This window comes from Actinia tenebrosa, unplaced genomic scaffold (genome assembly GCF_029948245.1).
Source record: "Actinia tenebrosa isolate PJP-AT-01 unplaced genomic scaffold, QUT_ActTen_1.0 PGA_scaffold4__44_contigs__length_22323623, whole genome shotgun sequence".
Lineage (NCBI taxonomy): Eukaryota > Metazoa > Cnidaria > Anthozoa > Actiniaria > Actiniidae > Actinia > Actinia tenebrosa.
In genome coordinates, this window is record NW_028292581.1 from 17,173,422 (window position 1) to 17,304,336 (window position 130,915).

General features: G+C 37.9%; 11 protein-coding genes, 1 long non-coding RNA gene and 11 other non-coding genes across 23 annotated transcripts; 11 read left to right on the forward strand and 12 right to left on the reverse strand.

Annotated features, from left to right (window-relative positions):
- The first annotated feature begins 1,369 nt into the window (after positions 1-1,369).
- Positions 1,370-22,253, forward strand: LOC116303000 (uncharacterized). Its single transcript, XM_089037226.1, has 8 exons — positions 1,370-1,520; positions 8,513-8,833; positions 9,333-9,617; positions 9,979-10,308; positions 10,968-11,300; positions 18,436-18,552; positions 19,284-19,480; positions 20,281-22,253. Exons 1-8 carry the CDS (start codon positions 1,493-1,495, stop codon positions 20,545-20,547), a joined length of 1,878 nt encoding a protein of 625 aa, XP_088893352.1. The 5' UTR covers positions 1,370-1,492; the 3' UTR covers positions 20,548-22,253.
- LOC148907308 (uncharacterized) lies at positions 14,036-17,129 on the reverse strand. Its single transcript, XM_089036596.1, has 2 exons — positions 16,933-17,129; positions 14,036-16,855 (listed from the first exon to the last, which is right to left on the reverse strand). Exon 2 carries the CDS (start codon positions 16,532-16,534, stop codon positions 14,177-14,179), a length of 2,358 nt encoding a protein of 785 aa, XP_088892722.1. The 5' UTR covers positions 16,535-16,855; positions 16,933-17,129; the 3' UTR covers positions 14,036-14,176.
- Positions 22,254-25,325: 3,072 nt separating the features above from the next.
- On the forward strand, positions 25,326-26,905 carry LOC116302996 (uncharacterized). The gene is made up of 2 exons (XM_031712437.2): positions 25,326-25,557; positions 25,727-26,905. Exon 2 carries the CDS (start codon positions 25,820-25,822, stop codon positions 26,603-26,605), a length of 786 nt encoding a protein of 261 aa, XP_031568297.2. The 5' UTR covers positions 25,326-25,557; positions 25,727-25,819; the 3' UTR covers positions 26,606-26,905.
- Positions 26,906-34,147: 7,242 nt separating this feature from the next.
- On the reverse strand, positions 34,148-66,336 carry LOC116302990 (tetratricopeptide repeat protein 21B). The gene is made up of 42 exons (XM_089036960.1): positions 66,202-66,336; positions 65,939-66,068; positions 65,164-65,441; positions 63,778-63,869; positions 62,965-63,004; positions 62,767-62,823; positions 62,179-62,279; positions 61,293-61,377; positions 61,007-61,105; positions 60,228-60,320; positions 59,772-59,871; positions 59,045-59,142; positions 58,051-58,158; positions 57,540-57,632; positions 56,849-56,978; positions 56,048-56,133; positions 55,174-55,245; positions 54,163-54,283; positions 53,640-53,746; positions 53,234-53,298; positions 52,270-52,359; positions 51,511-51,594; positions 49,054-49,126; positions 48,561-48,671; positions 48,003-48,055; positions 46,884-46,969; positions 46,235-46,361; positions 45,434-45,499; positions 44,888-44,990; positions 43,165-43,275; positions 42,377-42,458; positions 41,853-41,935; positions 41,404-41,471; positions 40,573-40,734; positions 39,862-39,925; positions 39,259-39,384; positions 38,039-38,152; positions 37,667-37,720; positions 37,297-37,353; positions 36,902-37,022; positions 36,190-36,257; positions 34,148-35,528 (listed from the first exon to the last, which is right to left on the reverse strand). The coding sequence occupies exons 1-42, from the start codon at positions 66,226-66,228 to the stop codon at positions 35,451-35,453; spliced, it is 3,963 nt and encodes a 1,320-aa protein (XP_088893086.1). The 5' UTR covers positions 66,229-66,336; the 3' UTR covers positions 34,148-35,450.
- Positions 66,337-66,794: 458 nt separating this feature from the next.
- LOC116302999 (coiled-coil domain-containing protein 12) lies at positions 66,795-70,667 on the forward strand. Its single transcript, XM_031712442.2, has 7 exons — positions 66,795-66,921; positions 67,159-67,196; positions 67,577-67,668; positions 67,962-68,023; positions 68,520-68,554; positions 69,435-69,511; positions 69,855-70,667. The coding sequence occupies exons 1-7, from the start codon at positions 66,814-66,816 to the stop codon at positions 69,938-69,940; spliced, it is 498 nt and encodes a 165-aa protein (XP_031568302.2). The 5' UTR covers positions 66,795-66,813; the 3' UTR covers positions 69,941-70,667.
- A 796-nt stretch (positions 70,668-71,463) lies between these two features.
- On the forward strand, positions 71,464-75,972 carry LOC116302991 (uncharacterized). The gene is made up of 3 exons (XM_031712430.2): positions 71,464-71,651; positions 72,619-73,520; positions 74,432-75,972. The coding sequence occupies exons 2-3, from the start codon at positions 72,629-72,631 to the stop codon at positions 75,199-75,201; spliced, it is 1,662 nt and encodes a 553-aa protein (XP_031568290.2). The 5' UTR covers positions 71,464-71,651; positions 72,619-72,628; the 3' UTR covers positions 75,202-75,972.
- LOC116302992 (phosphatidate cytidylyltransferase, mitochondrial-like) lies at positions 75,143-77,581 on the reverse strand. The gene has a single exon (XM_031712433.2). It carries the CDS (start codon positions 77,579-77,581, stop codon positions 76,586-76,588), a length of 996 nt encoding a protein of 331 aa, XP_031568293.2. The 3' UTR covers positions 75,143-76,585.
- Positions 77,582-77,843: 262 nt separating this feature from the next.
- Positions 77,844-79,735, forward strand: LOC116302993 (sperm microtubule inner protein 11). The gene is made up of 3 exons (XM_031712434.1): positions 77,844-78,120; positions 78,796-78,925; positions 79,459-79,735. Exons 1-3 carry the CDS (start codon positions 77,895-77,897, stop codon positions 79,505-79,507), a joined length of 405 nt encoding a protein of 134 aa, XP_031568294.1. The 5' UTR covers positions 77,844-77,894; the 3' UTR covers positions 79,508-79,735.
- Positions 79,736-80,227: 492 nt separating this feature from the next.
- Positions 80,228-91,618, reverse strand: LOC116302994 (transmembrane protein 245). Its single transcript, XM_031712435.2, has 13 exons — positions 91,015-91,618; positions 89,534-89,750; positions 88,288-88,832; positions 87,366-87,470; positions 86,817-86,899; positions 86,001-86,091; positions 84,711-84,809; positions 83,687-83,857; positions 83,211-83,333; positions 82,531-82,661; positions 82,296-82,396; positions 81,473-81,647; positions 80,228-80,662 (listed from the first exon to the last, which is right to left on the reverse strand). Exons 1-13 carry the CDS (start codon positions 91,546-91,548, stop codon positions 80,395-80,397), a joined length of 2,643 nt encoding a protein of 880 aa, XP_031568295.2. The 5' UTR covers positions 91,549-91,618; the 3' UTR covers positions 80,228-80,394.
- Positions 91,619-92,036: 418 nt separating this feature from the next.
- LOC116302995 (protein farnesyltransferase subunit beta) lies at positions 92,037-93,706 on the forward strand. Its single transcript, XM_031712436.2, has one exon. The coding sequence runs from the start codon at positions 92,041-92,043 to the stop codon at positions 93,244-93,246; it is 1,206 nt and encodes a 401-aa protein (XP_031568296.2). The 5' UTR covers positions 92,037-92,040; the 3' UTR covers positions 93,247-93,706.
- A 1,909-nt stretch (positions 93,707-95,615) lies between these two features.
- Positions 95,616-120,719, forward strand: LOC116302997 (cyclic nucleotide-binding domain-containing protein 2). The gene is made up of 11 exons (XM_089037185.1): positions 95,616-96,041; positions 96,802-96,837; positions 97,328-97,360; positions 107,152-107,316; positions 108,078-108,241; positions 109,244-109,415; positions 109,869-110,020; positions 110,552-110,690; positions 111,226-111,702; positions 112,777-113,218; positions 120,306-120,719. The coding sequence occupies exons 1-11, from the start codon at positions 95,793-95,795 to the stop codon at positions 120,638-120,640; spliced, it is 2,364 nt and encodes a 787-aa protein (XP_088893311.1). The 5' UTR covers positions 95,616-95,792; the 3' UTR covers positions 120,641-120,719.
- Positions 97,838-97,910, reverse strand: Trnam-cau (transfer RNA methionine (anticodon CAU)). The gene has a single exon. It is a non-coding gene; the product is annotated as a tRNA-Met (tRNA).
- Trnam-cau (transfer RNA methionine (anticodon CAU)) lies at positions 98,198-98,270 on the forward strand. Its single transcript has one exon. It is a non-coding gene; the product is annotated as a tRNA-Met (tRNA).
- Trnam-cau (transfer RNA methionine (anticodon CAU)) lies at positions 98,750-98,822 on the forward strand. The gene has a single exon. It is a non-coding gene; the product is annotated as a tRNA-Met (tRNA).
- On the forward strand, positions 99,549-99,621 carry Trnam-cau (transfer RNA methionine (anticodon CAU)). Its single transcript has one exon. It is a non-coding gene; the product is annotated as a tRNA-Met (tRNA).
- Trnav-cac (transfer RNA valine (anticodon CAC)) lies at positions 100,801-100,873 on the reverse strand. The gene has a single exon. It is a non-coding gene; the product is annotated as a tRNA-Met (tRNA).
- On the reverse strand, positions 101,122-101,194 carry Trnam-cau (transfer RNA methionine (anticodon CAU)). Its single transcript has one exon. It is a non-coding gene; the product is annotated as a tRNA-Met (tRNA).
- Positions 103,476-103,548, reverse strand: Trnam-cau (transfer RNA methionine (anticodon CAU)). Its single transcript has one exon. It is a non-coding gene; the product is annotated as a tRNA-Met (tRNA).
- On the reverse strand, positions 104,621-104,693 carry Trnam-cau (transfer RNA methionine (anticodon CAU)). Its single transcript has one exon. It is a non-coding gene; the product is annotated as a tRNA-Met (tRNA).
- Positions 105,300-105,372, reverse strand: Trnam-cau (transfer RNA methionine (anticodon CAU)). Its single transcript has one exon. It is a non-coding gene; the product is annotated as a tRNA-Met (tRNA).
- Positions 105,834-105,906, reverse strand: Trnam-cau (transfer RNA methionine (anticodon CAU)). Its single transcript has one exon. It is a non-coding gene; the product is annotated as a tRNA-Met (tRNA).
- Positions 106,561-106,633, reverse strand: Trnam-cau (transfer RNA methionine (anticodon CAU)). Its single transcript has one exon. It is a non-coding gene; the product is annotated as a tRNA-Met (tRNA).
- Positions 115,976-119,043, forward strand: LOC116302998 (uncharacterized). Its single transcript, XR_016121188.1, has 3 exons — positions 115,976-116,260; positions 117,932-118,082; positions 118,565-119,043. It is a non-coding gene; the product is annotated as an uncharacterized LOC116302998 (long non-coding RNA).
- Positions 120,720-130,915: the final 10,196 nt, after the last annotated feature.

Here is a 130,915-nt window from a genome sequence, read left to right on the forward strand (position 1 = left end):
AAGCTATAAAAACGTAAAATCTAAATTATCGAGAAGAGAAAGCTCAATAACCAATAACCGAACAATTTTCCTTCCAGTCGTTTTGTCAAAACGCGTTTAAGAAATGATTTCAACAACGATAAGAAAACTAGGAAAACGGAGAACCCGGAGGAAGACCCTCGAAGCACAGGAGAGAACAAACAACTCTACTCACATACGACATCGAGATCGGCAGGACTCGAACTCGGGGCGCATTGGTGAGGAGCGGCGCATTAGCAGCGCACGCCACCGGCGTTACCCCTTAAAAGAATTATAATTAAGAAATAAAATGACTCTGTCTGGCGGAAAGTTGGGGGCGAATTATTGACTAGATCAATAAAGATCGGAATTCTCGGTAGGGTCTCATGATTATAGCCGCGGGGATCATTTGCCCACATTGACCGATCATACGTGCATGTTTGAACGTGTTGTGGACATCAATCATTATTAACCAACCAACCAGCCAACCAACCAACCAACCATCCATCCAAGGGCGGCAAAAATCTTTAAATATTTTAAATATTTTGAGGGGCTAATTGAGTTTCTTCCGTCAACACAATGGAAAACAAATTAAAAAGCATCGTTTTTTTCTGCTGAGGGGGGTGGGGGGGGGGTGGACTTCAGCCCCCCTGGATTCGCTGTTGCCATCTTTAATCACCCATCCACCCATCCACCCATCCACCCATCCACCCATCCACCCATCCACCCATCCACCCATCCACCCATCCACCCATCCACCCATCCACCCATCCACCCATCCACCCATCCACCCATCCACCCATCCACCCATCCACCCATCCACCCATCCACCCATCCACCCATCCACCCATCCACCCATCCACCCATCCACCCATCCACCCATCCACCCATCCACCCATCCACCCATCCACCCATCCACCCATCCACCCATCCACCCATCCACCCATCCACCCATCCACCCATCCACCCATCCACCCATCCACCCATCCACCCATCCACCCATCCACCCATCCACCCAATTCACTGGCCATAGACCCACCCACTCACCCTCCCCTGCAGTCCATTATTCGTCCATTTTTTTCCATTTGTCCATCCATTTATCTCTTTCTTCATCAACTCAAAAAAAAAAAAAAAAAAACGATAAAAAAGGACAGATATTTCATTCACAAAATTCTGCTTTTAGTGAACAAGTAAGCCAGATGCGTGTTAATCTCTTTCAGCAGGTGTTAATACCTGTCGCCTTTAGCCTGGTTCAGATGAATAGATTAATGATTTTGAACACTCAAAACTAGTTCTTATTTACATTATACGTTTATTCGTATTAATTAGAGTCTGATATTAATACAAATTAAAGTGCGAATCTATTCTTGGTCGTATTTCAAACACACCCGCTTGTTGGCTTAAGGTTATGTTTCGATCGTGGAGTGCAATAAAACAGGGATTAGAGTCGTGAGTCTCGGCTTCGGTACTTGATGAATAAAAAGTTGCTCCTGGGATGTTACTCTTTGAAGCCTTCCTATCTGGTGAGTCATATTTAGAGAGAGAGAGAGAGAGAGAGAGAGAGAGAGAGAGAGAGAGAGAGAGAGAGAGAGAGAGAGAGAGAGAGAATAGACAGAAAGACAAAGAGACAGAGAGAGCTAGAGACTTGCTACAGAAGGAAAGGAAATATACATTTAATATTAACTTATGCTACAATATAAAATAATCAAAATAAGTTCAATAGCAGCTCCATAAATGCGTTTTAAAAGAGAATGCCATTTAAAATGTAATACCATCCAATTCAAGGCGCGTTTTAAGAACCTTCAAGATGAATTAGCAAGAAAATGACAAGAGGTTTTGGATGGATTAACATCTACATTGAAACACATTAGCAGTTATTTTTAACCACAAGAGAATACAATGATATTGAAACCATAGTAAAAGGCTCAAGGTGTTCGACCACAAAAGAAAAAGAAAATTAATGTTCAGCAATGCCGATACTGCAGGCCCTCGATGCGACTTTGAATATAATCAAAAAATAGTATTCGCTTTGAACGCTTGAATTTTTAACGATTCGGTTATTCTCGTGAGCCGCTATCAAAATAATTTTTTTTTGAAGTTAAATTTCGTATGCTATATGCTCGAATCGATATATTTTATACCCCATATATCGTAGAGTGACCACAGTAAACCCGTGAAACTTTAGTAATACTAAATAGCACAATTTCATGCAAATTCCATTGTTTTCTATTGTTTAATTAGCACTATTTTGTACTATTTAGTAATTAGTGTTTCACGGATTTACTGTGGTCACTCTAACGCTTTTATATGTTATTTATGAGTATCTATGTTATACACCTATTTCAAGAAACGTTGTCATCGCCAAAGGAGATATGCAATAAGCGATAGACGAAAAGCGATAGGAGATTTGTCATTCCAAGACCCAAGAATAGCTTGAATGACTTGTGTTTCTGCTTCTTATTCTTATCAAGAACATGGACCTTAGTGTTGAGACTGATTCAATGTTCTTTGTATTCAACGAAACCATTTCCATGTCGGAATGACCTATCTCCTATTTCCTATTGAAATAAACTGTTTAAAACAACGCGATTAACACCGTTCTTCACCTATTCGATAACGAGTAATTATGATATTCTGTAATCAATGTATATTATGATGCTAAATGACCTTCGATAATCGTATACATCTTAATATAAGGGTAATGAAATAAGAGACCAAGCTGTCACAACGACGTGAATATATTCCCATTAGTTTGTGTATTCATTCACTGGAAGCAATAACGAACATATGGACAGACTAGCATGTCGTCTTTGCGTCACACTGTTTGCGATAGATAGATCTCAAATTAAACGGCTGTCATGTTCTTATGAAATCATACATCAATATTCATCATCGAGGCATTTGGCTCATTTTGATGATTTAAATGTGCCTCGGAGAAGAAAGAAAGAAAGAAAGATTCTTTTCGATTCTAACTTCGGCAACGAAGCCGAAAAGGGGCATCAAAATTTTGCTCAGCTTTGTTCGATATAATAATAATAATGATAAGGACGAGGACGAGGACGAGGACGAGGATAACGAGGAGAATGACAAGGAGAATGACAATGACAATGACAATGACAATGACAATGACAATGACAATGACAATGACAATGACAATGACAATGACAATGACAATGACAATGACAATGACAATGACAATGACAATGACAATGACAATGACAATGACAATGACAATGACAATGACAATGACAATGACAATGACAATGACAATGACAATGACAATGACAATGACAATGACAATGACAATGACAATGACAATGACAATGACAATGACAATGACAATGACAATGACAATGACAATGACAATGACAATGACAATGACAATGACAATGACAATGACAATGACAATGACAATGACAATGACAATGACAATGACAATGACAATGACAATGACAATGACAATGACAATGACAATGACAATGACAATGACAATGACAATGACAATGACAATGATAATGATAATGTTATTGATAATGATAATAATAATATTTAAAAAATAATAATAATGATAATGATAATAATATTTTTTAAAATTATTTTATTTTATTTTATTTTATTTTATTTTTTAATTTAGAAAAAATGTATTTGGTATCTATGTAGATATATATAACGTATAGATTATCTCTTCACATATCCTACAATAAAAAATATATCTATTTATAATAATAATAACAATAATAATAATAACAAAAAAGAGAGAAAAAGAAAATAATAATAATAATAAATAATTTTTAAAAATTAATAATAATAATAATAACAATAATAATAATAATAATTAATTAATTAATTAATTAATTCACAAAGGACTAGAACAATATGTCAACCATTTAAAAGGGGACATCTCTATCACAGAAGTACAGAAGATTGCTCTCCTTGGAACTGCACACATCATTATAAAAACTCTCATGATTACTTGATTCTTGATTTCTATTTTCCCTTTAAATTGATTTATTTTATTTTTTATTTTAATTACACTTCGTATCGTAAATTTATTCTTGTTTTCCCAAGGCCCATGGATTGGACTCGGTAAACTAAGGATTTTGTAAGCAAAATTAAAGCAAATTGTAAATAAAGATAATTATAATAAAAATAAAAATAATGATAATGACAATAATAATAATAATAATAATAATAATAATAATAATGATAATGAAACGTCTGTACAATTGTTAAATTTGTATACATCTTTGTAAAACTAGTCATGCAGATATTTGCTTAGACTATTCATGCCTGCAATACTCTGTGTAGCAAAAATGTCTGAAGTTGATCGAAATAAGTATATTAATAATAATAATAATAATAATAATAATAGATGTAATAATAATTATTATTATATATATATGTATAATAAATATATATATAATTTATTATTATTATAATTTATTATTATTATTAGTATATGTAATAGGACTCCATGCTGTCCAATTAAGAAAATAATTGGAGACTTACCTATATGGGATTAATGGGAAGCTGTATAATAATAATAATTATTATTATTATTATTATTATTATAACAATAATAACAATAATAATTTATTACTTTTATAACCCTACTTAATAATAATAATAATAATAATGATAATAATGATAATAATGATAATAATGATAATAATAATGATAGATAAGGATAATAATAGATAATAATAATGATAATAATAATAATAGATAATAATAATAATAATAGATAATAATATTATTATTATTACTATTTTTTTTAAATTAAAAAGCGCGAATACTTAAGGAGAGTTATAGACATCGAGCATGGCTCATTTACACCATTAGTTATTACGACTACAGGGGGATGGTTAACGAGTGCCACGCATATCATAGTCATTTGGCCGACAAGATATCACACAAGAAAGGAGAACAATACGCAAAAACAATCTCTTGGATTCGTGCCAGAACATCATTTGCTCTTCTGCGGTCTGCCCTTGTATGTTTGAGAGGTTCAAGAACAAAAAGGCGAACTCCTTATGATGTACATAACTGTGATTTTGACAATGACACTGTCCAAGGAGCCATTAAGTCTTCTACTTAGATTAACTTTTAAATATATATATATTTTTAAAAACTTTATTTTTTATATTTTACAAATATTTTTTAATCGATAAATAAGCAATTTGTACATATATTTGTTATTTTATATTCATAATCTCTTTATTAACGTTATCATAAATTTTTTTATTATTATTATCAATAGTTAATTGAATTCTATCATAATATGTGTGTGTATTATTATTATGGCATTGAGACTTATGAACTTTAAATACTATAGTTTTTCATTTTATTTTTGTTTATCATTATCTTAAAATATTAAGCATTGGAACTTTAGTAGCTTTGGAGCGAGTGTAAGACATGCATAGACTATTAAGGTTTATTTAAATGAAATTATTATTATTATTATTATTATTAATATTATTATTATTCATTATTATTATTTATTATTATTATTATTATTATTATCACCATCATCATCATTGTTATTATTATTATTTATTATTATTCTTAATAATATTATTATCATTATTATTATTATCGTGAACTTCGTGATATTCTATAAATAAAGTTCACGATAATAATAATAATAATAATAATGATAATAATATTAATGATAAATGATAATAATAATAATAATAACTTAGTAATAAAAAGAAATATATAACAATTTCATTTAGAATAATATTTGTATAGGAAATCGCACAATCTTGAGTACAATTTGGAAATAAATAGACACGAGTAATGTTTTGAAAGTTCTTGTAATTGCACGAGACTTTAGGCGAGTGCAGTTAAAGAACTTTCAAAACATTACGAGTGTCTATTAATTCCAAATTGTACGAGAAGATCGTGCGATTTTTTGTTTATAGTTCACTAAACAAAATTTCAGTAAAAAATGCGAAGCGACGCCGTTCATCTTTGTCTATTTGGCAGCCGATTTTCAGTCCATCGCGCAACTGAAATGCATAAAAAAGATTAGTTCTTACGGCTTTTTTTTTTTTTTTTTTTTTTTTTTTGCCGCTGTTGACATTGTTTTGGCCGTGTTTCCATAGCGACTTAATTCGGTACTCCTACGGAGTACCATTAACACTATAATTGTACTCCTCTCGACACCAATCAGATCGAGTAATTTTGTTGAGTGTACTATAAAAACCTTAATAATACTAAATGTATATATAAAAATAAAGAAAAATATACGATAGTTTTGATTGACAGCTACTTTTCAAATATCCTCACAGCGGAAGACTAAACTTGGCTTGGCCAAAAAATGCTATAAATATATACCCTTTTATCAGCGACAACTTGAATGTCTGACATTTTCCTCAAACACTTGTAACCACGACATCCAAATATTGATAAACATTTTATAACCGCTTGAGTATAAAAGACGCTAAGAGACGAAGCCTCAAGAGATATGAGAAATGTTTTTCTACAGGATTCATTTTCTGGGTAAGTTTTTGTTTATAATTCAGATCATGTAAAGATTGCAACCTTAAAAAACCTTTATATTGATATAAAATGGAAATAAATCAATTCTTTCGTCCGACCTGGTTGTCAGTTAATTGTCAGTGAAGAGAAAATCATATTTGTGGAAGGAAAGCATATTTTCATTAAGGTGTATGCTCAAAAATAGTTCAATAACGCCAATGGCGAGACATTCATTACACTGCAACAGTCTGACTTTGCAAGTAACATTCTTTTAACGCCTTTAGGCGGGCGTTAACAATCAAAAGAACAATCTCATATTTTTCAATTCATATTTTCGACTTCAGTAGTCCATTTTGTACAGTTTCATGTATGGCCGCCACTAGTTTTGCAAACATCCCCTTAATGGCATTTAAGGTGGCTGCCTACTTTTGGAAATTGATTTAAACTTTTTTTAAAACTTCGATTTTCCGAATTGAAATTTAATGCTGATTCCAAATCTGGAAAGAAAAATAGGGTGTCCCTAGCTCGTTTTCGAGATATTCAGCATTTAATGGAAGCCTACGCACGAGCTTTTGGAGTAAAAAATGAGCCACCGGAAGTGATTAGAAAAAAAGTAAGACTCATAAGATAATAGTTATTTGCAGACTATATGATTGCACGAATGAAGGCTAGTCAATCATTCTACAATAATACATGGATATTTTCGACAAAAAGACAAAGAGATTTGAGGGTTTTGCCCCGTTGAAGCTCAAGACGCGTATGGCTCTTCAATGAAATCTTGTAGATTTTTCAGCGGTTTTTGAGCGCGTGCACATCGTGGGCTCAAATCGAACGTTCAAAAGTAGGAAGCCACCTTAAGACTTTTTTCGGCGATGGCACTTTGAAAATTATCACCAAATTTGGTGCTTTTAACAGAAAGTGAACGATTCAAGCACACACCTGCTATACTACTTGGCTTCTTGAGCTCTTCTGCATTGTAAGATCAGGTCACGAATTGACAATGACAGATGTTTTTTTGTTTTTTGTTTTTTTTGAGCTTTTGAATCGAATATGAGCTTTTACAAGATATAATTAGAAACGTCTTTTCAGGGTAAAGTCTGATTGTAATAGCTATTGGAGCTAATCTAGACAGTTCCGAGGACAATTTGAGGAAATGCAAGACTGCAGTACTGAGTTAGAGCTGAGTTAGCGGTTCAGAGGACCGGTCGTTTTTTTTTATGGAGAGGGGGGAGGGGGGGGGTAGGGATCAATACTATCTTAGTATAAACTTTACTGGCAGAAAGTACAAATATCCTCACTTAAATTAATGTACAAACGGCTGAGTCGAGGAGGATGGCGAAAGTTTACGTTATGTTCTAACTAGAATATTTAACAAAATGGGCATATCGCGTATACCAATGTCCCTTTTTATGTCCACTTCTGAAGGTCTGGATGATCTTTAGCTGGCTCAATAATGAAGTCATCGTCCTCTTGGCCATCACTACTTCCGCTATCATTATCGCAGTCATACAACCGCATCCCTTTAAAAAATAAGGCCCCCACTGACCACTCTGGAATATCCCTCCCCCCAACCTCCTTTCCTGCTCCATAAAGATAATGATCTGTCCCTAAGTACTATAACTCGTGCCTTATTGATTCTGTATGTTGGCTTGGGCAGATGTGGCTATCTGACCCTCCAGCGCGCGGAGAAGTGGCGCTTGATTATTATGAGAGACGTTTCATACCGCAGCATGTACCGAATAATGATGACGCCGAGAACAATAGAGTCATGCCCTATGAAAAGAGTGATTGATATTTTTCAAATTCATAGTAATACCGCTGTGTTCCTTGATTACAGACTCATTTATTAAAATTTAGCCTCATTTCAGCTTCAGAATATGCACAAATAACAATGGCAATGTAAAGAATGCACGACTTCAGTTATAGAAACACATTGAAATTCTACGGACTTCCGTTACATGAATATTCTGCAACTTTCTGCAAAAATTACTATACTTAGTTTTAAATTTAAATGTTTTACATTCTTTTGTAGGTTTGCTGGCTTGTTTTGTTGGCGCTATACATATTGACGTGACTATCAACGGTGCTCAAGTAAAAAGCATTCCCGCAGGAAGTGACGTCGTCTTGAATTGTTCAGTACCACGTGACGATGCTGTGGACAGATTTGATTGGTTGAAAGGTAACCAATCAGTGTCAGATCACGTGGTCACTACGTCATTCCAGGGCGGTGTTTGGTGGTCCAGCTTGGTACTTCAGAATGTGTCTCCTGTCAATACAACTGCAATGTATACTTGTCGTACATGGAAAAACAACTCAACCAAATCGACTCTTCAACGTCACGTCTGTGTTGATGGTAATTTGTTAATTTATAGACCAAATTCAACACTCGCACCGATGTGAGGCTTAAGTTGTGAACAAAGGGATCTGACGTGACTCAAAGTAATCTGGCGTTATTCAAAAGTCACGAATCACGCCAGATTCCTTTGTTCACAACTTAAGCCTCACATCGGTGCAAGTTTTGAATTTGGTCTATAACAGAAGTAACCATTGGCAACAAGCCGTTTGTGAGATGTTAGAAGCAAAAGAAAAGGAAAGGAAAGGAAAGGAAAGGAAATCGAAAAAAAGAATTAAAAGGAAAAATGAACATTACAGTGCCGACACAATAACCGGGAGCACTTGAACAAAATTTAAGTTAAAAAAACTTTAGCCAATCAGGAGAGAGCAAAATCAGTATCATATTGACCTCAGCCAATCACAATCTCTCAATAGTAAAGAGCCTACTCAGCTCACTGTCGATTCAGTCCTCTATCAACTAATACTTAATCATGATATTTTCCCTTTTTTCCCGGCAGAATTAGTACTGCAAGTAGAGCCGAGAGGATTGAAGTTGGATGCTGGAGACAGTTCTGTGATAACATGCACAGTTCAAGCAAGTTGTGGGGTACCATCACTCCTGTGGCTCAAGTGGCCTGGGAACATCATCACCGACAAGCATAGGATTGTGAACACGTCCAAGACGGAGTTGAAGCTTAAACTGTCTGAAGTGAATTTAAAAGATCGTGGACTGTACTACTGCAGGGCGATCAATTCAGCTGGACGTGAAGTTAAAACACAAATGTTCTTACTCATAGTGAAAGGTTAGGATCAAGTACCTTGTTTAATTTAGCTTATTTTTATATCCTCTTAGAGATTCAAATGCATACAAAGACATGGCAGACATGTGTTAACAATGGAGGCCAATAAGGTATCTTTGTTCAATATACCACCAACATGGCCGCGATGACGTGTCTTGCAAACGGAGAATGTACCCCCTCCCCCACGAGAAAAGCCAAAGCTGTGGGCCAAAACAAAAGAAATTTTCTCGTTTGGCAAATGCAATACCTTGTCAAGTAAGAACATTGCATTGTTACTGCCCTCCAACATGGCGGCTGTGGAACCCACTCGTAAGAATTATTTGAATCTTAAATCTTTTTTTATTGTTGTTGTTGTTGCTTACAGAAGTAAAGACTCTACGCTCACCTTTGGTGACGTCACCACATCAACACGTGGATGGTTACCATGGTAGCGACGTGACACTTTCCTTCTCCACTCAGTACACCCCGAGGCCCTTGTCTAATGGTGAATGGTACTATGACGGGAAAGTCTTACACGATAGCCCTAAGTACACTATACATAATCGTGGGTTCTTCCCAGGAACAGACCGGGGGCTTTTCTCGATGACAATACACGACCTGAATGAAGATGATTCAGGGAACTATACTTTAAAAGTAACAACATCAATAAAACCTTTCGCTGTTGGTCACGTTCAACTGACAGTCCATGGACGAGGTAAATAGACCTTTTTAGCTTTGACGTAATAATTCTTTTCCATTTCAGACCACGTGTCATTCTCTTGACAGTAAAATTCTTCGTTTGAATTGCACCTATATTTATGTGTCTTCTCATGCACAACTGTTAAGCAAAGAAATTATACTCTAGGGAATGACACGTGGTCTGGAATGAGAAAACATTACGTATATGTCCAGCCAAGCTAAAAGGGTCAATTAGGCCATAGCTGACGTGAATGGGCTATGGGCCAATAAATCACGCGAGGCGCAGCCCATATTGAATCCTTAGCTCATGAGATCGAGTAATGCTGCATTAGGAAATGACAGAGAAATAAAACATACATTCACTGATCTTTTATCTTTACTATTTTAAAACCTGGCGTAGTTCTCTAGCACGTCAAATAGACCAGTAATCGCTTAGCCAATCAGGATGCACCATCTTTAAAAGTCAACTTGTTTGTTTATTAGCCATTCTGAGGTTGAGTGGCAAAGTAGGTCTAGTTGGTATCGCAGTGCATTGTGAGCTTGTTTTCGGGACTTTCCGAAATGGCGGCCATTTCGTTCCTTAAACGGCCCCAAAATTCACTGCAATGCCAACTCGACCCAGTCTTACCCTCAACCTCGGGATGGCTGAAACTTGTGTTCTCAAATCTTGATAAGATCCAAATGATACGCACGGGATGGTACCAAATGTCCCTACAGTCAAAGCTAAGGAAATTGAAATTTCGTGCGAAATGGAATACCCTAACAGCGAGAAACAACCACCGAGACTTTACTGGGCGTTAAATGGCGAGAAGTTGACTCCACAGTCAAAGTACGAAACACGTTCCTTACAAGAGCACAAAGGTCACTACACGTTGATTACGATGGTTGTCACCATATTCAACTACAGTCAAAGTGATTGTCGTTGGTATACCTGTGGTATGAATACGTCACAAGGCGTCAAGGAGAAGCTTGTAGCTCCATGTCCAATGAACCAAACTGAGTCACAAGGTTGGTTATTTGTAATCAAGTAGAGTTGGTTTGATGTGAATGTGAAACGTCACGGGGCAAGGCACGGTTATGATATACCATAGAGCGCGAAATTACTGTTCATCCAATCAGAATGCTAGGACACAAAACACGACACGGGGTACGGCACGTTCACGGCACGGCACGGTCATGGGACGGGACTTGAAGCTATTACAAACCACAGAGAGCAAAAATACTGTTCATTATTCAGTTTGAAGTGGTGGTTACAGTCAAACCACCTCAAACGTGAACACGTAGAGGTTAGCCGTACCGTGCCTATTCTTGCATCGCGGACGTTGACTCGTTTATACTACTTTACAGTCAAACAGTCATTATTCGATTCGAACATTCATTATTGAAAACGAATGGCACGGTCATAGAAAATCACAGCGCTCGAATTTTTTGAACCAATCAGAATGCTAGAATACAGAAACCTCATGCTCAAGACAAGGCACGGTCATGACAAAGCACAGCGCGCAAAATTACTCTTCATCCAATCACAATGCATGAATATTGAAACTTTATACTCAAGGCACGGCACGGCACGGCACGGCACGGCACGGCACGGCACGGCACGGCACGGCACGGCACGGTAATAACAAATCACAGCGCGCGAAATTACTGTTTATCCAATCAGAATGCAAGAATACTGAATCCTCACGCTCAAGACACGGCACGGAACTTCAGTAACGTGTCATGAAATTTTTCAACGGTCATACGAAATGTAATCTAATTGGGTTCATTTTGGCACACATCAGAAAAAATCTGTTAACATTTGGTCAGCTACGATTTCAAGCTCACGCCCCCTCATGTGAGCCCATACAAACTATGTCTCAAAAACACGGTTTTTGGATCTTTTCTCAAAGTAATGACTATCTAGGCAAAAAGCAAAAGTGGATTCAGTCAATTCAACTATTCACGGACTGTATTATATGGATTAGATTGAATTCTATTGAAAAAAAAAAAAACCGTACTTTTTGAGTTGAATGTACGTGTAGTCTACAACCACTGATAGAAGATAGCCTTTAGTAGATAACCATAGAGTACACCATTCGAACGCAGTTGCAGTGACTAGAGTAGATTTATTGACGGTAGATATTGTTACGATCTTAAGAAACTAAGAAACTGGTTCGAACTGAAATACAGGTTAAAACACAACATTAATTTAAGATCAATTATGCTAGCTATTACAAGATCAATAAATTCACTTACTTTGATGTACGTGGATAGGATAAAGATTGAGAAAGAAGGTAGAATTTTGATAGATTGAAGACTGATAATACGGTGTAGTTAGCGTCGAGAAAGCTATATGATACTACTGAAAAAGCACGTGTCATAGATTGATTGACTGAGGTATCGAGTCACTTAATCATATAATAAAAAACTTTGTAAAAGATTAACTAGTTAACATTCCGGCCCCTTAAAGGCGCTAAGTACTGCCTTTACAATAAACTATAAGGATAAAGGCCGGAGGACAAGAAAACTGAACGGTAACAATAATAATCGTAAATGGTATGTAATAAACTAAGAGTTCAAAGTTAGTGTCCCTCGTGCATTGCACAATAGTATATCGTAGAGTCCTTTTTTTAGGCTGCAACATCTGCTTCCTCCAGAAGTACAATCTTACTGACTGGACGTACAAGCGTCGATGTCTTCGTCCTTATTTTAGCGGACCGTACTAAGCCATCCACACTATTCTGGTAAACTTCTAGTACTCTGCCTAGTGGCCATGAAAATCGCTGTGTGGTATCATCAACGATCATCACGACGTCGTTGGGTTGCAGATTCCGCTCTGCTTTTTGATCCACTTTTGGCGGGCTTGTAGACTGGGCAGGTACTCTTTCACCCACCTCCTCCAAAAAACGTCGGCTAGGTACTGCACCTGTCGCCACCTTCGCCGACTGTAGACGTCTTCCTTTGCAAAAATACCTGGGGGAATGGTCGAACCTGGACGTAGCAGTAGCAGATGGTTGGGAGTCAGAGCTTCAAGGTCTCGCGGGTCTTCAGAAACCTTTGTAAGTGGGCGGCTGTTCATGATCATTTCTACTTCGCACATCAGGGTGGATAACGTTTCGTCGCAGATGGTTTGTTGTTTTAAAAGTCCTTGGAGAATCTTCCTGGTCGATCTGATACATCGCTCCCACACACCGCCATGGTGCGAGCCTGAAGGTGGATTGAATGTCCACTTTACATTCTTTGCTAGAAGCGCGTCGTGGATGGCTTGCTGATTCATTGATTGGATCGATTCGCGAAGTTCCCTTTCGCCCCCGACGAAGTTCGTCCCATTATCCGTCCTAATTTCTTTAGGTGGGCCTCTTCTTGCGATAAATCGCCTTAGCGTGTTTATAAAGGAATCTGTATCTAGGCTGTGTGAAATTTCTATATGAACAGCTCGTACGGTAAGACAAGTGAAGATCACGCCGTATCTCTTTACTGTTGTTCTTCCACGACGTACCAAGAACGGTCCAAAGAAGTCAATCCCGACGGATGTGAACGGTGGATTATCCGGAGTCACGCGGTCTCTTGGCAGGTCCGCCATTTTTTGCTGCTGTGGTTTGCCGTGATTCTTTCTGCAAAAGAAGCATGTACCGATGGCACGGCGCACCGCTGCTCGGGCCTTGACAATCCAGTATCTTTGTCTTAGATGAGATAAAACATGCTCTGCGCCACAGTGACCATTAGTAACGTGGTGGTGTCTAATCAACAGCTCGGTGACATGCTGCTTGCTAGGGAGAATAATTTGGTGCTTGTGATCTTCGTCTATCGGTGCGTTCGCCAGACGACCTCCTACACATATCAGGCCATCAATCAGCTGAGGACTGAGGTTGTAGATAGAACTTGACTGCAACACTGTGGAATTACGTGAAGATAGAGCGACAACCTCTTCGGGAAAGGCCGACTTCTGCACTAACTTGAGGATTTCCCTTTCTGCCGCATTCATCTCGTCCACTGTTATCGGATCCAGCTTGTTCGAAGTGTTGACAACTGTTTACATCTACTTGACTAGCCATACTTTCTGTCGAGACAGGAAGATTCGCAATGGAGAATACGGTAGGAATTTCTAGATGGCCAGTACCATCCAGGGCTGATACCTCTAGGCCAAGAACTGTTGTCTCAGTTTTGCTGTTGACCTTCTCTATCGTCGTGATAGATAAAGTGGTTTCCTTTCCTTGGGCATTGAGCATGTGTTTGAGTCTTTCTGTGCAAAAGGTGGTATTTGATCCCCCATCCAGGAACGCGTACGTTTGTACTACCTTGTTGGAGTCTCTTGCCTTGACCTTCACAGGAACTATAGGCAAGGCTATTATCTTCCGGGTCGGGACTGTTGGGTGACTCTTGACATAGCCGTTTCGAACCTGGGAGGAACTTTGGTTGGTGGTTTGTTTCGAATCACTGCTTGTTGCCTCGCCATCTTGTTTGGATTCTTTAGCTGTACTCGACTTTGGGTGAAGAAAGGTCGAATGTTTTTGTGTGCATCCATCCACCTTGCAAAAGCTTGCCTTTGAACAAGAATTAGCTACGTGACCATTGGTAAGACAGTTGTCACACAATCTCTTGTTGCGAACAAGTTTGTGTCTTTCTTCTAAGCTCATTCCTCTGAAGACGGAGCACTGAGAAAGCCAGTGATTATTGCTGCATGACGGGCATTCTGGAAGTCTCCGAGACGTCGTAGTATTGAGACATTCGCTGTTCTTGTTATTGCTGTTTGGAGATGTTCTCGCGTCGACTTGAGTTGCGAACGACATTGTTCTCCTAGTGTTTCGTTCGTTGTAACTTCTTGGCTTGTTTGTATTCAGGTTGCTGTTGTTTGACATGTCACCGAATATTGGATGGGCTGCAATTCTCGCGCGATCCTCCACGAATGCGGCTACATCGTCAATGGTAATTTCTCTTCCGTCCCTTTCGGTGATCCTATCTGCGATGTCGCGCCACTTCAGGCGTAACCCGTATGGCAGCTTGTCCACAATGCGCTTCAGCGTGTCCGGGTTTTCTATTTTACTCGAAAATCCAATCTCTCTTAGGGTGTTCCTGCAGCTCGTGAGAAGGGTTGAGAACTTACGCAGTGCTTCGCCAGATTCGGTCTTTATCGGGTTGCCTTCGGTTAGTCTACCAACATACGATGCTGCTATTTTGTAGCTTTGGCCGTATCTTTGCTTAAGAAGTTTTCGGGCTTCGCGATAGCCTTCTGCGGGGGGCATTGAAAGGCAACTCCGCATCAGCTCCTGTACGTCTCCAGCTGTATATTGTACAAGATAGTACAATCTTGCATTGTCGCTCTCCGTTTTGGACTCGATGATATTCTCAAAGGCTCGGACGAAGCTGCAATATTCTATCGGATTTCCGTCAAAGGTTGGTACCTCAGGCTGAGGTAGCATCAAGGCAAGGGTGTGTCGCTGTTGCTGAACCAGTAGGCTCTCTATTTGTTGAGCTTGCATTCTCTGGGCCGCCATCGCGCTAAGAATAGCTTCTTCGTTTTCCGATTTTATCTTGATGTCCTTCTTCAAGTCCTCTGTCTTCTTCTCGTTGATTGATATTTTAAGGTCGGCTGGTAAGTTGAGCATCGGTGGTGGTGTTAATGGTGTCTTAGGCCTTTTAAAATCTCCGTTTTCTTCCGTACTGTCCTCGTCTGTTTCTTCGCCGCTCGATTCATTGGAAACTGTCTCGTAACTGCTCTCACCTTCGTAGGCATTTTCTTCGGCGGTGGCCTTTGCTATTTCTGTTTCCAGTTCCAATTGTTCCATTTTCTGTTTCAAACGCAGTTCTTCTTCTTGAAGTGCTTGTCGTTTTTTAAGAAGCGTCACTTGAACTTTCAACGCTGCCTTTCGTGCGGCGATATTTGACCTTGACGAACGTGAGCTGCGATGAGACGTGACACTGGCGTTGTCGTCATCGACCTTTGGATCGCATGACTTCTTCTCCAACTCTGATGCTGTGGCTATAGAGTCTATTCTTCGTTTTAAATCGCAAACTCTTGTCATCTCTGCTTCGAAGTATTCATGGGATTCTTCTATATCGCATTCGTCAGACAGATTGGCGTGGTAAGTTTCGTGAGCAGTTCGAAAATTGTCCATCGCGTCATCCAGTTCGGGAATTTTCAATTTTATGGATTCTAAATTGTCGACGCTGAGTAGCATTTCTTTGATTTCATTTTGTGTTTTTGTAATAAGCCCTTTGGCGGCGCTCCTAGCTCGTTTCAGTTGTCGCAGTTCTTCCATTATTGGATTGGCAGATTATTGAATTCCGATCATTCCTTTGACCATGCGGTTATCAATGTTCCTTTGAACCATACAGCATTCCGATCATTCCAACGAAATCAAGTACGGCGAAGTAGAAGTTATACAGCAATGTACAGTCGTAAATAACACAGCTACACGTACATCAAATTCGAACTAAATGTAGTCTACAACCACTGATAGAAGATAGCCTTTAGTAGATAACCATAGAGTACACCATTCGAACGCAGTTGCAGTGACTAGAGTAGATTTATTGACGGTAGATATTGTTACGATCTTAAGAAACTAAGAAACTGGTTCGAACTGAAATACAGGTTAAAACACAACATTAATTTAAGATCAATTATGCTAGCTATTACAAGATCAATAAATTCACTTACTTTGATGTACGTGGATAGGATAAAGATTGAGAAAGAAGGTAGAATTTTGATAGATTGAAGACTGATAATACGGTGTAGTTAGCGTCGAGAAAGCTATATGATACTACTGAAAAAGCACGTGTCATAGATTGATTGACTGAGGTATCGAGTCACTTAATCATATAATAAAAAACTTTGTAAAAGATTAACTAGTTAACATTACGCCTATTGGATGTATTTTACAAGAGAAAATGCATGACATAACCGGGGTCAAGCAAGAAAATCGTCTCTCCTTGAAATACAACAGAACCTGTCAAAAAAACAGAAGTGGATTTGAAAACCCCGGGCTTTCCTGAACATTTTGGTATATAATTCATAGGAATTTGTTAAAATTTAGAACCGTATTTTTGCTGATTTTATAAGCTCATACTATCTGTTGGCCTATACATTCGCCTCTTACGATTTCTTAGGTTTCGTAGCCTCGAAAACACGCTAATTACGGTAGTTAGCGAAAGAACAGAAGATTTACGGGTCATTTAGAATGTTTTGTCACGCAGTTTACTTGTGCTATATAACTTTACTTTTAAGAACAACCTTTTGCTTTGGAAAGAGAGGAAAAAGACCGAAAAGAGCAAATATTCCAAATGTATGGGCAATTTTTAAATGTAAATGTGTAAATGTGTAAATGTGTAAATGTGTAAATGTGTAAATGTGTAAATGTGTAAATGTGTAAATGTGTAAATGCGTAAATGTGTAAATGCGTAAATGTGTAAATGTGTAAATGTGTAAATGTGTAAATGCGTAAATGCGTAAATGCGTAAATGCGTAAATGTGTAAATGCGTAAATGCGTAAATGCGTAAATGCGTAAATGCGTAAATGCGTAAATGTGTAAATGTGGAAATGTGGAAATGTGGAAATGTGGAAATGTGGAAATGTGGAAATGTGGAAATGTGGAAATGTGGAAATGGATGTGAAATGTGGCAATGTGAAATGTGGAAATGTGGAAATGTGGAAATGTGGAAATGTGGAAATGTGGAAATGTGCATTGGAAATGTGTAAATGTGGAAATGTGGAAATGTGGAAATGTGGAAATGTGGAAATGTGGAAATGTGGAAATGTGGAAATGTGGAAATGTGGAAATGTGGAAATGTGGAAATGTGGAAATGTGGAAATGTGGAAATGTGGAAATGTGGAAATGTGGAAATGTGGAAATGTGGAAATGTGGAAATGTGGAAATGTGGAAATGTGGAAATGTGGAAATGTGGAAATGTGGAATGTGGAAATGTGGAAATGTGGAAATGTGGAAATGTGGAAATGTGGAAATGTGAATGTGGAAATGTGAAATGTGGAAATGTGGAAATGTCGGAAATGTGGAAATGTGGAAATGTGGAAATGTGGAAATGTGGAAATGTGGAAATGTGGAAATGTGGAAATGTGGAAATGTGGAAATGTGGAAATGTCTTTTTTCGGTGGACAACGTTAATGACATTGACTGTATATATTACTGGATTATATCTACTCAGACCATGCATGGTTGTCCCTTTTATTATCAATCTCCTTCATTTGCACGGCTGGGGTCGCCATTGGTTGTTTGGTATTGAAAAAATACAGGAAGAAGACCATCTATAGAATGCCTATAGGTAGGATATTATTTCACAGCGTTATGTGATATTCGTTATTTATATTGTTCTTTGTTACTTAGATATCACTAAGTATTTGTTATATATGTTGTTGTTAGTGTCTCATAAAGTAGAACAAACATCCCTACAAAAGTGATCTATTTTTTCTTTCTCTACGAAATATTTTTTTAAATGATTGATATGGCGTAGATTTTTAGCTTAAATAATATGTCCCATGCAAAATTTAAGGGTTTTGCCCTCTTGAACAACAAAGCGTTAAAACCAGAATTATCAACTTTCAAAAGGTGTCAAAAATTTGCAAAGAATGTATGCGGGGGCCTTGTACTTTGTAAACAGTCTTTGTAAAATTTTCACACTTTTGAATTGAGGGCTTGTAACTCTGGTTATTTTTTAATGAAACGCGTTCAAATTTCAGACTTACTAATATCGAGATGCTCTATCAAATGGCAAAACTCGCTTGCTAATTAGACTAAAATTAAAAATTCGCCCCAATCTCTTGCTCGTTTCTAAGGACCATCACGTGGTCTGTTGCAGCCATGAAGGCAGGAACAATGAAATCTGGCCTAATCTGATTTACGTGAAAAAGAACCAAGTTTCAAAGGGAAACAAAATTCGATCTATTGTTGTGCCTCCTGTCATGGCTGCCATCACGTGATGGTGCAAAGCATCTATAGTCCTGTCTCCAATATTCTTTCGTTTTCAATATTTGAATTGAACCTTTCTTTTTTTAGGAAACGAAATCAACGAAGAGATACTCCAGTGGGACTTGTTTATCTCGTACAACGGCAAGGATTTCGAATGGGTCAAAGAGCAGTTACTGCCATTGTTAGAGGAGAACAAGATTTCTTACTCGATCCACAGTAAAGACTTCGAGGTCGGTAAAACAATAGTGGATAATATGGCGAATAGTGTATACAACTGCAAGCAAGTAAGTGTGTTGTGTTATATGTGAGGGAGGGGAGAGGATGGATACACCTAATTCAAAAAACGTTGTCATCGCCATAGGCGAAAAGCGATAGGAGATAGGTCATTCTAAGATCCGAGAATAGCTGGAGTTACTTGTGTTTCTGCTTCTTATTCTCGTCAAGAACATGGACCTTAGTGTTGAGACTGATTCAATGTTCTTTGTATCCAACGAAAGCATTTCCATGTCGGAATGAGCGGTCGCCTATCGCCTTTGGCGATGACAACATTTTTTGAAAAATGTGTATTATGGCTCAAAGTATCTACAAGTGCGAAAAACTGTCTAGAGGGAAGAAAGGGAGAGGAAGTATGTTATGGCTCAAAGGATCTACAAATGCAAAAAGAAAAACACTCTTGAGGGAGGGGAGGGTAAGGAAATCGGGCCACAATGTATTCAACACAATACAGTTAATGCCAAGAATTCACTTCCAAACAATATATATCTTTTCTTTTAATATTTCTTTTAAATCAAAAGCATATACTGAAAAATTTACACTACAGCTTTAATTCTACAGCATTAATCTTCTCTGCTTTCAAACAAAATGGCGCTCGTTTCATGAAATAAGGCTTCACTCAGTACAACAACCTTTTTTTATCTTGTTTTATTTCATCTTATCGACGCAAATTCCAAATACTTTTCAAATAAACGCCTTTCAAAGTTCAAAAACTATAATGCTCGATTTGTGCCTGGGACCCTAATAAAGTTGGCTCGGAACAAACAGGTAATCCCCATTATGACGTCATGATAATATATTAATATTACAGGTCGTTGCTGTTTTATCCGAGAATTACATGAAGAGCAGGTTCTGCCGTGCAGAGCTAGATATGGCTGTATGCAGACACTTCGCAATGGATAAGTCGTGTTTGACCGTCATCACAGTTGATGAGCTTCCCATAAAAAATTTGCCTATAAAACCCGGGAAAAAGGTTCATGCAGAATGTGTTAAAGAAGACGACAACGAATGGGGGAAAAGACTAATTAAACACTTGCTTCCTTTGGTTAGAAAAACGAACAGTTCAGTCAAAACTTAACCAGTCCTTACATCCCAGACAAAACTCGAAAAAAAACAAACAAACACAAGAGAATTAATCGGCTACACCTCGTGTTCCTAAGCCGCTTGCTTCTCTCTACATACAAACTTGGCATGCATACATACATACATACATACACATTTTATTTAATGTACTGAGGTTAAGGGTTCAGGCGATAGTATGCACCAGCACTAAGACTAAATACATAATTACATTATATTAATAAGATCTAATATGGATAAAATATATACTAAATATATGAGCTACCGTAATACAGTACAGAATTCATTAACATATGTTTTACAAATATAAAGTTATTTCACCGAAAACCGAGCTAGAAAGCTGAGGATCATGTTTCATATCAAACGAGTATATATATTTTTTGAAACAAACTGCAGCTTGAGGAGGCTCAGAAGAGGTGAGACTGTAATTTGAGTAAGAGATGTGCAAGTCCATCAACAGTTATCAAGCGATTGAAACAAGTATAATTTATCTATCCATAATCCTTGTCGGTCTCAGCTTTGTAGTTTTTCAGGTGACTAACTTTATTGAAATAAGTATATTTATATTTAGTAAAAATACACAGGTGATTATTGAAAATCTCGCGCGCTGATTGGTCGAGAAACTCACACTATCACACGATAATCACTTCCAGCGATAATCCAAAATGGCGCCGGCCAGCCGCTTTGTTGCTGTTACCGGGAAAAAAATGCCTTTTATCGTCTTTTTTTTCTATTCTTGAATGAATCACCTGTGTATTTATACTAAGACAATTATTTGCCTCAGCCTCAGTGAATATCGGAGAATATTATATACCAAGTGTCAAAGTTCCATTTTCCTCAATTTCTATTGGTCGAGAGTGTGTCACGTGAACGTGAAGAAATTCGACTGTTTCCTGGCGACCATTCCGGGAGGGGAATATTATGTTATGGACCGGGAATAACAAAAGCGGAAGTCACGTGATTGAAAAAATTTAAAAACCGGAAACCAGAAAGCAACACATTTGAGCGCGCGTTTGTAAAATTCATTTACACGTTTTCTTTCACGAAAACATCAGATTAAACATGGAGTCTTCGGAGTTGTGTATTAAAAACATTGAAAATCTTATTCATTTCTCCATTTTTGTTTTGTTCTCTTTGACACTTGGTATGATAATAAAGCACTTATTTACTGGGGCCTCGGGAAAGCAGTAGGTTTTTTAGTCTCTCGACCGCTGATGTTTCACGAGGCGGAGTCTCGGGACCACAAAACATATTGTTTCCCTCGGTCCCAGTAAATAAGTGTTAATTGTTTCTCACAGGAGACAAACATGTCCAATACTCACGACCCGAGTCAACTCATCAAGTGCTTAGTCAAGTTGAGTCAAGTTGATCAACTCGTCAAGTGCTTAGTCAACTCGTCCGTTTGAAAAATAGATTACTGTCTAAAAAAGTAGGACTGTAAGTATACAGTCCAACGCCGTACCTCACGAGTTGAGTCAAGCACAATCTTGCAAAGGTCCCACATATAGGTATGCATTAGGAAAACACCTATATAAATTGAGCTATTTATCTACTTATATATGTACATATATTAGACGTCCTCGAGCCCGAATGGACTATTGACTTACAGGCCATGAGGGCGAGAGGACTATTAGTCAAATGCAACTACCACTACCACTACCACTACCACTACCACTACCACTACCACTACCACTACCACTACCACTACCACTACCACTACCACTACCACTACCACTACCACTACCACTACCACTACCACTACCACTACCACTACCACTACCACTACCACTACCACTACCACTACCACTACCACTACCACTACCACTACCACTACCACTACCACTACCACTACCACTACCACTACCACTACCACTACCACTACCACTACCACTCCCACTTCCACTACCACTACCACTACCACTACCACTACCACTACCACTACCACTATCTCTACCACTACCACCACCACCACCACCACCACCGCCACCACCACCGCCACCACCACCGCCACCACCACCGCCACCACCACCGCCACCACCACCGCCACCACCACTGCCACTGCCACTGCCACTATTAATATTTCATACTTCCTTTACCACTACTATCACTACCACAACCACTAACACCATGTGCCATGCGGCGAGACCGCGATACTCTGAGCTAACTGATCCTTCACTAGCTCGAAGCAAATATCGCTGTTTTGGATTGCATTCATTCGGCAAGTGTGGAGTGAAATTACTTTTGTTCAAGTCGCAAAGTTGTTTTGAAGCTTGGTATACATATACTAGATCATATTCGAGTTAAAAATATGAAATAAAAAATGGAGGTGACTGACTTCGTTTCGAGATAAACGCTGCGTAATATCAACATTTTCATAGTAAAAGACGCGCGCAGAAAGGATACGCAGAAACAATGGTCGCGAAAGTCCTTTAAGTCTACAGGTCCACAAAGACCCAAAGCATCGAAATGGGTTTTATTTTGCTCGGGTCTCAATGGCCTTAATTAAGTAAAACATTATTGCCACTGACGAGCATTTTCAAACGTACCCTATTAGACTTCCAGCTGTTTAAAACGACGCACTAACCAAAGCTATAGGTAGAAAACGAGAATGTCTTCTTAACAATAGAGTATTCAAATAGTGGTTGCTCTAAAAACTTCAGCTCGAAAAGTATTATAATAACGAGTCGATTTTGAACTATCTTTACTCTAAGTTATAGTCCGTACAAAAATTAGTTTCCCTAACGGTAGATCTTGGATTTTAGTTCCTGGAATGGATGATAAAAAGTGAAAAAATAAAACGATTTCACGACTTACAGTTATAGAAAAATCTAAATTAAGTCTGGCTTGCTTGTTTGCTGTCAAGTTAAACATAATTACTGGAAATTAAGATAATAAATTTTTAAATGGTGTCTTAAAAGTCCTTGTAATTTTTTAAATGATAACTGGAGTAAAATCTTCAAAATTGTAACAACTGTAATAGCTCTAACATAATGATTATAATTATGATTATGATTATTATTATCATCATTACCTTCAAGCTAAGCTTTTAACCGAAAGAGCGGGCAGCCGGGTTAATGACAAAGACTTGAATCTTTGGATTGTCCATTGTTCTCTTGAACAATAACTAAAACATCGATAAAAACGGTTATGAAAACAAGAAAGAAAAACAGCATAGTGCAAAGTATTTACAGCGTCTTGGAGAAACTTGAACTCAGAAATGTGTAGTTTTGATTTGTTCCTTCTCTTGGAATTTTTGTTCGATCAAGCGACCTTCACAGACAGATTTTTTGACTTCAATAAAGTTTCATTAACGATTCTCTTTACCGTAAAATAAACAAAGGCTTGACTTTTTTAATCTTCGTGAAAGAAGAGCAAAAAGTAACTATACTCATTAGTAATTCCTTAAAAACCAGCCGCGTTTTGCTATATATATTTCAATTTTTTGGAGTAAACTTTTGACGCAGGGATTTATTTTAAAACGCCTTTCAGAAATTTTTGTGTACATCTGAAATATTCAATTCTGAGCGTCAGAGATAAAGGGCTTCTTCCAGTCTATTTTTCATCAATTAAAAATGTTATGTAAATCGGGATCTGAGCAACTTCATTCATGACCATTAAATACTACAATTGATGAAGTCATTTAGCAGCTTGGCACCACTTTGAATCAGCGAGTAAAAAGGACAAACAAAAACACTACGTGATACAAAAAGAAATTACTCAAAACAAACCGAGAAAAACAGTAAAATATCCAAATATATCTGGGCCAGAATATTCTAGGTCAAAAATCAATTCAAACCACATCTATGAAAGTTTAATTAAGCGGTGAAAAAAAATTTGTGTAAAATGCTCTTTTAAGAAAAAGCTTATTTTGGAATGAGGACGTCTTGAACGGTGTCAAAACAATTACTCATTAACCAAACTAGAACAAAACAAAAAGCCATGCATAACCTTGGTCAAGTTATTGCGGCCAGATGGCAGTTTTATTTACAAGCACAGAAGTCCTTCAAAGTCAAACACTTCAAGTGTTAAATGCTCGAAAAATAAACTTCCACAAATATGTATACTCCAGCCACTCGTAAACGGCCTTGATTTTTTCGTCAGGACTCAATAAATCGAAATATTTACGCAGGGACGCCGATTTTTGCGATTCAGTCGTTAATTATTTACTAAGATTTATTATTTTGAACGATAACTAGAGACAAGGAGAATGTGTGAACTATATTGAAGACAGGTGTATAGATGATATTCAGGGGGGGGGTGTTATGACTCCAACAGAGTAAGTAAACACTATGGATTTGTTAACAGGAATGAAAATTAATGAATATCTTTTAAATTTTCTAAGTATCCACGTAAATTTTAGTATTTTGTTACTGGCTTGCAAGTCACTTCCAGCTCGAATCGTACGAAAATTTTGGCCAGAATCGCGTTTTGCATAAGACAAAATTGCACTACAAGCTTATATTTTAGTATTGAATTCTGAATTTTTTTCTGAAAATAAATGGACGTACTTTGAAAGTATGTTAAGGATGTAAAAAGTCTTCTTCAGTAAGGAAAGTAATACCGGAAGCTGGTTTTGCAGAAAGAAAGTTCTGAGGTAAATCCCCCCTGAAAGATTACAAAACCGCTAACCAGCCAATCAGACTGCTCGATAATCAAGACTTACACCCACTAAAGGGCTCCGTTAACCACGCTTCCATTGGTCGCACCACAATACTTCTATAATTATATTCAAAAAAGGCCAGCAGGGTTTCGATGAGTCCCGCTAAAGATCAACTGAGGTGTGTTGATGTGTTAGCTATCTTATTGAACACAGAGTATGGACAGTCGGGTTGAACACTAGCCGAAAATAATCGACGCTGGAACCAAATTCAAACTCCTTTTACCTCTCGTTACCAAACTGTGCAATTATTTGTTTATCGAAAAATGCCAAGGTCCTTCCTGCTTAAACGTCATTTTACAAAGAATGAAAGTATTTCTAATCGCAATGGGATCGACTTTTCTTTCCAAGGTAAGTGAGAATATATTCAGTTGATTGAAAAAAAAATATAAAAAAAATGGCAGAGCTAGGTCGTGATAAATGTCGTAATTACTTTTATAATTTTCTGGATTATTCGTCCAAAAGGGTGGAAAATAAATACTATGGAAAATTGAGGATTCCATTCAATTAATTTCATCAGGGAAAGGTTATCAAAATGAAGCGCTCGTCGAAGTGAACTCTAACTTCCGAGATTCCAAAATTGGCGCTGTAGTTTATACGAGTTACAACTGGAATGGGACAGAAGACCAGACACCAGACCAGTTCTATACAGACACCAAACCGAACAATCAGGCGAAAAGAGAATCCAGGTTTTGACAATAAAAGGACAGACCCTGGCCATTTGGTTGATCCATACGACGCGTCGCGAAAACGTATAGTAAGCGTCAAACTAGAAGATGAGAAACCCCTGAAAACAGCCAACCCACAGAAACTACATCAGCCGAAGAAACAAGCTTTCCAGTGTGGGCAATGTGGAAAGGTTTTCAAGACTAAGTACACATTGACAATTCATCTCAAAATGCCTTCGCACACTGGCGCCAGGCCATTTGTATGCGCGATCTGTGGCAAGGGTTTTCGTCTGTCGAGCACGCTTTGTCGACACAAGATCATCCACACATCCAACAAACCTCATCAATGTCAGGTCTGTGGGAAAGCCTTCAATCGGTCTTCGACGCTCAAGACGCATCAGCGAACTCACAGCGATGTCAAGGAGTTTACTTGCGAGGTGTGTGGAAAAGGGTTTCATCAAAAAGGCAACTTACGAAATCACTTGCTCATTCATTCCGGAGAGAAGCCCTATAAGTGTACTCTCTGCAAGAAGGCGTTCAACAAGCTTTCCAACTTGAAATTCCACATGCATATCCATACAGACAATAGACCTTACAGATGCCGGTTCTGTAAAGAGAGCTTTTCACGGCGCTGCGACCTCAAGGACCATCACAACAAATCTCTGTGCAAAGTAAACAACTCGTCATCGACTGAGGATTCTCTCACATCACTTCAAGACAATAAAAAATAAGATTCTTAAGAACTTTCATGAATTGACTTTATTGACACTAAAAGAAAACAGATTTTTTTCACTCAAATTGTAAAACGTTAGCTTCCGTTTCTCTAAAATTTAAAGAATGTATTTAAAAATTAACCTTAACGTAAATTATGCCATTGAGTAACACGTACTCGTATTCAATTATCAGCAACTATATCATTGCACGGACAGAAGTATTTATTATAACTAAACCAAGATAAAATCAAAAATACGTACTTTCGTTTATCAGAAGTTCTGGAATTTCTTAATTGAGTAAAATACCGGCTGCACACATTTCAGTCTATCCAATTGATTGACTCTCTGATTTTTCAGTGTTACAAGGATTTTTTTACAAGAGCGAAAAAATGCGTAAAGTTTTACTTTGTTTTTCGTGGGAATTCTCTAGTAGGGTTTGAAATACATACCTTATGTATCAAAATAAAAAAGGGTAATCTCTAGAAAAAGTAAGTCACGCAGAAAATCACATTGACAATCATTTATTCAAAGGTTTTCGTGTCAAATTACTGAAAAGAAAAGTTTGAGAAATTAAAACAAAAATTCATTAAGAAGTTTGGAAAATACAAAATAAGCCCTCTAAGTAGTGTTATAAGGCGTATTTTAAGTAGACTTGGTATAAGGCTTATTGAAAAAGGAAAACGGAAACTATTGATTTCTATACTAAATATTGAGAACCGAATTCAGTTAGATTTGAGAAAATGGCGGGAAAACGTATTGCTTTACGTACATTCGGATCACATAAACTATACTTAGTTGGAAAATAATTACGAAATGTTGTTTTAGGAGCGCTTCCTTTTAGTGAACTGAAACAGCAGCCTAAGTTATTCAAGCTAATTATTACAGAAAAACAAGCGACTGTTTTCTTTATTGAAAGTAATTTTCAAATCCAAGCCGTGTGTTTTCGAACAATATCAAGCGAATACCCTGCTGAGCGCCATGATTAGAGACTAGTTGGAGATTCTGACCAAACAAGACAGGCTTTAAAAGGAAGTTAACAAATGATTGGTAAACTACTAAGAAAGAAAAAACATCTGTGAGTAATCACATTGAATGTCTACCGGCCCATGCCAATCTTTAATACGAAGTCTGCTGAGATATTTATGTCCATAGTTTTAAGTAGTTTAAAGAGAGTTCTTCAGAGCTATAATTATCACTCTCGTTCACTACGCACTAGGTGGCAAACAAGAAGCTCCCACGACAGCTGAAATATCTGTAAACTTGCTCTATAGACTCTCTAAAAACAACTATTTCAAAGCAAACTGATTTTTCTTTACTTTGTTCCTTCGTATTTATAAAATGTCAGTTCTGGTCGATTCTTGTACGACAAGTACGAAAGCCTATGACATTGAACTTTTTAAAAATAGTGTCTTGTTATTTGTAGTCAAGCCATTCACCATATGTAGCAAAACTTATAAACTTATTATAGGCTAAATGAAAAACATTACAAGCAAATAAGAAAGACAAATATATGTAAGAAATTTGCGTAAAACAAATATCATTAATCTACCATCAAAGTATTTTGTCCTTTTTCCATGAAAATCGAGGACCAAGTACCCCGGAAGTAATAGACTACTCAATTTCTTTTATAATAATAAATCATAATAAAGATGAAAAGCGAAAATAAATTGTTTCAGTTACAAAACAGTTTTCAAGTTTCGAAATTATTATAATTTATTGTTCCCGCGTCTAATCGCAAGGTATTTCGGGGGAAAAACGACTAGTGAGCTATTCTTTTTCGCGCGGTTGTGGAATTTAAACAAAAATTCTTTGAACCAGGATTGATGTGTAACCCTTAATTTTAATGAGAGCTTAACTTGAGTTTTAATACTTTATAAAATTGGGAAACAAATACGCCTGATTGCAGGAACGTTATCATATAAAGATAAATAAGAAATAAAGAAATACAAAATAAATATTTTTGAGCAAAACAGGAGTAATAGACCTTATTCGTGGTGTGACAATGTTTTCCCAATTCAGCGTGACAAACCTGTGGGGGAATTAAGAGATATTGTTTTGAAACTCGTCGGGATATCATCGTTATTCCTTTCGTATCCTTTGGGATACTCATGAATTTTTCGAAGAGTAAAAACAAAAGAAAATGAATCCCCTGGAGGTTCGTCACGCTGAATTGGGAAAACATTGTCACACCACGAATGAGGTCTATTATTTCACTGTTTTGAAGGTATTAGCCTGGCATTTTTGATATTACCTCGTTAGTAGTACATACTAAAACAGTCTGATTCTCGAGAATCTAGGGGGCGTTTAGAATATTCTAATTAAAAAATATTTGTTATTAATTCCTATTTGGTATTTTTCATTTTTATATGACAACATTCTTGCTGATCATCTGTATGTGTTAGAATAAAACAAAGAAAAACATTTACGCGGCACTTAGACATGTTTCTCGTTACCTAGTACTCATGCATGGCTAACGACAGAAATTACTTGAGAATTTGAAAATAAATTAATCTCCCGTGGGGGGGGGGGGGGGGGGGTTGGACTCTCTTGAAAAGTGGGTAGGGGGGCTCGACGGACGGTTTCGAAAATGACCCTAAAAGGTACGCATAAATTAACTGAGATGCTGATTTCAGACCCTAAAAGGTACAACCACATTTAAAAATGACAACGTTTCCAACCATTATATTCTTGTATGACTTTTGATATTTTTTAAATCTGACCTTAAAAGGTACGGAGTCAGCCGGGAGTCAGTCGGAGACCCTAAAAGGTACGCAAGGTCTCATTTTCGACCCTAAAAGGCCCGTCGAACCCCCTACCCACTTTTCAAGAGAGTCCACCCCCAATTCATCATATTCAAATGCGTTGGAATATTTGAATATTTATTTTATTTGTTATAATGTTTTCACATTTTTCCCGAAAATCAGACAGCAAAATCCCACATCCCGGACATTGAATTCGGCAATTCATGAGTCACGGCCGAATCACTTGCTATATTTCATCCGTTTCCCGGAGTCCGCAAATACCCTTCCACTTCCTGTTTAGTCATATAGGAAGCCAGTTGAGTGAATCCTACGATAACTGGCTTTGAAGTGGCTTTCAAATATTTAAACTTGTTGCTAATGTTATTGGTTTGAAGTAGTCCTTCCTTAAGTTCATGGAATCAAAACAATGCAATCTGTTTCATAACTAATTCGGAGAGAAAGAAAACATAAACTTCCGCGACCTGATACGATACGGTTAGTTTTTTCCGACATTCAAAAACTTCGAAAGCTTCAGTTCATTAAATCACACATATTGAAAATCCTTAATCAAAAATCCACCCTTTTTGATTCATTGATTCGCATTGTTTATAAACTTAGATTAGAGGCTTTGAAAGCATTTGTAGTGAACAAAGTTCAACTGTAAGCACCTGCGAATACCAATCTTATCTGTTAATTTAGGCAATTGGAGAGGGCTAATTTTAAAATACAAAGTTGACTAAAAATATTCATGTTACAATGAAAAACGGAAGTTTACTTAAATGATATCACAATACTTAAATCATTTATAATAATAATCATCTTCCATCGAGAGGACGTGAATACTTTACTGTTCGTCCGTTGTCAAAAAGCAATTGTGAATTTTCCCCTTCAGAACAAGAACTTCTTCACTGGCTAATTATGCTCATGAATTTTATTTCATAGTTTTTCTCGTGGAAAGAAGCAAAGACACGGATTCAGTATAAAATAATAATTTCAAAACTAGAATCAAGAGAAACTAACTTGTAAAGACAAAGAGAAAGAAAGAGAGAGAGAGAGAGAGAGAGAGAGATTTTACATACGAAGATGGAGAGGCTAATTGCAAATATATTAATTTATATAAATGAGGCAAAGCGCCTTTTTGTGTGGATTTTACTGTGTTTTGGACTCAAGCAAGTGCCTAAGAACTCCAGCGGTTTTAAGAAATCTTTATTGTCATTTATAAATATTGAAAATATACCTAAAAATTTCACCCTATTTGCATAGTGCTCTAACATGCATCTAGCTTCTTGTACCGCGAGCGATTAAAATGAACCCAGCGGAATTTGTGCGAGAGGAAATGAGTAGAAAAACGCGGGAAAGAGGTTGTCTCATCACTAGAGAGTTTTAGATTGACTTTATTTCTCCCCGCAAACGGCAAACGTGACCACGTTTTCATCGTTTTCCTGTATTTTACTTTACCTTTTTATAAAACTTTCTCACTACACACAAATATTCTTTTGTTTTTCTACTACTTGGATTCTTTTGCAAGTCCATTTCAGTAATGTAAAATACTTTTTCACTGGTCAACTGACGTTTGACGTTTGCCGTGAACGTAAATCAAACACTCTCTGCCAATTACCTGCCACCGTACTACGAAATGGCTAGCTATTGTCGGGCTTAATGCTTCAGGGAAGGGTTTACTAGCTTCTATGACTACACATCTGTTCACATTAGCTATTGTTATTATCCTACCAGAAACGAGACTCTCAGCAGGTTGTCGTAGTTCACTGCGGTCTCGTTGACTCGGGCCACAGCAAGAGATCATTAGGTGAGAGTTGGTTTTAGAAATCCTGTTAGCCTCAGGAGTATCTTGGTTTGTACAAACGGCTCTCCTAGTTATTTCTTTTGAAAAGTGACTCGATTATTTCAGATCATAAGAGAAATCTGGGGTGCTTACTATTTCAAACCAATTCATCCGGTTGGAAATTCATTCATTGACGGGTAAGAACCCTTAAATGACAAGCAATAAAGTGTAATTAATTAATAGCACTGATAATAAAAAAGCTTTCGATGGATAAAAAATATATAGTAGCAAGCAAATCTATTTCTAAATACGTAATAAAAGAGCGGGAAATTTTTGACTTTCGAAAAATGGTCAAGCGTCTACCGAAAGAACCGAAAAGAGCGGGAAAAGTGATTACCTGAATCGGATCGAAGGTTTTCCGGAACTTTCCGATCGGATTAATGATACATGGATACCTTTTGTTTTTCCAACCGGAATTTTCCCACGTAACTAAGTGTAACTAAGGTTGAAGAGCACTTAGCAATATTTGTCCGTTATGAGGCATTCATCACACTGGACAGTTATCTTAATGACTGCGTTCAGATATGGTATAAAAGACAACAATTGTATTACTGGATTAATTTGTTAAAAGCAAGAGGCTAATACGATAACCTCAAGACTGAATAAAAACGAAGGATTTCCCATCGAAGGCAAAACCTTCGTGAAGTTCTTCCAAGTTCGTGAAAAGTCCGTACTCGCAAGAGATATGGTTCTCCAAGATTTAGTTTCAGACATAATTTGGTAGATCAAAAATACTCCAACAGTGTCGAGCTGTCGTCGAGCTGTGTAAAAAAAAAGGATTTTTCCAGGCTCTCTTAGCTTTAGACATTGTAGATAATTATTCAGCATTTGCGACTTTAAAAAATTATACATGAAGCTTGCGGAAAATGTTGTCACGAAGGGCTACAAGGTAGCAAGTACCTGGCTCGGCATAGTGACGAGGGGCGAGTGCAGCTCTTTTTTCTTCATCACGCTTGTCATTTCGTAAAAACTATTTCTGCGAGAAGTACTTCGCTGTAAGTTCTTCAGTTCAGTTGAGTTTTCTAAAAATTCTTTTAGAGAGTTCAAAGCGTTTACGTACGGAACTCGGAGGTCACGAAGACGGCTGAGATTAAATCAAAACTTTATCAAAACACCTCAAGTAAGAAACTGATTTTTGAGTGCATGAATTACGACTTGCGAGGGTAATATTTCAAAATGTATTAACCTAATAATTTGGTACTAGAACGTTTGACAATACAACAAAGGTTCCTAAGTGTGCCGCGTAAATTTTCGCTTCATATCCAAATCAATGAAAACAGAGGTTTTGTTATTAACACATGAATGAAAACAAAATAAAATTGCCACGTTCCTTAACACCTGCCTTGAATTCTTTTATGACTAGTAATAATAAAGGAACAGGTCTAGAAGATAGAAAGACATTTTTGAATAACCTTATACAAATCACAGGACTCAGTAGTCTTGCCTTTAGTTAATTTAGCGAGGTGTTAGCAAATGATTTTAAAGTTTTGCGTAAGATAAATATCAATAATTTGTTCAAATGAAAATACACTTGATTTAAAGCGACTATTCAAGGAGTATAAAAAATGAAATTTCAAGGAGTATGTTCAGCTAAATATGCTAAGGTTTTACATGGTGGTTGCACATGGCCGACTTTCAGATTCTCCAGTCTTTCTGACTAGATCTATTTCAGAACCATGCAAGTAATGATCAAAGCAAAAATTCAAGGAGTTTTCAAGGAGTTTCGTTAAAATCATAAAATTCAAGTGCTTTTCAAGTGCCCTCGAAAACGTTAATTAAATTCAAGGAGTTTAAGGAGTAGCACGAACCCTGCTAACATGAATACCATGATTTGCACAAAAAAAGAAATTACAAACTTGATTTTAAAGCAATGTTATTCACACACAAAAAGAAACTACAAGATTATTACACAAATTGATCTTTGAAAACGTAACCTTTTTTTAAAAAAAGCGCGGTGTTAGCTAAATATATTTTTTGTTCAAGACATGATACAGAATTCGTACAAAATAAATAAAAACTTGATATAGAACAAATTTCACGAGAAAAAAAAAGACAGAGAGGCCTGGGAAATGATAAAAATGTATAACAAAAATCTCAAGTTTTTCTTTGCTTTGTTTCTGACAGCTAGTGTTAGAATAACAGCTGTATTTTTGTTTCGTCTAGAGCTATATTAAGAAATACTAGCTCAATAGCACAAGTCAAAGTAACTATACGAGAAACACAGACAGGAAAATCATAAAAAACTAAAGCTGGCATTATTTTAGGAGAAATATTGACTAATAATAATTGGAGTATTTTATGCATAAACTTTAAATTTTTTTACAAATAAATACAATAAAAGCTAATCTGAAGATCAATTCAAGCACTAACTAAACCTCACAATATCGAAAATGAAAGAAATGTCTTACATAAGAAAACCGTTAATGCAAAGGATTTTCTTCCGTGTTTTTCAAAGTCAGAGTATGGCTAACGACCTGAAACGACCTCTGGGCTGATCAAAGTCAGGGCATGACTAACTCACAGATCAAATTCTGAAATGACCTCTGGGCTGATCAAAGTCAGGGCATGGCTAGCTCATAGATTGAACCCTGGAAGAACCTCTGTGCTGATCTAAGTCATGGGCACAGCTAACTCACAGTCGGAACCCCGAAACAACCTCTGTGCTGATCAAAGTCAGGGCACGGCTAAATCACAGAAACAACCTCTGCGCTGATCTAAGTCAGGGCACGGCTAACTCACAGAAACAACCTCTGGGCTGATCTAAGTCAGGGCACGGCCAACTCACAGAAACGACCTCTGGCGTGATCTAAGTCAGGGCACGGCAAACTCATAAATCGAATTGGAATTTCACATGTTAGATTTTACGGAGGAACAGAAAACCCCTCGAATCAAGGCAGTGACCAACCCCATGTTTTTTTATCTTTTTGTTTTTTGTTTTGACGAAATATTGAAGATAAAAATGACCAAGAAACGTAATGTGCGCGCCTGGAATCGTGTGTGCCACAGAACATAACAAAAGCTAAAAAACAGTACGTATCTATTGTTATGGTTGTAAAAGGGCTTTTAAATAGACAAGCGTTGTGGAGATCCTTGACTACAATAGCTCAAAGCAACCGTGAATGGAACTTATGTTAGGAGATAAGAGGTGGATAATTAGGTAACATAAAACCATGGCGTGTTGGAATGATTGCATTGCCTTATATTCTGGAATATACACCTATTTTTAAAAACGCTGTCGGCCGGAGATCTGAAATGGGCTATTTGAGACTAAACGGAAATTTTGTTGTTTTTAATACGAAAAATTACATTTCAAAGGTAATGGTAAATATTCCAATCTAAAAGAAAAGTATGTTGTTGGGCTGTGAATATACTGTTTTACCATTTGCAGCGTGCTAATAGGCCAAGGATTTCAGATCACCGACCGACCTAAAAACACGTGTTCTGAATTTTAAAAATAGATGTACCTCAAGTAGTTTGTACATAAACCAAGTAATAATACTTAAGCCAGACTGATTAAACCAAGTGCAAAATGATTTTAAAATGTGTTGGACACAAAACGTCAAGCAACAAGCAATAAAATTACGAAAACTCAACATTTCCTCATTTCCCTATTGCGGGTACTTGGTTTTCCATTGTGATTATCAAGTTATATTCGTACGTACTCTTCTATAAACTAATTAAGCTGACACGAAGGTTATGGTTTGAATGAATGAATGAATGAATGTTAAACAATATGTGCGTAGGAATATTCAAGTTTCAAGTTCTCTGTTGCTCAGGGTTAGCCTCGATTTTGTGCCGAATATTCATGTGTTCCAGTGAAGGTCTGTGGAATTTCAAAGTGTTTGTATCGTTGAAGTTGTGCATTCTTTACTTTATCGTTGGTATTTGTGAATATTTAGACACTGAAACGAGACTAACCCTGAGTAACACAACGGTATTGTAGGAACAGCTTAATTTTTAAATATTTTTCTTCGTCAAGGGATGTCAGGGAGTGTGATCATGCGCATTCTTTCCTCTTCTTTTCGCTTTGAGCCTGGTTTTAGGCTGACGCAATCGCAAGCCAAAGTTGGAAAAAACAAAGTCTCCGCTTCTCTTGCCGCGGCTGTAGTCGCTTCTTTTGAATAGTGAGAAAATAGAATAGCGTCTGCTTGCGTCGCTATTGGGAACCAGGTTTTAATAATCTATCTATAAGTTGTGAATGAATTTTCCCGATAGCTTTCGTTGGTATTAACATATAGCTCTTACTTCGATCGTGATTCATGTTACAATATAAAACACCTTAGACTCGAATCAAACTTCTTGCTTTATCTAAGATCTCTTTCTTGATCTTAGGATAATTCGGGTGTTGTTCAAGCACCTACGGGCGAGAAAAACAAAAAACAAAATATATTAAAAATAAGAAGGAAAAAACGAACGAAAGTTATACGAGGGTGAGCTAGTTATAATATATTTCTCGAGGAAAAAAGAAAAAGAAAATAACAACGCTGCCAAGAAAAATTGGAATACAATAGGATTTCTCTTACATGACAACCAACAAATCAACAAACAAACAAATAAATAAACAAACAAAAAACAAACAATCAATAATACATATTTAAAAATAAATACATAAGCATTTTTTATGTCTTCATTCATTCATTCATTCGTTCGTTCGTTCGTTTGTTCGTTCGTTCGTTCGTTTGTCTGTTTGTCTGTTTGTCTGTTGGTTGGCTGGTTGGCTGGTTGGCTGGTTGGCTGGTTGGCTGGTTGGCTGGTTGGCTGGTTGGCTGGTTGGCTGGTTGGCTGGTTGGCTGGTTGGCTGGTTGGCTGGTTGGCTGGTTGGCTGGTTGGCTGGTTGGCTGGTTGGCTGGTTGGCTGGTTGGCTGGTTGGCTGGCTGGCTGGTTGGCTGGTTGGTTGGTTGGTTGGTTGGTTGGTTGGTTGGTTGGTTGGTTGGTTGGTTGGTTGGTTGGTTGGTTGGTTGGTTCGTAATAATCAATAAATGATTTCTGTCTGTAAATATTGCGTGTTTATTACTCACCATGTGGCAAACATCTATTGCGTCCACATATCGTTTAGCTTTGAGGTAATTGAAGGCCAATCGAAACCCTTGAGAAAGAGTTCATGAACAGCAGATTTATCTTATTAATAACGTAGATAAAGAACGCGCAATGATGGGGTATAGTTATAATGGGCGCTGGAGCCGAAATGATGGTATTAGAGACCTTTAGCACGACGTTCTTGCCAGGTACCACAAACCTCAAACTGCAGTTCAACGTCAGGCGTTTTCCGTCAAACTTTCAACATTTAGCAAGATGTCGTAAAGGAGTTGTTGATGGAAGAGCCGCCATATTGAATTTCATCGATGCTGAGTGTTTCTCCGTGTTTGCGGGCATGTTTCTGAGCCTCATCACTAGCGCTTAGCCCCCCCGGGGGGGGGGGTACTCTACTATATTATACGGGTATGTGCCGCCCTATAGGGTATGGATTTTCGGCTTTTGGGTCTGGGGTAGGGTATCATTTTTTGACATTTTGTCTGGGATAGGGTATCATTTTTGTCTTGGATAGGGTTACGATTGGGTCCACTTATCCAGTGGACAAATTTATTGGATGAAAGCATCGAATTATCCAATGGATAATGATTGATCCGTTGGATGGCGCTATTCAGGCTTCGTGCAACCGGGCCATGATGATTATCTTTGAGTGGTGAAAATATTTCACGAGTGAGCGTAGAGAACGATACTTATTCTTACCTATGGTGGGATTATTCTTGTTGCCGTTTTTCCAAGCGTTCTCATAATTCTTAGCAGCATCCTTGTAGGCTTGTTCTTTCTCCATTATGAAACCCATGTACTCCCATGCTTTACAACACGACTACAAAGAAGATACATTTGAACTTTGATTGGTGTGAATGATGATGAGCAACAACAATACCAATGCTATCAAGCTTACACTGGGGACACGAATGAAAACGCACCACGTTGCTCGGATGTTTGGCTGGAAATTCGCAATCTCGTACCCAGAGCCTGCGTTTCTTCTGGCCTGCGGCGAAGAACGAGAGCTCTGGGTACGAGATTTGTAGACACATCGTGTTTAGAAATAATCTCGCCGTTAACGCCGTAAAGAAATACCATGATATTTTATCTACCTTGTTATACTGTAGACATTTCTTCAACAAATCACTTGCCATGTCGTACTTCCCAGACTAAAAGAAAAACAGAAGGTCAGCTGGGTTACCTGTGGCAGCCTTCTCATTATTCATAGTTCCGACTCAGACAATAGGGAACCAATCACCATCATAATTTATTAAGTTTGTGGGACATAGCAACAGTAACTAAGAGAAAAAACAGTGACTAAGGTGAGTCGTACGAATTCTTCTCAAGGGCTGTAATAGTTTCTTAAGCTTGTGGGACATAGCAACAGTAACTAAGGGAAAAAACAGTGACTAAGGAGAGTCGTATGAATTCTTCTCAAGGGCTGTAGTCTTTCGTTTAGATCTTTTCAAGACTGAATTTTACCTGGATGTATATGTCAGCAAGTAGAAGCCAGCTCTTCTCAAACTCTTCAGCCTCCTATACACACACATAAAAAATTGAAACTTTGGGTTAATTTTTAACTGTAAAAAATGATAACAGGGGTGTTTACCAGTTAAACCAATCCAACCGGTTGGATATTTGTTTGCTCTTGGTAAGAAAAGAGCGGGAAAATTTGACTTCCGACCAATGGTACACGCGTCTACCGGATGAACCGAAAGAGCGGGAAAAGTGATTACCTCAATCGGAAGACCGAGTTTTCCCCTGAACTTTCCAACCGGAATTTCCGGTTTTTCCAGGTAAATGGAAAGCGCCCCTTTCATATGGGTATCAGTAAAAGTAAAACCATTAGGATACCTCGGAGGTCCAGTTCATTTTAGCGATTCTTTTAAGCTGGTTTCTTGCTCTTGGGGTTTGTTTTAAGTACATGTAGGCTGTGGCCATTCCAAGCAACGAAGGCACGTAGTCCCTCTGAAGAAGAAAAAATGAAGAATTTCAATACAGAATTTCATCGATGGATAACAACAAGCTTGAAATTTCTCAAATTTGATTTTCGAGAAGGACAGGTAAATGTCAAATGAATGATGGCGGAATCAGCTTCGTTGCCAAAATAAAAAATAGTAAAACAAACGTTAAAGTGCCCCTAATGCCTAATCACAGACCTTATGCAAGTTGAAGACATATTCATAAAAATGCGAAAATCCAAAAATTTCGAAATTGGATGCATTCCTGATTTTTAAATGAGTTTTGAAAACGCGCCTTTTCATATAAGGACCGCGCGTAAGGGGGACTGGTGCGATTACGTCATCGGGGTGATACGTTCCAAAAGCGAAAGGCTTGCGCATTCTTCCAAGTTGGATTCACTCGTACAATAAGTAAAAGCTCAATATTTCGGCTTTTTTTTTTTCTTTTAAAAACTTTTAAAAACAGCACTCTTGACCCACAAAAAATTGGTGTGTCACCCCGATGACGTAAGTCTATACAATTTTCCAGGCTCCTCGAACGCGGTACTGAAACTTCGAGAGTGAGTGGACACGAGAATTTTGCCAACTTTTTCGTGCGGTAAAAATCAGGTGGCTATGACGTCACATCCACCCCCAAGAATATCGAAGTCGCTGATGAGTGCATGCTCACCATTCGTCTCGCTACAATGCAAAGGCACGGCTACCTTTCAAGACGGCGCAGGGAACTGTGAAGAGGACTATTGAACGTTACTTCATCGCGGCCACGTTGGTGCCATTTAACAAAAGATTTCTCATTAGCATCCATTGTTAACGGCACCACAATGGCCGTCATGCTTTTGTCTTTTGACTCTCTTGGGAAAGCATGCTTGCAACCCATCAATAAGTAGCTTTAACACAGAGGAGCATCAATGGTGTTTTGTTCCCATCCCTTACCCATCAATAAGTAGCTTTAATACAGAGGAGCATCAATGGTGTTTTGATCCCATCCCTTACCCATCAATAAGTAGCTTTAACACAGAGGAGCATCAATGGTGTTTTGATCCCATCCCTTACCCATCAATAAGTAGCTTTAACACAGAGGAGCATCAATGGTGTGTTGATCCCATCCCTTACCTCTGTTGTAGCTATTTCCATAAACTGAGACAGCACTTTCTCTACGATGGGTTTAGCTTTAGTTGCCATCTGAACAGAGTTCTCTAGAATACGATACTTCAGCGGGTTGGCCTTTGGTTTGAGTTCCTTAAAACATAAAGAGTAAAAGATTAATACAGGGTCGGGTCGAGGTAACCACTAAAAGTACAAGAACTATTCAAGGAGTCTTCAAGGACCCAAAAATGATTTTTTGAGGAAATGCTCAGCTAACAAGCCATGGTTTTACACAGTGTTTGCACATGGCCAACTTTCCAAGTCATTTCCAGTTCCCCTCATAAAAGGGAAGTAACGCCTGGTTGATATTGTGTTTTCCGTACAGTTGTATCAAAACATTTCGGATCTCTAGATTCATTCAAAACCATGCAAGTAACGATCAAAGCAGATATTCAAGGAGTTTAGCTAAAATCGTCAAGGAGTTTGCAAGGAGTTTATGGAGTAGAACGAACCCTGTTAATAATTTCGATTGTGAATGCGGGCCATATACAAGACAAGCAGAATGGATTTGCGCAAAAGCGCACAACATAAAGAGGAGGAAACAGTTTGTTTAGGAAGATAGTCAAGTACCTTAAGGAGTCGTTCTGCTGTTCGCACAGCCATGATCTCAGAATCCTGCTTCTCTGTTGGATTACTAGGAAGAGAAAATTAAACTCTATGAAATGTCTAAAACAACTAAAATCAAAATAATAACTACTATAGACCTCTTGCATGTGACGTCAAAGGAGCTCGATCTGGGGGACAAAACAAAAGAATTCCAATCTCCTGAGAATTGGAACCTATTGTTTTGCACCCCAGATTGAGCTGCATTCCAAAGTGCTGCAAGGGGTCTATATGGCAAGGACATATCGCACGCTATATAATACAGCACTTTTCGATGAAAAGCTCGTGGCACGAACGCGGTCGTGATACCGCAAGGCAAACGCCAGACCAATCATATTGCGCGAGAATTTACTCTTAATCCAATCAAATACCCGGAACACGATATGAACACGGCGTGGACACGGTCACGCCAATGTCATGGCACTGTCAGACCAATCACATTGCACGAGAATTTACTCACCATTCAATCAAATACCTGAAACACGGTCACGCCATTGTCATGGCACTGTCAGACCAATCACATTGCGCGAAAAAATTAATCAGCCAATTAAAATTATAGAAAACCTCAGGGGCACGGCGAGGCACGCGTAATCATACGAAATTTACTCTATGATTGGTCAACTTGCGGTCCATAACTAACGCTAAGAACTCCATTTATTTCACTAAAACACATCTAACCTGTTATCAATCTCCATAGCTTCAAACGTTTCTCCGCCCAAGGTTTCATTGTCAGGATTCAAGCAGATCTCGACCATATTGTATACGGCTTTTTCACCCCAGTCGCTGTCTTTTCGAGATAGATTAAAGTGCTTCAATGCTCCGGTAGGATTCAATGTATACCTACAATACAAGAATAAAAAAATTATTACAATTATTCCGTATAAAACGGTACTAAAATTTATTTTGCAGTACGTGTATCGTGTAAAAAATGCTCACAATTATCATGTAAAACGGTACTAAAATTTATCCAACAGTACGTGTATCAAATAGAGTAATGTCCCTCAGGATTGAGTGACCTTTCCCGAATTGAGGGGCTATAAAATAATGACTACAAGTTGAGGTTGGATTGAAAAAATACAGTTAATGTATGAACATACCAAGTCCAACCTCCACTTGGAGTAATTGTTTGTATTCCCTCAAGGGTATTTGGAAAAGGTCTATTGCTATTGAAGAATGATCATTAATATGAATATAGAATGACATTGTTATGTTGCGTGTTTTCTTGTAAAATTGTCACAACCGTTTGCCCTGATGAAGAGCAAGATGCTCGAAAGCTTGGCTTGAATTATAATTAAAAAGCTGATGAATCATAACTATCATGAATCTTAACTCGGCTTACAAACACTTATTGGATTTAGAATGACCTTCTTTATTTGATGTCACCATTTAAAATTTCAATTGGGAAAAAATGGTGCCCCCCCCCCCCCCCCCCCCCCATCAAAATCCACCCTTCCCCTTTCCTCTTCATGCACTATTGCACTATTATATAAAATATGAACGGTGTCTTACCACTCGTATAATCCTTTGCAATAGTTCAGCCCAGGATCCATAGCGGCACGAGGAAGGGCGTTCTCTGCCTGAAGACAGATAACATTGGTTTGTTATGGAGACGTTATATGGTCAGGAAAAGTTAGAAGCCTATTGCGAGGAGGGAAGGAAAGGACGACGACAGAAGTGAAAGAGAGGAGAGGAGAGGAGAGGAGAGGAGAGGGCAAAGCAGGGCAAAGCAGGGCAAAGCAGGGCAAAGCAGGGCAGGGCAAAGCAGGGCAGGGCAGGGCAGGGCAGGGCAAGTTTAGAATCTTACTTGGCTTTTCTTTCTTTCTTTCTTTCTTTCTTTCTTTCGTTTTGTGTGTGTGTGTGTGTGTGTGTTTGTTACCATTTATTAAGATATTGGGCTCACTTAATCTCCGAGTACCCAAAAGGGCCTTGAGTAGAGATACCGGAACTTGACTTCGTACCTGAGTTAAATACTTTGGACATTCATCCAATTTTCCAGCCCTTCGTAACAGATCGATAAGCCTAGCTAGTGCTGTGTAGTGACCTGAAATCAAAAACACCTCATTCATTCATTCATTCTATTCACTTTACCATCCCACAACTTTGAGTTCCTATCTTTCTTATTAGTCGCAGGAACTTTTCATTTGTTCAAGTCGCCTTAAAAAAACATATTAGGGACTTCAAGATTTGCAAAATCTACGACGGCGACATCAACCGGAAGTGTAAATAATTTCTCTTTGGGGTTCTGTTCATTGGAGATTTCATTCAAAACATTGTCAGTGAAGTTAACTCGTCCACAGGGAAGACAGACTTTGAAGGCGCGAAACCCCAAAGCGAAGTTATTTCCACTTCCGGTTGACGTCACCGTCGCAGATTTTTCAAATCTCAAAGTCTCTTTTAACGCTAAACACCACCGCAAGCAGGGTTGCAGGCACCTCTGGCAGCCAATATACATTCCACGTATGTATGACAAAAACAACCTTACCTGGTTTTCTCTCCAACAGCTGCTGAAAATGAAACGTAGCTGAAGCGTATTCATTCTTCCTGAACATGAGGTCCGCCATCATCTGAGTGAAATCACAACACACAAAGCCGCGATTAAAAGAGTAGATTGTTTAACTGACTCACGGATGTTTAAACTCAAACACCTCCGGTATTGTCAAGTAATTGGCAAAAAGTCAATCGGTTGGCTCATGCCCCGTCTACACTATGCCGGATAAATTTGAATCCGCAACTTTATTTATCTGGTTATGCCTTCCGAACTTTTTGAATCCGGTCTCCAGAGGGAACAATTTGAAAACGCCGGCTAGCCGTATTAGTGCGGACGGAGAACATTTCGTATCCGGAACTTTTCGAATACGTAACGTCATGAATGTCATGGGAACTTGGGAGGAAGCCTTTGATCGGACTAGTGTGGACGCGAAACATTTTCTCCGTTTTCATGTGTAGACGGAAAACGTTTTTTTCGGTTTCGGTGTGAAAGTTGCGGATTCAAATTTATCCGGCATAGTGTGGACGGGGCCTCGGTTGAGCGTCGTTCTGTTATGTGGGATGTCGTGGGTTCAGGCCTTGGCGGCCGGACCAACACTCAGGGTCTTAAAATAACTGAGGAGAAGGTGCTGCCTTAAATAATATCTACTATTGGATAGACTTTTAAGAAGGTCAGATGTCTACTTTAATTGGCGGTCCTTTCTCTCTACACTTCATCATCACTAACCAATGTAATAGAACCATGCGCTGAGGACTTATAAGAAACCCTACGAGTGTACTCACCACGGTAGCAGAGTCATTCCCTGGGTCCATCTTTAGTAACGTTACACACTGTTGTTGACAGGCGTCAAGGTTGTCGACTGTCAGGTAAAGTTTGGCAAGCGCTAATATGGACTAAAACAAGACAGACAGACAGACAACTTGTTACAACATAAAATAGACCTGATGAGTATTTTCCCACTACAGTAACTTTATTTTACGAGGAAAAAGCAAAAACCATTGCCAGTTTTCTAACTTACCATCCCCAAATCACTTTATTATAGCCATTCCGAAGTTATGCAAAAAGCTGGATACTAAAGCAGTCCCACAATGCACTGCAATGACAACTTGACCCAGTTTTTTTCTCGGTCTCGGAATAACTAAAATAAAGAACAGGCCATTCCCTTATCAACCATTCCTTTTATCCGTCATTCGGTTACAGTGCGTCTCAATAGCACGCGCTGGATCGTTGTTACGACGAGGTAGGTTTTGGTGAAAGTTAATCAAGGCGTTTCCATGACACTCCATAGGTACGTGTCCTTGAAAACTTTGTGTCTCCCGTCAATGTCATGGAAACACTTTGATTGACGTCCACCAAAATTTATTCTTTCGCGACTGCCAATAGACCAAATTTGAGTTCCAAATTACCACTGTTTCTTGATTACAGACTCATTTACTCAGGCTTAGTCTCGTATCAGTGCTTAAAATTCACAAATACCAACGGTAAAGTAAAGAATGCACAACTTCAACAACACAAACACTTTGAAATTCCACGGACTTTGATTGGAATGCATGAATATTCAAAGTAATTCCATACGAATCGAGTGTAAATGAGTCTGTAATCAAGAAACACCGCAGTAATTTGGAACTCGAAAAGGGTCTATTACCGCTGTGTTTCTTGATTACAGACTCATTTGCACAGGGTTAGCCTCGATTTTGTGAAGAATATTCACGTGTTCCCGTCAAGGTCCGTCAAGTTTCAAAGTGTTTATATTGTTGAAGTTGTGCATTCTTTACTTTACCGTTGGTACTTGTGAATATTTAAACACTGATGCGAGGCTAAGCCTGTGTAAATGAGTCTGTGATCAAGGAACACAGCGGTAATTTGGAATTCGAAAAGGGTCTTTTGTACAATTTCGCGTAGTACTCTAACGTGACTTCTAAAAGATTGCTGAAAAATAACATGAATCATTCATGTTTCAGAAAGGGAAAGGGGTGGAAAGTCTTATTCCTTCGCAGCCGTCATTAGTTTCGGTCTCAAATCCTCCCGGGCCTTCTTCACTAATGCTACTCTTAGTCCCAACGGGATTAATGAACGCTTTGCTTTCAACTAACCCACTCTTTTGTCTTTCGATTGTTTGCTTTTGTTTCCTACCTTGTTCTCATTGGTTTCTTTTGCCTTATTCTATCATATAAACACTCCTTTCTACCACCTCTCTCTCTTTTACTCCGACGAAGGACTAGCGTCCGAAACGTCAGTAAGTTTTTTCATCTTTTCAAGGTGTAAAATTTACCCTTTTATTGCTAATGTAAGTATAGTAGAGAGAGTCCATGAGGATCTGGGACCTAATGACGGCTGCAAAGGAGGGTAAGGGACGGAGAAATCTATGGGAGGTTCATCATTTTAAAATCCAATCCAAAGTTCTTCCACTGAAGAAGAGTGAAGGAAAAATGACACGATTTCAACAACAATTAAAATTGAAGCAGAGATTAAAGTAATTGTAATTAGGACATCAGTCAAGCATACCGATTTATGGGTGTCATCATATGCTAAGGCTTCTTTGTAAGAGTTGATCGCTTTCTCGTAATCACGTGCTGAAGCTGCGATCTCTGCCATGTCCGAACAAATCCTAACAACATAACGAGATATGTTAAAGCGGTAGCAGTTGTTCCATCCCCTCTCATCCCTCTGGGGTCTCGGGTTACTGGATGTTGGATATCAGATGTCTACTCGGCCCAAAGAGTGTAAGGGCGGTGACCGAGAAGCACTGGAACGAGTAAGCATCTGCAACTCAGGATACGAAAAGCGTCCCTTTAAGGCGCGACTACACGGAGCAATTTTCTTTACAACTTGTCTAGCAGCGGCGTTGCGACACAAGTTGCATTGAGCATTGCAGCGTGTAGCCAACAGCGCAATTTGAAAAAAAAATTGCGAGACAAGTTTCAGCAATCTTTGCGAAAAGTACAATTCGTTTCTACTCTTGTAACTTGTATCGCAACGCTGTTACGAGACAAGTAGCAGACAAAATCGTTCCGCGAAATCAGTAGCGCCGTAAATGATTGTTGTACTTACTTTGCGGCGAGGAGCTTTTGTGCTTGTACTGTGTCAGGCTGTTCTACTGCCACTCGTTTGAGAACTCTAAAACAACAAAACGAGTTAACTAGTTTTGGTTTTATAAGGACAAGGCATCATTACTCGTATCGCACTGATGAACCTAATCCCCTTGGGCGTAATGTTTTGCTCATTTCACACCATGTACCACTCTCTCGAGTATAAGATTCTTTGTTTGAGTTGTATCCATATTCATGTGTCTTCTCATGCGCAACCATTAAACAAATGCAAAGAAATAATTTTGTATGTTCTCAATGCAAAGTATACACTTGTTCTGTCTTTCTTTCTTTCTTACATTCAGGAACATAACACTTTTACGGCATCAAATTATGGGAAAATACCGTAAATTTGTCAATTTAGCCCTGGATGCCTCGTTTTCACCCGGCTGTGCGCCATTTTGGACTTAGGATTTGGATTTGGTGCGTCTCTTTTAAGCGGAAGCAAGATATTCGCTATTAGACACAGGAAGGTTGCGTGGTGTTAGTCTAGGCGCCTGAATGTAAATTAGCGCATATCACTGTGCAATGGCGTCCATGGGTTTGTTACAAAAAGTAAATAAATATCGAACAATATAAATTCCTGCAATCCCCTCCCCGACCCCCCCCCCCCCCTCCAATTATCTAATGGTCCATTCCCAGGAATGACAGGACTTTGGTGTCGATAGCGTTGTCCAACATAACATGGTAGAATTTGATAACACACTCGTTTAACACTCGTCAACACGATGATGATGATGATGTTGTGTTGGTCAGGCCGGCTCACCTTATTTGCACGTCCTTGGCTATTGTCAAGGTGTTTACTGTTTGTTCCATGTTATTGGATTTCTGGTAAACTTGTGCTAACAGTGTTAACAACTTCGCTTCACCCATCAAAGATGGCAGGTCACTTGCTGTCGATGAAGAAACACAAAGACATTAGTCACTCACTCGCTCTCGCACACTAAGTCAATCAGTCCATTAGTTGGGTTGGTCGGTCAGTCAGTCAGTTAGTAAGTCAGCTGGGTTGGTCAGTCATTCAGTCGAAAAGTCAGTCAATCGGGTTTTTTGGTTGCTTGTTCAGTTGCTCGGTCGGTCGGTAGACGGTCGGTCGGTCAGACAGTCAGTCAGAGAGTCTGTTAATCAGTCAGTCAGTCAGAGAGTCTGTTAGTCAGTCAGTCAGTCAGAGAGTCTGTTAATCAGTCAGTCAGTCAGAGAGTCTGTTAATCAGTCGTCGGTCAATCATGATCGGACAGTCAATCAGTGAGTCAGTAAGTAAGCTGGTCAGCCAGCCAGCCATTAATTAATTCTATATATTTTCATTTATTGATCCATTCACCCATCTATCCACTCATCGGTCAGTCATTTACCGCAATAAGACATTACTGGTCAAGGTACAAATAGAATCATTTTATGACATTAATAGTGGTTTTTACCTTTTTCAAACTCCAGTGCAGCCTTGATAACTTTTTCTGCTTTATCAAGATTGCGCAACTTAAGGTACAACTCTGCAAGATCATATCTTAAAATACAAACACATATATCAGTATAAGCACAAGGTGCAGCTGTAGTGCGCAACGTTGTGCGAAGCAAGATTTTAAAGGTATGTTACAGGAAACTATTCCTGCAACAATGCTCCAAATGGAACCTTCTCAAAAAGAACTCGGATGCATGATAACTTGAAAAAATAAAACTACAGAAATCCCACTTTTTCTCGATGTGACGAATTTGTGACATTTGTTTTGTATTTCCATGTTAGACCAAGGCCAAACGTTGAACTTCACATGAGCCTAACCTAATGACATCAAAGACGACTGCTTTTGTATCCATTGTTTCAATTAGGTTCGGCTCATGTGAAATTCAACGTTTTACATAAGCCTTAGCCTCGTATTCAAGACAATTTTAAGAAGGATCCATTGATCTTATTCTTTTTGGTGTCAATCCCAAGAGAATAAGTCTTAGAGTCTTTGTTTGAGTTGTATTCAAATTCATGTGCTTGGCGTGTCCAATGACACGTGATCTGAAATGGGTAGACATTGAACCAAGACAAATAAGAGCGAAGTTATAGGTCGTTCTCACACAATAAAAGTAAACTAGTTGAGTGCAACGCTTCAGTAATACAATTCGTTTCTATTTCAACGACGTAGCACACAACCATTGCAGAGGTAGGTTAACAATAACGGACTCAAAGGACTCTTCAAGATTTAATGTACGGACAAACCAATCGCGTCGGTGGCGGATTTAGGGGGGGGGGGGTTCATTGGGTATCGGCTGGTACCTTGGATTTTTTATATTTTTTTAAATAAATAAATAAAAGTATGGTACTAATTCATGAGATTTAATATGAAGTGGGACTGGTGGATAGGTTATCCTTATCAGGAGCGTCCCTAGGCCAGTGATTAGCCTCATGGGAAAAATGATGATGCAAGAGAACGTTATTGTTGTGCCGAGATTTGCAAAAATGAACCCCCCCTCTTAAAGTCCTGGATCCGCCACTGCGCGTTCATTCTTAGCAAGAAAGACAATCAAAATAAAGAAACTATGAGTTCATTCACCTGAGAAAGTTCTGCTGTCCACTTTTAAGAGCCGCCTCATAATAGTTGATAGCCTAAATAAAAAATATAGTCACGGATGAATAGTTTTGACCGTATATGTGACTGAGTTCGTACCGCGAGCTTTTCACAGTCATACGAAAACTGCTCTAGTGTACGTTTCTCATTCATACCAGAACCGCACTTTAATATATCTTAAATACTTACATCAACAAAATTTCATTTTCAATACTCAAATACTGAGACCTAAAAAACTTAGATCAGCATTTTTTTTACACAGGTATGTGTGACTTTACTATTTTTTTATTAAAACATACCATGCATATTTATAAATGCACGAGGATTTTTCGCAATGAAACCTCCGGAAATGAATATGAGCCGTTTCGAAGGACAAATTTGGACCGAGTTCGCATTACAGTGCATTGTAAAACTCTTTTAAGGGAAATATGGAAATCTTGGAATCTTGGAATCTTGGAGTCCCACAATGCAATGTAATGCCAACTCGGCCCAGTTTTCTCTCAACATCGGAACGGCTCATAGATGTCAGTTTATTAGGTTTACCTTTCCATAGTGATGTGTCTTGACATAGGCTTGTCCTATCTTACTGGCTAGGGCACCGTCACGTGGATTCCTTTTCAAAGCAGATTCGTACACTTCAATGGCTTTTTCTGGCTATTTAGTAGAAAATATTAAAAATATGTTACACACTTCAATGGCTTTGTCTGTTTATTGGTAGAAAATATCAAAAGCATGCCATACACTTCAATGGTTTTCTCTCGCTATTGGTAGAAAGTATCGAAAATATAGAATACACTTCAATGGTTTTCTCTGGCTAATGGTAGAAAATATCTTTAAAAAATCAAATACATTTCTAAAGCCTTTGTGATGTCTTCGTAAGGCGTATCTAGTGTCTAGAACTTTTCTAATATTCGTACTCAAATGTTTCCCCCTCAAAATCTAAACCGATTTTCGTGGTAGATTTTAAAGTTTTCAAGCAGCCAATTCATTTTTTGAACAATTTGGCGCATGCACATGCGAATAGGATTAAAGTTACCTCTTGGATACTCATGTAGGCGTCTCCTAGCAAAAGACACGTGTGAGGACTTGGGTTCTTATCAACAAGCTCCCTGTAAAAACAAAGAATGGCCAGAAAATTAAAGGGCCACTTGGACGAAAATCGTTCCAAATTTAAAACTCTTTCATTCGAGCTGGAACTTTGCTGAAATAATCTTGAATACATTAAGAACCACCCACTGGAATATCTTTCTAATATTCGAAAGGAAAGGGCCAAAATTTTACGATTTATTTTCGTCCGCCATTAATTTCTTTGACTCACAGAATTCGGCTCAAGAAGACTGGCACGAGTACTTATGACGTCATTTACTCAACCCAAACCAAAACATTGGTGGGTAATGTATGTGCCATGTTCGTAAAACTCGGTTTATTTGGTTTATTCAGAAAATATATAATGTTTCATTCGGTTTCCTAACTACTATATGACCAAACAATGTCTAGGCGCTGAAATTTTTTACTTTCAATAATACTGTCGATCATAATTCGAAAATTTCAATACATCTCGGCACGCCAAGAATCACAACAAAGTAGGACGCATGGACGAGATTCTAGCGGTTCCATCGCGCGAAGTGACTGAGATATTCGGGATTTATTCGAATCATTTTAAGGATAACAACTTTTCAAGGTATATTTACATACAAGGGCAAAGAGCAACCCCACAATTTGGGTCCGCGAGACATCCGACACAATGAAAGAAAAATCTACGAGCTGAGTGACAGACGCCGCTGTCGCGCGAGTAATAAATAAGAAACCTTTGACATGTTCTTTTACAAAGATAATATTAGATAATCGTATGTTTGTACCTATTCAATGCATAATAAACATTTTGAAGCAAATAATAACCGTCCTGTAGTAAACCAGCTAGGAGAATTACGAGCTCACATTTTAAATTATTCGGCACATAGATCTAAGTATATTGTCACAAATCTTTATATCACAACGCAGAATTCATAACATCAATCACTATTAGATTACATTGAAACTTCAAATTTAAGATCTTTATATCATGGACAGTATGTAGCAAATACAAATAATGAAATGAACGTAAGGAATTTTTATGAAAACCTCTTCCCAAGCAATTCTTCTTCTTCTAGTTCGGCTTCATCTTCATACATTATAACTTATGGTTCTAACTCTTCAGGATTGACAAAGCGAGCGTCCAAAGGAGTTTCCATTATATTTGAAGAGGTATCAAAGGTTTAAAAAAAGTCTGTTTAGAGATTCTTTTCACGATAACGCGTTTAAAACATCAAATAAACTTCAGGTGATTTAACAAGAAATGTATGGTCAAAACGACGCTAACATGACGGTGTTGAGTAAATGACGTCACAGCGTAAAACTGCTGTACATAATGACTCGTTGGCCGTGACACAAAGAAATTAATGGCGGACGAAAATAAATCGTAAAATTTTGGCCCTTCCCTTTCGAATATTAGAAAGATATTTCAGTGAGTGGTTCCAAATGTGTTCAAGATTATTTCAGCAAAGTTCCAGCTCGAATGAAAGAGTTTTAATTTTGGAACGATTTTCGTCCAAGTGGCCCTTTAAGAATACACGAAACAAGTTTAGAAAAGGGAAGGATGTAGAGACTACTAAAAAATCAACTTCTAAATTCTAATTCGATCTACGGGCTGCCTTATCAATTGGGTCGCAAGGCCTGTTAGGCATTAAGCCGTCTACCCAGGAGTGGTAAACGCATTAGAAGAAGCACAGTGGTGTAGAGGTTAGAGCACTCGCCTCTTAACAATTCCACCCCGACTCGGTGTCATGTGAGCAGAGTTCCTAGTTGGTTCTATCCTGTACTTTGAGGGTTTTTATCCAGGTTCTCCAGTTTTCTTTCCTCCGCAATCCAAATTCCAATAGTCCCCTTCACAATTCCCTGCGCCATCTTTAAAGGTAGCCGTGCTTTGCATCGAAGCGAGACGAACGGTGAGCTTGCAATGATAGAGACATGTGAATAATCGTTCAAAGTGTTTAAAAAAGGTTTCTCTCTCTCTATCATTGCAAGCTCACCGTTCGTCTCGCTTCGATGCAAAGTCACGACTACCTTTCAAGATGGCGCAGGGAACTGTGAAAGGGACTATTCGATCTGTAAGTTATCTGTACCCTGACTTTATATTTTGCAAGCTTTTTGTTGCTGTATTGTTTTGCTGTACTATTCCCTGCCACTCCGCCATGATCCAACACAGCACTAGAGCTGTTTTCGTACTGTGAAAAGCTCGGTGCCGTATGCGTGCCTTGCCGCAACCGAATGTTGATTGGCAGGTTTGATTTTTTTCTCGCGCAATGTGATTGGTCTGGCGTATGTCTCGCCGAGTGACGAACGCGTTCATGACACGAGCTTATCACAGTCATACGAAAACCGCAGTATCGCATCCTTTATAAGTCAAGGCCAAAACAGATTCCTACTGATTGATACAGTACTCTTGGTTTCTTACCTGTAGACGCTAGCATACAGACGTTTGTCTTTACGGTGATGGAGGTAGATCTCTGCCATTTTTTCTTTCGCTTTGATGTAGTACCTGGAATAAGAATGATTTTATTAACTTTTTTTAACTTTAATAAGTCCAAAATAATACCTGATTAGAATTAAGGCCAACATCTTCCCTTCCTCCCTCACCTACCAACCTTCAATTATCTTTGTCTGCCATTCCTTCCTTCCCTCCCTCCCTCCCACCACCCACCCATCTAACCACCCATCCAACCAATTAACCATCCACCCATCCATCCACCCATCCATCCATCCACCCATCCATCCACCCATCCATCCACCCATCCATCCACCCATCCATCCACTCATCCATCCACCCATCCATCCACCCATCCATCCACCCATCCATCCACCCATCCATCCACCCACCCATCCACCCACCCATCCATCCACCCATCCATCCACCCATCCACCCATCCATCCATCCACCCATCCATCCATCCATCCACCCATCCATCCGTCCATCCACCCATCCATCCATCCATCCACCCATCCATCCACCCATCCATCCATCCACCCATCCATCCATCCATTCATCCATCCATCCATCCACCCACCCATCCACCCATCCATCCATCCATCCATCCATCCATCCATCCATCCATCCACCCACCCACAACCCCACCCATCGACCCCACCCATTCATTCATTCATTCATTCTTCCATCCATCCAACATTTCCTTTCCTTTCCATCTTTAATACCTACGGTTGTTCAGGAGTGATCTGTCTCAAAGTAGCCAGTGCATTTTCAGTGTCCCCTCGCTCCAGCGCCAGGTCAACGTTAGTTATCTGGATCCTGCAAGGGAAAAAATTGTCGCTGATTCTAGGTAGAGACGTTACTGGTTTGTCAGTGTCACGGATCGCGAATACTTAACCCTTCCCACTCATATATCTGATTTCCCCCCTCCCCTCCTACACACACATATACACTTTCAAGGGTTTTTTCACGATCCTTGACTACTTAGTTGTTATACCCTCATCAAATATACTTATTTCAATAAACGTTGTCATGGCCAAAGGCGATAGGTAATAGGCGATAGGCGAAAAGCGATGGGAGATCGGTCATTCCAAGATCCAAGAATAGCTGGAATGACTTGTGTTAATGTTTCTCATTCTCGTCAAGAACATTGACCTTAGTGTTGAGACTGATTCGATGTTCTTTGTATTCAACGAAACCATTTCCATGTCGGAATGACCTAGCGCCTATCGCCTTTGGCGATGGCAACGTTTATTGAAATAGGTGTATACACAATCGCAAAATCCTGAATGAAAATTGGAATGACATAATTATCCTCTGATGTATTTATTTAAGATACACAGTTGATATGAAAAGAGTTAAAAACCTCCATGCTTACTGCCAATGCAATAATTTATGAACATACACTTAACATATATTTCACGAGTTGTATCACTAGATACATCTTACCAACGTACTTCCAATGTATCGTTCCATTCTCAGCTACTATGTTCTTGAACCCAAACTTGATTTTGCAATTGAGTGTAGGTATGGTTTCATTAGTCTTGCTCCAATTCTCGCTCTCTAATCTTGTTCCGTTGCAAATTGTAAAGCCCTTGTAACCGGAAGTGCACTATTTGAATTCGATTTGCAACAGGAGCTAAATTAGCGAGCTAGACTTGCAGCATGTCTGGGTTTTCACTCTTTATATTACCTGACTTCTTCAGGCGTTCCTTGGAACTCATTTAAAGCATCCTGCATGAACTTTGCTGCCTCGTGCTGTTGATATAACATGAAATTAAATCACATTTGGTTTTCGATTCGAAAAGTGCAGGCTCGTCGCTAGGGGTGGTTTGATGGTTCGAACAACCCCCCCTCTCCTCTCCCCTCCACCTTTGTAGGAGTGCGAAATAATGTTTAGCACTATAGACCAAATTCTAAACTCGCACCGATGTGAGGCTTAAGTTGTGAACAAAGGGATCTGGCGTGACTCAAAGTAATCTGGCGTGATTCAAAAGTCACAAATCACGCCAGATTCCTTTGTTCACAACTTAAGCCTCACATCGGTGCGAGTTTTGAATTTGCTCTATTATGTGGTATAAAAGGCATGGGGAGCGTACCGAGTGTCCAGCTAAGCGGTGAGCTTCTACCAGTCCAAGGTACACAGAAACACGATCACTCAGACCAATCTGAACCTTCTTGTTTCTCTTGCTTTCACTCTTGGAAACTAAAACGAATCACCAGTAAACAATGAAAACAATCTTAATCAACAAGAAATACAACATGCGTAAAAAAAAAATCTTGAATATTTTTTATTCATTACAAGTGAATATTCGTTATTATCATATGACCCGTATCTGCCCGGGCGCGCGCTCTCAAAAAAACCTTCGGGAAAATGGCGTGAGTAGGGCCGTACGGCTTTGAGCGAGTAGGGCCGTACGAATCCGTACGGCCCTACTCGAAACCTGCGACCGTATTATTTTTCTTTTCGTGAGGGTCATATGATAAAATGCTTATTGACTGAGTTACGTCGGGCCGTAGGGAAAATATTTGCTGGCTCTCTGTCACGGCATCACCTCGAGCCAAATATTTTCCTGTACGGCCCTCCCACTCAGTAAATAAGTACATAGTATTTCTGCGTACTTGGTTTTTCGACCCCAGGAAGGTTCATGGCAGCCATCAGTGTCTTGATGCTCTCCTCTGAATTACCGCTCTTCTGCTGTACACGGGCTTTAATCAGGTGGTATAATGGATGTTCACGTACCTGGGGGAATAACACATCAATAGCTGAAATACTTACAGTACAGTATCGTACAGTATCAATAGTCACTCTTCATGTTTCTGGTCCACTTAGACATGAAGTCTTGGCTGGGAATCGAGAGTGGTGTAGCGGTAGTACACTCGCTTCTCACCTCTGGGGTGACTCTCTCACCCTTGATTCTCCGGTTTTCCTCTATGCAAAACCTAACCATCTAAATTCCAATTTGATGTATGAACTGTTAAAAACCTGATGCCCTGACTTAGATCAGCCCAGAGGTTGTTCCAGGGTTCGATCTGTGAGTTAGTCATACCCTGACTTAGATCAGCCCAGAGGTTGTTTCAGGGTGCTATCTGTGAGTTAGCCATGCCCTGACTTAGATCAGCCCAGAGGTTGTTTCAGGGTGCTATCTGTGAGTTAGCCATGCCCTGACTTAGATCAGCCCAGAGGTTGTTTCAGGGTGCTATCTGTGAGTTAGCCATGCCCTGACTTAGATCAGCCCAGAGGTTGTTTCAGGGTTCAATCTGTGAGTTAGCCATGCGCTGACTTAGATCAACCCTGAGCTTGCTTCAGGGTTCAATCTGTGAGTTAGCCATGTCCTGACTTAGATCAGCCCAGAGGTTGTTTCAGGGTTCAATCTGTGAGTTAGCCATGCGCTGACTTAGATCAACCCTGAGCTTGCTTCAGGGTTCAATCTGTGAGTTAGCCATGTCCTGACTTAGATCAGCCCAGAGGTTGTTTCAGGGTTCAATCTGTGAGTTAGCCATGCGCTGACTTAGATCAACCCTGAGCTTGCTTCAGGGTTCAATCTGTGAGTTAGCCATGCCCTGACTTAGATCAGCCCAGAGGTTGTTTCATGTTGGTATAGATAAAATATGAAAGATTTTCTTTCTCACCTCAAAATTATAACTCAATCCAACTTCCAAAGACTGTTCAGCCTGTTGATAATTACCCTTTTGAAGATGAATCTAGTAGGAAAATTGGACAAAGAGATATGAATTCGCTTAGGAAATTCCACTGACAGCATAGATTATGTGTGCTCCTAATTTCTCACCTCAGTCTCTACTGTGGTCATGTATTCAGTATGGACCTCAAGGTGCCGGACGGCAAAGCAGGCGGGAACGTCAACGAATTTGAGGCGCTTCAACCTTCTATTGTATTATTACTTTATGTTTACCTAGTATTTTACTCAATAAGCACCGCCTCCGTTTTAAGGTGAAATGACGTCTTTTGGGAGTGCTTTACTTAAAACGAAAATCAGCAAAGATGAGCTTTTGGCGTAACCGTTCCCTTTAGTACGTAAAACAAGGGCATTTCACGTCTTACTTTCAGCATAAGACGGCAATGATGCACAGTGTTACGTAAATTCCAAAGAGTGTCTATTGAATAGCGCAATTAGTGCAATTGTATGCTTGCCGTCGTCGTTGCCGTCCTGCACTTTATGGTCCCTACTGATGCTAGCATAAGAGAGGACTATCATGCTATGTTGTCATCCAAGCCACGGCGAGGGTTTAGTCATTAGCAGATATTTTTTAGAGCAAAGGCAGCACCTTCTACTCAGTCATTATAAAACATTATAAAACCCTGAGTGTTGGTCCAGTAGAAGATTAAACCCGTGGCCTCCCACAGAACAAGATGGAACCAACTGAGCCAGCTGGGAGGCGGACATGTAAGGTTACAAACATGTGGCCTTCATCATTTCCAGGCAAAGTGGTGATATATCCGTCATGTCATGTAAATATGATTGCAAGAGATATAATGTATACATACCTGTGCCATCAGCAGGTGGGCATCAGAGAAGGTAGAATCTTGTTCAAGACAATATGCAAGCATCGACTTAGCAGCATCTGTCTCACCTGAATAACACAGTTAGCGGGACAATATCACTACAAAAATATATTGCTTACTGTACATAGTTTATCAACGGCTATGTGTTACGACCAGCACCTGCGGTCTTCATTAGGCAACTGATGGTTGGGTGGTTGTTTTGTGTTGTGACAAACGCCGCAGAATGCCTGCTAGGGTCCAGTCTCAAAAAGGAGAGAGTTGAAACCGGAGCCCCCTTTTCTTTTTAGTAAGAGATTCTCCACACATTCCCAGATGGCCTCCTTGATCGTCCTTATGGGGACAACATTCTTAAAATTTTGTTTCATTTTTTCCCCTTTCCCTTTCCTCTTTAGTAGTGAGAGGGTATGTCTTTTCATCACAATTTGCATACGAGAAACGAGGAATGTGATGACGTAATCAAGGGTGAAGACCGGCGACCGGCGGATCAGGTGGGGAATGGGAGAAATGTAAAATGACGTAATGTCGGAAGAATGTGAAGAATGTGGTTACGAAAAATGTCACAACTTTGAAAACGAGCATCCATACTACAAAAACCTCTAAGCAATAAAAATATTAAATTTAAACTGACTGGTTTTGTGTTTTACATTCCTCACATTCCCCTTCTGATGCGCCATATTTCATATTCTTCACCCTTGATTACGTCATCACATTCCTCGCACGTAAATTGTGATGAAAAGACATACCCTCTCACTACTCTCTTTCATTCCTCTTTTTCTCTTTTACCTGCCAGGTATTTCACTTTAGCCATTAGGTACTGAGCCTCCATTAAACCAGGTACTGTTTTAGTCAGAGGGTCAAGAACTGCGGCACATCTTTTCAGCAGGGGTGGTACTGGCTGACCTGATGTCTGAGGCTTTAAAATCACAAGTCAGAGAAAGCATCAAATCATAAACTGCTAAATAGAAAAACATATCTTGTTTGGGTGGGTGAATTGAAGTTCAACCTACATAGAGAAAAAGACCCCTGCGACATGTCAATGTTGTTGTGCTTCAACAATAGATCCCTTGCAGTACTTTGGAATGCAGCTCAATCTGGGGAACAAAACAATAGGTTCCAATTGTAAAAAGATTGGAATTCTTTTGTTTTTCTGCTGCGACGTCACATGCAAGGGGTCTATTCTTTTAGAAAGGCCATTTAGAAAAAAATTCCTTGAGAAAAAGAGTATCTGGCACATGACCCATCATATTAAACTGGCTTTTAACTGGTCAATGTTGCTGACAAAAATTTTCGCTGTGATTAAAAAAATGCATTCCATTCTTCATGCATACTAGTCATGAAATTTTATTCAGTGTGGGATAATACATCTTACTTCATATTCTCTTGTACATAGTTATAGACTGAACTTGTGATACATTGGCCCTGATAAATGTCATAAATCTACAGTGTATGTAACAGGTTTTAAAAATTCATTTACCTCTGTTGGAGCATATTTCAAGTAGTCATCGATAATTTGCAGGAGAAAGTCAGGATCCATCTGATAGAAGTACAGTGCACTAAGTGCTATACCCTGTAGAGAGAAGCAAGGAAAGATGCATGAGAAAAGGATTTACTGCCTCATAGGCTACAATATATGGGAATAGGCATCTACTTCGGACACTGTTATTTTTTCCATTTCAGACCATGTGTCATTCTCTTGCTGGGAATAAGATTCTTTGTTTAAGTTGTATCCATATTCATGTGCAAGGCTGTAGCCACCACTTGGAGAGTGGTCTGGTTTTTAAAAAAACACTCTTGTACTCTTTTGGTCCTTTATAAAGATTTCAAAATCTTTATATAAAGATATTCATGTTGAACTATTATCAGGTATAAAGATCCATGCACGTGATGGATTTGAAGGACCTGATAGGTCTAAATGCTCATTAATTATTCATGACGTTTTGAAAGTGGTGTAAAGTGTAATAAGGAAAATTGTAACTATTATGTACCTGCAGCCCAGTGAAGTGTGTGTCAATGGCATCATTCAAAGCATCAACTACATCCTGCTGTGGTTTGCCTTCCTTCCTATACAGCACAGACGTCAAGTATGACAACTCCTATGAACAGAATAAACACATAATCACTTGACAAACCAGAGAACACGGAGTAAAACAACTATTTTTTTCAATGAATTTAATTTCATGTATTGAGGTGCATACCAAATTATTGAACCGTGAAACAACCTCTGGGCTGTCAGGGTCTGGTTGTTTTGCCCACAAAATGTGTTTGCACACATGTTAAGTGGATGAGCCCACACTAAATAAAGTCAATTCCCAAACAATATAGAATTCTATACCTCAAGAGGAAGAGGTTTACAGCCCCTGTTTAGATGAAGACGATTGATTAAGAAGTGAATTTGTTGCGTATGAAATAACTTGAGAGAGAAACGACCACAATTCGATCTAAGTTAGGGCATGGCTAACTCACAGATCAAACCCTTAAACAACCTCTGGGCAGATCTAAGTCAGGACATGGCTAAATCAGATTGAACCATGAAGCAACCTCTTGGCTCAAAGTCAGGTCAGGGCTAGCCAACAGATCAAATTGAAATTTAGGGTGGTGTTTTGGAGAAAACATTGAGGTACTGTAGATAACCTAACAGTCTTTGAGCCGCCAAACGATTATACTTATTTTCCTATTGTCAATTTTTCCTGGAACTCGTATATATGATGGAATATATGGGACAACACTTTTGCCACAGGAAGCCCAATATACTGGGGCAGGTACTGTATATCATGTGAAATGTGTAAGTCTCCTGAAAGAGGGTCTGCAAGTGGATGCATGGTAAGGCATGTTATCATATGACCCGTATCTGCCCGGGCACGCGCTCTTAGAAAAACCTTCGGGAAAATGGCGTGAGCAGGCATCACCTTGAGCCAAATATTTTCCCGTATCGCCCTCCCACTCAGTCATTAAGTACACATTATCTATCTATCAACTCACAGCTGATTTTCCAATGGATTGTTGTATCTCGTTAAGGAACTCAAGCTGCTGTTCAGCATCTTCAATCTGACCGTCTATCAGTTGACACTTGATGATACCTTGAAAGATAAAAATATATTAAATACAAACAATTATTATCTGAAAACGTTTTTAGATTTGGGTGCCTATAATGTTTTCCAAATCAAACTTGATACCCCAGAGGTGAGTGAAATGCCACTAACTGTACTTCTGTACTACTAACTGTACTTCACCCTTAATTAATAATCGTCTGTTCTCCTAGTGTAAGGTAATTAGTTGTCACATGACCCCCCCCCCCCCCCTTCTTGGAAGGACCAAATGTGTCAAAATGAACACCAGAAATGAAAAGACCACCTCCATATTAGTAAGAGGGTGAAGTTTTAGCTCAAAAAGTTGACTATGGTAGAAATGACATTAAATATAAAATCAAATATTTTATGAGGATTTGTATGGGGAAAGTGTTGACTGATGGTAAGATCTTGCAATTTTAGCCCATTTTCCCATCACATTCAATTTTATGTTTAATCAAATTTTTCCTGTTTTTCTTGTTATGAGCTGAAACTCCATCTCCATAATAATGTTCAACAGTTCTTTTAATTTCTGTTGTATATTTTGACAAAGCTGCTCATTTTAAGGGAGGTAGGGTCACATGACCTGTCAGTGTACGTTGTCTCGATTTTAAAAGGTGGAGTCCTGCTTGATTCCTTACCAGTTAGAGCAGGCACACTTGTCTCGTCTAGTTTCATTGCATTTCTAAAAGCCTTTGTAGCTTCCTTGATGCGACCAGATATAATCAACTGATTTCCAACCTGAAAATGATGAAAAAAATAGAATACAGAATACAAAAACAAAATATATCTGAGCATGTTCTTTTGAATCTAAAGTTCAAGATTCTTGTTTTCAAATTTTTTTTCAATTTTTTTTTCAATTTTTTTTTGTGAGACAAAGGGGATCAGTAATTAATTGATCAAAGTAGTAATGGTGGTGAGTATAATGATAAGGAGATGAAAAAGGTGACAATGATGATGATTATCAAGACCAGTTCATGATGAATGATAATATTAGTAAGTGATGATGAGGTGGAGGAAGAGGAGGACAATGATTAAGATGAGGAGAAGAAGGTCCTTCTTGTCTTCCTCCTCCTACTACATCAAAGTATACAAACCTCAATCTGGAAGTCAGCATTGCTAGGTGAAAGAGACTGGGCTCTTTCAACCATGGTGAGGGTTTGCTGCAGTATTAAGGGGCTACGGCCACACTATGAACAATATAAACAGTTAGAGTCAATCAAATAGCTACATGTAAACTAAATTTCAGATATCACAGAATAAGTCTCAGACTTTATTATTCAACCATACTCTGGCCGTAGAGTATAAATATTGCAGGAGAAACCCTACAGCTTGTAGGAACATCCTGCAATATTTGTACTATACAAATCACAAGTCACATAATTATTATTAGCAAAATTCAGGATCTGGAAAGAGGACTTAAGATACCAAATCACAAACTATTCTTTCCTGAAATATCCCACATCACGCAACATTAAATTGTAAGTGACTGCAACCACATTCAACAAATTCAAAGGCATTTGAATTTTCTATTTATTCATTTATGTCTTCACATTTTCCCAGAAAATCAGAAAGCAAAATCCCATGTTCCAAACATTGAATTCCACAATTCCCAAATCATTGCTTTATGCCAATATCCCGAACCACAGGATATTTTTCTAGTTTCCTGGATTCTGTGCTATTTTTTATCCATTTCCCAGGTGCCGCAAATACCCTTCCGGAGGTACCCTTCCAGACCCTGAATATTTGGTAACAATAGTTGGTTAATGAATAACTTATGACACATTTTATAGGGTGAAAAATGGGTAGTCATTTTTTTCTTGTCTTCTTGCCCTAAAGAATAAGTTGAATTAAGATATTATTGATGTATACTCACCAGCCTACTAAAGCCCTTTGAGATGTCACAGTATACCAGGGGGTTGCGTGGCTCACATCTGTCAACAGCTTGGATTAAGTCAACTAGCTTGTCAGAAGCCTGAAAATTAGATTTTTTTGTTATTCACTGACAGTTTTAGTCTGAATATTGAACAGAAATGACAAAATAGAAAGTGTACATATTATGTGCTGAATGCTCTCATAATGCACATGCCATCAACCAATCAGGTAAAACAAGATGTAATTTACAGTTATTTCATAAAATGATGATGGTTTTTCTTAGATACCTCGTTATAGTTTCCTTCTCTGCATAACATGTAGAGTAATATCATTCTCTTGGCTTCTATACAGTTTCTGTTAAGGGCTAGAGCTCTGAAAGCAAAACAATAACAGCCTCATTATCTTAATAGTTTTATCATTAGCTGTAGTGTTATAAATTGTCAATTTTAAAATAAAGATCATTGGTGAAAGATTGCAGGAACATGGTTCAATATGTATAAAGATAACTATTCTTAATTATCATTTTTCCATAGCTAAAAGGAATTTAAAAAAATAAGAGTCCCTGATAGGAATCTTGAAAATCATTTAACCGATGTTAAAACTTCAACTCTTTCTTGGTGTTGCTAGGCAACTGAAGCATGAAAACAATTATAATACAATTAAGCCAAGGATAATGAATTTGGAGCTAAACAATACCCTGCAAAACAAAAACCATACCCCAGAATACAATAAAGCTTGCTACACCAAGAATGACCCAAAATTTCTGGACACTGATTGGATGCTCTAACCAATGTCAGCTACAGGAAAGACTTATGATAAGCCATCATTTAATGGGTTCAATACGACATAAATACGACTGCACATTGGTAGGCTCAATATGTCCAGATTCAATATGGTTTTGTCTGTTTTTGTGTTCAATAATATAGTTTGTCTCTTTAGGCAAGTTGAAGTTATCACCAACTGCATGTACCAGCATTAATTACATTACATTGCACCATCTTTCAAGAGTATCCTTCTGATAACCTATCAGAGACCTACTGATACCCTACCAGCACAGATTTGGGTTGCATATTAATTACTAATACCAGTAGCATGACCCTAACATTGTACATGTATCTTAGTATTCTTACTAAAAGATTAGAAATGTCAGATTAATGTTTACTTTGTCCATACCTTTGCCCAGTCTCACAGGTTTGGTCCCAGTCCTGTAAAGCAAGCTGCAGTTTCATTTTTTCCACCAGTGCTGGTACACACTCTGGGTAAGCTACGACAGCCTGAAATGAAACAAGAACAAAAAGACTTTAAATCAAAGGGTAATTTCACTCTTTATCAAATGACTAGCCGACAGGTGTCAATCAACTAACTGTTCACATTTTTGAACTTTTGAGCCACTGATGGCCAATTGTTGTTCAATCATTGGGCCAATGCTAAGGAGTATTAATTTTTTACTGGGGGAGTGGAAGGGGAAATTCACACCAAGCAAGATTAGGAACATGAGGCTTCGTCAAGTGTTTCTCTACTTGCCTTTTGAGTATACATAGTATATTCCTTAATTAATTTAATTGATTAGCTTTTCCCCATGAGGGCAGGGACACCACAACAGCTTTTATGCCAATTACAGTGGGCCCTGTAGAGTTTTAGCACGGACACTGAAGATGGTCGTCACCAGCGTCTTCAGCGGATCTTTTACGTCCGCCTTATACAGGGTTATATAGTGAAGACAGACGGGGCCAATGGTTTTAAGTCCTTGCGGTTAACTACCTGATTGATTGCATCCAAGGCACCACTAAAGTTATTTTTGGACTGAAGGTAAGTTGCCTGTCAAAAAGTCAAAAAGCAAAATTAAAGTAAATACTTCAGACATGTACATGACTATGTACAACTGCACATCACACTAAATCATCTGTTAAAAAACTAATAAATCATTAATAATAGTAAAAGGAACAAGTAGTTTTATACCTTTCCAAGCAATCCATCCAGGTTTTTAGCAGTTTCTGGTCTATAATTAACAATTATAGACAAAAAATTTAGCAAGTTTTGTGAAAAGCAAGTGTGGATTTAAAGGAAACACATTAAATGATATATTGGGATACAAAATATATATAGAGGATATTACATGGGCGCGCGGAGATACGAATTTTTTCTTCAAGTGTTAAATTGATATCTCACGAGTGAGCGCAGGGAACAAGTGAGATATCTAAATTGAACACGAGAAGATAAAATTTGTATCTCCAAGCGGCCATGTAATGTTCTGTTTATTATGTAGATATCGATGAAACTTAAATAAAACAAAAGCTCAAAAATTCTTTATTAAAATAGCAAGCTGATTCAAAAGCAATATCTTCACGTGTGAAAGATATGGTATCTTCCCTTGGTGAAAGATATTTCGACACTAGAGAAAACCTGGTATTTCATCAATATCTATATAATAAACAAAAAATGATTAATAGAGTGTAAACTTTATTATATCCATGAAATAGCACAAAACCTAATTAGCACTAAGCACATCTAAGCACATCTGATGCTATTTTGTACTAATTAGTTAGTACTATTTCACAGATATATGGTTTGTACTCTGATACAAATAAATGTACAGAACATACATGGTATATATGGTATATAGTTTGTACTCTGATACAAATAAATGTACAGAACATACATGGTATAATAAGGTATATAGTTTGTACTCTGATACAAATAAATGTACAGAACATACATGGTATACATGGTATATGGTTTGTACTCTGATACAAATAAATGTACAGAACATACCCACTCAAAGCCTCATCGAAGAACTTAATACTTTTCTTGACAAAAGCATCCCTACCACAGGAGAGGTCTATCCAACCACGTAAAATAAAGCCCTAAGTTGATGATAGAAAACAATAATCAAATGAACTGTACAAATTTAGAATTCGTATAACATTAGAACATACATAGATTATATTAAAAAACTAAGTATACTGTACGTCGATAACATAAAGGAGAGGTCTATCCAACCACGTAAAATTAAGCCCTAAGTTTATGATAGGTAGCAATAATCAAATGAATACTGACTGCACCAATCTAGAATTTGTATAACATTAGAAAACTCATTAATAATTCATGAAGAAAACACAATAGAAATCATGACCATGAAGGTGATTTTATATCTGATAAAGATTCATCTTCATTTGCATAAACTTTAACTTGGATTTTCTCTATCAAACTTGGTTCATTTCGTAAAAAAATCGGTACACAATGAGAACAAACATCATAAGTTTTCTAAGCCGTTCAATAATCTCGCAGATCGTGGTTTATCGGGTCTAAAACCACTTGGCTGCGCCTCGTGTTTTATACCCGATAAAACACTCCTGCTCGTTTATTAAACATTACTTAAAACATACATAATTATTTTGAAAATCTAAGTATATGTGGATAAGACCTTTTTCATGTATGGTGAGTAGTAAAAGACGGGTGCTTGTCAGACCCTCTGGGGTTCCAGGATTGATTTGAAGACTTGATATCATAATCATAAATTACGAGTAGAGTTTGTTTTAATTGTTCCTCTCCTATAACAATTTGTTCAAGGGGTTTTTTTTGTTCTGCAGTTTTCTGTATTAGATTGCTGTGTAAAAGTCTCATTCCCTGTTTCCTGAACTATGTGGAAGGTATCTAGCCATGCATTTGCACTGAAGCGAGATGAACGGTGACTGTGGCGGATTTAGGGGGGTTCATTGGGTGCAAATGAAACCCCCCACCCGCTGGTACCTTGGATTTTTTATATTTTTTAAATAAATAAATAAAAGTATGGTACTAACTCATGAGATTTAATATGAAATGGGACTGGTGGATAGGTTATCCTTATCAGGAGCGTCCCTAGGCCAGTGATGTGCCTCATGGGAAAAATGATGATGCAAGAGAACGTTATTGTTGTGCCGAGATTTGCAAAAATGAACCCCCCCTCTTAAAGTCCTGGATCGGCCGCCACTGGGTGAGATTGCAATATGATAGAGAATAGCACCTAGGACAATATTATTATTCACATGTCTCTATCATTACAAGCTCACTGTTTGTCTCACTTCAATGCAAAGGCACGGCTACCTTTCAAGATGGCACAGGGAGCTGTGAAGGGAACTATTTAATGAAAAGTCGGTAAAGTAACTAGATTCCACTTACTGCTTTGTTTTCTGGTGCCATTTTGATCATTCTATCCACATATTCCCTTGATTTATCAACTTTTCCAGTATGCCATAGAAACATACTACCAAAATACAGAGCCATTTCGCCACAGCTTTGCCGATCCTGTCGAATCTTGGATTCATATTCCTGCACTGCTTCTCTGTCCACTAGCTTGGCTTTTTTATGTGCATACACTAATGCCATGCTCGAGCATAGAACAACTTCTGGCTTGTCTTTGACAAGTTCAAGTTCTCTCATTGCCTCAGATGCCCTGTCTATTAAGAAGAACAAAAATCTTATTCAGTGGTATTACTCATCCAGTGAGATTTGGGGGTCTTTTTAAAAAAAGGCAGGCTTAAAGGTGGGGGACAAAAGCATTTGACTTGCACATAAATCTTACAATAAACAGAATCGAAAACAATGAATGCAACATTTCTTTTATGCAACAAGGGAGAGTTGGGGTCAGCGATTTTTTTGTATGGGTCACCACGCGAATTCCACACCCCTGCCCCTTCACCCCGATAAAAAATGGTCCCAGTCGAGTAGATAGAAAGCTACGACTGTATCAAGTGATGAGAAAACAAAAAGAGAAAAACAGGGAAAATGCCAAAACTTGAAAAACTTGAAAAGCTTTAAAATAACATATACAAAATACATTACAGATTTTAAGTCGAACGCTTGTCTAGGCTGGGTCTAAAATTGGTTTTGATTTATATTTTTCAGTTTGGTTTTGACTTATATTTTTCATCCTAAAATTTTACTTTTTGCATACCTTCCATCAAAATCCCGAAAGCTTTCCAGAAAATCAACACCGGATCGTTGCCATATTTCTGTAGACTTTCAAGACACGTGTTCTGCAGATGCCTGTAGAACTTTTCACGGCAATAATAGTTGATAAGAGCCTGTAGAAGAAGTAAAAATGCGAAATAAAATATGGATAGCAACCAAAACACAACTGAACTAGCAACAAGACGCTAGAGACAAGACGCTAAGAAACACTTGACTGGTTACAAAAATCAATATTGCCTTACTTACCAAAGTATAGGAATCATTCGAAGCCATATTTAATTTTCTTTAAAATGGCGTAAATAAATAATGGTTGTGCTATTGGAGAAAGAAGTAAGGATTTTTTAAAGAAATCGTCGCCAAACAAATCAACCTTCCGCCATTTTTAACTTGGCAGGATTACCCAGCATGCACAGGGGTCTTTGAATTTCAGTATTTTTCAGTATTTATGAATAGTAGATGAAGATAATAACGCGTTTTCTTTTTTTGAGATTACCCATCTCGCTTTGAGCATCAAATTGTCACCCAAAAATAGCATCGTACAAAGATATGGGGAAAAATAGAGGAAAAAAGGAAAGAAAAAAGAATAAAATTCAACATAAGAGAAAAAGATTGGAAAGGAGAAGGGAAAGATTTCAGCATTCAAAGTGGGCAAAAATCAAAGAATAAACAATAAGCAACTTCAAAGTTAGTAGCAAGTTGTCTAATTAAAATCAAAACAAAACAAATCATTTTGGGATTTACTACAGTAAAATATCATTTTTGTTTTGACTGTGATTGGGTTCCCTGTGTGATAACTCTTACCCAGCATGCATTGGGTGCATTGTTGTCCCAGCATCCATTGCGGGTTGTATTTTCAAGATGGCGGCAGAAATGACGAGTAACCTTGAAGAAGAAGCTTTGAAAAGAAAAGAAAAATTACGAGCTATGAGACAAAAAAGTGGTGTCGCAGGGGACCAGCAACCAGAGGTAGGCTCCCGTAGACAGTGGAAATCGAGACATATAACGAAATATTTATACAGTTCACAGTAAAAAAAAGCCTCAATATTTTTAGCACTGCTTTTGAAGCTTATATTAAGTCTAATATTATAAGCTTATGTCAAGTTCATTTTGTATTTTGTAAGAGTATTTGGTCGTTGACGAATTTATAGATTTATAAGGCAAAAATTTTAGTCATTACTTGACAAAGCGTGTCTTTTAATTTAGCAAACAAGAGGAGAGAAACGGCAAGCAGAGGAAACAAGGTCAGTTCTGCCAAAGCTGTCATTCAATTTACTGTAGTAGCAAAATAAGGACTTTCATTACATACTTTATACAACTTTTCTTTATCATCCATATGTTAATTTTATGTTTTTAGTACAATACTTGTTTTTACGGTTCCATTCAGTGACCACAAATAAAAGTTGCAAGGCAAGGTCAGACCGGTTGCTTTGATACCATATCATGCCCAGAAACTCCAACCTTGACTTCGAACTATTATTCATGGTCACTGAATGCCCGAGTCATAAAAAGAAGTATTATAGAGTACAAGCCTAAGAAAGGTTCTGGGTCGTTTGTCATGAGAGTGGCCTGTATGTCCACCACCTACAATAACATTCACATATGTTGTTTCTTATTTTGTCAGTGAACCGATTAAGGTGATAAAATTTAGAAACTACGTTCCTAAAGATGAAACACTAAAAGATAAAAAGTTACCAGATGCTAAACCTCTTTCAGGTAAGGACTTCAAGTATTTTTATTTTATCTTCAGGAACCTTCATTTTTTAAAATTTCCTACTAGAATTTGAATGCATGCACAGTCAACTCTTGTTATTGTGAACACTTTCAGGGCCATCATTTGGTGCCCCAATAGCAAGGGTCTGCAAAGCAGGGAGGTTATATTAAAGAATAAAAGACAAATTACTAGGCACATGCCATAAATTTGAATCTTCAAAAAATGTGTCCTTCTATTAGAAAAGGAACAGTTCGAGAGTTGACTGTACTAATTGTTTTTGGTGTTTTCTTTACAGTGGAAGATGAAGTTAAAGAACATTTAGAGAAAGCCAAGTCAACAAATATCATCGAGGAGGTGGTAAGTTTAAAAGTTGAGGAAGTAGAAAAAGTAGAAGAAGATTACAGCATACATGTTCTATAAGTAATGTGTACAATATGAGTGGCTATGTTTGTGTCGTACTGTATATCGCATACAACATGGACAAGAATATTGTATATTACTTAACAAATGTGTAGGAGAGATAAGGCGGTAAGTCATGTGGGATGGGCTCAGAAATCGTATAAGAACATGTGTAATAGGTAAATTACGAGCCTTATATAAAATGATTGAAGAAGAGGGCCAATAGGCCTTTCACAACTTCAAGTAGCGTAAATTGAGCCAGCTCAACTAGAAACCGTGGACAGTTGTTTCGGCCTGTATCGGGTCTTGTCAGCCCGGTGTATCTAGTGAGCTGGTAGAATCCCAGTAAGTAGTACTAGATAGATGAGGCAGTAAGCTGTGTGGGATGGGCTCATTTTGCGCGTATTCAAAGCATTTGAATAACAGTAATTTGAATAACCCTTTTATTTATCAGGATCTTACTAACCTTGCACCAAGAAAGCCAGACTGGTAAGCCTTGATTTACGCACACTTAAATTCTGAGCATGGTGGTCGAGATAACAATGGTTTACTTTGACGAAATGGTGGCCATTGTGGATTGCAAGACATCATGGGGCATCCAGGGGGCAAATAAAGCTTTGTTACAGTAATGACTTCAATTGATATTAACAGCTCACCACAAGAGAATACAACTAAAGATGAATTTAAAAAGGGCACATCGATCACCGTTACCCATAAAAGAAAGACAAACACACGAAACTCTATATATTTTCCGTCATCTTTGTTTTGTTTTGCCCCCTGGCAAGATGGCCACCACATCGTCCAAGTAGACCATTCTTGCTGGGCATTTATGTGAACTTAACTAAATTCGAAGTACAGTGGTTTACCACAAGGAAATAAACAATTTCAGAGATGTGAGACCTTTCAAACAAAATAACATAGGTGCTGACATAAAAATGAGGCATTTTTTGGGAGTATTTTCAGTGTTCATATGAAACCTTTTGAAACCATAGAACGATTTCTGAAACCTTTGAAGAAAAGATTTTGTCTGTAGTGAGTGTCTATCTTTTCAACAAGATATAATCCTGCTTGCTGAACTAAAAGAAACTCCAAAGTATTCCTTCATTAACATAATTTCAAAGTTTTGTATTTGTTTTCTATAGCAGGCATAAGATCTTGCTCATCTAAATGCCTCGTTTTCAAATATGAGCATGCAATACATTTGGCAGCATTTGCGCTTATTTCGGAAAAGATCTATTCAGGGAAGGGTACTGCTCCTGGATATGAGGTGGTATACTCAGGCACAAAATGTTCAAGCATAATAAGTGTGAACGCTCTAAGTCAGTGTTTTTTTTAAATTATTAACACTAAACTTGTGTTGTGTTTTCAGGGATTTAAAACGAGATGTAGCAAAAAAGCTTGAAAAACTAGAAAGAAGAACACAAAGAGCAATAGTTGAACTAATAAGTGAGTATTTACGAGAATTTCTTTCACTAAGTCCTCGTTAGTAAATCAAAATTCAAAATCCAATATTATCCAATATATATGTTATGCTAACATACAGCACTTCTCAATCGCACCCTTAAGTTTTTGTTGTCTTGGTGGACGTCAATAAGGCATTTCCATGGCATTCCATAGGCATGTTCCCTTGAAAACTTTGTGTTTTTTCCAACAATGTTATGGAAACACTTTGATAGACATCCACAAAAACTCAATTTTGTTGCAACATAAAAATGCATGATTTCGCGCATGTGATTTAGTGCTGTAATAGTTGATTAAGACAATCCTTAATTTCCATATTATTCTGTAGGAGAAAGACTCCAAGATAGTGAAAAGGAAGACTTAGCAGCTGCTGTGAATGCAGCGAGCACCGACCAAGGCTTTGAATCAGATTAACTATCCATGCTTGTGAAATAATCTTAGTACAGTTTCATATTGTAGTTTTTATACCATTCTTGTACATGCATGAGGAAGGTACTTTTTCCGAGAGTCCCTCTGTCCTCCATGGTCTCTCCATCATAAAAAGCCTTCGGATTGTTATCAATATCCTGAAACAGCCTCTGGGCTGATGTTAATCAAGGCGTGGATATAACTAATGGATCGAAATGAAACTTGGTTATTGTGGAGGGAGGGGAGGAAAACCGGAGAAAATCTTGGAATCAAAAAATAAATCTAGAAAACCCTTTTCACATTTGATGCCAAGTTCAGAAATCTAACCCGGCTGCGTAGGAGACTGAAGGCGCGATTACACATAGCAATCGGCGTTGCGACACGATTTGCATGGAGCATTGCAGAGTGTAGCCTACAGCGCAATTTGAAAAATGTTGCGAGACAAGTTGCAGCAATCGTTTCCAAAAGTAGAATCCGTTCTACTTTTGGCAACGATTGCGTCTCCGTTGCACCGTTGTTCCACATAATCGTGCCTTATAATACCAATAATCTTTCTCTTATCAGCTTGAGTCGTGGTTCGTTTATAAATTACTGATATATCTTTTTTTTTAAAACAGATTGATAGTTTTGTAATATGGAAATATGGTCAGAAAATCTCCTTTTTCTTTGGTTATTCCAGCCCAAAGAGTGTAAAATATGCAGTTATGAAAATTAATAAACTTTATTTGTAGAAGTTTGTGTCGGTTGGAATTACTGTCGCTGCACATTTTAAGGTTTTCACTTCGTTATAAATAGAAATGAAAAACGAAATTGGACTCGAGGGGTGAAATATCGAGTAGTTTTTCTGAAATGATTGTAGAAAGAGGCGAGCGTTCTTGTACTTCCACGATCCATTGTGTGTGTGTTTGTTTGTTTGTTTGTTTACTTTCCTTTCTTCCTTTCTTTCTTTCTATAACCTCTTCTTCGTATTACAATTCTTTATTTCTGTATGTAATCAGTTACGGAATGAGCAACATTAATTCCTTTTAAAAATTCCTTCAAATTAAAAGAATCAAATATAAACAGGTATAAAAACAAAAGCACAAATGAAAACCCCAGAATTGTTAGTCGCGCTTATTCAACAATTTTAACAATTTCCAAAATGTGCATAAGATATCAAAACCTGTAAGGGTTACCATAGAAAAGCCATTCAAACACAAGAAATCATGAAGAAAAACATGAATTTTCACTTTTATTTGACTCAGTATCGATAAGAACGAAAATAATCAGTGACCTAAATGACCGAACAACTTCAGTTTTACTAAACTAAAAAATTACCAAAATTTCGCTGCGTAAATTGACCGAAGTTATTTGACTAAAAAGAATCACTGCATGTTATGTTTATAGGGGTCAGTCGTGTTTTATTTTGTCAAACAGACTCCATATCAAAAACAACAGGTTCTATCTTATATCCATTCTCTTTTGACAAAAGAGATCTGTGAAATTTCCGGGTTAGATCATAAATATTTTAAAACGCTGATCTTCTCATTTCTAGACGTTTAATCTTTTAAATTATCTGAGCGAAAGACAGCTCAAAAAAGTACAAAGGGGTTTGTTTAAATGTAACTCTTGCGATATTTTGAGGAAGGTTTGCTAAAGTTACCATTGAAGTCGTTGACAAAGCGACACTGAGACAAGAGTCACTCAAGCAGTTACACTTCACAGTCCACTTAAAACGGTAAGTGTCCTATTCATTTGTGTTCATACGGCATTCATTCGTGAAAACACTATTACTAGTAATGCTAAACTAAACTTAAACAATGGCAATTTTCAATTCCACCAAACATTCAACCACATAAACGTACTCTTCTTGACTATAAATTCTGTTCTTGACTGAACCGATTTGTTTTCGTTCGCATTCTCTCACCTCTTCTCGAACGACTTGATAAAAATTTTATGAAGCCTATTGGTCTTGACCTTAATTTAAGACACTTTAAAAAAGATGTAATAAACTGAAAGAAGGTTTATTAAGGTCACTTAGAACTATAAACTATATTTATATAAGTTTTAAATCAAATCCATGAAATTTTTCGCACGGTTTTTGACAAGAATATAAACCATCTTACAGGTGTCGTCAACGAACTAAAACATTTAACGAAAGACTGCATTAAAATTATATTATTTGATAATTCTGCCGGAAGTTTCGAAACCAATTCATTAAAATATAGTTCGATAGACTCCCACAAAGCCTCTTTATGACAATTAAAAATCGTCAGACAACAAATCAGTAATATAATTATATAACTAGGGTTTCAATCAAAAAAAAAATCGCTTTCATATCGATGCTTGCACCATTCTACGAAGGGAGTTCGAAATCTAAGAAATTTCGACTTGATTTATTTTTTTGGAAGAATAAATAAAGAATCCCTAGCCGGCCATGATATGCAGGTCACCTGATTTTCTATCCAGGTTTAGTCTAAACCTACCAATGGTCCACCACAAATGGTGCGCTCTGATTGGCTGAGCTATAATTGTCTATTAAAGACCACTTTTAGCGAAGAAAGCTGATTTTGAAAGCCAAAAAAATTGCGGCTAACTCGTTTGGTCTACGACTCAGTAGACCATTTGGTCCACCCTTATGGAAATAGTCACCAACTAATTCATCTCCTTTTTTTTTTCTTCTTCTTTTTTATTTCGCTTAATAGGTTGCCCACAATGAAAGTTTCTGCATTTCTCGTTTTTGCTGCAGTAGTTTTGTTAGGAAAATGCGCAAAGCTACCAAAAGATTCCAAAACCAGCAATACGGCCAAGGTCGTTTCCAAGGTTACGAAAGTCAAAGCTGTAACAACAAAACAAGATGTAGCTAAGAGTACAAAACATGATGGAGCTGCAAAAGTAAAAGTAGTTGCAAAAGATGGTTCGAACAAGGTTGAGCCTTCCAGCATTAAACACTCAACATCAACAACTAAAACTTCAACTAAACCTCTCGCTCAGAAAATTATAAAAACTGGGAAAGTTGCAGCGAAGAAGAATAAGAAGAACAGCTTTTGGTCGCCAAAGTCAGTCATTGTGCCGCACCAAGATACAGGAGAACGGGACGCAATAGTGAACAGCCATATTACCAGGAATCCAATACTGGACAGCCTTTATCAACAAAGATACGCAGCTCTGGAAAAAGTTTCTGCGCTCAACAATCAAATCGACACGCTTTTGAACCGAAAACCAGTGACAGATGGAGCCAGTGAATCTTCATTTTTCAGGCCGGGAGCTTTCGATTCTGGTACTTATGGTGTTCAAGGCGGTACTATGTTCCTTGGGCCTGCGAACGCGGGGGATATTGTCGGGATGGAATCTGCAAAGAAAAGGGATGAATCGTCCTCAGGAAGACAAAAAAATGGTGCCATTCCTGATGCTAGTTCTGCGAGTCCTGTTTCGTACAGCTCACAAAACGATTTGAATAATGCTCCTGTAGATATGCCGCAGCCATTGCCGGACGCCGATCCGTTCATCTCGCCAGAAGGCAACGCAGCGGATAATGAACAGCAAAATTCATTGACTTTGAAGCATAGCATGGCCTACTCACCTGAAGACGTGGAAAATCCGCTAGGTTAGTAATGAGCTTGTTTTATAAGTGTAACCCTCAATACACTGAATCCCGTGGCCCTCGTTCCAAAATTAGTTGTCAAGTTTCATATTGTGAGGGGTCCATCTAATTTTTTAGTGATTTTTGGTCGGTCAAAATTGGGCTGCATATTTGCCGAGCTCAATGGTAGTATACAACTACAAAAATCGAATTGGGATTTAGAAGTTGTTCTTACGTTACGGAAAGGGGGAAAGGAGCTAGAACTCGGAGAAAAAAACTCAAAGCGCAGGAGAGAACCAACAAGCAACTCTACTCACATATGATGACGACTCCGAGGATCGAAACGGTGAAAAGCGACGCATCAGCAGCGCAGTAAACGTTTTTAAAAATGGTTGTAGCACTCCCCCTTTCACTCAGTAAGAAATTCATGACCCTCGTATTAAATCAACAAAAAAGAACAGCTTTCGTCAAAATAAAAAGGTTCGACCCTCCACAAAAGTTCAAATTTTCACTGATGACCCTCCCCTCTGAAACTGTAGCCCCCCACCCCCCAGCATACCTTCCTTTACAGAATTTAGTGGATAGTATAGAGACTAAAAATTATGAGACCTGCAAATAAAACTTTGAAAAATAAAGGGTCAAGATTTCTCCATCAGTGCCGTCTTCCTAATCCTCAGAATTTTCCTCTTATGCTTAGACCCCAGACTTTCCATCTGAAACGGAGTGCGGATTTATAATATGACAGGGATGCAATTAGAGCGCACATCCCTTAGATGAGCTGAAGATCTTTTTTATGGAAAGCTACTTGATGTACTTATGGAAATGACACGTGGTTTGAAATGGGAAACAGTGGAATAGGTCAATTTTACCCATTGACTCCAACTAATGCTCAAACTAATAATAACATTTGTAAATTTGATTCTTTTACTTTCCAGTGCTTGGCGACCCCAAGATGTTTGATTCAGCATGCTCGGTCTTAAAGCTAACATTCGAGCACACACAAGGATCCACGGTTCTGGATGACTCCCCACAAGGCAACAATGCTGAACTCGATGACGGTGCTTATGTCTCGGACCAACAGGCAAAGTCTGGACTCTCGTTACATATTGGAGAAGATGGGCACATGGAGATACCAGAATCCTTCAAAGGCAAGCCAACCAGAGCAGCAGCCGTTTCCATGTGGGTGAAACTTCAAGATGTGTCAGGAAAAAAACCATTGTTTCAAACTTATGAAAATGAAGAATCGTTACACTATGATCTGTCGGTGGTGGATGGAAGGTTATCTTGGGGACATCTAGATGACATTGGCAAGGTAATATTCCATGTAACGGCCGATGAGAATGCAAAATTCACGCCGAGAAAATGGCATCACATTGTTGGAGCCTACAGTGACAAAACGAAAGAAGCAACCCTGTGGCTGGATGGAAAGAAAGTTGGAAAGGAAGAAAATGTTTCAGGGCTTTTGTCTCGGAATTGGGACAGGGTTTCTTTGTTTAAAGGCAAGACTTCTGGTGATGCAGATAATGTGTTTATGTTTCGCTGTTCGTTGGACAGAACCAAGGTCGTGGCTTTGTATGTTGCTGCAGCTTCACCTAAGGATGCAAAACGCTCGCAAATTCCTAAAGTTAAAAAAAGTCACCAAAAACTTTACTTCAAAGGGTGTGTATTTTTCGCTACCCTAAGTGGAAACTCTTCATTGCACTAAAAGTGGCAAAAGAACTACCATCTCTTCAAGCACCAAATTTCATCTTATACCTTTGTCAAGCTTTATATTTTAAAAAATAGTGTTGAATCAAGTCATCAAAATATCATACTCTGGGAGAAGACACAGACCATCGGAGTGCGGACATTTTCAAAGTTAGACCCAACTTGATTCTAATGTCATGTCCCTTAAATCTCCTTATCACAGTATTAATTTTATGCTATCATATTTTTAGTAAAAATACACAGGTGATTATTGAAAATCTTGCGCGCTGATTGGTTGAGAAACTCACACTATCACAAGATAATCACCTCCAGTGATAATCAAAAATGGCGGCCAGCCGCTTTGTTGCTGTTACCAGGAAAAAATGTCTTTTATCTTCTTTTTTTTTTCTTTCTTTTTTTGAAAGAATCACCTGTGTATTTATACTAAAACAATTATTTGCCTCAGCCTCAGTGAATATCGGAGAATATTTACCTCGCCTCTTGAAGACTCACGTCTCGGAAAATATTCCCCAATATTCACTTTGCCTTCGGCAAATAATTGTTAAATATTACTTGAAAACTGTCAAAAGATAGTCATATAGTAGATTTGATTTAGTAGAGTCCATTTCGAAAACCAATTATGGGCATCAGGGTCCAATCAAATCAATTATTACTTAATGATTTCTGTGAATTAGTCAATTGTATAGCTTTAGCAAAGAATGTTCTCTTTTTTACTTCTCCTTTATGTTAAACTAACAGAATAAAGAAAAGACTCTTTGAATACCAAAAAGGGGGAAATATATCTCATAAGTGGTGTGCATGCCTTCCCAGGAGAATAAAAGGACAAAAGAGATGGTCGCCATGTTGGTTGACATGACAAAAGATACCAACACCAAAACATTCTTTTAAATAACCAAAATTGCGGTTATGACATCACATGCATCCCACAAGAGGGAGGGGGAGGACAAAAGATGTGGCTGCCATGTTGGTTGATATGACAGAAATTGCCAACACCAAGTATTTTGTCAAAATCAACCAAAATTGTAGTTATGACATCACACACCCCACGAGAGGTGGGGGGTGGGGGGTGGGGACAAAAGATGTAGCCCCCATGTTGGTTGATGCAACAAAAGACACCAAGACCAAATCTTTTTTTCAAAATCAACCAAAGTGGTGGCTATGATGTTACATCCACCTCAAGAATTGAGTATTCTCAAATTTTCAGTAATTAATCAAACGATAATCTTCAAAATGTATTTAGGTGCCTCTTAGGTAACCTAGGTGTAAAATTCTGTCGATGATTTCTTGCTGCATTTCTCAGAGCAAGAAACGAGTGACAACATTTTACCCCTGGGTTTTCTGGATCTTATCTCAAGTTTTTATCCCGAGAATGGCATCATCAATCACCTTACCATTCCCCTAAACATTTTCTTCAGTTTCTGAGAGCTATATGCGAGTGTCTTAACAAGACCAGCAGTAACAATACCTTTCATACTTTGTGTTATGCTGGACGTCATGACGATTGACACTACACCTTGTCGCAAATACTTGGCACACTTTGACCTATCTTGAGCAATGTTATTCAGTGAGTTACCATTTACATTTTTACCTTCAATTGTACTATATCTAACAACTCTTCTTAAAAGTGCATCGGGCAATGCCTGCAACAGTGAAAAAGTATGTTCATTGCTCAGATCCTGTTGAATTGTCCTTCTCGGTGTGGAAAGATTCAAATCACTTCTCTTCGACAGTAGTGGACGATATAAGTCCTGAAATCCTTGTAGATTGGAATTAACGATTTTTTTCACTTTGCCTTTATCTTCACCTACAATCATTCGAAAATCCCCTGCATAAGAAAGCCAGGAGATTGTCATGTACAACTCTTCCTCGTCGAATTCTTCGGGCAAACACAGCAAAGCAGCATTAACGGCACTCGCGAGGTTTGCATTTAGTGCTGTCCTGACGGCAGACCCTTGAGCACGATGAATAATTTGGACTGGTTTATGAAGGCGTCCACTCGTGTACAACCATTCCCATGAATGCATATCACGTTGAAAATTCTCCAAACTTATAACGCCGTATTTTATCATTCTATCATAGAAGGGAACAAGTGTATTGTAGTACACTCCTGCTCCAAAACTATCTTGGGTAGTAACGATAGCGTTGGTGCCGAAGTTTTTGAGAAAGGAATAATGTGAAGAATGAAGGGCTATGTTCTCTTCATGCCAACGATACGAATCATCTACTACAAACACGAAATCTATCATATTTTCAGCTGAAATGTTTCCCTCTTGCTTAAATACACCTGAGCCATACGCAAATGCAAGAGAAATACCTTTAGGGAACTTAGAAACGATTTCTTGAAGAAATTTGAGTTTTGAGCTCTCTTCGTCCGCCATCTTGGATTGTATGCCGAGCCTCAGACACAGGAAGCCCAACTCATAGTTCTGCGATATTTGCGATTCTGAAAAAATATAATTAAAATAAAAACTTCTGGAAGCTTCATATTGTATGAATTTTGCTCTTAGGATGTCTTAAAATGTGTTTGGAAGTATTTTTAGAACATTTATTTAGTTTCTGACATTTTACTTATTATGGGCTTCCTGTGCCACAGACATACGCTTGGCTTACTAATGTTTCCATAGTAACGCCCCAAGCAAATCGAAGGAGTTCTAATCAAGGCTGTTTATATCGATAGCGTAAAAAATAATAATGGCTTTCTTTAATCTGACTCAATTAGGACTGCAAGATACTATCAAGAATGGTGTGAAGACACCTGCAGCTCCGATCGCAACTGGACCAGTAGCGGGAACCCAGAGTGAAAATCAGCTGCCCGTTCGAACCAGTTTGAAAGAACCAGTCTATCCGAACTCCGATGCAAATGGCTCTTACGTGAAGTATACTGAGCGTCTTCACAAGCATATCAGACCACAGAAAGGTTGGTTAGTCACCAGTAGAATGATTCTCATCTAGTGGATCTTTGAAATATTAGAATGCTCTCTTTTATGTTTGAGTTTTTTGGTGTCTTCAAGTTCGAAATTTCGAAGCATATTGACGTAAACCAAAGAGCAAACAGCTGATTCGATTACTGGAAAATGGCAACATTTTATTGTAGATTTTCATTATTTTTCACCACCTAAACATCGTTACTTTTGGTCGCTAATGGAAACACATTAGAGTTATGCATAAGCGGCGGAGCAATCTAAAATTTCAGACATTTTCGGGTCATTTTGAAAACATTCTCCTTCCTCTGGGTACTTAAAATTCTCTAAAGACCCAAAATGAAGGATATGCCATTTTTGATTTTTTTTTTTTTTAAGTTATATAAAATTCCGCATTCGAAAGCGATTTCTGAACTATTAGCCTCCAATTCACTCCATAGTCAGGGGAGTATCCAAGATTTTGCCTTAGGGGAGCCCTAAACCGGTTTTCGGTAAGTCGACCTTATCACATGACTATATACATGTTTAAGTCTCTACAGCATGATTGGGGGGTGGTCCCCTTGACCCCCCTGGCTATGCCCCTGATGGTCTTTGGCACCCCCGGCTCTGCCACCTGTTATAAGACCTGACCCCATTATCATATTTTTAAACATGTTTTCCATAATCTCAAGGACCCAACGAGATATACGATAAGAAAATCAGCAACAATTACACGTACGGTTGGTGGATGAAGGATGGAGTTCAGAGGGAACAATGGACCAAGAATAGTCATCATCCTATGGTCAGAAGTGAAATGACAAGGTGAAATATTGAATTATGAATTATATTATAAATTATGTTTCAATATTGGCCCTTTTTATCCAAGAATCAAGTTCCAAAATAGTCCATTTACATCAAAGCATCCTTTACTACAATTACCAGAATCCCTTGCACATTTTCGTTTGGGCATAATGTTTTTCCCATTTCAGACCAAGTGTCAGTCTTTTCAGAACAAGATTGAGCCATATATTCCATATTTGTGTCTCAACTGTTAATCAAAGAAATATAATATACTACACTGGTTATACGACCAATAAGTAGCCAATGCCAAATGTTGATCAGTTCTACCAACTATTAAGGAAATCCGACTCATAGCTGCAGATCTGAAGGGCTGGACTTATTTTTAGCTGCCTGCGGAGATCAACAGCCGTAGATTTTCTGGATGAAGGAGAGATACTCTTGACTATTGGATGACATGTGTGGTCTGAAATGGCAAAACATTAATGTACACCCAAGCTAAAAGGATCTTAAAGAAGCTATAAAACCACTCACTTATTTTCCTTTTTCTTTTCCAGATTTGTAGATGACATGACATTAACCAACAGAGAATTCACTTTATTTTAATATTTATTATTGTATATATTTTCATCATTCTTAAATTTTGACTCTTGTTCTTTAAATTTATCTTATAAATATACTAGAAACTCTTAGCTTCTCCATAAAAGATGAATAATTTTCTCCATGCAGTTCAAACAGAACCTTCCTTATGACTAAATGCAAGTAGTCATGCAGTTTAGTACTCAAAACGCATGTAAACCATTTACAAATAAATTGATTCTTTTTCTACTGAAATATTTGTCATCATTTACACATGTTCATTATTATTAAATGTTAAAAATATAGTTGGCATTGTAGTGCAATACGACACTGGTTTAGGAGATATATTTCCAAGATGCCGTCTATTTTGTCCCCTTGAACAGTCCCACAATGCACTGTTATGCCAACTTGACCCAGTTTTTCACCCGGGGGGGGGGGGGGGGGGGGACTCTCTTGAAAAGTGAGTAGGAGGGCTTGATTGACGGACCTTTTAGGGTTGAAAATGAGACCTCACGTACCTTTTAGGGTCTCCGGCTGACTCTGTACCTCTTAGGGTCAGATTTGTTCATTTTGAAAAATATCAAACGTCATACAAGAATATAATGGTTGGAAACGTTGTCATTTTAAATGTGGTTGTACCTTTAAGGGTCTGAATTCAGCATCTCAGTTAATTTATGCATACCTTTTAGGGTCATTTTCAAAACTGTCCGTTGAGCCCCCCTACCCACTTTTCAAGAGAGTCCCCCCCCCCCCCCCCCCAGGGTTTTTCCCTCCACTGGTGAAATAATTCATTGCACTGTGAGATTTCTTCGTATTTCACATTAAAAACTTTTGGACTAAAATCATTCTAGGTTTTTTGTATTACTTGTACCAAGAATAAATTCTTGACAAAAGAGTACCAATTAATGATAACATTATTCGCTATGTGGTGTCTGCTTTTGTAAAGGTGTTTTCTTGTATTGGTCTTCCAGTCCCCTGAGTTTGACAACCCTTTCTCCTTCTACAGGAGACATAATAGTAGACTCGGCAGAGGTAGGGCTGGTCTCTGCTAACATACTACCATACACTTGGCATGCCACAATCAGACAGCAGAGAACAATAGGGCCGATAATAGCACCTTCCAGACCCACACAGTAGATGCCACCAGCTACTGCTAGACCTGTAAGGTATGGGTGTCCACCACTTAAAATCAAATGAACAAAAAATTAGACGCTAACAATTTTTGTGAAGGAAACAATCAGGATGCCCTATTAAAAAATGAAAAGAAAAAAAAAAAAAAAGCAAAAAGCAGACAGTCATATTTAAAAAAGCGTTTTTGTGTAGGAAGCACTAATTGAGTGAAAATTTTCTTATCAGATTTATGCAAGGGCCCCAGTATACCATAAAGGGAGGGGTGATCTTAGATTGGAAAACATAGCTGAATGGGAAACGAGTGGAGTAGCGGTGTGAGCGCTCGTCTCTCATCAATGTGACCCGAGTTCAAGTCCTGCCAGGGTTCGGTGTTGTATATAAGTAGAGTAAGTTGTTTGTTGGTTCTATCCTGTGCTTCAAGGGTTTTTTGGGTTCTCCAGCTTTCCTCCCTCCGCAAAAATCAACTACTAAATTCCAATTCGATCATGGAATGAGGGCCACAGGTTTGTTAGCCACTGGCTAAGTGAGAAGGGCTCCCAGTCCTTCCCTCTCTTATTTTTTATGGAGAAAAAAATTGGAGGGTCCAGACAAAGACCCAGTGAAGCACAAGACTAAACAAACTCTACTAATGCAAGATGATAGGTCTATGCATTCAACCTACAGCCAATTTTAGTCCAGTTTTCCTCCCCCTGAAATATCTAACGTTACATTCCAAATAAGTCTGTGAGTTATGGAGTGTCTTGATCACCTAGATTAACCCAGTGCATGCAGAGGTTGTTTCTGGAAAAGGAAATTGAAAGTTTTCTGTTTTCTTTGGGTTTTCTGTTATTTTTAGCTCATATCACAGGAAGCCCAACTTACCCTGAGATCTCACTGTAAATGGCTGTGTCTACAAATGAGATAGGAAGAATGTGACAAATGGCCAAGATGATTGCAAGTACCCCTTCATCTTGAACCAGCCACAGTTCTAGAACACCAGGAATAGCAGCCCAATAGGTGCCAATAAATGGTACAACTGCTGCAACAGCTGCGATAGCTATGAAATCATAAAGGGGGGGCAAACATTAACTCTGGGTAAATAAAGGGCATATGTTTTTGTTACCTTTTGTGTATTTTATCCCACGCTATTGAAAATACCTTACTTAGTCAAGAAATTCAAAACTAAATTTGCAATGCCTGATGGAAAGGAACTGCAGTTAACAGGCTCGTTGCTAGAACCTTGAAAGGGGAGGTTCGTTTTTCTACCAATTTTAGTTATGCCATCACTTGAAAAATAAAAACACTGCTAAACACTTGATTATTTCATACTCCTACAAAGGTGGAGAGGGCGGGTTCGTTCAAATCATTGAACCACCCCTAGCGACGTGACTGATTAATACTGCCAATTATACAACAGCTTTCCCGCATTCTGATTGGCTGTATTGTGTAGTTCCAGAAAATATCCATACCCCATACCATACCATAAAATTGCCAAAAAGAACAAGATTACAAAACCAAAGTTTGTATGGAAGAAAATGGGAAGTTCCTGGGGGTAGGGGGGGGGGGGTAATTTTACAAATTCCCTCCATGGTGATGGAGCTATAGACTGATATTTTTTGGAACTAGGCATTTTCAATGGTAACCTACTCATGCATGTATTGAAGTTATACAGATGTATAAGAAATACATGTAACCATCATCTTACCAGATGGGATGAACACAATATTGATTCCAAACAGTGTGTGAGTAAACCAAGTGTAAAGACCATAAAATGTAGCCATTTTTAATGCAGCTCCAAAGACATCTCTAAAAAAATGAAAAAAAAAAAAAAAAGAAAAACCTTCAAATTTCGTCAAACTCTGAAACAACCTCGCAGACAGTTTATTAAAACAATACAAACTTTGAAAGCAAAACAAACCAAAAAGTCCTTCATTTCTGACCTGATCGCTTTGAAAAGAGACTCCCCAAACCCTGCTGTTCCAGAAGCAAGCATCTGACCAAACCATTCAACAGGTTTATACTGGTCACCAGATGTACTCAGAAGATAAAACAATGCAGTAACAAACACAATCTATGGGGAGAAAGAAAGATATCCATTACAACAACATACTTTGTATAACTCCTGATGCAGGAATGATACACTGGTAGACATTTTTCCATACCACCACCCCCACTTACCCTCGGGCTGCCTGTGGAATCAAGGCCTGCCACGTGCCACCTGGGTTAGGCTTCACGAATTTGCAACGTCCCCTGTGATTTGTTAGGTTTAGGGGCAGGGTTGGGAAAAGGTCATTGTTTTCTATTGTTCTACACATATGCGCCCTCCAATAGGATCACATCTTGCAAATTCGTGAAGGACGACCCTGCCACCTATTATAATTGTATAATCAAAGAACATTTTTAAGTTAACTAGTTTCATTATTTTCAATTAGAATATTCATATTTCATAATCTTGTTTACTTATTTATTGATTATTTATTCTTTTCAAGTCTTAATTCATTTTTGTAATTTTTTCATTGCAATGGGCATTTGCAATTTTTTAAATTGATATTTGCACACTATAAATTAATAAATATTATCATATTATTATAAGGTGTTACACATATGCTGTTTGTCTTACCATTGAAAGTCCAGTATTGAGCACATAAGTTCCACTGAAGAAAACCAATGACAACACCATGGTAACCAAGTTGAATACCATGGTAAGATTGCCCTTCAGTATCATGTACACTGACTCAAGTAACTGTATAACAAAACAATCGTCTAAAGTTAACCCCCAACACAGGAATGAAAATGCTTCATAGGACTAATAAGACATATTAACTTTGGTACTTAATATCTAAAGTCCTTGCCCATCAATGAATTTTGATAATCATGTACATCATGGAATGAAACTGATACTGAACTGAACTAAACGACACCTCAGATTTGACAGTTGAATTGAGTTTTCCACTGCCGCCAGTCAAATATATGAAAGGTAACGACTCATCAGTTTTGATTGACATCAGCAAAATACCAAATTTCAGCCTAAGGCAGCTTGCAGCTACCAAGTTTGCATATTTTGAATAATAACAGTAATGCAAATCTTTGACTTACAGACATGAGGATACCAAGATTTTCCTTGACAACAGAGAAGAGCACTTTAAAATCAAGTTTGGTGATCAAACTGACAACATTTCCCCAAGACAAGTCAGCAGCTGTTTCATTGGCTGTGTTTTTAGTCCATCCAACACTGCCGTTAGCTATCTTGTTAACTGAGCTATTTCCCTGGATATAAGATCAAATTAATCACGATTACAACAATAATCATAATCTATTTCTAAAAATAATTGAAATTATAATTAAAATAAATAATAAAATAATAGTGTGAATTTCATATCAGTCGAAATATGCTGAAAGTTACACAACATTATACCGGGCACAGTCAGATAAAAAGACTGTCAGTTACAGTATTGATCTTTCTTTCAAATTATTTGGGGGCACATGCTTTATGAGAGAACTCCATTATAGAGTTGAGGGAGCAAACAAGTACAGGAAAGATTTCATTTTAGTACAATTTTAGACTTGAATATAGAGTTTCGAGCAATGTGATTGGTCGAGCAACCAGTGATTATAAGACAATATTTCACTGTTTAAACAGTAATTTATGAGGTTTGCCAAAGTTTGTCAGAGCAGTATTAATCATACTAAAACGTTTTTGCTTTTCTGAATTTCATCTTTTCTCTGATATTCAAGACTAAAAGATATTATACTGAAACAATTATTCACTAAAGGCCAAGTGATTATCTGGGGATGTTTACCTCGCTGCTTGTAGACTTGCCGCTCGGTAAATATTCTCTGATATTCACTTTGCCTTTGGCTAATAATTGTTAAACAAAAAAGATTACTCTCAAGTTAACATTATCATTATTGGAGGAGATAACTGGCTAAAAACTAGTGTGAGCTGCGTCGGTGTTTCTAATGAAACAGCAATGATAAAAAGGTAAATTATACACCATGAAAAGATGAAAAAACTTACTGGCGTTTCAGACGCTAGTCCTTCGTCGGATTATTGGCAATGTAGTTGTCATGAGTAAAAAATAATAATATAAGAAAAATATTTATTTCAAAAAGTACATACAAGAGCCATCCATGCATGGTAAAACCTGTCTGTCACCTCCAGGACACTCTGCTGCAGTAGTGTTGTATTACCACTGCCGTCACCAAGATATGTCCCCACCTTTTACAAACAAATACAACATACTATCTTAAAGACATAGTAGGTAATCGTGTACTTCATGACAAGCTGACACATGTCGGTCCACTATCGCCCAACTGTTGGTCGACAAGTCCTCCGACTATTGGCCGACTATCGACCGTGTGTTGGCCGAGCGTTGGCCGGCTATCGGCCGTGTGTTGACAGTGTATTGGCTGACCATTGGCCAACACACAGTCAACAGTTTTGGTAGACATAGTCTATAATATTTGGGATTTGTTTTCCCATACCAAACTTGTAATGTGTCATCTCTCTGAGATCTCTGGTAACATTGTAACATTCAAGAATTCAGTAGCGGATCCAGGGGTGGTAAAAGGGGCAACTAGTCACCCTTTTTCTCAAATTTCTCAGTGTATCATTAGTAACAGTCATCCCCTTTTTACTCGCTTTCCTGGTATAACCTTTGTAATAGTCCCCCCCTTCTAAAATAGCGCAGCACAACCGGGACGTCATAAAAATGAAGACAAAGGCGAAATTCGGACAAACAAACTTACAAGTTTACTTTCAGCAGATAATTTTCACAGCCGATCGCAGTTGATCTTAGTTTACACATGGGTTATTATTGTAATTTTAAGTAAAAATAATAAAATCAGTTCGTATAATCCTCGTAGCGGTTAAACAGAATGCAATGTTTGTCCGAATCTTTAAGCTATTTTTAGAATCAGTGCGCTGCGCCATTCCTGGGTCTGCCTCTGGAATTAATATGATTATATTATTATGGCACTGAGCAAAAGCATGGACAAGATCATCCATTATTTTACAACTAGTGTAGGGCCTAACTTGAAATCAATTATTAAAACTCAGAATGCTACTGAAGGACAACATATAATGATTACAATGACACTGAGATTCGAAATTGGAAAATATTAAGCACAAAGTAAATGGGTGTAGTACATTAATGAAATGTTTGTCCTACTGACAAGGGCTTTTAACCAGTCAGGGTCTGTTAGAGACCATCGTAAGTGCAATTATGAGTGATTTTTATGTCAGAATAGGAAAATTCAAAATCAGAGCAATTTTCATCTAGAACCCAGAGAAAAACCCTCAAAGCACAGGAGAGAACCAACAAACATTCTCTACACTTATATGATCAAACCCAGGTTGCATTGGTGGTACCCCACTGGTATACGATGCAAGCACAATAAGTCAACTCACTTTTGCTGCAATCCATTTTCTTCCTAGAATGTATCCCCTCTCTACTGCTGAATCTAATGTTTTCTTGAATTCAGAATTTTCTGATATCCATCTGGAGATAAAAAACAAGTAAAAAACGTGAAAAAATATCTGTTTTTTTAGGAGGGGGGTTAGCCCATAAAAAATCTACAGTGTACATGAAAAATAAAATAAATAAATATTTTTATTTTTAAGTGTCTAGTCATTCTAGCTCTTTTGCACTAATTGGGGACACTTTTCACTCACAGGCACTACCACTCAGTATATTCAATGTTCTATGCACACAACACTCTACTCATGTTGATTTTACAATGTGAATCGAAAAACTGTGGGCACTTAGAAATATTCCAGGAATTTTCTATTGTTCTTTGGCCAATCAGAATTGACTTTCTAACCACAAGATAGCGGAAAGATAACAATAACACTTCTGATTGGTTAAGAAAAATTCTTGGAATATTTCTAGGTGCCGACAGTTTTTCAATTTGCACTGTAACCCTTTTTTCCCATCCTACATTCATAGTTTAATGTTTGGCTGAGTTCAAACTGGGCACTCCCCAAAATCTCGTATCTACCCCTAAACCTCATAATCTCCCTCTCTCGATGCATTCTTTCCCTCTTTTCCCATCCTACATTCATAGTTCAATGTTTGGCTGAGTTCGAACCGGGTACTAACCAAAATCTCGTATCTACCCCTAAACCTCATAATCTCCCTCTCTCGATGCATTCTTTCCTCTTTTACCATCCTACTCTTTGAGGTTACTGACGGCTACTTTAATACCATATTAAGAGAAAACATACTTCAAAAGTTGAGGGTTTTTAGCCATGACATCGTTGACAAGGTTACCAGTGACAGTGACCAGATGAACACTCTCATGATGTACCTGTTAACACAAGTGAATGGCATATAAAGGCTTTGCACCATCATGTGACAGCAGCCATGTTAGATGACAGGAACAATACAATCGTTTTACATTAGAGTTCAATTCCTGAGAGCAAAAAGATTTTATTGTTCTACCATCTAACCACAGGCAGTCCAAGCTTTATTATGGGAGTTGGCATTGTGATGGGGCAAAGCCTTTATTAATAGGCTTACCCTACTTAGTACACTAATCTCCCCAATACAGATTATGACAGGGGTGGATCCAGGGGAGGGGTGCAGGAGGTGCGCACACCCCTCCCTGGTTCGACTTTGTGCCCCTACTTTGAAGATAACCAATACTGTTTTTTCCCTTTGATTCTAAGGAGTGTACCCCTCCCTGGGTTAACTTTGTGCACAGCAGCCCTCTCCCTGAACAAAATCCTGGATCCCCCCCTGTATGATACAAATAGATGTTGAATATTTCTTACCTGAACAGCCAATAGGACTGTCACAGTGATGCTGACTATAACCAACCCAATGACCATGAACACACTCATGAGGTTGTCTATTGACTTCTCCATCAAAGAATTGACCTGTAAAGACACTGTTGATACATTATGTTACATGTTACATGATAACTAACAAGGGAAGGATGGAAATGATTGCAGTGAGGAGAATCATCAAGAATCATCAACACTTTGAGTGTTCTTCCCATTATTACTTTTTGGACTTTCTACTGTTTCAACCCATATAAAGCATTGAGCTCAAATACACCAAATGTAGTGTCGTGCGCCGATCATTAGCTACGTCAGTTTGCGCATGTAAAGCATTGGGCGCCTTGTTGTTCAAATAAAGGATTTGAAGTGGATGTACAAAATCGTGTGGTCTTCTTAAATGAGTATTACTACACCGAGTGATCATATAAATCTTATTTCCAATCAATTGGTGATTTAGAGTAAGAATTTTAAAAAAGTGACAAAAAAATTGAAGTGTGTTCATGTTTCAAGTGTAAGCAATGATACTCTGATTTTTTCTTTCCCACTAGTATTTTACTTTATAGACAGAAGTATGAGAGGTAGTAAAGATCAATATTACATGTATATTACCTGTATTAACACAGCATTACTGTGCAGATACTCTAACCGGGACCACTATGATACACTAGTATCATTAACCAATCACATTGCAACACTTAGTTCAATATTCTAAGCCGGCCAATCAGATAGCACATTGATATAATAAGAGCATGAGAATGTGATAATCTGATTGGCTAACATTTTTATCAGTTCAATTTCTGTCTAGTTTACTGTTATCTCATTGGTCAGTTCTATTCAAGAGGTCCCAGTTAGTGTGTCCGCCAGTAAGACCAATCATTAAATGAGGTATTACATGACATGGTAACTACAGTACCTTTTGATCACCCCTCATAACCAGCTTAACCATTCCTCTGATTGGTGCCGGCATAATAGCATCTTTTCTTTGTCCTGCCCATTCCCTTAGCCTTTCGTGCCACCGGGACAAGAATTCCAGAACATAAGCCCAAGCTCCTGAACATATTACTGCAAGTTTTATCAGGTAGATTGCGAAAGGAATCGGCAATAGCTGCAATATCCATACATGTATCCACACTCTCATCAACAGAATGCCCCATATTAAGGCAACAAAATATATATAGCTAGCTTTTTTGGACTTCTTTTTCATGCTCAGTCTTGATCTGTTTTGTCTTCTTATTCTCTGTAGTCTGGTCTCTCTGCCATCTGTACTGTCTGTTGGCATGGCTGATTGAGGTGTTTCATTTATTTTATCGGGAGATGGTTTGAGCATATCTTCAATGTTACTTGTAGAGGACTCATCGGAGTCATAACTTACGGGTGACAGAACAGATGCTGCCACGGATAAGCCCTCAATGATGCTGCTACGCTTGTTTGGTTCATCTTTGGGACAGCTGCCGTCAACTTGAGAAAAAAAATAACATCTTAGTCTATAGGTTTTGAGGAGGGAAGAAAGCTAGGGAAACAATTAGGGAGATATTTCTATGACGGCATCCATTTCATCCCCTAAGGCAGTCCCAAAATGCTCTGCAATGCCAACATTGACCCAGTTTTTTCCTTAACCTCGGAATGGCTAATTTGTATTTCATAAAAGAACTAACTTACTTGTTACAAGTACGGTGTGCAGTTATAAAGCATTTGGGGATTGGAAAAACACTCGAGAAGTGTTGAAATTAAGCACTTCTATTTTACCTAAAACTTTAATTCATAATTCTTGATACGACTTCTAATTCTGTTTGTGTTTATGTTTCACACTTCATTTTATCCAATTGTCATTTATATATTATAAACTATAAATGTGTATCGATATTCATTATAAATAACACTTAATCATATCTATTAATTGTAAATATTATTTTCCTTTTTTGGTCTTTATTTGCACCATAATATTGTAATTATTGTAATTATAGATGTTTGTCTTTCCTTTTAACCTGCCTAGAATAGCTTTAAGCTACTTGCAGGTAAAAGTGTAAATATCAGTGTATTAATTGAAAACAATAAATGTCAAAAAAAATGTCAAACTAAAATCCCTCATGTTCTGCTAATCCCTGTTTAACTGAACACAGCAGATGTGCCCACACTCATTTTATATTGTTTCTTCTTACCTTGATCTTTACTTCCAGTAGCATCAGTGACAAACCCTACAACTGTCAAGGACATGATAACCAGGAATAATGGTACTCTGTATACACCAGCAATTGAAGCTAAGTAATTCACAAATGTCATCCACACTGGGAAAGATAGTATCCGCATAGTATGTGATGATGATGGGGTCCACCAAGATATTAAAGCAATGCTATAAGCAATAATGATTGACCACACCTGTATCATAGAATATAAACAAATATAAGAAAATATGAACTAAATGGTAATCTTGGTCGAATCTAATACATCAATTAGTTTCTCATCCTTGAGGGCTGTAAGTGATTTTGCCAGGTATTCTAAAGTCGTACTCTAGATCAAGGTCTTTTCCATACACTTTCAATTAACAGCACATTACTGTGATTTCCAGTTACACGCAACCAACTGAGATCTACATCACAAACAAAAAGGTGAATTTTGGAGGATGTCAATCAAAGGGGTTTCTAAGAACATCTCTGGATTCTGACTCTGAATTTCAAATGCTTGACTGAAAAGCTATCTGTATTGAATTACCTGATCTTGAAGACACTCAAATCATAGTCAATACCGATACAGTGTAGCTTTGCAGACAAGCGTTTGAATTTCGGAGCCAGAGTCCTGTGTAATTCTTGAGAAATTTAACCAGAGCAAGAAAGTCACAGAAACAAGAACCATGAGATAAGAGAAACAGTCCTTGCATGTTTGCATGTGTTCATTTGAGTATTCATGCCCATCCTGGTCTAGAAACCAATAGAAATGATAGAAACCCTTTTGATCGATGTCCACCAAAACTCAATTTTTTGTTTGTAATGAAGGTCTAGTTGGTCGCATGTAACTGGGAATCGCAGTAAACATTGAAACCACAGAAACAAGTAACTCAAATAACTGGAATTTAATGAAGATCATATTGCGGGGGTATCGTCGTGTACGGGAATTGTCAGGGGAATTCTATTTAAATTCAAATTTCAAGTAATCGGCTAGTAATCATACCCTACGATAGCATAAATTAAACTATAATAAATATTTATGTGCATGCACTGATGATACATCGTTTAAATATGACTAAAAAATGAGACCACCCAACCGAATTCACTTCGTGGTCTAGGGGTTAGGTTTAGGGTTAGGGTTGGGGTTGGCATTGTAGTAGTTCTTTGGTGCCGAAGGTACCGAGTTCGATTCTTGGTGTCTTCACTTAATTTTTTTTCTAAGTGAGGAGAACCAAAATTTCTAAGTCCCACTCGTGTGTTCGGAAACCTATGACGTACTTCGTTAATCCGTACACGACGATAGTACCCATATTGCGCTACATATATACACAATTCAATCTCAAAATATTTTAAGAATCATAAGTAATAGAATAGCGTATTACGTTAATAAATTATTAATGACAGTTAATTTTTTCGCGCTTTCATTGTCAAAACATGTACTGTGAAACATCGTGTATACAAGTAAGCTTATTACTTACCGCGAAAGGGTTGCTAAAATAATCCATGAAGACATAAAGTGCAGAACAAACTTGGTAAAGAAAGGATAAAATCTCTAGAAAAGGCCGAAAAACGTATAAACCATAAAGGAAGGGAGCAAGAAGAGTCAATATTAGAATAAGTCGAAGTCTTTTAGCAATGAATCCTCCAACGATATCAGAGCAATTGTTGACGAGTTGAAAGGGAACGACAGCAGCACCCACGACTAATGGAGTGCTTGAACTACGTAAAGAAGACAGCCATTTTCTAAATATCCCTGTCATGGTTCTTTTGAAGGGATGCAAGAATGCTCCACATAGTCCAGCCCATAGTAAAGGTTTAAGGAAGGGTCCTAACACGAAGTAAACAGCTACACCAGCAGCTCCCCCCGCCAACACGAAAACCAGAGCAACCGTGTTATAAAATGCTTGTTTTAAGGCCTTTTCGTGTTGAGCTCCAACGGAATTTAACACTGCGTTAAAGGGGGAAAAGTGTTCAAAGCTTGATTGACGTCCGGCAGATTTTAAATTGGCCATTCTTAGCAATTTTTTTGATGTATTAAGTTCAAGAAAGTAAAGTTGAGTTGCAAACGATGGCCATCTTGCTTTGAAGTGTGCAGCTGCTGACCGAATATTTAAATGAGACAAAAAATTAAAAATTAAAGTTAAAATGTTTTTTCCTTTTACGTTAAAATGTGAAAATTTTTCATTAAAACAATATAATGAGGATGTGCCTTGATTTAACTTTTCAACAAAGTTGGGTTTTTTTCATTTTTCTTCGTAAACCTACCCTCCCACAGTATACAAATTTTCAAGCCTTCGCGCTGATTCATGTAAACAAAAAGAATTTCACCTCACGGTAAATAACAATATTTTTTTTCTTAACAAAGGATTTTCTTATTTATTTTACTCTAACTTAAAATTAGAACTAACCTCACCCTCCCCTCCCCCAGTATATATACATCTATAGATATTTGAGCCTTCATGTTGATATACCAGCGGGTTTCCACATTAGGCTTGGCGTTCAAAATGGATCTTCACTTCAGCAAGACACTAGACGAAGTAAAACTTAAAGATGATGGCCTAAGAACCGTCACATCCGAAGAACAACAGCGTGTCGAAGAAGTAGTATCCAGGAATTATGCTTCGTACCTCAGAGTTGCGGATTTGAACCCAGATTTCCCTCTGTACCGTCAAAAACATTTGCATTACTTACGTCGTGGTCTGCGACATCTGTCGGATTCGTATGAATGCCTGGATGCCAGTCGACCATGGCTATGTTACTGGATATTACATTCACTAGAGCTGCTTGATGAACACGTGCCTCCTCAAGTGACTTCAAATATCGTGGATTTTCTTCGCCGGTGTCAAGATCCCGAGGGTGGATTCGGTGGGGGTCCAGGCCAGGTACCCCATTTGGCCCCCACTTATGCAGCAGTGTGTGCCTTAAGCATCCTGGGAAGTAAAGAGGCTCTGGATATTCTAGACCGTAAAGGGTTACAAAATTTCTTGTCTCAATGTAAAAGCAGCGATGGGTCATTTCGTATGCATGTTGATGGAGAAGTCGATATAAGAGGTGTGTACTGTGCTGTTGTGGTTGCTAGTATTACCAACATCATGACCCCGTCATTATTTGAGGGTACAGATGAATGGCTTACTAAGTGTCAGACTTATGAAGGAGGGTTTTGTGGTGAACCTGGTCTAGAAGCACATGGTGGATATACATTCTGTGGCTATGCAGCTTTGATTTTATTAGGCAAAGAACACTTGATTGATACCAAAGGCCTACTACGTTGGGCTGCCAGTCGTCAAATGAAACTGGAAGGAGGATTTCAAGGCAGAACAAACAAGCTAGTTGACGGCTGCTACTCTTTTTGGCAAGGTGGGATATTCCCCTTGATACACAATGTGCTTGAAGCACAAAGTGACACTGCCATCAGTCAAGACAAGTGGATGTTTGATCAGACTGCCCTTCAACACTACGTTCTCATAAACTGTCAATACCATGCCGGAGGACTGATTGACAAGCCAGGAAAGTCACGAGACTTTTACCACACTTGTTATTGCCTCAGTGGTTTATCTGTTGCTCAGCACTTCATATTGAAACACCAAATGAAAACTGATGCTGTTGGTGGTGATGAAAATTTATTAAAGCCAATCCACCCTTTATATAATATTTGCATTGACAGTGCTTTAAGTACACTGAAGTATTTTAAAAAGTTTGATATCCCTTAAGATTTTGACATAAGTACAGGGCTCATCCAAAAGGAAAATAATTGCATTTAAAAATAGTTTTTCAATTTGGTCAAATTAGACACATAATTAACTTAGATAATGAAAATATATCAATGACAAGTTTTGAAAAAATTCTTGGACTTATTAATTCCAGAAAAGGGAGGATTTCATCGTCATTTAAAAATGTTAACTTTGGTATACATTTTCCATTGAAGTGCAAGTGATGAGGATAGAACACGAAATATAAAAAAAAGTTGATACTGAAAAATAGGAGCTACATGTATTTAATGACTAATAGTTACCATCACTGTACAAGAACATGTATTACACAAAGACGCAAATGGTCTTACTGCATGTGTTCTAATAAAAAGTGATAATAAATAATATTTTTATTAAAAACTTTGTATTCCCAGAAATATAGGTACATTGCTAATAGGTTACTAATAAAATTAAGTTTATATTTATTGAATGTTCTTGAACTGACACACACACACACATATATATATATATATACAGTGATATGCAGAAATTATGGGATATTGTCACCTATATTTTTTTGGGGTTGCCTATCAATAGGCCTAGGGCTTTCTGAAAAAAATATCAGAGATGGTATCCCATAATTTCTAATATCTTTTTGATATACTTTTGTGTATACACTTATTTCAATGAAGTTAGTCACCAAAAAACCTAGAAAGCTGAGATCACTGAGGATCATGGGAAACTTTTAACTTCAAACAAGTAAAGCTTTTGGTACAATTTGCAGCTTGAGGATGCTCAGAAGAGGTGAGACTGTAACTGCCAAAAGATCTAAAATCCATCCATTATCAAAGCAGTTGAAACATGTAAAATGTAACTACCCATAATCCTTGTCGGTCTCAGCTTTGTAGCTTTTCAGGTGACCAACTTTATTGAAATAAGTGTAAACAAAAGAATCAGAATTTTTGCATATCACTGTATATATATATATACACCTAACTAAAAAAATTCTGTAACTTCAGATATATATAATATTATGTCTTTTGTTCTCAAGAGACGAAACAATAGAAAAACAAAAGATATATATATATTTGTAAAGTTGCAGAATTCTTTTGGTTAGGTGTATATATATATATGTATATATTGAACCTTTCTGTTTGTGGGGGTAATTTTTTAAAATTCTTTAAATTTTATTTTAAGAAATGGTTTGTAGGCACAGAAGGTGGCTTGTATGACTGGAATTATTGATAAAATATTCTTTTATTTCATAAAAGTCTTTAAAACCTGACCTCATGATATCATGTTCATTAGGGTATTCCCACATAATCTTTACTTCTTTATTTATTTTTATTTATTTCAATATTTCAAAAGGAACTTCCAGTTTAGCAAAGGATTAGTTTAAATGGAATCCTGTATAAATACATATGATTACAGAATAGAACAAAGATCCTTGTTTACAGTATACACAGATTATATATCTGAAAAAATTCATCACCAAGCTACAAAATTAAAAGCATGTACTGTTATTTTTTCTACTTATGGTACCCAGGGTACTTGGGAAGTAGTATGCTGGTCAAGGAATTGACTATAAAAGAAAAATCCATCCTTCCATAATAATGATAATAATAAATTCCATATATATAGCATTCATATGCATAAGTATGTCCAAGGCGCTTTACAACTTATGAAAAAAAATCCATTCACTTATCATCCATCCATTGATCCATCCATCCATCCATTCCATCTATCCATCCATTCTTTCATTTTTTTCATGTGTTAGAAATGTAAACTTTTTCTAAAATGTTGATTTATCCTAGATTTTTAGGAGTATTTTTTGAATGAGCTATTAAAAAATAGAGAGTCTCGTGCATAATTTGAGGGCTTGCCCTGTTGAAGCTCGAAACGCGTATGGTTCTTCAATAAAATCTTGGGCTCAAATCGAACGTTCAAAAGTAGGCAGTCACCTTATTAAAAAATTAATTATTTAGTTTTTCCGATTTTATCTTCACCCAGGATTTTCACCACTCACTTTAATCTCAATTGGGCTCTCTGTGGAATAACATAGAAAAGATGTACAGTTAATTTGAGAAGAAAACGGAAAAAGAAAATTAATTTTATTTCTAAAAACTATAATGGCAACCTCTTTCTTTCTTCTTTCTTTCTTTCTTTCTTTCTTTCTTTCTTTCTTTCCGGGTCATATCAAGGTCACCAGGGAAGAATGTCGTGATTACCTGAGCGAGGGATGACGCCAAGCCCCTTCATTAGCTCGCTCGCTCGCGCGTATTTACAGTTAGTTGTCGTGGATACCTTCAAACAAGAATTCAAAAATTTGTGAATGTTAGCTTGGTTAGATAAACGTGAATAACAGCGAAATCATCTCTTGTGAGCTAAATTTAAGTCTAAACAACTTAAAAAAGCATGAAGGTAGTTTCCTTGGGCTGTAGTTAGGTAAACAGCAGAATGTGAAACCCAAAAAAAGCGGGAAAAGTCCACGCGATTAACGAGCCTTTGTTTTCAGTTTGCGTTGTACTATCATAAGGTCAGTCAAGTGAGCTTTTGAGCTTTTGAAAATGAAGAGCTCATTAAGATTGACGGATGTAGTCCAAGAAATCCTTCCAACGAGACAAGACAGGATCAATTCTCTCCAGATTGCAGCTTCTGGTAGACGAAATACCATTCATGCGGTTGCTATTGCCAGCTTGTCGGCCCAAAAACGAATTCCAAGTGTCGTTGAAGATTATACATCTAGAACTAGAAAAGCTTACAGAGAAAGAAGGGCTTCGTATCATAAGCAGATTAGGAGTACACACAAGCACAAGGTAGGAGGTCATTACAGATTGAAATCTAAAGAAATGCAGTATCTTGTTAATTTACTAGCTCATGCGAGTGCGTGTGTCCGACGGCAAACTTTTACTGCATATATCATAGTGTACAGCACTGAAACTGTGGCCGTAGCCTTACGATGTATGTATGTGTTATATATACTTCATATATTTTATCTTTGCCGTATCTATGATAGGATGTAAAATTGCGGGAAGCCCATTACCATTCATTTCGTAAATTTTTCTCCTCACTCACAGAACAAAGATATGTAGAAACAAGAGAATATTAAGTAAGCTTACTTCATATTCTCTTGGTAGAAATTATTTACCGGTCAGCTCAGTTAATAAGGATAAGGGTTAAAGAGTGCCCGAGGTTTAGAATATGAGGACCGAGGCCGTTACATGGAGATCCATTCACCAGGCCAAAGGCCAAAGTTTTCCCTATCCGGCTCGACTTGCTTGTTTTGCATTTTGGATAGTTGATATTTAGCAGGAATGTGGTCAGAGATATCCAATCTACGATTTTTGGGATACCTTACCGGAAAATCTTTTAGGCTTTTCTAACTTGCATTTTGTAGGGGGAGTGGGAAAGGGGGTGCTGTGTGAATAGTTAAAGAGCACTTAGCAAAACATTTACAAAGCGTTTTATATGCTTACCGCATCCGTGTACGTTTTGGCAGGCAGAGAACTTGGCAATGATACGCGTAATAACTAGTATCTTCATAGATATTCATTATCATAATGCTTAACTTTTCAGACTGAATTCACAACCATCCAGCAAGAAAAAATCAAGGTAACTCGTTGAATAAAACTGTTTATTATACAATTACCAATGAAATATCTATTTTTCTCTATTTCGAAAAATTGATATCTTCACACGACTCTGAATATTTTTATTTTGTATAAAGGACTATTAAAAAAACTTCAAGCCATAGACCGTTTTACTTTGAGTGTAATGTTTTGCACTGGAAAATCACGAGGGGTGGTAAAGCAGTACTGCACCGTCTCGGCTATGGATTCTGGTTTGAAATTCTCGCATAGACTCGTCTCCCAAAGCTTTTGTTCACCGGGTTTTCCAACATACCTTTTTCAGCTAGTGTTCAGCAGGGCTCGATTGAAATTAATGTTAATTAATTTTACGTATCCTCCCTGGAATGTCTTTTTATTTCTCTGTTATCGCTAGAAAAAATATTCCCAAGAGGAATGAAATGCAGAGTTGATTTCGCACAAAATCATGTGAAACTACATTATTTTTGCTGATTTAGCTTTATCCATTATTTCAGCCCCTTGATCGATTCCGCAAAATAGTTCGAATGGTAAGTTTAAATATCTTGTACTTTCTTATTTTATGATATCAATTAATTCTTTCTCCATTTTCCGCTTCTTCTTCCTCCTTCCTCTTCTTTCTCTCTCTACTTTCCTTTCCTTGCCGCGTGACATTACCAGAGCCAGTCCAGAACTGGAAAAAAGAACGTTCCCGCAAACCGAACTCCACAGGAGGCTCCGGCATAAAACATCGAGATCTTCCTATAGCTATATTTAGTTAAGACGTAATTAGATCAAAAGAAAAAGTACTAGTTATATTTCCCCGCGACTTTTGTTTTTGCCCGGTTGGAATATATGCCATCTGGTTAATTCGCTGCTTATCTTTCTTTCGTTTTCAATGACCTTCGCTGGAACACATGAATATTCTTCAAAAAATCGAGGCTAGCTCCGATCAGTCCAAAAGTTTTAGTGCTATTAAGATTTCTTTTAGTCCTAGGCTGATGATGATCTTGTGTCACTAAAAATACTGCCCCGTGTGAGGATCGAACTCACGACCTTCAGATTATGAGACTGACGCGCTGCCTACTGCGCTAACGATGCACTTATTGTTTCATATTTTTATCAAAGATTTAATCGGTTTTTCTCCACTTTTATTGTTTTGCATTGCGCACGCATGTTTTTTTAATTATTCAGTTTTCGTCATATTTGATGTTGTTTTAATTGTTCTTTTGAAGATTTTCTTTTCTTTCGCCTTTGTCAACAAGAAAAAGATTTTGAGTAATTGAGCCTTTATTCTAGAAAATAACAAAATCGTGTGTGCGCAAAAAATTAAAATTAAAAAAAATGTATCAATAGGAAAACTTTGCTTAAAAATTAAAAAGAGAAGTGCCTCGTTAGCGCAGTAGGCAGCGCGTCAGTCTCATAATCTGAAGGTCGTGAGTTCGATCCTCACACGGGGCAGTATTTTTAGTGACTGAAGATCATCATTAGCCTATAGAACTATGAGAAATGGCACTAAAACTTTTGGACTGAATAATGTTATGTTTTGAATTCTCTGATTTTTGAAGAATATTAATCTTTTCCAGTGAAGGTAAGTGAAAATATTTCATATTCCAAGGCAAAAAGAAAAGTAGCGAGGAAAATTTCTTGAATATTACGTTTTGTTTTGCTCTAATTACTTCTTAACTAAAAATAAAAAAATAAAGTCAAGGCTTGTAAAATTGAACTCGATCCTAAAGAACAAAACTTGTACAAAAACTCCCCGTGAATATGAGAAAAGCTCCTCAATCTGGAAGCCAGTTGAATGCTTCAAGAATCAACAAATGGGAAAAGGGAGGAAGGGAAAAGTCAGTAACAACAAAATCATGTGTGTGCAATAGATTAAAATGTAGAAATAGTTAATGAATAGCAAAGCTTTGCTAAAATTGTCAATAGCAGGGGCCTCGTTAGCGCAGTAGGCAGCGCGTCAGTCTCATAATCTGAAGGTCGTGAGTTCGATCCTCACACGGGGCAGTATGTTTTTAGGTACTCGAAATCGTTTTTGCTAGAAATTTTGATTTGTTCTTCAAGTAATGATCAGTCAAAATGAAAGAACGATGAAGGAACGATGAACGCTTGTTGGAGAATAGTGAGCTAAACATATTCAAACGCAAACTGAACGACAGTAACTATAGGACAAAGATTTCAAACAACTGTTTGATGTAGCTAAAATAATTATGCTAGTTATAAATAATACATAGTTTTTCCTCATATATTCCATTACTAAAGTTACTTATGATAAAAAGCTTGATAAATTCAACTCGAACCTAATAAGGAAAACGTGTTAACAATCTCTCGTGAATGAAACTTATCATTCTTTTCATTCTTGGTGACAAAGCTGCCATGTTCCTCAGGAAGCCAGTTTAATGCTTTAAGAATGAACTAATGCATTAGAAAATGAAGTTAAGAAAGGAAAATCTTCAAAAACAACATCGATCATGAACAAAAACAACAACAATAAAAACGAAACTTGACTGGATACACCTGCGTGAGAAAAGAATAAAATTGGAAGAATAAAAAAGAATAGGAAAACTCGTCAGAGCTAGCCTCGATTTTCGAAGAATATTCATATTTCTTAGTGAAGCTATGTCAGTTGAAATTACAAATGTACAACAAATTCTTTTCATTCTTGGTGACAAAGACAAAAGACTTTATTAATACAAAAGGTTAATTAAAAACTTCGATGTTTAAACGAGAAGTGCCTCGTTAGCGCAGTAGGCAGCGCGTCAGTCTCATAATCTGAAGGTCGTGAGTTCGATCCTCACACGGGGCAGTATTTTTAGTCGGACTCAAGATCATTATCAGCCTATAGAACTATGCCAAATAGTATTAAAACTTTTGGACTGAATAATGCTATAGTTTGCAGTTCTCTGATGCTCCTCCGAGCTGGCCCTCGATTGAAGAATATTTTCAGTGAAGGTCAGTGAAAATGCTAGACAAATCATCAGAATAATGAATTAGGCAAAGGATAAATGATTTAACTAGAGGTATGTGCATTCTAGTTGATTTGATGAGTGAAATGATTACATGGAACTCTTCTTTATTCCCAAAACTCGATGATAATGGCTGATTCTTAAGTCACGTGGTATGTGACGTCACCTCACCCGTGGCATGTGACGTCACCTCATGCCACGTGGTCAGATGACTCACAACAGAAAGTTTATCTATCGATATCGCACCAAGTTTCGTTACCATAGCATTCATTTTAATAACTAATCACAAAACCCGACGATAATGTTTGGTTTGTAACTCACGTAATATGTGACGTCACGCCGTGTCACGAGGTCAGATGATGATTGACAACACAAGTCCAACCCATCGTACAAAGCTTCGTTACCATAGCATTCATTGTACTAACTATTAGCAAAAATTGACGATAATGTTTGGTTTGAATGTCACGTGGTATGTGACGCAGGCTACATCAGAACTGCAAATGCTTTTACTTTTCCAAAGTTAAATGAGAGTTTTTTTCTTTAAATTCTTTCCATTTTTCATTGCATGTATATCCAGCTGATTTGAGAATTTTTTTTAGCCAATCACAATCGAGAACATCTGCAAAACTGATGAATGGCTACTGTTTGGTACTAGTTTCAATTTCCCATAAATCCCATTTCTAAAATTCTCGTTACAATAAAAGGCTTGATAAATTAAACTCGAACCCGAAGGAAAAAATTTGAAACTTAATCATTCTTTTCATTCTTGGTGAAACGAAAATCTTTAAAACAACATAAAAAGCTCGATAAATTTAACTAGAACACAAAGAACAAAAAACTGCACAACTACTCCCCTTGAATTTTCAACGGACCTTCACTGGAACATTTCAATATTCTTAAAAAAATCGAGGCTACTCTGACGAGCATTAGAGAACTCCAAATTATAGCATTATTCAGTCCACAAGTATTATATTTCTATTAGTTCTAGTTTGATGATGATCTTGTGTCACTAAAAATACTGCCCCGTGTGAGGATCGAACTCACGACCTTCAGATTATGAGACTGACGCGCTGCCTACTGCGCTAACGAGGCACTTCTTTGTTTGCAGTTGATATTTTTAGCTAAGCTTTTTTATTAATAAAGTCTTTTCTCTTTGACACCAAGAATGAAAAGAGTTTGTTGTACATTTGTAACTTTAACGTAACTTCATGACCACGAAATATGAATATTTTTCAAAAATCGAGGCTAACTCTGACGAGCATCCAAACAAAGTCCAAAAGTTTTAGTACTATTTCTCATAGTTCTATAGGCTGATGATGATCTTGTGTCACTAAAAATACTGCCCCGTGTGAGGATCGAACTCACGACCTTCAGATTATGAGACTGACGCGCTGACTACTGCGCTAACGAGGCACGATTCTGTAAGCCATATATTTGCGCGTTTCGTTGTTGCTATAGTTTGGAAGATTTTCCTTTCTTCTCATTAGTTGATTTTTGAAGCGTTCAACTGGCTTCCTGAAAAAAGCATTACGCCGCTTTGTCACTAAGAATGAAACTAGACAGTGGTTGAGTAGGTTAAAAACTTTGCCCTCTTACGGCCTGGAATAACGTCATAGTACTTTATAGTAATAGTAAACTTTATTTGATGCTGGATTTAAGAGTAGCATCTACATTTTATCAGAAATGTGTTCGAAAAAAATTATATATATATGTATATATATATCAGACCAACCAAATTATGTAATTAGCGTCGTTTGGAGCTGGAGCTCTCCTGTTTTTTGCTTTTATTTTTCTATAACGCTGATTTTCGAGTGAGATTAACTCTATCTGGCTTTCTAAACATTTTCTGGAATCAATCATGATTCGTTATTCAAGAAACTTTCTACTTTCGCGGTGTATGAGCTGGAAATTATTTGCGCGGGTTGATGTTCAAGCTTCCCGCCATTGTTTTACTCCATTGGTCTGCATTCATAGTGTATGGCAGAGGAGGGGGGCAGATAAAATCTTTAAATGACAAAAACATTCTTAAGACCCCCCCCCCCCCCCTCCTTGGAGTCCCCCCCAAAAAAACTATCCCCCTAGGCAATCTCTCGTAGCTTCTTCTAAATAAAAATTTTGCATCTCCCCCAATTTTCTTAAAAAAAGTTTCAAACCCCCTATTTTGCTGGTAAAAATTTTTCCGATGCCCCCCTAAATTTCACCTGCCCCCCTCTGCCATACATTATGAACTAAACCTTACACAAGGTACCTTTGGACTACTTCACCTGGTCACCTTTAAAATCTCTGGGTATTTTGCGTCGTTATCGTGGTTGCCGCGGAGGCCTGTCCTGGTCAAATGGTATACTGAGGTCCATCTGTCAACAATAGATCTGTTGCTCTACTTCTTCTTGACTTATCGGCTGCCTTCGACCTGGTCGATCATGATATTCTACTACATCGTCTTCAAAATCTCTTTGGCATTAAGAGTAAGGCGCTCAGTTGGTTTCACTCATACCTTATTAATCGTAAACAGTTTGTTAGTGCGCGTGGTCAATCTTCGTCTCTACACTCACTAAGGCAAGGCGTACCACAAGGCTCCGTTCTTGGACCGATTCTCTTTTTGCTATACACATTTCCACTTGGTAGTATTGTAAAAAAGCATGGCATGCTCTACCACCTTTATGCCAATGACACACAGTTATATGTTTCCTTTGACTCAGGTCAACCTGGTGATCATACTTCCACGAAACTTCAAGCTTGCATTAGTGACGTTAGTAAATGGATGGCATCTAACAGATTGAAATTGAATTCCGATAAAACTGATCTTCTTGTCTTTAGTTCTCAATTAATTTCGTCCAAGTACGTCTCTTCAGCTTCACGTCAATGATGATGTCATTGAATCATCTAGGACAGCCAGGAACATTGGTGTAATTCTTGATAAGCATTTGAATTACGATTCTCAAGTAAATGCAATCTGCAAGTCGTCCTTTTTTCATCTATAACGCAATATTTCACGTATCAGGAAATGCCTATCTGTTGACAGTACTAAGACACTAATTCATGCATTTGTAACTTGCAAACTACACCGCTGTAATTTGCTGGTCTATGGTCTGCCATAATACCTCATCGATAAGCTCCAACTAGTTCAGAATTGTTCTGCTAGACTAATTCACAGACAGAGCAAATATAATCATGTTACCCCATTGATGAAGGAGCTTCATTGGCTTCCTGTAAAGTATCGTATCGTATTCAAGATTCTACTGATGACTATTAAAGCTCTCAATGAACTTGCGCCTGTCTATATCAAGGATTCGTTGGTTGAATACTGTCCTACACGCTCTCTACGATCAGCAAAGAAATCTCTGCTGAAAGTTGCTACCTCAAGAACAATTACATACGCACGGTGATCGTGCTTTCAGTGTTGCAGCACCGAAGTTGTGGAATACACTGCCAGATAATGTCAAGTCTTGCTGTACTGTAATTAGCTTCAAAACAAAACTAAAGACTCATCTTTTTAAAATATTCATAGTTAATCGTCATTTAAGAAACTTTTAGATAAAAATAAGTAATTTTCATTCTAATGCTTTTCTTTTAACTTTCACATTACAGCAACACACTGAAATATTTCTCACAAAATAAGAAAAATACTCAACAAAGAGTTCTAAACAAGTATTCTCCCTAATAGCTCAAGGCTGATAAACTTGAAGAAAAGAATTGCCCCGTGTGAGGATCGAACTCACGACCTTCAGATTATGAGACTGACGCGCTGCCTACTGCGCTAACGAGGCACTTCTTGTAAAAAACCTTTACCAAAGTTTTCCTATTCATTTCTTTTTTTTTTTTTTTTTTTTCATTTTATTCTTTCACAAGCAGGTGTAGCCAGTCACGTTTTGTTTTGTTTTTATTGTTCTCGTTCTTGTTAATGATGTTGTTTTGAAGATTTTCGTTTCATCAAGAATGAAAAGAATGATTAAGTTTTATACATTTTCCTTCGGGCTCGAGTGAAATTTATCAAGCTTCTTGTTGTTAGAAGAATTTTAGAAATGGGATTTATGGGAAATTGAAACTAGTACCAAACAGTAGGCATTCCTCAGTTTTGCAGATATTCTCGATTGTGATTGGCTAAAAAAATTCTCAAATCCGCTGGATATACATGCAATGAAAAATGGAAAGATTTTGAAAAAAAACTCTCATTTAACTTTGGAAAAGTAAAAGCATTTGTAGTTCTGATGTAGCCTGCGTCACATACACGTGACATTCAAACCAAACATAATCGTCAATGTTTGCTAATAGTTAGTACAATGAATGCTATGGTAACGAAACTTTGTACGATGGGTTGGACTTGTGTTGTCAATCATCTGACCTCGTGACACGGCGTGACGTCACATATCACGTGACTTACGAACCAAACATCGTCAATTTTTGCTAATAGTCAGTACGATGAATGCTATGGCAACGAAACTTTGTACGATGGGTTGGACTTGTGTTGTCAATCATCTGACCGCGTGACACGGCGTGACGTCACATATCACGTGACTTACGAACCAGACATTATCGCCGAGTTTTGTGAACAAAGAAGAGTTGCATCTAATCATTTCACTCATCAAATGAATTAATGCTTACTTTAACGAAACTAGAATGCACATACCTCTAGTAAAATAATCTATCCTTTGCCTAATTAATTATTCTGATGATTTGTCTAGCATTTTCACTGACCTTCACTGAAAATATTCTTCAATCGAGGGCCAGCTCTGACGAGCATCAGAGAACTGCAAACTATAGCATTATTCAGTCCAAAACTTTTAATACTATTTCTCATAGTTCTATAGGCTGATGATGATCTGAAGTCATTAAAAATACTGCCCCGTGTGAGGATCGAACTCACGACCTTCAGATTATGAGACTGACGCGCTGCCTACTGCGCTAACGAGGCAGTTGTGTTTGACAATTTTAGCAAAGTTTTCCAATTCATTTTTCCCCCAATTTTATTCTTTTCTCACGCAGGTGTATCCAGTCACGTTTCGTTTTTATTGCTGTTTTTCTTGTTCATGATCGATGTTGTTTTGAAGATTTTCCTTTCTTAACTTCCTTTTCTTATGCATTAGTTGATTCTTAAAGCATTAAACTGGCTTCCTGAGGAACATGGCAGCTTTGTCACCACGAATGAAAAGAATGATAAATTTCATCCACGAGAGATTGTTAACACGTTTTCCCTATTAGGTTCGAGTTAAATTTATCAAGCTTTTTATCCTGATTAATTTTAGTAATGGAATATATGAGAAAAACTAGCAAAATAGTGATATATTATTTATTTTTTTATTTATTTATATTTATATATAACTACATCAAACAGTTGTTTAAAATCTTTGTACTTACTGTCGTTCAGTCAGTTTTGCGTTGGAATATGTTCATCATTATCCAACATGCGTTCAAAAATATTTCGTCTAAGCCCTTTATCGTTCTTTCATTTTGACTAATCATTACTGGAAGAACACATCAACATTTCTCACAAAATCGATATCGGGTCACTAAAAAATACTGCCCCGTGTGAGGATCGAACTCACGACCTTCAGATTATGAGACTGACGCGCTGCCTACTGCGCTAACGAGGCAACTTTTAATTAACATTTTAGCAAGGTTTTCCTATTCAAAAATATATTTCTTCTATTTTAATGTTTCGTGCACACGATTTTGTTGTTAATGACGTTGTTTTTGTTGTCCTTCAACTGGCTTCTAGATTGAGAAGCTTTTCTCATATTCACGGGAATTTTTTTGTACAAGTTTCGTTCTTTAGGATCGAGTTCAATTTTACGAGCCTTAATTAACTTTATTTTTATTTTTAGTTAAAAAGTAATTGGAGCAAAACAAAACGTTGTGTTTAAGAAATTTTCCTCGCTACTTTTCTTTTTGCTTTGAAGTATAAAATATTTTAACTGACCTTCGCTGGAAGAGATTAATATTCTTCAAAAATCAGGGAATTCCAACTATAGCATTATTCAGTCCAAAAGTTTTAGTTCTATTTAGTATTTCTTTTAGTTCTAGGCTGATAATGATCTTGTGTCACTAAAAATACTGCCCCGTGTGAGGATCGAACTCACGACCTTCAGATTATGAGACTGACGCGCTGCCTACTGCGCTAACGAGGCACTCCTTTTTTTACTTTTGAAGCAATGTTTTCCTATTTATAATTTTGTTTATTTTAATTTTTTACGCACACACGATTTTGTTATTTTCTTTTCCACTAACCTTCACTGGAACATTTTAATATCCTTAAAAAAATCGAGGCTACTCTACGAGCATCAGAGAACTCCAAATTATTTTCTACTTTCACATCCCCATAATGCCTTGCGTTTTTGGGGGGAACCCATCAAAAAACTGTCCCAATTTGAAAGGTTTCTTAATTGAATTTATACTATACCTGCTTTTATCGGTACAATACTGATTATCAGTTTATTCCAAGTTATCTTTGCGTGTACAGATCATCAAGAGTTTTGGTCTTACAGAAAATGTATTGACTTACGAAAAAATGTTTAAGATTTATCTTAAACGTCTTCAAGCTTCTATCTTTTTCTGTTTTTTACTTCTTCATTTTATTTTTGGATACCAAACAAGGTATTGTCAACATTGTCTGAACAGCCTTCAGCAAAATAAGTGGGTTTTTACCCTCTGGTAACCCCCCAAAGACGCAAAGGATTATGTGGATGTGAAAGTAGAGGAAAGCATTATTCAGTCCACAACTTTTAGTACTATATTTCTTTTAGTTGTAGGCTGATAATGATCTTGAGTCCGACTAAAAATACTGCCCCGTGTGAGGATCGAACTCACGACCTTCAGATTATGAGACTGACGCGCTGCCTACTGCGCTAACGAGGCTATTCATGTACAATACTTAATTTTAATATTTTTCTGCCTCTTATTTTTTTGCGCACGCAATTTCCCTGCTCTTTCCGTTTCGATTGAAAGGGGCACTTGAAAACGCCCCAATTTTTCAAAGTCCGAATAATTGAAGTATTTGAGGATAATATGACTCAATTATGATTATGTAAACCAGATTAGTTAAAATTTTAGCCTGGGAGCCACTTGCAGTTGAGAAATTTTGGGTTAAGAGTGAAAAGAACAATAGGGTTGAGTAAATGACGTCATTTACTCACAATTCAGATGCTGAATAAAATTGATAATTTTTATCCGACACATTTTACTGTGAAGAAAATATGTTGCATGGCTAATATTGGGGCGATATAGATATGTTTAACTAAGTTTAAAGTCATTTCCAATTTTTATTCATTTTCATCGAAGTGCCCCTTGAAGATCTTTCCTATTTTCCTTACTTGATTTTTTAACTGACTTCCAAAGAAATAATAATCTTAATATTTGTGCTGGAATAATTTCAGGTTATCCTTCTTCGACAAGCGTTCAAAAACATCGTGTTCTACGCCACTGAAAGAGGAAAACACGAAGAGATTACTTCTGAGAACGCCATGACTCTCAAAGCAACTGCAAAAGGAACTGTCAAGGATTTGATGTTCAACCCTGGAGAATATAAGTCTGACTTTAGGGTAAGATCGCATTTCTTTGACTCCTATTTACAAATTTAACATCTTTGGTACTCGTCCCTAAAAAAATGCACTTAACAATGAGTAGATCTAGCCGTACCAAGCCGTACCGTAACCGTAACTACGCGTTGTGATTGGATGAGTTGCTGTAAGCTAAGATAATGGGAAGTCATTTCAATGTCACGGCATGTCGTACCGTGTACGTGCTGTAAGTCAGTACCGTATGTTTTCCTCTCATACGATAACCATTTGTATGGAAAGTCATTTCAATGTCATGGCAAGTCGTACCGTGTGCGTGCTGTAAATCAGTACCGTACGTTTCCCACTCATACGATAACCATTCTTATGATAAGCCATTACAATGTTACATGTCGTACCGTGTACGTGCTGTAAGTCAGTACCGTATGTTTCCCACTCATACGATAACCGCTCTACAACATGTCGCAACGTGCACGTGCTGTAAGTCAGCCGGGTACCGTACGTTTCCCACTCATACGATAACCATTTTTATAGTAACCATTTCAATATTACCGCATGTCGTACCGTGTACTTGCTGTAAGTCAGTACCGTATGTTTCCTATTCATACGAAGGTCTTTATATAACTAAGAAAGATTTTGATTGCCTGTAATTGCTTCCATAAATTGCTCCTACCCACCCCCCCCCCCCTCCCCACCGAAAAAAGGCTCGCATCCCATAATGTCTCATAACATTTCCTTCGTTCGCCATTTCATCTCATTTATCATTTATTTACTTTGTCTCGTAGAACACATTCCCTACATGGGCAAAACACCTGACCACCAAACCCCCAGAAGAGAGAACAGACGAGGAGATCAGGTTGTTGATTCGATTGTTGAAGCAGCTAAAGGGTTTCAGACGATACAGCCCTGAAGTACAACTGTCTATGTGTAGAGTACTCAAATATGACTTGTGAGTATCAGCTCCATCACATCACCACAGGGATCCCATGGTCGCTTTAGATAAAAGGCATAAACGTCTTACACTAGTAGTTTTTAATGTTTTTAGTTGATTTTCCTGTTTGTCTGTATTGCAGTCTAACAGACTTTTTCAGTACCACAAATTGATAATCTCTAGCGCGCTGATTGGCTATTTTTATGTTTGGTGAGAGGACAGACAATAAACTGACGTCAACGAGCGCGCTCTCTTTCCGTTGGTTGTTTTGATCGCTAAAAAGCGTCGAAAAAATCCTTTTAAATAAACTTTTGTGGTAAAAAAAAAAAACAAATCGAGGTCCCTTTTCTATGGTCTGTACTCTTATCGAGCATCATGGAAGGGTGTCAACATTCGCTGCGCTCGTGGTTCCACTTGAGTTTGGATCATAAGTTGACGCCATTCCATGTTCGATAAGAGTACAGAACATAAATAAGGGACCTTGATTTGCTAAATCTTTATCTTTAAATATATAATCAAATACGACGAACGCTTTCGTATTGGTGGGCTATCTGTGTCAAAATACCTAAAGACTGTGCTGTGGCCTCTTTAAGGAGCTGATATTTATTAGAGGCGGGAGGGCTGGTGCAAATGGGGGGAGGGCTATTCATCATCATCATCATCATCATCATTTAATTAGATTTTATGCAACGAAAAAAGGGGAGGGTTACAAAATTTCTGCAACTCTTCGAGGGGGTCACTATTTAAATGGCAGGTCCCTTACTTACGTGTCGTTTGCGCCTAAATAAAGTTCCCAGAAATAAAGAACCAATTTATTTTTTTTGAAGCAGAAAGAATATGAATGCAAACACGTATATTCTTCGTTAGCACATGACGTCATAGCCGCCATCTTGGATAAATTTAACAACATAGCCATTATGTCTTCTGTTATTTCATTCCCTTAGGAATGATTGAAAACCAGCAATATAGGATATTATATCAGTCATAAATGTATAATTGAATTTTCTTTCTTTTTTTCAGGTATAATCGCAGGCGCGTCATTATTCGCAAAGGTCACATTGCCCAGCGGTTATACTTCATATTTAGTGGCTCAGTGTGCGTGACGGTTGATAATGATGATGACGAGCATTCCATGTTCTCTCAACAAAGTTCAGGAGAAACGTCTGTTTTACAGCGAGGAGATTATTTTGGCGTGAGTATCGTATGATCTTTCATCGGACAATTTTCTTGAAGCATTTTTTATCGTTTTGATATGGAGTTTTGGACTAACGATGACAATAATCACACAGGAGTAAACACATAAGTCTGAAAAAACAGTGCGGTATATGAAGGCATTTATGGGTCATCCAGGGGGCAAATAGACGCTTTCTTACAACAATAACGTTGATTGACATTTATGGTTCATAACATGACAATTTGACAAGAGATGAAATAAAACAAGTGAACAGTTCTGACGAAATTTCTCGTGGGGTCGTCATTTCATAATCTTTGTTTTGTTTTGCCCCCCCCCCCCCCCCCCTTCCCCACGAGTTCATGCACGTGACGTGTACGGTCACTCCCATTGGTCCAAACATTAATGAATTATTCATGAGATGTTTTGAAATCTTATAATATCTGATATAATTTTTTTTTTTCCGCGTTCCAGGAATTAGCTTTCTTAAAGAATTTCAGACGTGGAGCAACGATAGTTTGTTTAGAGAGGACAGAATTACTGTCCATGGATAAAGAGGATTTCTTCTTGTCTGGGATAGACAAGACTTTCACTAGAGACCTGGAAAGAAGGGTGGACTTCTTAAGGTAATGCGTACGCGTCGTACACGCTGGCTTTTTGCTATGTTTTATTTGTTGAGCTATCTATGATAGGACGCTTCAAGCTAAACTTTTTGCCAATGTTAATGAAAATTCATCAACAAAGATTTTAGTTTAGTTCAGTTCAGTTTAGTTTCTTTAAAAAAACTATGAAAAGCTTTCCAGCGTTGCTCTGTTCAGTACTACAGCAGGTAGAAAGTGACGTAGGAAGTGAGCACTAAAGCAATGCAAGTCATAATGGATGGCGTCATCATCGTGCTTCATTCTCTGAGGTAGCACATTTTAATGTTCGTCCAATAAGCCAGCGCGTAATATTCCTTTTAGAGTCCTATAAAGTATGAGGCCTGTCCATGTAGACTGACTCGCCCCGTGCTAGGAACAAGTGAACACCAAAATAAAACGGTTTGCCCTAGCATCAGAGTCAACGCAGCTTCACGTAAACGGCCTCTAGATTTTTGTTAATGCAGAGTTCAAGGAAGTGAATGAGTGCGTCTTTATAAATTATTTCATCCTTCATAGAAATCATCCAATCTTTGCAACGTGGCCAACGAGTACTATACGAATTCTTGCCGAAATCAGTCGGATACACGAATACCACAGCGAGGAGGTGCTGGTTAGAGATTCCAATAAATCAGGCTGGTTGTTCCTCATTATCAAGGTAAGGACTCGTTCACACTAGGTACATTTTAGATCGATCAATAGTTTGAATAAATCCGAGATCAATATGATGCACCTTCCTTTTATTTTTTATAAACGCATCCCACATGGAAAGGAGTGAGTATGCGATCCAAACCATCAACGTCGCAATCACTATTTTTGAGTATGCTGGTCATAGCAAGGGGTTAATCATCTACGGTCTAGGGGCCGACTAACCTCTCCCTTATGCTTCGGCCGAGTTTCCTGATCAGTCTGTAAATCTTCGGATAGCGGTGTCGGGGTCGAAATCTCCGGCGTAGCCGTAAATGCTTCGCGCTGCCATACGACGGTTCAGCACTCGATGTCTGGAAGTATGGTCCTTTTTTAATTAATCAAAAAGCAGAAAAATTGCCCTGTGCCATGACTTCTATCACCCAAGAGGGTGTCTCAGGGTTCTATCTGTGGGTTAGCCGTGGCAGCCTGACTTTGATCAGCCCAGAGGGTGCTTCAAGATATTGATAAAACTTGAAGGTTTGTTTTTTTACATACTATTTCAGGGTGAGTGTGATATTGTTCGTCTCCTTGACCTCGGTGCTTGCGATTCCTACATCAAACATCAAAACAGACATCGAGGATCTTCCGCTGGACACAAAATATTGCCTTCTCAAAGTATCAACCTTGCTGGGTATTTATCGCCCAACTCTCCGATGCTCAAACCTCTTCTCTCAGACGACACAGAGGAGGAAGAAGACGCGGCTATCTCTTCGTCCATCTCAGAGATCAACATCCACAGCTCCGACGCTGGCGAAGTCGCATCGATTCGCAATCGTACTAAATCGGCGTGTTCAAGGACAACACGGTGCTCTGAGGACAGATCTACGGAACGAGGATTTTCAGTGGCAGGTTCTAGGACAAGGATTGCTAAAGAAATGAAGAAGTCAGGATGCGATGAAAAGAGGAATGGTACAGGAAGTGAGGATGTTGGAGTGGGAGTTTACATGGTTGTTGATAAGCTGAAACCAGGACAGCTTTTTGTAAGTAATTTCGGAGACTCAAGAAAAACTTCATTCGAAATTGTAATGATAAAAAGGTAAATTATACACCGTGAAAAGATGAAAAAACTTACTGACGTTTCGGACGCTAGTCTTCGTCGGAGTGAAAGAGCATTTAAAATTGCATTCAAAATTGCTGGATTTCAGCTGATGATACAAGTTCGCTTCATTTTTGTACTCCAAATGCATGGTGCTCAAACACTGACCACTATGTGCCTTCTTCAATCCTATTCACGACTTTTGGCAAATGCGCATAAGCAAGCCATAGACTTCTTTAGCTTGGGCGTACTGTTTTCTCATTTGATTTTAGACCACGTGTCATTCTCTAGAGTATCATTTCGCACATACTCAGTGGGATCATGGGTCGTAAAAATTGCTATATTTTGGTATATCTGGTTTAGATTTAGCTTAACGCTTCTTACTCTTGAATATCTAATGAAAATTGTGCTTGATAAGGAAAATACAATTAAAATACAGCAATTTTCACAACCCAGGATCCCACTTTTTGACCTCTTGAGCATGCGCTTAGACCAGTAACGCGGAATACGCGCGCATGTATGGATACGACTCAAACAAATAATCTTAACTTATTCTCAAGAGAATGAAACATGGTCTGAAAAGCTAAAAAGGTTTATTTGCCGATGACAAAAGAATTACCAGACCAGACCAACAACTGGATTAGAATTCTTTAATTTTGCCGTCTGACTACATTGGGCTTTTATGAACTTTTTAAAATCATTCTCGCTTTTTTCGCATCCGCGTAGCTTGCTGTTTCTACTTCCACAGAAAGCTCAAATTAAATAAACGTCGGCAAAATTATATACAAAACTACCCTTGATTGAACCTTTTGATTTCTTAAAATCAAGATAATGTCGTTATCATACATTTCTATGAGATTTTTCGATAAGAATTCATAAAATCTCGGTTTTATTCAATTTGCGATTTTCGATTTTGTGGCCCATCAAGTTGTGTGCGCACGCAACCTTGAGAAAACGGTCTATTGAGCTCCCTCTGCTCACGGCTGTGCTACGTTTAAACTATTTTTTCTCGTTCAAGGGGGCATGGTCCGTGATCACCCAAGAAGAAGGCTCACGAATCAAAATCCCAGCCGATAAAAGAAGACTCACCCTCACCAGCAGAGGATGCGAAATCATCAAAATCTCTAAAGAAGGTTTTAAAAAATTCGCCAACAGTGAGAGCATCGCGATCATGAGACAGTTAACAAGGTATTACCCCAGCGATGAGAAGCTCTGTCGAACATATTTAAAACTGAGCGACTGGAAGTCTTATCGTGAGGAGTTAGTGGAAAACGTACTGGAGAAGAGAATGAAAGAGCATGAGATGGCAATCGGATTGTGGAGGGCGCAAAGCACACGAGCTTCGCCCGTACCTTCGCCGTTATGTTCGGTCAAACCGTGGCAGCCTGTGAATTCTAAATGGGAATATTTCCCGAGAAGTGGATGGGAGGCGTCCAAGGTTACTCACCCTGTCATTGAAGGTAAGGTCTAATGTTTAATTGTTATGTTGTTATTAGCAATTCCGAGGACTGGTCGAGTCACAGGGAGCCCAATTTAGATTAAAGTGAATGGTGAATATAAGATCGGAAAAATTAAATATTTAATATTTTTTTAAAATTCGAGATCAAGATAATGTCCTCTGTAATGCGAAAGAGCAAAAAAAAAAAAAAAAAAAATCAATGAAAAATGCACTAGAACATTTTTTTTTTCGCGCGCGCCTTTGTTTTCCTATATAATTTCCCTATGGTATCTGATGTTGATCTTATGTATATATACTCTGGCAAGGGAGGAAACTTCAGTCGCCATATTTGAACAAACAACTCACTTTAAACCACGATGTCCCCTAAAACAGCCCCACAATACACTGCACTGCCAACTCGGCCTAGTCTTTTTCTTAACCTCAGAGCCGTGGCATAATAGCGTCGTCGACCTTTACATACTGAGATACCTTTACGATACCTTTACCTTTTCAACGTGGTCGTTAAATATTGTCAACTGGGTCTCATTCAAAATCTCAGTTTTAACTTGTTTTCGTTTAGAGATTTTGCGGTAGAAAACGATGGCGACTCGAATATATTTGCTCTGTTACGTTAATGTTAAGGACTTTATAAAGCCAGACGTTGTTCCAATCTTGTCTTCTTTCATATCTTATAAAAACAGTCCCTATAAAGCTTTTGGGAGATGACGTATTTTCGGGTCTAAATGCTTTCAGAAATTGCTATAAAATAAAGAGAAAGTGATTTAATCTCCACCTGAGAAAATTTGAACTTTGGACAAGAAATTCTCATGATGAAAAAAAATTTAAATCTTGGAACAATCTGTTTGGACCGGGAAGTCGTTTTTCTATAGGATTGACGTCACACTAAAAGCGGATTATGACGTCAAAGACCTGAAGTTCTAAATACAGACTGAAAGACTGAAATAGAAACAACAGGTAAAAGCAGGCCATTTAGAACAAGATAAGGAGATGAGATGATGAAGTGATGCAAGGAGGTGTGTATATATGTTTGAGGGTGAAATGAGTGATTAAATTCTACTTCGAATATTGCGAAAATGAATCTTGTCACAAATACGAAAAATGAAAAAGGAAATGTTACTAATTAGTGTGAAAACGATTTCAAATTTCATTTTCCTCTCTTCTCTTCTCTTCTCTTCTCTTCTCTTCTCTTCTCTTCTCTTCTCTTCTCTTCTCTTCTCTTCTCTTCTCGTTTCTTTACTTTACCTGCTCATTTTTTCCTCCCGTCTTCCTCTTTCTATTACTTTGCTATTTCTCATTTCATTTTCATTACCGCTATTTCTATTTTCTCTCTTTTATTAATTTCGTCCTTGTTTTCCTTGTTTAATATTTCTTTTTTTTTTTTCCTTTTTCCTTTTTCCTTTTTTTCTTTTTTTCTTTTTTCTTTTCTTTTCTTTTTTTTTTTTTTCTTTTTTTTTTCTTTTTCTCTCTTTTTTTTTCTTTCTTTAGTTTCTTTCTTTCTTTCTTTCCTTCTTTCCTTCTTTCTTTCTACTTTTTTTGCCTTCTTCAAAACTCATGAAATCCACTCTTTCTACTACTACTTCTACGTCATTTCTTCCCCTTTAATAGGACGCCTCTTCAATACTTTGACTATGATGATATTAGGATGATATCAATAATCAAGCACTGATTCTAATCAAGCGTCCTCAATACATCAGTTACACTTTTTTTATCAAAATTAACAACGAACTCTATATATAGAGGATATTACACGGTGACGCGAAGATATGAAGTTTATCTTCGTTTGGTGAAAATATATTACGAGTGAGCGCAGCAAAGAGTGGAATATTTTATAACGAGAAGATAAACTTAGTATCTTCGAGCCAACGTGTAATTTTCTTTTTATTATTTAATAATTAATAATGAATCATTGTTTAAGTATTTTAACACAAGTGAATTTAATAAATAATGAAAAAAGACGGTTTTTCTCTAGCCTCCTTTGCAGCCGTTCTTAGAGTCGTCACGCAACGAGGGAAATGTTGCGTGACGACCGTAGGAACGGCTGCAAAAGAGGCTAGTTTTTCTCTTGCCTGTGGGTGAATATAGCAGCATAAGACGTAAATTGTGACCAATGAGCGGGCCGGATTTATTATATTCACTTGTGTAAAAATAGTAAATAAGCATATTCACAGACAAAAACTTGTTGCAACGCGCGTCTAAAGTGAGCGGGAAAACATCGGAAGTGACGTCATCGATGTCTGTATAAAATCGATGTTGGTATAAAAATAATGGTATCTCCTTGTAAAACATTAGTGTCTATATGATAGACAATAATATTCATATCTCTGTGCGTCACTTAGTGTTTCTTTGAGAGTGAAACCCTTCCGGCGGCTATTCTAATATTACTAATTGCTTCACAAGAGATAAACCTATGATTCTAACATCATAATAACGGACTAAAATCCTCTTACCGGGTGCCTAACTATCTTAGAGATAACGGATATTTTAAGACCATCTTAACCAACGAACGACTGTCGGAACTGATTTTCTTTTTAAAGAATAAGTACGCCAAATTCGTTCAACTTTCTTTATTTTTGGAATGAAAAGTTTCGTGATTGTTGCTGCGCAAGTGTGGGTGTAAACCAAAAAAATCCATTTTATTTTTTCGACAGTATAATCTTTAATATATTATTAAATTGTGGTGGTTTTAGGATGCATACGTATTGAGATTTGTTTGAAGTGCAACTACGCACTACTGATTTCCATAAACATTCATTCGGCCTTCGTTTATCTGATCGTTATTATAATGTTCATCACGATATATAAAGGCTAAACGTTAGCCAAACCGCAGTCTCACCTTCCGAACCAAACTGACAACAAAACTTCCCACCGTCAAGAGACTACAGCTGCCTCACAGTTCGAATTTATACTATAAATTACCAAGGAATCGAAGATGGTGGCCCAAAGTACCGTAGCTTATGTGGTTGGCTTTGCGTTTTTGATCGTGAGTCTTCAGATTACGACTACTTCTGCGAGAGATCCTGGAAACCCCAAACCCAGAATTAAGGTGAGTAAACTACGGAGTAATCAACAATACGTGGCCTACTTAGAAACCTTAGCTCGTTTACAATACAGCGAGAAAGTAAGTTTTTTTAAATAGAGTGGTGTTGCACTGCAGCTGTGGTCAGGCCAAACCCATTGCTGGCTTTCACTCAGCTGATAAAAGTCTTTGAATCTCATTGTCAGCTCCAAATGGTGGTCAAACACTGACCACCATGTGCTGTCAACCAGAAAGAATCCTATTGAAAACTTGCGATTCAACTGATGAACATTCCCCACTACACATGAAAAGAAGTTAAGTGAAAGCCAGCAATGGTAATATTTTTCTTTGGCAAAAGAAACATTTTGTCATGTAAAAATATAGCATTGTTCTGTCCTACAACATAGTTTGCACGAAACACCCTCGTAAGTGAATTGCAATCATTGTCAAGGGACTGTAAAAACTCAATAGAGGAAAGTTGGTTTGAATGTTGTTTGAACGATGTTTTATTATTTTAGAATAGACCTCTTTACCTTGGGCATAATGTTTTCCTATTCCAGACCACGTGTCGTTCCCTAGAGTATCATTTCTTTGTTTAACGGTTGTCCATGAGAAGACGCATGAATACGGATACAACTCAAAGAATCTTATTCTCAAGAAAATGACACGTGGTCTGAAATGGGAAAATATTACGCCCAAGGTAGAGGTGTATTAGGAAGATATTAGGCAGGGTTTATTTCCAGCATCTCGTGTGAGCCTACTATCCATGGCCATTGATTTGAGATCGAACAAAAAGGTCTAGTGATGGGAAAATGTCAGAATAATAAGATATCTTGGAAAGCTTCTCTACACGTATCTAGAGAATGTCCGGAATGTCCTGAGATCATTAGATATATTATATTATAAGATATCTTGGAAAGCTTCTCCACACTGACCTGTCTAGAGAATATCTAGAGAATGTCCGGAATGTCCTGAGATCATTAGATATATTATATTATAAGATATCTTGGAAAGCTTCTCTACACTGACCTGTCTAGAGAATATCTAGAGAATGTCCGGAATGTCCTGAGATCATTAGATATATTATATTATAAGATATCTTGGAAAGCTTCTCTACACTGACCTGTCTAGAGAATATCTAGAGAATGTCCGGAATGTCCTGAGATTATTATTTTATATGGAGGTCATTTCCAGGTCGGATGATGGTACCTACCTTATCGGAAGCCCGCGAAACATTTCCTTATTAATAATTGAGATAACATTTTATCAGGCTGGTCAAAGTCAGGGCAAGGCTAACTCTGCCACATATTTAGCTTGTAATTAAGCATTTGTTAGGTTTTGAATAGGGTGAAAAAACGGAGAACCTGGAGAAAAACCCTTAAATCAAGGAAAAGACCTAACAAACTCTACTCACATGTGATGCCAACTCCAGGAAATCAAATCCCAAAGACACCAGACGGGTGAGAGGCGAGTTCACTACATACCGCTATACATCACCCTTGATATGTACACAAGAAAAGAATAAACTCAAGGTGGTACGGACTGCCGTGCAGGTGTCTAGTCCCAACATTTTGATTCGTTAAGCAGTGATCTCAAGCGCTGTGATTGGGTCAATTCCGTACCGTGCAGTGCCGTAGTGTGCCGTAGTCATACGTTCCAGCAGAGCATTGATACTAGTTAATACATTTTATCTTTCAGATCGGTCCATTGTCTCAAATTCAAAAGTCCTTAAAAATCCAAGCTCAGCAGGGACCCTTTAAAGGCATGAAGTGTTGTGTCACGCAATCCTATCCTTGCCTCAAGGACACTGATTGTTGTTCTAGTGTGTGTCGGCATACCAGTCAGATAGGTGAGTGGGTGTGGGACAGACATGGGGCATGAAGTCTTGTGTCACGCAATCCTATCCTGCCTGAGGGACAATGATTGCTGTTCTAGTGTGTGTCATCATACAAGTCAGATAGGTGGGTGTGTGTGGGACAGACAAATCTAAAACAACTAATCGGATTTAACACTCCTTTGGTGGACGGATAGCTTAACAGGTTTTGCAATCCACTAGTTGATAAGACTACTGATAGATAGATCGAATAAGAATTTATAAGTTGATTTTTGCGGAGGGAGGAAAATCCGGAGAACCCGGAGAAAAACCTTCGAATCACAGGAGAGAACAAACAAACAACTCTACTAGCATATGACACCGAGCCCGGGAATCGAGTCCTGGTGGCCTTGGTGAGAGGCTAACGCTCTCAACTCTTAATGTGAAAATTTCTGTGTGTCTGTTAACTATATCTTCGTATTTGATGTGTAATACTAACAAATCTTTGTATTTTTCAGGTATCAAAATCTGTGAATAAAACACCCAAGATATTGTGAACTGGAGAAAAACTTCACTGCGCATATGTACTACAGCAAACCTGCTGCTGGCCACTTGAGGCTTAAGACATTCTTTAGTTTTCAAGCCACGCGATAGCTAGCTTAGTTAGAGTTTTAAATCAGTGTAAGAGTTTAGGCAGTATCGTTCCTAAGTCAGTATACAGGAGCATATCCAAGATCGCAGATTTTCCTTTTATCCCTCTCAGTAGCAGTTCAATTGTGAGTTTTTTTAGGGGGAGGGGGTCTAATTTGTTGAAATTGGTTGGTAACGAACCCGGCCTCCTCCCCCTGGGGATATCCTGAATACGCTCCTGGTATACATCTTACTAGAACAATTATGAGAACAAGAATGATAGTTTGAAAGCATGTCATGTCATGTTGGATGTCACTTAGCTTTACTCAATAAATTAACAAGAATAAATCAATTATTTTTGACCCGGTTTAAGTGTCAGTGTTCTTCTTTATGTATTATTTTGCGAAAGAGGGGTTTTAATAGTTTTAATAGATTAAAACTATTTATATAATTAATTTATATGATATTATGTATTCCCATGCCTAGTTGTTTCTCCGGATGTTATACATTTCACTTAAATAATGTCATCTTTCCAGAAGTTTTTTCTTTGCTAGCGAAAGACTAGTCTCCCCCCACAGCTGCTTTCAATGTCGTCACGCAACGCTTTCTCCCCTGAATAGCTACTCAGGGGAGAAAGCGTTGAGTGACGACACTGAAAGCGGCTGTGGGGGAGACTATCGAAAGACGTGACCGTCTGGTGTCTAATGATTCAGACGCTGGTTAAAACGTTCGATATTGCGCAATATGCCATTTGAAATATAACTCTTTAGCTTGGGTGTAATGTTTTCCCGTTTCAGGCCACGTGTTATTCTCTTGAGAAAAAAGATTCATTTCTTGAGCTGTATCCATTTTTATGTGTCTTCTCGTGCGCAACCGTTGGACAAAGTAATCATACTCTAGGGAATGACATGTGGTTTGAAATGGTAAAAATTTACGCCCAAGCTGAAAAGGTCTATGGACGCCTTGAATGTGACGTCAAAGTAGCTCAATTTGGAGGACAAAACAAAGGAATTTTAATCTCCTAATAAATGGAAACCTATTGTTGGAAATGGAACTGCATTCTTACGTACTGCAAGTTTCTTTCCTTTTACACTGCCTCTACTGTATAAGAGAGAGAGAGAGAACTAAAGACATACACGAGCATTAACATATTTAAGAAATTACTGAAGACACTTTTATTTGTAGAAGCTTACACGTCATAGTCTTCTACAATGGACAGGATAATATTTTATATGTATATATGCCATATTTATTCTTATCTTTTTATATATTTTTTTCATATATGTATATGATATATATTTGATCCTAATATTTATTTCTTATATAATCATTTCCTTTTTGCATTTATCTGTAAAGTGTTATAGAGTAATATTATATAACGCTATATAAATATAATAAATTATTATCATTTTTTATTTTATTGTTATAAATCGGTACCAGCGACACTAGAGAAAAAAACATTTGCGCATGCGTGCGTTTCGGCATCATAGAATATACATTTTTCGATTTTTTTTTCGAGCATGCGCAGACGTTTTAAATTCCACATGATCATGCATACCTTGCGTGATTCGCCGTGCGTGGCGTGACTGCAAGTGATCTTGACTTAACCATGTTACTTTTATTTTTTAGCGGGTGTAAAACGAAAGATTCGTAAAGCCAGCAAGACCAACAAAACGATGATGACGACAGGAACTATTATTGGTCGTGGTAAAGGACCACGACAGACAAAAACCCGTCCATCCATGAGCCATCCCGTGACCCGCGGGATGTCACAACAGCTCAGCGTGACAAGTCACTCATCAATGCCCTCTCAACATCATAATAGTCGTTATCCACAGAACTCACAGCCACTGGTAGGAGATAAGCTGGTCATCGCCAAAGGAAGTCAGAGGGCTCTAATCTTGACACATGGGGGAATAAGATGTAATGAATTCATAAGAGAAGTTGAACAAAGTAAAGCTTAAAACTCTAATCTTGACACATGGGGGGATAAGATCTAATGAATTTATAAGAAAAGACCTTTTTATCACCTTAGTTTTTGGATATCGCTCTTTATATTTAAAACATTTGCGTAGTCTCTGATTTGTCGTAAATATTCACAAATACTAAAGAAAGCATTAAAATATTAGCACTAAACCTCTTTAAAATAGTTATCAGGACGCTATGTTTATTTTTTGTTCGTTTTCATTCAGCTTATGCATAATGTCTTCCTATGTCAGACCATGTGTCATTCTCTAGAGTAACGTTTCTTTAATTGACAGTTGCGCATGAGAAGACATATGAATATGGATGAATATGCATGGCTACAACTCAAACAAAGAATTTTATTCTCAAGACCATGTGTCATTCCCTTGAGTATCATTTCTTCGTTTAACGGTTGCACATGAAAAGACACATGAATATGGATACAACTCAAACAAAGAATCTTATTCTCAAGACCATGTGTCATTCCCTTGAGTATCATTTCTTTGTTTAATGGTTGCACATGAGAAGACACATGAATATGGATACAACTCAAACAAAGAATCTTATTCTCAAGACCACGTGTCATTCCCTTGAGTATCATTTCTTTGTTTAATGGTTGCACATGAGAAGACACATGAATATGGATACAACTCAAACAAAGAATCTTATTCTCAAGACCATGTGTCATTCCCTTGAGTATCATTTCTTTGTTTAATGGTTGCACGCGAGAAGACACATGAATATGGATACAACTCAAACTAAGTATCTTATTCTCAAGAGAATGACACGTGGTCTGAAATGGGAAAACTTTACACCCAAGCCTCTTCAGCTGCACATGATTTCGCTCAATTCATATACAGCTCTGTTTTTTCAGCAAGTATTTATTTAATCAAAATGGTTGTCCCGAAAAATTTCGTTATTGTCATTTTGTGTGCCCAAAAATCCATACCAAAACGATATAAATGTTTTTACCAAAATTGGATGGATACAACTAGAACAAAGAATCTTATTCTCTTGAGAATGAAACGTGGACTGAAATGGGAAATCTCAATTCCCCTTATTCCGTAGATCCTTTAGTTGGCTTAATGAAAGACTTGCTGGGACTGGTTTGTAATAAGCGGGAAAAAATTACCCTGCTGATTACGCCTTCTCAAAAATTAAAAATTAAAAAATTCGATTTAGATACAGTAAAGATGGAAAAAATGGCCGTTAAATTAACAAATAGACATCAGGTTTTTATGTCTTTATCCTCTTAGGGAGGAGGGCAAAACAATTGTCATCTCAACTGACCCGATTTAGGGGGGAGGGGTGGTGTTATTCGGTACCCACTACCTCTGGAAGTGAAATCTTAGATTTTGTCTGCCCCATGTAAGGGAATCCGGAATCCGGAATCCACGAAATTTTAGGCTTTGGAATCCGGAATCCACCCTTTTGGAATCCGGAACCGCTACTTTTAAATTCAAAGTCTACACTCAAATGCTATCGCCTCGACCTAGACTGAACCGATGTAGCCCCTTCCCCACTGTGTAATATCTCCACCGAGAATATCTGTCATCAGATGCAAATTAACGATATGGAATCAGGAATCCGCAATACAAAAGTTTTGGAATCCGTAATCCAGAGTCTCGGATCCAGAATCCAGCGCTTGGAATCCGGAATCCACCATAAGTCCGGATTCCCTTACATGGGGCAATTTTGTCCCCAAATATCTCCAAAACTGAAAACCAAATCACAGAAATGAATGGACTGTCTATCTGCATGTATGCTAAAAACATATTTGTGTATAGAAACTGCCATTACAGACCTCCAGTATCGAACGTTTGAACAGGTCTTTGAGGGGGGAGGGGGTATGTACCGGTCCCTATTTTGGACCATCGTTTTGACCTCGCCCCTTATTGACGATAAATTGCGTCATGACATAATCAAAGTAGTGTGGATCCACGAGTGTTGTGATATTTGTAAAACTCGCTACTCCGCACTCCTTCACACGCTTCAGAGGGACGCCTTCTATCGATGTAATTGCTAAAATTCAATTCCCCGTGGTAGAGCGCCTTCACCTTGTTTTAAGTCATTTTTACTTAAGATTTTTTTTATTTTTTAATTTAATTTAACAATGCTAGCGCTATTAGCGGATTTTCCTCTGCTAGATTTCAATTTGACGGATTTGGGTAGACAGGAATAGGTTAGTCAAATATAGAAAAGTTTCACTATTCTATATTCTATTATTTTAAAAAGAAAAAAAGAAAGGCGGGGAAAAAAAGAGCAAAAGCGTAGGAGTAGGTATAGTGTTTAGGTCACCCATCCAAGTGCTAACCCTCCTCAGACGAGCTTGACTCAGTATCTTGAACGACAACGATTTATCCACTGGACCACGGTTCCAGATGAATCAGCATAACAATAGCCGTGAAAACAATGCATCGAATAGACTAGACTTTTTAACATTAATTTTTCAACCGATTCCGTGCGTGGCAGAGATGCAAGGGATTAGCCGATATGGTCTGGGGGCCGGCTGGTCTCTCCCCTGATGCTTCGGCTAGAACATTTTCTTGCGTAATTCGTACACCCAAGGGCAGAAGGATTTAATCGCCGTCAGGTCCGAAGTCCATACGACGCCCCAGCTCTGCGGATGTCTCGGGGGTATGGCAAAGTGGAATCGCTTTTTTTTTTTTTTTTTTTTATTTTTTTTTTATTTTAATTTCTATTGGTAGGTTCGAGTCCCGCTTATCCACATAAAATTTTTCTCTTTTTTTAAATCCATTTTTTATTAGATTTTAAATCTTCAACAATAAGGCAATCTTTTAAGTGAAAAAATATTTATTCCTATTCGGTTGCTTGTAAGCCTGTATAAGTTCGATCAGACGTTATCAGTCATACAAGCCATATCGATCCGCGAAAAGTAGACCTTTGCTTTCCTATCTTTCCTGACAAAGTTTACTGACAAGAACATTTACTGCACTTGGATCATCATATGCCCGTAAAAGACTAGTGGGTGGTGCCGTGAAGACTTCTGGGTACTATTGCACTATTTTGGTGATTCTGACTGAGAACATTGGGATATTTGACCTTGTTGCGTCATGGCGCAAGATCAAATTCACAAGTAGTGTGATATGCATAACGCAAAACTGTTTATTTTGTGGCCTTAAAAAGGAAAGAACCTGCAAATATTTTAATATTATGTAGAGAAGACCTAAAAGGAGAAGATCGTCTTAGACATGTTAAACGAAATCATTCTTTTCTGTGAACCATTCCATTATCTTTTGACTAACATTGCAACCCAGTGAACGCCTGTAGGGCGTCTTGTTAATGTATTATTGCATTAGAGGTCAAGATAGTGTCGATCCTCCATTACACAAGCGAATAAAAAAGGACTATCAAAAATATCTGTTCTTTAGGCACATTTTTGCTGCTTATTCCTATTTAGTAAAAATACACAGGTGATTATTGAAAATCTCGCGCGCTGATTGGTCGAGAAACTCACACTATCACACGATAATCACCTCGGGCGATAATCCAAAATGGCGCCGGCCAGCCGCTTTGTTGCTGTTACCGGAAAAAATGTCTTTTATCTTCTTTTTTTTTTCTTTTTTTTTTCTTATCTTTTTTTTGAAAGAATCACCTGTGTATTTATACTAAAACGATTATTTGCCTCAGCCTCAGTGAATATCGGGAAATATTTACCGAGACGCGAGTCTTTTACTTATTCAATTGCGTTTGAGGCCACATGATAGTGGCAATCCTCCACAACAATTCTCGGACGTTAAAATAGGTTTATTTTTACTGTACATAATTCGACCGGCTCAAGCCTACGCGACTGGACCGAAAGGAATATGGGTAAAAATCACTGAAGTGGTTAAATATTTGTTCTGAATTGATTGTTCCCGCTAGTAATAAGATAATAGTGGCGAGAACGAATTCATCAAATGCATGTCTGCGGGTTTAGGGAAAGAAAAACACAATAGTTATGATTCAGTTCACAATTCCGAAAATATAAAGGCATTAAAAAAACGTCTCCTCCAACACTTCCCGCTCGCCTAGGCATAACCTAGTCGGATAAAATTACGGGGGATTACTACCCAGAGTTCCTTTCGGTCCAGTCGCGTAGGCTTGAGTTGGTCGATGACACCATTTTTTGAATTGACTGTATGATATTAAGTTATGGCGGAAGGATTACAGCCGCAGTTATATTTCTTGACGGGTATTGACGTATAGTTAGAACATGATTCGGTCACGATTACTTTGCAGTAATTACAACGAAAAAATAATCAGACAGCGCTTCCTACAACAGGAATACCTCAAGGGAATTCAAAGACAAAGGTCAGACGTACCCAATATAACGTCAACTATGCAGGTAATTCGGAAATTTAGCGTCCGGAAATTTAACTATGCTTAACTGAGACACTATCAAAATCCCTAATCAGTATCAGGAAAGGCATAACAGAAGTGCTTGCTGTGCTGTGTGAAGACATAAAGCACTTGGGGATTAAGAGAACGGTTTTTAGAACTGAAAAACTGTTGCAACGGTGATTGGTTCGCTAAATTTGTCCGAGTTGGAACCACGAATCTAGTAAACCCTTCTCAACAATCCGGAAAGTACTTCCCAAACATTATTACTAACTTTATTTACCTGTTATCCTAGATAAATGTTTCAAAAACATTAATTATTTTCAAGATTCTATTAATTGACTCACACCCTGCTATTTTTCAAGTTGTTTGAAATTGGCCCTTGAATTGATGGTTTTCAACTATTCCCAAGAGAATTAAATAACAAAAGACACGGCGGCAATGTTGGAGGATATAATGAAAGAATTCATTATTGGCAATTCTTTTGTTAAGTTCCTCCAACAAGGCCGCCGTGAAAACCATCAATGAGCCAATCTATTTTCAAAGTAATGATTTCATATCGCATTCCAATCCATGCCATTCTCAACTATATTAATGAATTTTCTTAAGCGTTATTAGTTGGCAAAGAAATCCTTTTTTCTGGGAATATTACTAGTCATCTAGTCTTCATTATAAATTCATTACTGGCTGAGTAGCGTATCAGAGGATAGAGACACACTCACGTAAAATCGTTTTAGAATATTTTATAAAAGCAATATAAAACGGCTTCTTGTATCTCTGTACTGTGATATAAACACTGACTCGAAAAGCAAAAAAGCTAAGCTTGTTTCTCTCGTGCTCCACAGTTCCCAGCGTGAATATATATAGGAGACATGCGCGCGCGTTAGTTTACATTCCTTTGACGAAAGCGCGAAAACAGCCAACAAAAAAAAAAAAGAGATTTAAAAACGAAAAAGACTGCCACGTTTGTCATTAGAAAGAATACGGTATTCAAAGCACTATTACGAAAATTCAAAATGTTGGTAAATATTAAGGTACACAAAAAGCGAAATGTAATGTCTTTGTTTTATTCATTTTAATGTCTTTATTTCATTCAGTCGCGAACGACTCAATGAATCTAAGAAAATACTTAGTGTAATGGTTATTGATTCCAAATTTTAGGCGAAACTTGGCTGATAATGTTCTTCTCATTAGCATATACACAAGTTTTTAATTGTCTTTCTACCACAGTAGATTAAAAAGTCCAAAACATGTCAATAATGATTATAATATTGATATTACTACTTAAAAGTTAAGACCTAAAAGCTCGCCGCGAGGTAATAACTATACTTCGTGGACGTAAACAAATTTTAATTGACTCTATAAAAGCAAATGTGATACAAAATCCGGTAGATAAAATAAAGTTTCTTGCCGAGCTGTGTTGAAGAGGAAAACCTCGACCTGCGTCTACTGATTCGAGTTACGAATTAATCTAGCTGTTTTAAGTAAAATCCTTGAATAAGTTCGCAAAAACTCAGTTGTGCTTTACGACAAAGGAAGCCAACATGTCTGACATGCTAAAATCAGAAATTCATCGCGAAGCAATTCGCATAAAGCTTCACCGCTCAAGCCAGGATAAGCTACATGAAGACTCCTTCGAAGTTTGGGGAAATGGAATCAAGAAAGTGAAGCTAGGAGGCGATGCAGAGTTTCTTGTTCGCAGTCCGACGCCTGATCTTCTGTACTTCAGTATCGATGTTTATGATCCTGATCGCAGAGAGCTAGATGTGGGGTTCCAGTGTATGGAGGAAAACACTCACTTGGTCTCGTTTTTCCCACCAAAAGAAGGTGATTATGTCGTTGATATGAAGTGGGATGGTAAACCAATCATGGGAAGCCCTTTTACCGTGTCCGTCAAAGATGAATAGTGAAGAGTGAGTCAATAAACAGTTTGACTGTAAAATCTGTACAAGAAGAATAGAAGTCTGGATAAATAACAGAATCGAAAACCAAAATTAAAAATAAAAAAAAACACCAAGTTATACCTCTAAACTTCGTTACTAAATTGAAAAAACGTAACCTTGGAGTAATTCGTCAAAACTTAATCATTGGCTTGAGCATTAACAATTATTCTTGTAAATAATTTTTGAAAATGATTTCTGGTGTTGGCAAAACCTCGACGGAATACCTCATTTACATATTAATTGTTTACTTTATTTTCAAAATAAAATCAAATTGATAACCAGAAAACTCTGGGTTTTAATTTTTAGATTTCAAAAGATATAACTTCCGTAATAATTTAGAAAATAACGAATAAATGAACGGGAAAAATCAGGGGCGCGCGGATCCAGGACTGAATCTGACCGGGGTTTGTGAAAAATTCTGAAGGAGCTACGATCCGAAAACGTTGACGTTTGCAATTACTAACATTTTACTGGTTGATAAAGAGATAATAAGATTGTAATTATTACTTCTTATTGACCCGAGGTAAAAGCAATGTCATTTGCTCATAGCATTATCAACTATTTTTATTGAAAAAGTTCTAAGTTAGTTATGATGGTCTTTGATGGTTTAGTATCCTGTGCTTACGCCGAGGGCGTCACTTCAGTCTTGTCTGGATCCTTCCCAGTTCTTGCTGGAGGTACTTATAGGTAACACGTGACAAATTGACCGTTTTTTTCCCTCGACGCTGATTGGTCCAAATAGCCATGCATGCGAATCAAGTAATTAATGCTAATAGCTGCTTTGTGATTGGAGGAATCTAGTCGATACTCAGAACATTTTAGGTTAAGAACTCTTCACGCGCATAAAGAAAGCTGATACTGATCAAAGACATTGCCTGGAAATATTTGGACCCCTCTTCGTTGATATCAAAGACATTGCGGCCTGGACATATTTGAACCCCTCTTCGTTGATATCAAAGACATTGCCTGGACATATTTGAACCCCTCTTCGTTGATATCAAAGACATTGCCTGGACATATTTGAACCCCTCTTCGTTGACAAAATCCACCTCAAAAATAATCAGAACGGACCTTTGCTGGCGAGCGGGCATGCAGTACTAGTGTTGAAGGATATTTTCAATATTCTATTAATTGACTCCGCCCCTGCTATTTCTAAAGTCCACTATTTGGGATTAGCCCTTGAATAGAGCTAATCTATTTTCAAACTAATGGCTTTATATCTCAGTCCATGGAAATGCTTGTCATTCTCATACTTATTGATGAAATTTCTCCTCAAGCATTATTACTGAGTTATTGCAAAGTAATAAGTTTATGGGAATATAACTATCTAAAATCAAGGAAATTTTGGTCTTTTGGTTGCCAAGTTTGTAGGAGTTTGTACACCTACTTGCGAGAACATTGTCATACGATATTAGAGCATTAGTAATTTAGTGAGAAAGGAATACATTACAAGACAAAAGAAAAAGTTCAGCTTCCCACTAATGTTCTATTTTTGTATGACAACGTTCTTGCAAATAGGTCAGTATGTTTTCATCTCAATTTGAAGCAATGTTAGTATCCTTTTTATTGAGTCTCTAAAAACGAGTGTATTTTCGATAAATTCCAGTCATAGTTCAAATCCCCATGATGTTGCTACTGACTACGTCACTCTTACGTTTTCCAAGGTTCGGATCTCCAGTGAGGATTTTGTTGTGCGCATGCGTGGGTCTCATTTATTGCGTGTTTTTATTTGTTTAAAAAACAAATATTAAACCAGTAGTTGTGGTTCAAGCATATTCGGGTCATCGGTACATCAAAAGGGCTGAAACTTGAAAGTGAAAAGATATAATTTGTTTGTGAAGTCATAAGAAAGTCTCCCTAAAGTCCGGCGTATTGCTTTTTATGTCTGTCCTCTTATTGACAATAAATTTCGTCATTACATTGTCAAAGTAGTATGCGGATTCACACTACTTTGACAATGTGGTGATGCAATTTATCGTCAATAAGAGGACAGACACATAAAAAACTGATGTCTATTTGTTAGATCGAAATGCCATGGGCAGTGTTTGCCTGTCGTCGTAGGCTAGTAATGAGTTTCATTCACCTGGTTGATACCCAGCAATAAATTGCGCAAATAAATGTCTAAAACACTGTATTGAATGTGTATTGTGGTTTATTGTCTGCACCAAAACGCTAATGAAAGTTTGAAAACGTTAATGAACTTACGCAAACATATTCACGATTGTCAAATTCAATGCTAAATTTCTTAATGAACGTTCCATCGCACTATTGAGATTCCGTTCGCCTTATTGTATGCCTGTTCGCTCTAATGACAATGCTTCTTCGCTTTAATGAATATTCCTTTGCGGTTAATGAACAGCAAAAGGTGTAATAAGGCATGTTTGAAAGTCAAATTTACTTATGTTTCGACTAATTTGCATACGGATTCAGAGCATGCGCAGACATTTTTCACTCGTGTCACCCCCTACTAGTATGAAGACGTCTTTGTCAATTATTACTAGTGGTTAACAAAGAAATAATCCTCAAGGGAATGACCGCCAATCTAAAATGGGAAAACAGTGGATTAGGTCAACTTTGTAACGAATTAGCCCCCTACTAGTATGGAGACGTCTTTGTCAATTATTACTAGTGGTTAACAAAGAAATAATCCTCAAGGAAATGACACAATCTATAATGGGAAAACAGTGGATTAGGTCAACTTTGTAACAAACTGGCCCCCTACTAGTATGGAGACGTCTTTGTCAATTATTACTAGTGGTTAACAAAGAAATAATCCTCAAGGAAATGACACAATCTAAAATGGGAAAACAGTGGATTAGGTCAACTTTCGAACAAATTAGCCCCCTACTAGTATGGAGACGTCTTCGTCAATTATTACTAGTGGTTAACAAAGAAATAACCCTCAAGGGAATGACACAATCTAAAATGGGAAAAAAATAGATTAGGTCAACTTTGAAACAAACTGGCCCCCTACTAGTATGGAGACGTCTTTGTCAATTATTACTAGTGGTCAACAAAGAAATAATCCTCAAGGGAATGATACAATCTAAAATGGGAAAACAGTGGATTAGGTCAACTTTGTAACAAATTAGCCCCCTACTACTATGGAGACGTCCTTGTCAATTATTACTAGTGGGTAACAAAGAAATAATCCTCAAGGGAATGATACAATCTAAAATGGGAAAACAGTGGATTAGGTCAACTTTGAAACAAATTCGCCCCCTACTAGTATGGAGACGTCCTTGTCAATTATTACTAGTGGTTAACAAAGAAATAATCCTCAAGGAAATGACACAATCTATAATGGGAAAACAGGGGATTAGGTCAACTTTGTAACGAATTAGCCCCCTACTAGTATGGAGACGTCTTTGTCAATTATTACTAGTGGTTAACAAAGAAATAATCCTCAAGGGAATGACCGACGATCTAAAATGGGAAAACAATGGATTAGGTCAACTTTGTAACAAATTAGCCCCCTACTAGTATGGAGACGTCCTTGTCAATTATTACTAGTGGTTAACAAAGAAATAATCCTCAAGGGAATGACCGACGATCTAAAATGGGAAAACAATGGATTAGGTCAACTTTGTAACAAATTAGCCCCCTACTAGTATGGAGACGTCCTTGTCAATTATTACTAGTGGTTAACAAAGAAATAATCCTCAAGGAAATGACACAATCTATAATGGGAAAACAATGGATTAGGTCAACTTTGTAACGAATTAGCCCCCTACTAGTATGGAGACGTCTTTGTCAATTATTACTAGTGGTTAACAAAGAAATAATCCTCAAGGAAATGACACAATCTATAATGGGAAAACAGTGGATTAGGTCAACTTTGTAACGAATTAGCCCCCTACTAGTATGGAGACGTCTTTGTCAATTATTACTAGTGGTTAACAAAGAAATAATCCTCAAGGGAATGACCGACGATCTAAAATGGGAAAACAATGGATTAGGTCAACTTTGTAACAAATTAGCCCCCTACTA

What these genes read in the sequence shown, in the direction of transcription:
- LOC116303000 (XM_089037226.1), top strand. Translation starts at nt 1,493, where the DNA reads ATGTTACTCTTTGAAGCCTTCCTATCTG. An exon ending in CTTTGAAGCCTTCCTATCTG is followed by an intron (nt 1,521 to 8,512) that starts GTGAGTCATATT and finishes ATTCTTTTGTAG; the next exon opens with GTTTGCTGGCTTGTTTTGTT. An exon ending in GTTCTTACTCATAGTGAAAG is followed by an intron (nt 9,618 to 9,978) that starts GTTAGGATCAAG and finishes TGTTGCTTACAG; the next exon opens with AAGTAAAGACTCTACGCTCA.
- LOC148907308 (XM_089036596.1), bottom strand. Translation starts at nt 16,534, where the DNA reads ATGGAAGAACTGCGACAACTGAAACGAGCTAGGAGCGCCGCCAAAGGG.
- LOC116302996 (XM_031712437.2), top strand. Translation starts at nt 25,820, where the DNA reads ATGGGACAGAAGACCAGACACCAGACCAGTTCTATACAGACACCAAAC.
- LOC116302990 (XM_089036960.1), bottom strand. Translation starts at nt 66,228, where the DNA reads ATGGCTTCGAATGATTCCTATACTTTG. An exon ending in ATGCTGACTTCCAGATTGAG is followed by an intron (nt 59,872 to 60,227) that starts GTTTGTATACTT and finishes CATCATTTTCAG; the next exon opens with GTTGGAAATCAGTTGATTAT. An exon ending in AATGTCTACAGTATAACAAG is followed by an intron (nt 37,023 to 37,296) that starts GTAGATAAAATA and finishes TCTTCTTTGTAG; the next exon opens with TCGTGTTGTAAAGCATGGGA.
- LOC116302999 (XM_031712442.2), top strand. Translation starts at nt 66,814, where the DNA reads ATGGCGGCAGAAATGACGAGTAACCTTGAAGAAGAAGCTTTGAAAAGA. An exon ending in CAAATATCATCGAGGAGGTG is followed by an intron (nt 68,024 to 68,519) that starts GTAAGTTTAAAA and finishes TTTATTTATCAG; the next exon opens with GATCTTACTAACCTTGCACC. An exon ending in AGCAATAGTTGAACTAATAA is followed by an intron (nt 69,512 to 69,854) that starts GTGAGTATTTAC and finishes ATTATTCTGTAG; the next exon opens with GAGAAAGACTCCAAGATAGT.
- LOC116302991 (XM_031712430.2), top strand. Translation starts at nt 72,629, where the DNA reads ATGAAAGTTTCTGCATTTCTCGTTTTTGCTGCAGTAGTTTTGTTAGGA. An exon ending in AGACGTGGAAAATCCGCTAG is followed by an intron (nt 73,521 to 74,431) that starts GTTAGTAATGAG and finishes TTTACTTTCCAG; the next exon opens with TGCTTGGCGACCCCAAGATG.
- LOC116302992 (XM_031712433.2), bottom strand. Translation starts at nt 77,581, where the DNA reads ATGGCGGACGAAGAGAGCTCAAAACTCAAATTTCTTCAAGAAATCGTT.
- LOC116302993 (XM_031712434.1), top strand. Translation starts at nt 77,895, where the DNA reads ATGGCTTTCTTTAATCTGACTCAATTAGGACTGCAAGATACTATCAAG. An exon ending in GCATATCAGACCACAGAAAG is followed by an intron (nt 78,121 to 78,795) that starts GTTGGTTAGTCA and finishes CATAATCTCAAG; the next exon opens with GACCCAACGAGATATACGAT. An exon ending in GTCAGAAGTGAAATGACAAG is followed by an intron (nt 78,926 to 79,458) that starts GTGAAATATTGA and finishes TTTCTTTTCCAG; the next exon opens with ATTTGTAGATGACATGACAT.
- LOC116302994 (XM_031712435.2), bottom strand. Translation starts at nt 91,548, where the DNA reads ATGGCCAATTTAAAATCTGCCGGACGTCAATCAAGCTTTGAACACTTT. An exon ending in TCTCTTTTCAAAGCGATCAG is followed by an intron (nt 82,397 to 82,530) that starts GTCAGAAATGAA and finishes TCATTTTTTTAG; the next exon opens with AGATGTCTTTGGAGCTGCAT. An exon ending in ATTTACAGTGAGATCTCAGG is followed by an intron (nt 80,663 to 81,472) that starts GTAAGTTGGGCT and finishes TTTGATTTTAAG; the next exon opens with TGGTGGACACCCATACCTTA.
- LOC116302995 (XM_031712436.2), top strand. Translation starts at nt 92,041, where the DNA reads ATGGATCTTCACTTCAGCAAGACACTAGACGAAGTAAAACTTAAAGAT.
- LOC116302997 (XM_089037185.1), top strand. Translation starts at nt 95,793, where the DNA reads ATGAAGAGCTCATTAAGATTGACGGATGTAGTCCAAGAAATCCTTCCA. An exon ending in GGAGTACACACAAGCACAAG is followed by an intron (nt 96,042 to 96,801) that starts GTAGGAGGTCAT and finishes TTAACTTTTCAG; the next exon opens with ACTGAATTCACAACCATCCA. An exon ending in AGCGAGGAGATTATTTTGGC is followed by an intron (nt 109,416 to 109,868) that starts GTGAGTATCGTA and finishes TCCGCGTTCCAG; the next exon opens with GAATTAGCTTTCTTAAAGAA.